General features: G+C 42.6%; 2 protein-coding genes and 1 non-coding gene across 5 annotated transcripts; 2 read left to right on the top strand and 1 right to left on the bottom strand.

Moving 5' to 3' along the window:
• Positions 1–22,485: 22,485 nt before the first annotated feature.
• ncf1 (neutrophil cytosolic factor 1) lies at positions 22,486–56,212 on the top strand. Its single transcript, XM_034177699.1, has 11 exons — positions 22,486–22,575; positions 25,209–25,289; positions 25,836–25,911; positions 32,782–32,947; positions 34,094–34,149; positions 34,361–34,483; positions 41,042–41,149; positions 41,245–41,362; positions 42,047–42,160; positions 49,766–49,941; positions 55,880–56,212. The coding sequence occupies exons 1-11, from the start codon at positions 22,504–22,506 to the stop codon at positions 56,041–56,043; spliced, it is 1,254 nt and encodes a 417-aa protein (XP_034033590.1). The 5' UTR covers positions 22,486–22,503; the 3' UTR covers positions 56,044–56,212.
• A 1,442-nt stretch (positions 56,213–57,654) lies between these two features.
• On the bottom strand, positions 57,655–57,726 carry trnaw-cca. Its single transcript has one exon. It is a non-coding gene; the product is annotated as a tRNA-Trp (tRNA).
• Positions 57,727–61,154: 3,428 nt separating this feature from the next.
• On the top strand, positions 61,155–137,427 carry st6gal1 (ST6 beta-galactosamide alpha-2,6-sialyltranferase 1). 3 transcript variants are annotated; one of them, XM_034177696.1, is made up of 9 exons: positions 61,155–61,413; positions 68,184–68,246; positions 127,163–127,369; positions 127,440–127,808; positions 129,426–129,684; positions 131,572–131,669; positions 134,044–134,140; positions 135,289–135,468; positions 137,104–137,427. In XM_034177696.1, exons 2-9 carry the CDS (start codon positions 68,235–68,237, stop codon positions 137,373–137,375), a joined length of 1,494 nt encoding a protein of 497 aa, XP_034033587.1. In that variant the 5' UTR covers positions 61,155–61,413; positions 68,184–68,234; the 3' UTR covers positions 137,376–137,427. The 3 variants fall into 3 exon arrangements, with proteins under 3 accessions (XP_034033587.1, XP_034033589.1, XP_034033588.1); XM_034177698.1 differs by having other exon boundaries at positions 134,044–134,145; positions 135,294–135,468; XM_034177697.1 differs by lacking the exon at positions 61,155–61,413 and adding an exon at positions 67,936–68,001 and having other exon boundaries at positions 68,180–68,246.
• The last annotated feature ends 6,752 nt before the right edge of the window (positions 137,428–144,179 follow it).

Here is a 144,179-nt window from a genome sequence, read left to right as displayed (position 1 = left end):
TTCTTCTGAAACTTCTCTGTTCTCCCACGACGTCCTGGATCAATAGAGCCTGAAATGTGGAGGTTTTCAGCTTGAAACAGGCTGATGACGCTGCCTGAGAGCGCAGCGCGACGTCTCGCACCGTGAAAAGTCCTTAAAGCGACAGAATCACCTCAAAATCTCTCATCAGCTGTTAAAATTTTCACTGAAGACCAGCTTAATTTTTCGAACCATGTCCACTTCGATGTGTCTCACAGGTTTAGAAAAAATTTTGATCAAACAAAGCGCCAGTCTCTCAGCAACTTCTCAGACAAAGGAATTCCGACGAGGGGCTGGACGACTCCTCCCACAAGGAGTGCTCACAGGCGAATGACGTCACCGACAGGCGTGGAAAAACTCACGCATGCGCACGAGGGTTCAAGCATGTCTGACGTAAAAACATATGAATGAAATCCATATAGTTTTTGAAAAAAATAAAAAGGACCTATACTTTACGGACAGACCTCGTATATTTATTTATGTTCATTGTTAGTTGGTTTATTCTTTTCTGTTTGTTTTATCAGATTCTTTTTTGTCTGTTTCTCTAAAACTGTATTGTGGCATTATTAGTTATTATTATTACTATTATTGTTGTTTCTATTATTATTATTATTATTATTATTATTGATATATAAATAAAATAAATGAATAAAATATTACAATTTGTAATACATTTGACTGTTTTACGACAACAAACGCTGAGCTGTGAATTATTATACAGAAAACAAATGCTGACAGCTGCAACAGCTTAATGCTAACTTCAGCATTGAAAACGCCATAGACATGCTAACGCGTTAGCATCGGTCCCGTTTTTAAGTTATAAAATACATCTATCAACTGTTTCAGAAGACCATAACAGGTCAGATTAACATAAAAACGTAAATGCTACTCACACACATATGCTCTTTGGGGTTTTAGCGGGGAAAAATTAAGCACTGCTTCGATCTGGACCAATCGAAGCAGTGATTCGCAGAATGAAGCACTGCTTCGATCACTGCTTCGATTGGTTCAAGGTTCAAAGCAAAGCCGCGCTGCAGAAACGGTTGATTTATATGGAAGAAACGAAACATTTGCGGTAAAACAAAGTTATTTAACAACTAATTGATGACTAAATTAGTTGACAACTATTTTAATAATCGATTAAATCGATTAGTTGTTTCAGCACTACTGAACACCTCCTCTTTCTGTGAGATCCCGTTTGGGATTGCGTGTGTGTGGGAGGCAGTGTTGCCAGATATGAAATATGTAACTATCGTACCAAAACCTCAAAATTATCGTATTTTGGGAGAAATTATCGTACACAAACAAAACGCATACAACATAGCTATTTCAATGCAGGTCTACTTTAAGGCTGGGTTTTAAATGTTTCACAAAGAATGCCTCCTTGACCCCTCTCTCAAACCATTTCTTCTCTCTGGCTAATATTTTAACTTCCTTGTCCTCAAACGTGTGGTTAGTGTCTTTAAGGTGGAGATGAACTGCAGACTGAGGTCCACTGGCGCCCTCTCTGCGGTGCTGGTATAGCCTTTTGTGTAAAGGTTGTTTAGTCTCACCTATGTAGTGTTCGTTACAGTTTTCCTGACATCTGATAGAATACACTACATTGCTCTGTTTGTAAATAGGGATCATGTCCTTAGGGTGAACTAATTTCTGTCTCAAGGTGTTAACCGGTTTAAAGTAAACTGGGATTTTGTGCTGTCTTAAGATCCTCTGTAGTTTTTTCCCCTACTCCTGCTAAATAAGGGAGAGACACTCCTCTTCTTCTTGTCTCCATCTCCTGTCTATCTGGTCTCTTTGTTCTCTGGCACTTCTGCACTTTGTCCAGAGACAAACCTAACAAACCCAGCCTTAACCGCGGAGGGGGTCTGCGACACGCTTTATCCCCTGTTTACAATGGGGTACTCAGGTCAAAGGAGTTTCAGTCTTTTGTTCATGGCAATGAGTCATTCACGTCATCAGGAGAGTCATCACTAAAGGCATCCATCCCATCATTAGGAGGGACAGCTGCCCTGTCATTAGGAGAGTGCTAACTAGAGCACAATAGTTGCTAATTAGAGCTATTGTTTAGTCACTAGTCTATAGTAGTCTGCCTCTCAGTAGGAGGGGTCTGTTAGGTTTAAAACTCCAGCTTTTGTGGCTTTCTGTTTATTCGTCTCTACAAGAGTCAGACAGAATGTTGTGTGGGCCGCTGAAGAGGAGGTACTGCTGGCCCACCACCACAAGATGGCGCCCTGCTTGAAGTGCGGGCTTCAAGCACGAGAGGGCGTCGGCTTTGCTGGAGGTGACAGCTGTCATCAATCAACACAAGCTGTCACCCATCACCACCACTACAAAGACCGGACTGCAACTCCACCTCCTTGCCGAGAAATCAACTACCATTCAGGTAATTTCTCTGCTGACTGACACGTTGTGTAACAATCTAATCTCATTTGCAGTCGTTGTCCTGTGGTTGTTCCCTTATCTGGGATTTTGGCGTTTGGTGTGACTGCGACGACTGCGCCTCACACTCCAAACAGATAAGTGGTTAATCAGGAGCTGCACGAGTGTGTAATTTGGAGGTGGAGGTTCTCCCTCCTAACTGTGTACAGATCGTGGACCACTGAGTGTGTGAACTCACACTCATCTGGACTGTCTCTGTTCTCTGCCAGCAGTACCGGGTCTGACTGCTGAAGACAGCGGCCACCTGGGGCGCAGGGCTTGGCGGCTCCGGTGTTCTTCAGCTCCGTTGGTGTTGGAAGCTGTGTGGGAATCCGGCTCTTCTCTCTCCAGGCGTCTTCTATCGTCAAGCCTGCCCACACGTCACCTGGTGTATGATTGACAGTCCACCATATTGTTATTGTCTGTACGTTGTTGTGCGATTCACAACATTAAATTGTTACTTTTTGGCTTATCCATTGTCCGTTCATTAACGCCCCCTGTTGTGGGTCCGTGTCACGCCACTTTCACAACACAGAAGTCAGACTTCCAGAGCAAGAATTTTAGCTGAGGAAGCTTCTGCGATTTGAAGCGAAACGTCCTCACGTCAAGCAACCCAGTCCAGTTGAAGATTCAAGCTTCTCTACTATTCTGTTCACTCCCACATATCTGGAGACAATGTGACATAGAATAAAGACCGCGAAAGGTGAACCGCGATATTGCGAGGGACCACTGTACTCAATTAGTGAAACTCTGAGGCAAGGAGAGAGGTTGCACCATAACACACTATTATTTTGAACACAACTGTAAAATTTGGCTTTAGTACACCAAAGCCTTGCTGAGAATGCTGTAAGGTAGGTTCTTAGTCATCCATGTGAAAATGAGAATCTTCCTAAAGTTTAGACGAGGCAACTGGACTTCTTGTTTAGCTGCCAAACATTTCACCATGCATCATCGGTCTGGGGTAATATAGGTGTTCCCTAACCAGTAATTGTTCTTGCCCTAGGTTTGTAGTAGATGTAATTTCATTGTGTTTAATTCACAGTTGAAAAAAAACATTCTTCTGGAAGAAATCCTGATTTTCTTCACTGCCTGTGACAACATTCCTGTGCTTGGCTTTTCCCCAAAACCAAGGCTCGAGTTCATCTCTCATTCTCGATTCCCAGTGGCCAACACTTGTGAAAATATTCTGCGTATACCTATCCATGCGGAATACAGGGCTTTCCAATCTGATATGGATTTTGCAATCCGCAATTCACCAGGGTTTGGAAGGGCTTGAGAGGACAAATTGTTCAGTGCAGCAGATGCTGTTTTTGCTTGTTTTGTTTTTAGGTTTTTTAAGTTGGTGCCATGTAGGCCAGTGAAACATTTTAACATTCCTTCTATACACGTATACATGTTTAACAATGTGGCATTGCTAAATTTTCAAGTTAAACATTCAGATTCTGTCCACTTTATTGTGTGCAGTGTTACAAGATGTGGCAACTCGAAGAACCAGTGCATGTTTCCAGACATCTTATGTGGAATTGCTGGATTTGTTTAGTGCAATGTTGACATGAGTATTATAAGTAGCATGCCAGATGTGTTTAATGTAAAGGCACAAAGGTTTGCACAAAGTGATTTTATTAAAGTGTGTGTGTACAGTACCTTGAAAAAGAATTCATGCATTTTAATGTTTATGTAATTTCAGATACAAAAAGGTTTCCCAATATAAAAAAAATTCTAAAGTTATCTTCCTTGAACTCAAAGCAAATCTCTACAATTTGATATAAATTAATATTTTTTGCATAACCACTCTTATTAGCTTTCACCAAAACAGATCAGATCTAGGCTTGCATCTTAATGTACCTTCTGGTAATTTGTAGCTAAACTTTCAGGTCTTTGTTTTAAGAAACTCCTCCTCTATACCACTTCATCATGAAGTTGTATAACTGGTGATACAAAATGTAAAGTTTGCACAATTTTTTTTCAGTCACAGCCACAGAAGCCTGTAACGTCTTCTGGGTTGTCTTGGTGGCTTTCCTCACTCTTCTCCTTCTTGCACAGCCAATCAGTTTTTGAGAACTGTCTACTCCAAGCAGATTTACCACAGAGTGCCACACTGTTTTGTATTTCTTCGTAAATTATGTAAATGGTCTAAGACTGATTCAGTAACTTTGAAATGTTCATGCATTCATCCTCCAACTTGTCTGAAGAAAACTGACAATAAAACTGATTTACAGGTATTATGCCAAAGTGTAGCATTGTTTATGCCACCTGTCATTTTGGCTTTTATATTTTTAATTAGTTTATATCAAATTGTAGCAATTTGCTTTGAGTTTAAAGAAGTTAATTTTAGATTCTTTTTTTTCATATATATTGAAAAGCCTGTTTATTTTTGTGTTTGAAATGCCATGAACAAATTAAAATGCATAAAATACGGAAAGCCAGAATACTCTATCAAGGCCCTGTGTATATATTGTGTCAAGCCCCCCCCCCCTTTTTTCCCCTCAATGGATATGGCTTGCAAGTAAACCCAGAAAACTGCATTTTATAAATTCAGATTTGTAGTAGTGATTTACACATCTACCCCACTGAAGCACTGATTTTTGTTATTCCCATTTTGCACAAAGATTTATATTATGTATGAATTTTTTTTTTTTTTTTTTTTATTTGAGCAGCATCTGAGTTCAGACATGTTGCCATTGTTCATGGTTTGAGAACTGAGTGTCAACATGGTGTTGGCTGGTTGCAGTGACTTTTTTATATGCTGAAATGGTTTGTATTTTTGAAAGTTTCCAAAATAAAAAATATATTGTTCCATAACTGTACATGTGCTTAGTGAAAATGCAGCAGTTGTGATGTAAGATGTTAAATAACATGCATCTCTCTTAAATGTAGTGTACAAGTATTCTGTGACAGCTGAATAATTGTGCCTTTTATGCCATGAAAAGTATTTACTGGTAGATAAGTGGCTAATTTACCTTGTACCTTTTCAGATCTTGTAGAAAAGGATACTGCTTTTTTCCATTTAGAATGCAAGATGCATACATTAAAAAAAAATCAAATACTCTGAACATAGATTTTAATCAATATTGCTCAGTCACAGTATATGACAAATTACATGTTGGGGTTTTTTATAAAAAATATTTGATACCCAAGACTTGCAGAAAATGCATGGTCCCCACCTTCATCCTACACTATGCCTTTAAAAATCTAATGCATTTTTTTTTTCTTACTTATTAGGGTGGTACTTATGTTGCCAAGTTTTGAAATTTAATACTCTGATCCCCTGAATAGGTTCCAGTTGATGAAAAAAAAACATGCTTGTAAAACTATAATTTTTTAGAGTTAGCTCAAAAGCTTTGAAATTTTTCTATTTTATGCTATATAACGCTATACAAACCGAAGCTTAATGGTGCCCTAACCCATCCTAAATAACATATCAAAAGTCCTGATGCATCCTCCAGGTGCTCACTTCGAAGTTCAAGATGACCTCCACAGGTGATTTTCAAGCTTTAGTTTGTATGAAAATGTCAAAATGTCATTGCCTTTGAACTACCTCTAAAAATTAATTTATTACACACAAAATTTTACACAGCATGTTTTCTCATCAGTTGGAACCTATTCAGGGGGGTTAGAGAATGAAATTCAAAACTTTGCAAAATAAGGACCACCCTAATACTTATACTAGTCAATTATCAAGTTACAAAATTATGGTAATTAAGATTGTTAGTGTACTGCCCAGTACAGGGAAAGACATATTTGCATATTACACAACTGCAAAACCTGATTAAATATAACTTTAAAAATGTGAGACCAGTGATAAGACCTTCACCCAAATGATTGACATCTGGCTGACCTTGCCATGGAATTTCTGGAATATTTTTGATGCTTTGGCATTTTGCATTTTGACAACAGCAAAAAGCACATTAAATATGGCTCCAGGGTTTTCACTGTGCTGTACATGTTAACATTTCTGTCTGTTAAGTGATTACAACTAAAAATACAGGTGTTGAACACTACGAACATTGCTAACTTTAAAAATAACCTTGTAATTAGCTATATAACAGTTCTTTCAAATACAACACCCACATTTTTTCTCATTTAATCTGTTGCAGTGTTAAAATATTATACTTCTGTTATATAGTTTGGATGATAGGGTTTTTTTTAATAACTGCGAAAAAAATATGAATTGAGTGTGTAAACTGTATCACCAACTCTGAATCTAACATTAAGTCTGCTACAAAATTACTGTGTAGATGTTGCAAGGAGATGACAAGCTGTGAGAAAAAGCTCTATGCCATGATTTCCATAATCATCCAAGGAACGTATTGGTAATAATTCAACATCCAACTGTTGATCAATATGTGGGTGTTGTGTTTGAAAGGACTGTCTTTCACCTTCAGGAAGTTGTAGCATTCCTGCTGTCCAAAGTTGCAATGGGGACAGACTTTCCATTGTCCTCAAACTCTGATTATTCCACTGAACGATGAACTCTTCCACCGATCGGTTGATTCTGGGAAGATAAATATGGTGTAGTGCCCTTATGTGAATTGGGTCGGTGCCGTCCAAAATACCAACATTTTCCATAAACAAAAAAAGATCTTTAAAATATGCTGACACAACCCTGTTCAGCTCATCCCAGAGTCTTTCAATTCTCTGATTGTGAACACTACGCCCAACCATGAAGCTTCCTCTGTTTTCCCCACGATTAGTAATCATAAATCGTGCAATTTCAATGTTCTCACTACCTGCATCACCCCGGACATGATGGGGCAGTCCAAACTGATTAACAGCATCCTGGAAAAGTTGCAAAGCAGTGGAAGCTCGGTTGTCTGAACAACATCTCAGGTATGTGATGCAGTGGCTGAATCCATCCACTCCTCCATGATAAACAAATCCCCATGGATTTAATTTGTGATTTGTGTCAATGTGCCTGGAATAGTAAGAAATGAATTCAAAGACTTGATTACCTTTTGCTTCTCGTAATACATGTAAAATTATTTCTTTTATAAATTGCAGTGCAAATTTAAACAATATACACTAAAAGTGACTAAATATTAGAAATACAAAGGCCTTGTCTCTAAAGCCCCGTTTACACATAGACGGTAAGAGCTCCCGGAAGCATCCCGGAAGAGTTTTTGGCTCCTCCGGGCCGTCTTAGGGATCAAACGCCGTTGTTAACGCCTGTGCTAGTGGGTGTGGCTTAGTTCCGGCTTCACCAGGAATCATCGAAAAAATTATTCAACATGTCGAATAATTCCGGGAGCGCTCCCGGAGAATTCGCATGACGACAGAGACAATGCGAACAACGGCGTTTGATACTTTTTAATCGGCGTTTCAATCAACCTAATCAACGGCGTATAAAATGGAGATAGAGCCCACATCGGCATACACAACAGCGTTTTAACCGGCGACAGAGGCAGACAAAACGGCGGCGCTAGCAGACAGTACGCCGTTCTAAACGCCACCTCCCGGTTAAAACGGCGTTCCAAGCGGCTGGCAGCGGTCAGTATAAAAACGCTAGCGCGCTGCATGCAGAAGCTCCAGTATGCCTCCTAAAAGAAAGTTGGCAGCGGCAAGAAGAAGGAAACAAAGAGGTCTGGTTCAGAAGCAGAGGGGAGGCCTGTGGTGGAGACAGAGCAACACGCTGAGGAGGGGGAAAGGAAGGAGAAGAAAAGGCTGAGGATGATCTCCCTCCCCCTGCAGTGACAGAGGCATGTATTCCTGCTGCTTCAGCCTATTATACTCTGGGGGCGGGGCCTAATGCAAATGATCCTGGAGTAAAGCAGGATTTGCCTGGATAAAAACCTGGGTATTAACCAGCGGTACACAGGGCATTATCAGTGGCAGCAGAACACCACCATTCTCACGCACGTCTTAACCTGCGATTGTAAAGGATAGAACTGGGTATTAACCCCCGTTGCCTGACGTGTGCCGGATGCTACGGCGTCAAAACGCCGCTTTATTCGGCGGATTTAGCGGGGTTTTATCCACCTATTTGCGGATAGTACGGTGGTCAAAACGCAAAATGCTCCACCCCTTTCCACCGCGAAAACAGCTGGAACTACCGCGAACTTCGGTCTACGTACTACCCGCCGACAAAACTGTCTATGTGTAAACGAGGCTTAACATCTAGGGGTTGACCAATTATTGGTGCCAATATTTGGCTAGACCAACAGATAATCGGTTGACCCCAGGCCTCTAATCGGTTGACACCTAATCTGATAATGAACCTGACTGTACTGGTCATGGGATCAGGGGCGTCGGACTGGGGGGTAAAGGGTACTATGTACCCGGGGCCCAGAGCATGGGAGGGGGCCCACAAAAACTGGCAATAAATACATTTTTGTGTTGCATTTTATTAATGTCCATACAATTCATGATGTAAAAGAATATAATTAGAATGAATGTATAAATGTTGCGAAACATAATTCTGCTCTAACAATAATACTGAAAGATCTCTGAGGGCCCTTCCCACCCCTGCACAGTTTTACAATGGTTTAGTCCAGGAGCACAGTTCACACTCTGACAAATCACCTGATTACAAATCACCTAATTAATTACCTAATAAATGGTGTGTCTTTGTAGTCCCAGGAACAGAGGGACAGATAGAAGATGACTACACAAACTATATAATATTACAGAGAATTACAAAGTATACAGAAAAGGAATAGGGCTATTATGGTATGAATTTAGAGAGTATATAATATGAATTAACCTTTTTTCCTTGTTTTTTAACAAACACAAATATACTGCATTGATTTATTCTGTCTAATATTGTTAAGAAATAACAGGAATTACCTTCTTTTTTCAAATACAGGGTTATAAAATATGTCATTTATTATGACATTATTTTATATTACTTCATAAGACAGTACAGTACTCCCTTAACCTACAAGTTGTAGGTTAAGGGAGTAATATTAATATGGACTGAGTTTACTGAATGACATTGACTATAAGATGGGTAACCTGTTCTTTAATGTTTTGATTGTATTACAATTGTAATATTGTATTATGTATTTTTTTTTCACAAAGAGAATTACACACTGTTAAGCGATGAATTACACTTACTTTTATTTAATTACTTATTTTGGAAAATTGTGTTAAATTAGATATTTTGCTGTGACTGTAGATTTTATATCCCAAACCCTAATTTATAGTCAACTTAACATTATATCTCTATATAAATGTATATATCTCTATTAAAATACACAGGGATGCACCAAATTGCATAATTTTTCTTGAAAATGCTGCAATTTGGTTCCCCAGGCACCCCCCCCCCCAACTCAGTATTGTTCCCCCAACTTTAAAAAGGCTTTTGACTCCCAGGTGTGATCTAAGGTATACATGATTTAGACCTGCTTTGACTACGCATTAGAAATTTGGTGTTTCCGTTAATAAAAAAGAACATAATAGCATGGGTGGCCCTCAATATGGCTAGTACCCAGGGCCCAGAATTCGGTGCTACGCCCCTGTATGGGATTGATGAGATATATTTCTGTGGTAGAGCATTATTGACCCTCTGGAGTCAACTGACGCATCTCAGCGTAAAGGTCACATGACTGAATTAAGCAGTCGCCCCATCAAATTCACCAGACTGAGTCTTTGTTTAAATGTGTGTTGAAAGTGTGGACTTCAAACTGTATATCAGTTTTTAAATTTTGTTGACAGGCCCAGTAAAACCTGAATCATGATTAATGATGAGGTGCCCTATCACCTGTCGAGTTGAGCATCTTTTCATGTTTTTGTTCAAAAAGCATCTGAAGCATTACTTGCATTTTAATGTCAACAGTAACTTTGTTGTTTGCTACATTTGTACATATGTTTTTGAAATTTACAATTTATATTTGCATTCTAAGTTATAAAAATGGTTTGTTAAACATGCTTGTGGTTTTCACAGGAAAAAAAAATGAACTTTTTTCTATTTGGATTTTATGTTTTGTGTGAATTTAGGTCAATTGTGTTAATATAGTATGTCAGAATGAAAGAAAAACTGTAAAGTCACACAAGTGAGGTTGTGCTGAAAACAACTGGCACCAAACAAGGCAAAGTACACCGTTTTTAAGGTAAATTATGAAGGTAAAACCAAAAGTAGTTGATTGTGACATCACCAATTGCATCCGGGACGTCTTCACCAACCTCCACCCCTGCAAACAAGCTCAACAGCCTCTGCTCCGCATCACTATTAGAACCAAGCTCTGTGGGGCCTTGTTCCTGCAGATCCCTTTTTAGCTTCAACCTATTAATGACATACCTCAAGAGGTTACTGCCAACAATTAATTCATCACTCTGGCTATTGACAACCAGCGTAGGGACAATGACTCTGCAACCATAGAGTTCTATTTCCAAGTCACACATACCAGCAGGCAAAGTCCTGGACCCTCCACACCCAATCAACACTGTGTCACTAGGCTCAAGGATGGGGCCCTTTAAAACAGCCTGCAGTAACAACTAGGGTAATACACTTGAGCTCAAGGTGCATGCCATTGATCCGCTGTCCAGCAAAGCTCTGACCTTAACCTTCCCACCCAGTGTTACCGCTTCATAAAACAGTTCGTCATGTTGTTTGAGTCTCTGAAAGTTTTGGAATATGGGTGTGCGTCCCATATCTCTCTCTTCACAAACACTGACATATAGGTCTTTATCAAAATTTGTAATAGGGGGATCACATTTAGGCCCAACTCTCGCCCCCACCACATGCATGCCATGTAGTTTTCTTGCGGCTGCACCACTGGTTTAGCGCTCCTGGGCTTCTTGGCTCCAGCCCCTGGACACTCTGACCGGGTGTGGTCAGGCGCAAAACAGTTAAAGCACAGATGGTTGGACCTGCAACCATGGTATGAGTAGTGTGTCCAACATCCCCGCACACAGCACAAGGTACTAGGGACCTGAATTTTGCTGGCCGATCCCTCTGTGTGTGCACATTGAACTCACTGTGGAGCTTGCACTGCTGTGGCTGTTGCTCCAGAACACGTTCAAGCAGGGCAATGACCCGGTCCAGGCGGTCTGGTGAGGTCTCAGCTGACTGTACAACAGGTGTTGAAACAACAGCTGGAGGCATAACAGTACTGGTGGACATTGCACTTTGCACAGTGGAGATGACTTCCTGTTGCTGAGAGGACAGAGCAGACCTTCTGTGTTCAGTTAGCTGCTTGTGATCTCTGCAGTGCTCAACGAGCTTTTCGTGAATATCACTGACTGTCTATTCTTTCAGCTGCTTACACTTGAATATGAGCAACAGTTCAGGATCGGGACAGTTCCGGACAAACATGGCAGCCAAGTCACGTGAAAGGTAGTCAAAAGTCTTATTCTGTCTCTTCAAAGAGTCCTCTGTCACTTCAAGAGCCTTATTAAGTCTCAGCCAATAATCAAAAGGGTTTTTGTCAGAATGGGGTATCTCCTGTCATCCGCTGATATCCGCAACCGACAGGTGGGCGCGGCTTGGCGGCGGACCGGGACAGCGTGCAAAACAGATATGACGCGTGCCCGGCATGGCCACATCATGGTCGCAAATAGTATGTCGCGCATGCAGACAGAGTGGGCACGGATGAAGCGAGTGCATCACGGCCGCTGTGCCCCTCATGGGGGTGCCTCCGTGGTCGCCTTCACTTCTGTTGCCTTTTATATCCGCTTTTCTTCCTCATGTATTTGCTGATCCACCCGGGACATTTGTCATTTCCGCCCACCTTTGTTGCAGACGCTTAGCTTTTGTCTCCTCATTTCATACGCAAATCCTCCTAAACGCCAGTGGGACAGGGCCCTTACACAGCACTTCCTCAGCTTGTTCAGTGACTGGGATGGTCCCCTTTAAAACTCAAAGGCTCCTTCACATCAGGGCGAACAATGACATTTAACATCGCAGACTCATTAGCACAGTTTATATTTATGTTAGTTAGTTTATGTTGTTTTCATGCAAGACCATCCATCCATTTTCCAATTAAGTGCCAGGGAGCATGAGGCAGGTTACACCCTGAACAGGACTCCAGTCTATTGTAAGACAATTATTTCATGCAAAACAAATAAATAATAAATTGTAGCAGTTTTATTTTTGTGGGTCATGGAAGGATGTGTGGTTTTGCCCTGAAAATGTTATGTGTCGGACGCAGGACGGAGAACTGACCAGCGTTTGAAGGACCCAGTATGAAATAAGCAGAGCACGGTACAAAGGATAACAAAATTAAATGACATAACAGTGACGTGCTAAAGTACAAACAAATAAGTGCGCGGTCTGGCGTGGTGGATTAGCGGTGCGCTCCTAGCAGCACAAACGGTCCGGAGCCAGAACCAGTTTGGACCCAAGGACCCCGCCGACACCCCCCAGGTGGCCGCGACAAACCGAGTCTGTGAAAGAAGAAACCATCATGTGAGTCCACACTCCACACACAGAGAGACCACTCAAAGGTGTACATAAACAGCAAACACTTCCTGGCTTAATTACCAATCAGCTTCCCACCCTGCAGGCATGGAACACCCAGTTCACATTATCCACTGCAGTGGAGCTGATTGAACGACTAACATAACAGCTCAATATAATAAGGTGTGAGGGACACCACATTTACTGACTGTACTAATGTTAGTCACAAAACCTAAAGTACCTCAGGAAGTGTGCTGACGAGCGTGAGACCTCACCCCCTCCTCTTTCACAGACCATGGCATCAAACCTGGATGGTCTCTGCATCCATGATGATGAGATGGCTCTCAAGACGACGATCTCACCCGTCTGGTCACAAGGTCGAGTCTCTGGCAATTACACACTGTGTACTCCAGACTTAAATGCAACCATGCTCCAATCCATAGAGATGCACCACAGCTGTGAGTCCTGACGAGCTGCACATAACAAGCTTCAGGTGATCAGGGTGAGGTCCTGATAACTCAGCCACACAGCCACTCAGTCCTAAACGCAAGCCACCTGGAAGGAAAAACAAAAGACAGAACAGAAGACAGAAACAAAAGGCAGCCTGGCACCCCCAGCCATACAACAGCAACTGTGCATTTAGCCACTGGAATCAAGATCCTTGGTCTTCTAGAAACCAACATACTGAAAAACACCCTTTTCCCCTGTCTTTACAAATCCAACATGGCCATTATGGTGGCTTTCGGGAAAGTGTGTAGTTTAGCAAGCTAACATCTAGGGGTTGAACGATTATTGGTGCCGATATTTGGCTAGACAGACAGATAATCGGTTGACCCCAGGCCTCTAATCGGCTGACACCTAATCTGATAATGAACCTGACTGTACTGGTCATGGGATCAAGGCGTCGGACCTGGGGGTAAATGGTACTATGTACCCAGGGCCCAGAGCATGAGGGGGCCCACAAAAAACTGGCATTAAATACATTTTTGTGTTGCATTTTATTAATGTCCATACAATTCATGTTGTAAAAGAATATAATTAGAATGAATGTATAAATGTTGCGAAACATAATTCTGCTCTAACAATAATATTGAAAGATCTCTGAGGGCCCTTCCCACCCCTGCAGTTTTACAATGGTTTAGTCCACGAGCACAGTCCGCACTCTGACAAATCACCTGATTACAAATCACCTAATTAATTACCTTATAAATGGTGTGTCTTTGTAGTCCCAAGAACCAAGGGACAGATAGACGATGACTACACAAACTATATAATATTACAGAGAATTACGAGGTCTGTCCAAAAGTATCGTACCTTTTATTTTTTCAAAAACTACCGTATTTTCTGCACCATAAGGCGCACCGGATTATAAGGCGCACCCTCAATTAGCGGGTACTTAACCCTTACAAAAGGCACACCGGATTATAAGGTGCGGCCTCAATTAGCGGGTACTTAACCCTTACAAAAGGCGCACGCTAAAACATATAGTCTACAAAAAAAAAAAAGGTCACGGAAGCAAAACAGTGAGTTTATTTGAACTTTTTAACAACTTTGAACTACCGGTATTTAACAATATGGTACTCACATTGTTTTTTATTATGGTTCTGTCACAAATCCATCGAAGTCGTCATCTTCTGTGTCTGAATTGAACAGCTGGGCAATTTCGCCATCAACATGCCAGGTTCCCGCTAATCATCGCTATCGTTTTTGCCTTCAGCTGAATGGTGACTGTAGAGACGCTTCTCCCGGCTGTTCTTTGTTCAGTGACCCATTGCTCGAGTTGGTCTTCTAGCTGTGGCCACCTTGCTTTGTTTCCGCGGAAACTCCGTTTGGTCTTTTTAACTTGGCGCAGTTCATTTTCTTGTTTCCTCTCGCAGCTGCTCTATTCCCATGAACAGCCGCGTAACTGATAGCCTGCAGTTTGAATTGTGCCTCGTAAGCATGTCTCTTCGCTGGCGCCATTTTCCAGGGTCCTTAGACAAAAATGTTGTTTGCAGGATACCTGTAGTATACGGTAACTACCGGAGGAGTGGCGGAGGTAAGTGTACGTACCACGGACTCACGGACTCTTCTCTGATGGTTTATCGCTGGCAGCGTACGTATTCTACGCTACCAGCGTACGTACTTTACGTATTACGTAATGTTCTCCATTTGGTTTATCGCTGCCAGGGTATGTACTCTACGCTGCCAGCGTACGTACTTTACGTATTACGTCCCTGTGTCAGCAAGAAATGGTCTGATATTGCGACAGTCAAAGACAACGTCGGTCGTTTTTACAGATTTTGGAATTCAGTGTGCACATAAGGCGCACCATATTATAGGGCGCACAGCCAATTTTTGTGAAAAATGAAGGCTTTTAGGTGCGCCTTATGGTGCGGAAAATACGGTATATGGATTTGAATCAGGTGTGATTACATCAGCCAAGCTTGAACCTTTGTGCGCATGCGTGAGTTTTTTCACGCCTGTCGGTTGCGTCATTCACCTGTGGGCAGGCTTGGGAGGGAGCACTGCTCCACCCCTCTCGTCGGTGTTTCATTGGGAGGAAATGGCGGAATGATTTGGGCTTTTTTCCATCAGAATTTTTTCAGAAACTGTTAGAGACAGGCAGCTGGAAACCATTCGAAAAATTTTGATGGCTTTCGGGGCTGAAAATGTTACGGGCTTGGCAAGAGATTAAGGGAGTGTTACTACAGCTTTAAGGACTGCCCACAATGGTGCACAGTGCGCCCACGCTCCGAGCTGCGATGACGAGGCAGAAACCACCAGATCATTTCTAAACGGATGGCTCTGTGGATCCGGGACCGTCGTGTGCAATTTCTCTGGTTATCACAAGAGCTGGACATCAGCCATTTTCCGGCAGATTTCACTTTTAACAAGAGATTTTTGTCATGGAAAGCCGCGCGGGAGGCTTCCGCGCGTCATGACGGATTTGCTGAGAAGCGAGACAAAAGAACACCTCCGTTTTGGAGTGTCAGAGGACAAGTTGGGACATGCCTATCTCGGCTTCAGTGCTTACCAGCGCGAGTGAGATAAGAGAAATGTGGAGAGCTGGGCATGTCCCAACTTGTCCTCTGACACGCCGAACGGAGGCGTTCTTTGTCTCGCTTGCCGTCATGACGCGCGAAGCCTCCGCGCGGCTTTCCATGACAAAATCTCTTGTTTAAAAGTGAAATCTGCCAGAAAATGGCTGAGTCCAGCTCTTGTGATAACCAGAGAAATTGCACATGACGGTCCCGGATCCACAGAGCCATCCGTTTTAGAAATGATCTGGTGGTTTCTGCCTCGTCGTCACAGCTCGGACCGCGGCGCGCCGTGCGCCATGTGAGCCGTCCTTAAAGCTGTAGTAACACTCCTTAATCGCTCTGCCAAGCCCGTAACATTTTCACCGAAAGCCATCAAAATTTTTTCTAATGGTTTCCAGCTGCCTGTCTCTAAGAGTTTCTGAAAAAAATTCTGATGGGAAAAAAAGCCCAAATCATTCCGCCATTTTCTCCCAATGAAACAACGACGAGAGGGGTGGAGCAGTGCTCACTCAAAGCCTGCCCACAGGCGAATGACGCAACCGACAGGCGTGAAAAAAATCACGCATGCGCACGAAAGTTCAAGCTTGGCTGATGTAATCACGTGATTCAAATCCACATAGTTTTTTGAAAAAAATAAAAAGGTATGATACTTTTGGACAGACCTCGTACAAAGTATACAGAAAAGGAATAGGGCTATTATGGTATGATCTAGAAAGTATATAATATGAATGAACCTTTTTTTTCCTTATTTTTAACAAACACAAATATACTGCATTGATTTATTCAGTCTAATATTGTTAAGAAATAACAGGAATGACCTTCTTTTTTCAAATACAGGGTTATAAAATGTCATTTTTATTATGACATTAATTTATATTATTCATAAGACAGTAGAGTACTCCCTTAACCTACAAGTTGTAGGTTAAGGGAGTAATATTAATATGGACTGAGTTACTGAATGACATTGACTATAAGATGGGTAATCTGTTCTTTAATGTTTTGATTGTAGAATATTGTTTATGTATTTTTTTTCTTTACAAGAGAATTACACACTGTTAAGCGATGAATTACACTTACTTTTATTTAATTACTTATTTTGGAAAATTGTGTTAAATTAGATAATTTGCTGTGACTGTAGATTTTATATCCCAAGCCCTAATTTGTAGTCAAGTTAACATTATATCTTATATAAATATATATATCTGTATTAAATGCATGGGGATGCACCAAATTGCACCATTTTTCTTGAAAATGCTGCCAGTTTGGTTCCCCAGGACCTCTTCCCCCAACTCAGTATTGTTCCCCCACCTTTAAAAAGGGTTCTGTCTCCCAGTTGTGATCTAAGGTATACATGGATTTAGACCTGGTTTGACTATGCATTAGAAATTGGTGTTTCCGTTAATAAAAAGAACATAAACAGTGTTGTGGGGCCCTCAATATGGCTAGTACCCAGGCACCAGAATTTGGTGCTATGCCCCTGTATGGGATTGATGAGATAATGATTTAATGAAATTAAGCAGTCGCGCCCATCAAATTCACCAGACTGGAGTCTTTGTTTGAATGTGTGTTGAAGTGCGTACTTCAAACTGTATATCAGTTTTAAATTTTGGTGACTAGGCCCAGTAAAACCTGAATCATGATTAATGATGAGGTGCCCTATCACCTGTCGAGTTGAGCATCTTTTCATGTTTTGTTCAAAAAGCATCTGAAGACATTTCTTGCATTTAATGTCAACTAGTAACTTTGTTTTTTTTGCTACATTGTACATATGTTTTTTGAAATTTACAATTTATCCACAATTTATATTTGCAGTACTAAAATGGTTTGTTAAACCATGCTTGTGGTTTTCACAGGAAAAAAAGAACTTTTTTTTCTATTTCGATTTTATGTTTTGTGTGAATTTAGGTCCATTGTGTAATATAGTATGTCACGAATGAAAGAAAAACTGTAAAGTCACCACAAGTGAGGTTGTGCTGAAAACAACTGGCACCAAACACGGCAAAGTACACCGTTTTTAAGGTAAATTATGAAGGTAAACCAAAAGTAGTCAAAAACAGCCAATTATATCCTGGACCCCAGAGGGTTTGAAAAGGAGAAAAAGTGCACCGTAAAAATGGTTAGTTGCCTCAACTTAAAAAAATGAGTGAACTAGTTGCATTAATTAGTTTTAGTTTTACCTACTCTTCCAGTGGTGGTGTCAGCATAAAAAACCTGTTCAGTTGTACTAATGCATATTTGTCCCTTCAATTATTAGTAAGTTTTCCTAACATGTAATACTATGTGTACTCAACAAATACTGTCAAGTTTTAACAACTAATATGAGTTTCCCCCAACAAATAGTATCAAGTCTTGACAACTAATGTGAGTTCCCCAACAATACTGTCAAGTCTTAACACTACTTTGAGTTCCCCAACAAATACTATCAAGTCTTAACAACTAATGTGAGTTCCCCAACAAATACTGTCAAGTCTTAACAACTACTGTTGAGTTCCCCCCAACAAATACTATCAAGTCTTAACAACTAATATGAGTTTCCCCCAACAAATAGTATCAAGTCTTGACAACTAATGTGAAGTTCCCCAACAAATACTGTCAAGTCTTAACAACTAATGTTGAGTTCTCCCATCAACACTATCAAGTTTAATCAACTACAAATTAAGTTTCCTAAGCAAAAGATTGTACAAACAATACTGCTTAGTTTTGTAAATGATGAGAATTTCAAATTTCAAGTTCATTTTATTCAGTATACTTACAACATGACCCAAATTCATTCCTCAAAGACACTGGCTGTGTAAGGCCTTTTCTTTCAGACCCCAGACCATCAACTTATCCAACAATACAATTACAATTCATGGCACATTCAACATTGCCCCACAAAACGTTTTTGAGCTTTACAACAGTCTGACCAACACTGCTGACAGGTAACATAAATGAGCATTTGGTTAAGGAGGCAATAGCTGTCACCTTGTCAGGGTCGGATCGGATCCCTTCAGCACTGATGAAGTGACCGAGAAATTTCACTGACTTCCTTAGAAAATGACACTTCTTTGGAGCAAGTTTGAGATTATGAGCCTGGAGTCTCTGGAAAACCATCTGCAGCCTCTCGAGCGCTAGATCCTCAGTTGGAGCAAACACCAGGACATCATCCAGGTAACATAACAAGCTCATGAAGTTCTGGTCACCGAAAATGTTCAACATCATCCTCATGAATGTTGCTGGACTGTTTGCAAAGTCCTTGAGGCATCCGATTGTACTCGTATAATCCGAACGGCGAATGAAAAGGCAGTGTACCTCGGTCGGCCTCATGCCACTCCATGTTGTACTAACCAGAGGTCAAATCCATGGTTGGCTTTCACTGTTGGTACTGTATCACTTCCTGTTCCGGAGCACAGCGGTGTTTTGCTGTATCTGTTAGCTGTTTAATCTGCGTAGATGGATTGATCTAGATAACTAGATAACGATTTGTTTCACAGTGTAATCTTCACGTGCCTTAACTAAAGCACTCCCTCTGCTGAATCACCTCTAAATTATTTACACATTATTCACTTTGCGTGTTTTTAGGAATCCACTAGCTTAGCGCAGCTACTAGCTCTTAGCCAGTTTAGCATGGTGGCTTCTCCTATCTCCCGCACTTTTCTGCTCTGGGTGTGAAATGTTTAGTTATTCCTTTGCCTCCTTTAGCAGTAATGGTACTTGTAATAAGTGTAGCTTATTCGTAGCTTTGGAGGCCAGGCTGGGCGAATTGGAGACTCGGCTTCGCACCTTGGAAAATCCTACAGCCAGCCAGGCCCCTGTGGTGCGGACCAAGGTAGCTTAGCCGCCGTTATCTGTCCCCCAGCAGATCCCGAGCAGCCGGAAAAGCAGGCCGGCTGGGTGACTGTGAGGAGGAAGCGTAGTCCTAAACAGAAGCCCCCTGTACACCACCAACCCGTTCACATCTCTAACCGTTTATCCCCACTCGACGACACACCCGCCGAAGAACAAACTCTGGTTATTGGCGACTCTGTTTTGAGAAATGTGAAGTTAGCGACACCAGCAACCATAGTCAATTGTCTTCCGGGGGCCAGAGCAGGTGACATTGAAGGAAATTTGAAACTGCTGGCTAAGGCTAAGCGTAAATTTGGTAAGATTGTAATTCACGTCGGCAGTAATGACACCCGGTTACGCCAATCGGAGGTCACTAAAATTAACATTGAATCAGTGTGTAACTTTGCAAAAACAATGTCGGACTCTGTAGTTTTCTCTGGGCCCCTCCCCAATCGGACCGGGAGTGACGTTTAGCCGCATGTTCTCCTTGAATTGCTGGCTGTCTGAGTGGTGTCGAAAAAATGAGGTGGGCTTCATAGATAACTGGCAAAGCTTCTGGGGAAAACCTGGTCTTGTTAGGAGAGACAGCATCCATCCCACTTTGGATGGAGCAGCTCTCACTTCTAGAAATCTGGCCAATTTTATTAAACTCTCCAAACCGTGACTATCCAAGGTTGGGACCAGGAAGCAGAGTTGTAGTCTTACACACCTCTCTGCAGCTTCTCTCCCCCTGCCATCCCCCCAATACCCCATCCCCGTAGAGACGGTGCCTGCTCCCAGACCACCAACAACCAGTAAAAATCTATTTAAGCATAAAAATTCAAAAAGAAAAATAATATAGCACCTTCAACTACACCACAGACTAAAACAGTTAAATGTGGTCTATTAAACATTAGGTCTCTCTCTTCTAATTCCCTGTTAGTAAATGATATAATAATTGATCAACATATTGATTTATTCTGCCTTACAGAAACCTGGTTACAGCAGGATGAATATGTTAGTTTAAATGAGTCAACACCCCCGAGTCACACTAACTGTCAGAATGCTCGTAGCACGGGCCGGGGCGGAGGATTAGCAGCAATCTTCCACTCCAGCTTATTAATTAATCAAAAACCCATCCTCATTGAGCACAACTTTGGATGCTGTAGCTCCTCTGAAAAAGAGAGCCTTAAATCAGAAGTGCCTGACTCCGTGGTATAACTCACAAACTCGCAGTTTAAAGCAGATAACCCGTAAGTTGGAGAGGAAATGGTGTCTCACTAATTTAGAAGATCTTCACTTAGCCTGGAAAAGAGTCTGTTGCTCTAAAAAAGCCCTCCATAAAGCTAGGATATCTTACTACTCATCACTAATTGAAGAAAATAAGAACAACCCCAGGTTTTTTTTCAGCACTGTAGCCAGGCTGACAAAGAGTCGGAGCTCTATTGAGCCGTGTATTCCTTTAACTTTAACTAGTAATGACTTCATGACTTTCTTTGCTAATAAAATTTTAACTATTAGAGAAAAAATTACTCATAACTATCCCAAAGACATATTATCTTTGGCTGCTTTCAGTAATGCCGGTATTTGGTTAGACTCTTTCTCTCCGATTGTTCTGTCTGAGTTATTTTCATTAGTTACTTCCTCCAAACCATCAACATGTCTATTAGACCCCATTCCTACCAGGCTGCTCAAGGAAGCCCTACCATTATTTAATGCTTTGATCTTAATATGATCAATCTATCTTTATTAGTTGGCTATGTACCACAGGCTTTAAGGTGGCAGTATTTAAACCATTACTTAAAAAGCCATCACTTGACCCAGCTATCTTAGCTAATTATAGGCCAATCTCCAACCTTCCTTTTCTCTCAAAAATTCTTGAAAGGGTAGTTGTAAAACAGCTAACTGATCATCTGCAGAGGAATGGTCTATTTGAAAAGTTTCAGTCAGGTTTTAGAATTCATCATAGTACAGAAACAGCATTAGTGAAGGTTCAAATGATCTTCTTTTGGCCTCAGACAGTGGACTCATCTCTGTACTTGTTCTGTTAGACCTCAGTGCTGCTTTTGATACTGTTGACCATAAAATTTTATTACAGAGATTAGAGCATGCCATAGGTATTAAAGGCACTGCGCTGCAAGGTTCTGTGCTAGGACCAATTTTATTCACTTTATACATGCATCCCTTAGGCAGTATTATTAGAAAGCATTACTTAAATTTTCATTGTTACAGATGATACCCAGCTTTATCTATCCATGAAGCCAGAGGACACACACCAATTAGTTAAACTGCAGGAATGTCTTACAGACATAAAGACATGGATGACCTCTAATTTCCTGCTTTTAAATTCAGTTATTGTACTTGGCCCCACAAATCTTAGAAACATGGTGTCTAACCAGATCCTTACTCTGGATGGCATTACCCTGACCTCTAGTAATACTGTGAGGAATCTTGGGGTCATTTTTGATCAGGATATGTCCTTCAATGCGCATATTAAGCAAATATGTAGGACTGCTTTTTTGCATTTGCGCATTATCCTAAAATTAGAAAGGTCTTGTCTCAGAGTGATGCTGAAAAACTAATTCATGCATTTATTTCCTCTAGGCTGGACTATTGTAATTCATTATTATCAGGTTGTCCTAAAAGTTCCCTGAAAAGCCTTCAGTTAATTCAAAATGCTGCAGCTAGAGTACTGACGGGGAGTAGAAGGAGAGAGCATATTTCACCCATATTGGCCTCTCTTCATTGGCTTCCTGTTAATTCTAGAATAGAATTTAAAATTCTTCTTCTTACTTATAAGATTTTGAATAATCAGGTCCCATCTTATCTTAGGGACTCATAGTACCATATCTGTTGGGAAAGTGTAGTGACACGGACCCACACAGGGGGTAAATGAACGCGCCATCAGTTGAGTATCTCAGCATGGACACGACGTACGTTCGACATGTGGAGCTGCTGGGCTTCGAGAAACGCTTCTTCCCGAGTCAGCATTACGTAAGAATTTTCACACGAAAAGAATAAACCACATTGAAAAAAGAGAATGTTTGAACCAACTTTAAAAAGTGTTACAATTTGTAAAAACAAAAACCCTGAATGAATTAAGTTGTTTGAACTTAAGTTTGTAAGTTAGAGTTGATTTAATTTTCAAACTTAAGTTCAAACAACTTAATTCATTCAGGTTTTAACAAATTGTACCACTTTTTAAAGTTAGTTCAAACATTCTCTTTTTTCAGTGCAGGTTCACACACATTCTGTACCATCCAGTACTTGCAGGTCAAAGTTCAGGTGGTGTTGTTTATAATGATGACGTGACCCGACTGATTCTTGATTCATGTTAAACATGACAGCAGGCTGACTTACAAATGTGTCATGACATATTTAAAAAAAAATCAGTCATCCCAATATTAAATTCATGTAATGTAAAAAAAAAATTCTAAAACATGATTTTAAGAACAATCTGTAAGACGGAACGATGGGGGACGACTTTAGGAAAGAAAATGATGAACTACCACAGAAGCATGTTTAAACTCTTGTCCACTCAGGTCAGGTGAACAGCAGCTGTGTTGATCAATAATTCTACATCACGACGATTTACAGTCACTGATGTAATAATAGTTTGATGCTTTTTTTCTCTGTTGGTGGACAGCAGAGAGATTGGTCTGTTTGCACTCTGGCAAAAAAAAACAACAACTGTATTTATTATGCTTTATGTGGTGTAGAAAGAACCAGAACTTCAAAGAATGCATGGCTGCAATTTCTTGTTTCAGCTGCTCCTGTTGGGGGCGCTGCTGCAGATCATCTGTCTCCATCTTACCCTGACCTTTGCGTCTTCCTCTGTCATGCCAAGCACCTGCATGTCCTTCCTCCTCTTTGACCTCCCTCTTCTCCTCCTGCCTGGTGGCTCCATCCTCAGCATCTTTCTCCCTATGTATCCTGGGTCCCTCCTCTGCACATGTCCAAACCATCTCAGTCTCACATCTTTTATAAGGCAGCCTGGTTGCCAATTGGTTAATTGTGCTTGTTTTCCAGAGCAGAATTTTCCCAGTTTAAGACCACCCCTTCTCATTTGCATCCAGTGTAAAACTTGGGCTAATCAACATGCTGATCCATCTCTAAAGGGAGAAGCTGAATGAACTTCCTGACTGCATCGTGAAATAAATCATTTGTGCTTGAATGTGGATTTTGGATTTTGAAATTAAAATATAATACAGGTTTATTTGTACTTTGGGGCAGAGTGGTTTCATTGGGCTGCAGAGGCAGCGATTGTGCGCAGTGGTGCAGTAACTGTGCACGGGGAAGTGGCAGGAGGTGAGCATGGCTCGGCAGGAGCACAGCTCATTGCTCTGGCAGAATCACCGTGGAGGTTTGCACATAGGCTGTATGAAGCATTTGTTGCATACTGACACTGGACCACACACACCATGCACCAATCTTACTTCTACAATTGACATTATTTCATCAGTGCCACTTGTAATAAATAATGTCCACTTGAATTTGGGTTGGGCAGCTCATTTAATTTGATGATGTCAGGCTACAATCTAAGAAATTAAAATGCGCTCATCAGGAGAACACATTTTCAGCAGGATATATTTGTCAGCAGAATATATTTTAGCTTTCTAAGATATTGTTATACCACAGACGTTAACACATGGTTCTGGCATTCAATGCCGCTTGTAATCAGTGGTGGCTGGTTCCTCTCACATGACAGAGAATCGCTGCTGACATTTATGGCAATTGTGGCCGATTACCTTGTCTTTGGACTCCGGACGTCAATCAGGGCCAACAGTCGGCAATTGGAGACTTGTGTCGCCAACCGACCGGTCCGCCCTGCCTTCACTGCATATGCATAATTTCGAGCAACAGCAGCTCGTCTGAGACAGAGTCTCTTCACCCAAAGTAATTAAATGGATTAATGGGATTATTAACCATCAGACGACAAGGTAAAACCTCTTAAATCATTCTAAAGTCAGTTTTAAGCAGAAATGAGGCCGTTTTAAGCAGAAACAAGGCGCTACTCTGGGACGCTTTGAAATGACCAACGTGCAGTGAACACAACAGCTAGCAGCCCGTGTAGCTGTCGCTCTCTGATGGCATCCTCCATCTTTTATGATGAAATAAAGCTGAATTTATGTGGAAATGATTGTTGTACAAAAGCTTCAGATATCTGTCACCGAGATAGATGATGACTGGAGGCAATTTGAAGCAGAAACTAATCAGTGAACCACAGCTGATGACGCATGCACAGTGAAGGCAGGGCAGACCGATTTTTGGGGGTCTGTTCGGTCTGTGACACCAGCCTAAGCCTACCTTCCACTATTCTTTCCCATAACTTCATGCTGTGACTGGTCAACTTTATACCTCTGTAGTTCTTACAGCTCTGCACATCACCCTTATTCTGAAAAAATTTTAACCAGCGCACCTCTGCTCCACTCCTCAGGCATCCTCTCACTTTCCAAATTTTATTAATTTAACCCCGCTCATATTTTGGGTGATGTTGTAGATTCAGTGAAGAAAAATATGTAATTTGAAACTAATCCCCATTTTTCCTAAAACTATTTTATGATAACAAAACATTCTTGTATGATGTTCCAGATTGCATGGCTTTATATTTGTGGTGTTATTTTCAGGTGTACATGCTAATGGTGAAATGGAGTGACCTGTCTGAAAAGCTCATCTACAGGACGTACCCTGAGATCCACAGTTTCCACGTGAGTCCACCGACACAGATGTGCAGACCTTCACATGAACATCTGTAACAAATCTGAAACCAGCAACATAATAATAACATTCATAATCCACAAAGACATCAGTCTATATTTACAAAAATATTATTTTAAAAAAATAGTTATTGTTTTAAATAAATTTGTATGTTTTCCACCTATAAGCATAAATTGATTTACATATTTGATTTACAAAATAGTTACATTTAGTTCATTAAAGTGCATTCATCAGTGAAGGCCCAAATGTATGTTTTCTCAAAATATTTAATAAATCTTTTTCGTTTTGTTGACCCAATGTGACTTAAATATGACTCACATGCTACACACCAGATCTCACACAGAAAATGAAATTACATTAAACCACAGCGTAAAGACATTGAGATTAATGTAGTTATTTTTCTTGCTATTGGAAATGAAAAAGTGATCAGTGAATGAGATGTTTTTTGTTTGTTTTTGTTCAGGGGATTTACGCAATTAAATTATCAAAATGATAGATATGAAAAATTAAAAGTGACATGTCATTTTGTGTTTCAGAAAATCTTGAAGGAGATGTTTCCCATCGAATCTGGCCAAATTGAAAAGAAAGACAGAATCATTCCTTCATTACCAGGTTAAAAACTCACTAATTCACACATTGTGTGAAAATCACACTTTACTTCCTCCTATCAGGGTTGTGTTTTTTTTTCACATATTATCAGACGCTGAAGGTTTTCACCAAATGTAATTTGTGAATTTGCAATCCCAGAGTGCCGATGGTGTTTACCGACATCACTGCGCTTTTATTTCTGCTAAATGAAGTTGTAAGGAACAACATGTAAACGGCCATTTAAATTGATTTATTTATTTTAGATCAGTAGAGCAAATCCTTCTTTGCTAAACCATAAAATGTTCCAAAACACATTAGTTCTAGACGGTAGAAATGCATTCCTCCAAAGTGTTAACTTATTATCTGAGTAGTTAACAAAAGGAGCTGGCTAACTAGCCTAGCCCCAACACTACTGCATGCTAGCTCAGCTACACAGCATGTAGCTTGCTCTCAAACAAACTTGATCTTGTGTTTGAGTAAATGATTTATGCTGCTGTTATTGGTGGTATTAATCAGGAAATGTTGGGCTGTCATCAAATTAAATTAAATAAAAACAATACGCTATTAAATTTGGATGAAACTGAACAAACTATGACAGCGATTCTCTGAGTATTTCTGTTTCTATTTTTAAAATGTTCTGTTGTTTCCTGATGAAAGAGCTCAAACACCGTTAACAAAAGACCAAAGTAGTATTATTTGAAACTGGATGTACATCACAAATGTGGCATTTTCAATATTCATGTGATTAAGTGCACACAAAGAAATCATATTTGAATGACACATATCAAATGTTCTTCAGGAAACACCTGCGAGTAGCAAACCCATGTGAGTTAATACTTCTCCTTTTTTTGTTCTGTTTCTGAAGCACTGGACTGCACTGCAGCAACGCTGAATTCACTACGAACAGCAAATAAAATCAGTCACAGCGATTGATCCCAGCGTTATTCAGTATACGCAGGAAGCAAAAATCCAGTAATTCGCTGATTCTGCTCATGTCGCTGCCTGAAATGCAAATAAAATTCATTGTGGTGGACTTTAATCATTTAAATAACTGTTCCAAAATCACTACTTACTGACTAAAGTTTTAATCCAGTTGTAATAAAACTGTAGCGTATTCCCTAATATACTCTAACATAACCTAATTGTTATTTATTGGGCCCTATTTTGACAGCAGGTGCTAAAACAAGCTGCACTGACGGCGCAAATCCATTTGGTGCCTGTCTGAGTGCACTTTCCTATTTAAGCAGCAGAAAACACCAGCACACAGCTGTGCGTTGGATGCAGACAGCTTTGGTTTGTGCATTTATTATTCACGTATTGTTGTACCAATGTGATATCAACCAATCAGAGTGACAACTGGTGTTGTTGTGAGTTGGAAACTAGCAACGACTTTCTCACTGGGCTTTGCACTGCCTGTAGAATACGACTCATTAGGGTCATGAGTGCACTCACCCGCTACTCTGTCCCCTTAGCGTAGTTAGCATGGTTAGCATGTAGCCTGCTTAGAAACAAACTTGTTGAGTTTGATTGTGTACAGATTGTTTTTTTTCCTCTAACTTGCCTATGTTTGGAGACTTTGGGCTGCTACTCTGGGTTAGGGACCGTATGAAATAATTTTGTCTTGTTGTTGTGATGTGACATATTTGCATTTGATTGACACCTTTTTTTTCTCTTTCTTTAAATGACAGCTGTTTAAAACCAAAACTGAGTGGAACTTTGTTTTTATTTTCTGTTCCTTTTCAGACATTTGAGGGTGATTTTCATGAAAACAGAAGTTATGCACTCACCACTTGTGAAACATTTCTTACAAAACATATCTTGCATCATGAAGAAGCAAACATTTCAAACTTTCCACATTGTGAAAGTCATATGTGCAAAGTGTGTGGGTGTGTTTTTGCAACAGACACGAGTCACCAAATAAGATTATTACTTCTTGTAACTGAAAATATTTGCCCATCATCTGCTTATTTTTTAAAATTTACACATTGTTTTTTTCTTCAATTACCTGATCTTCATTTTTCTTATTCGTAAAGCACTTTGAAATATCTGACGTGAAAGTACTTTGTGATAACAACAACAACAATAATAATAATAATAAGTTTCCCATATAGACAAGCTGTAATTTCCTGCTCTATTTCTGAAGTTTAATGTAACATCTCTACACACACCTACAACAAACAGCATTTTAAAAGGTGAATTTATCAACTTTAAGAATGTGCTTGCTGTGGAGTTATAACCATATGCATTTTTTGGAGGCAGGGTGATGAATTGAAGTTTCCTTTTTTGCTTTCAGATATATTTTGCAATGAAGAGATATTTTTCAAAAACTGTCCATATGCACTCTCCGGCCACTTTATTAGGTACACCTGTTGAATTGCTTAACACAAATAGCTAATCAGCCAGTCACATGAGAGCAACTCAATGCATTTAAGCATCTAGACGTGGTGAAGACAACTTGCTGAAGTTCAAACCGAGCATCAGAATGGGGAAGAAAGGTGATTTAAGTGTCTTTGAACGTAGTGTTGCCCCTTCTATAGAGGAACAGTAGAGAATGTACTAACCAGTATTATCTCTCTGTGGCAAGAAAGTAGCAGCCTTGCAGACAGGAAGGACGGCAGTGGGGCAGCCCAGTCTCACACTTTTTTTTTTTTTTTTGTCCTCCCGTCACAAAATGATTCAACTTTTCGTGACAGGGTTTTTTTTTAACTCACTATTACTAACCGTACTCCTTCCCTTAACCCTAACCATAACCACCAACCTGCTGCACTTTTAATTACGTGCACCTGTAACAAAATTAATTAGAATAAATTTGTGCTCCCATTACGAAAATTTTGCACTTTTCGTGACAATATGACAAACCAGTAGATTAATGTATATTTCGTGCTGCTGAATCACGACATGCTGTGAGACTAGGTTGACTGGGGAGGGTTGTGAGGGCAACAGAGACGATTTTAGGGCCAGCTGCCAACTATTAGTGAAGTGGCAGAACAGCACTGCTTGTCCAGAGCAAGAAGGATAATCAAGGACACTTCACATCCCTTTAACAATCAGTTTTCCCTCCTGCCCTCAGGTAGATGGTACCATAGCCTGAGTTGCAAAACGCACAGATTCAGGGACAGCTTTTACCCAACCGCCATAAGAGAGATAAATACAGCTTGATATAGATCTGTGCAATATAGAATACACTGTAGCATCTGGTAGCAACTTTGTCCTTGTAGCATCTTCATATGTGCTACACATCCCGTTTCTTTATTTATTATTGCATGTTGTGCATACACAGATGCAGAGACAGTTATCCATAAGTTAAAAAAAATCACTATCACACTCCTTGGACCTTGGACAGCATCTGTGATGTTTTTTGCTGAATGACAATAAAAAAAAAAAGACAGTCATGGTGGTTGGTGTCAGACGGGCTGGTCTGAAGATTTCAGAAACTGCTGATCTACTGTGATTTTCATGGACAACCATCTCATGAGTTTTCAGAGAACGGTCCGAAAATGAGAAGATATCCAGTGAGCGACAGTTGTGTGGATGAAAATTCCTTGTTCATGTCAGAGGTCAGAGGAGAATGGGCAGACTGGTGGGAAGGCAAAGAGGCTCCAACTCAGTACTTGCAAGGTGTACCTAATAAAGTGGCCGGTGTGTTAGTGGTGTTGGAACTATGACATTTATCAGCACTTTGAGTAATTCTCATAACCAATCAGTCAAATTAACCATTTAATTCAATCAAATTTAACACATTTGCGGTGGTCTGGCAAAAACATCATCAATGTTTGTTTTAATGCAAGAAGTATTTTACCAGCATGGATATTTAAATAAGTAACATTTAAATATGTCCATTTTCTCTTTGTAAGAAAAGAATTGATGATTCACACCAGTCACAAAAAGCAGCATTTGGCTCGAGCACAAAAACTGCTTTAATTTGCATCTATGTTTTGGTCTTTACAGGACGTGAAGCATTAGAGAGAGTCGTCATCTTTCTATGTGATAATTTCACCACTGCCTGGAAGCCAGGCTGGAGCCTATTCCAGCAGTCACAGGGTGTGAGGCAGGGTTCACCCTGGACAGGGCGCCAGTCTGTCACAGGGTCACATACAGACAAACACATTCACACCTACAGACAACTTAAAGTTTCCAAATCCACCTAACCTGCATATCTTTGGATGTGGGAGGAAGCCGGAGCACCTGGACAGAACCCACACAAACACAGGGAGAACATGTAAATTCCACAGGTGGGAAGTAATCCCATGATCATCTCGCTGGGATGCAACAGAGCAAACCACTAATCCACCGTGCCGCCCAGGTTTAGTTTCAGTAGCAGGCAATTACTTTTAAAAGTGTTTCTGAACATGGATGAGGAAAAGATGACAGAATTTCTTTGGCGAGTTAGATTTGATCTTGTTCTATATTCAGTGAATGTAAATATAATACAACCCCTGGCAAAAATTATGGAATCACCGGCCTCAGATGATGTACATTCAGTTGTTTAATTTTGTAGAAAAAAAGCAGATCACAGACATGACACACAACTAAAGTCATTTCAAATGGCAACTTTCTGGCTTTAAGAAACACTATAAGAAATCAAGAAAAAAAGATTGTGGCAGTCAGTAACGGTTACTTTTTTAGACCAAGCAGAGGAAAAAAATATGGAATCACTCAATTCTGAGGAAAAAATTATGAAATCACCCTGTAAATTTTCATCCCCCAAATTAACACCTGCATCAAATCAGATTTGCTCATTGACATTGACCCTATGTGTCTTTTTGCAAGGAATGTTTCTGCAGTTTTTGCTCTATGGCAAGATGCATTATCATCTTGAAAAATGATTTCATCATCCCCAAACATCCTTTCAATTGTCCAAAATATCAACATAAACTTGTGCATTTATTGATGATGTAATGACAGCCATCTCCCCAGTGCCTTTACCTGACATGCAGCCCCATATCATCAATGACTGTGGAAATTTACATGTTCTCTTCAGGCAGTCATCTTTATAAATCTCATTGGAAAGGCACCAAACAAAAGTTCCAGCATCATCACCTTGCCCAATGCAGATTCGAGATTCATCACTGAATATGACTTTCATCCAGTCATCCACGGTCCACGATTGCTTTTCCTTAGCCCATTGTAACCTTGTTTTTTTCTGTTTAGGTGTTAATGATGCCTTTCGTTGAGCTTTTCTGTATGTAAATCCCATTTCCTTTAGGCGGTTTCTTACAGTTCGGTCACAGACGTTGACTCCAGTTTCCTCCCATTCGTTCCTCATTTGTTTTGTTGTACATTTTTCGATTTTTGATACATATTGCTTTAAGTTTTCTGTCTTGACGCTTTGATGTCTTCCTTGGTCTACCAGTATGTTTGCCTTTAACAACCTTCCCATGTTGTTTGTATTTGGTCCAGAGTTTAGACACAGCTGACTGTGAACAACCAATATCTTTTGCAACATTGCGTGATGATTTACTCTCTTTTAAGAGTTTGATAATCCTCTCCTTTGTTTCAATTGACATCTCTCGTGTTGGAGCCATGATTCATGTCAGTCCACTTGGTGCAACAGCTCTCCAAGGTGTGTTCACTCCTTTTTAGATGCAGACTAATGAGCAGATCTGATATGATGCAGGTGTTAGTTTTGGGGATGAAAATTTACAGGGTGATTCCATAATTTTTTCCTCAGAATTGAGTGATTCCATATTTTTTTCCTCTGCTTGGTCTAAAAAAGTAACTGTTACTGACTGCCACAATCTTTTTTTCTTGATTTCTTATAGTGTTTCTTAAAGCCAGAAAGTTGCCATTTGAAATGACTTTAGTTGTGTGTCATGTCTGTGATCTGCTTTTTTTCTACAAAATTAAACAACTGAATGAACATCCTCTGAGGCCGGTGATTCCATAATTTTTGCCAGGGGTTGTAAATAATCTCAGTTTTATGAACCAGTAACACATTTAATAATAAACACCTTATTTTAAGTGGATTTTTTGGGTAACTAATAAATTATCCACTGGTCAAAACTGTAATCTAAGCCAGTGCCACAACAGACATTTCTTAAAATTAGAGGTAATAAGCTTTGAAATGTATGTTGTAGCTTTGTGTCAAGAAGTTGCATTCAATTTGAAAATTTCTGGTATCTCAGTTTGCCTAATAAGCTCAGGGACACAAATATAAGTTGATTTTTGTCTGTCAGCTTCTCAAATGAATAAACAGTCAAGACCTTGAGACACATTTGAGCAGTGTTTGTCGCCGTCTAGTGGGCAATGTGAGCATTTTAGGGCTTCTGGTACATTTCCTAATTGAAACCCAAAATTCAGTAAGAAAAAAGGAATTTATCAGTCATAAATGTATGATTTTGATTTTTTTTTTTTGTTATGATCCCCCCCCCCTTTTTTTTTTTTTTTTTGCACAGAGTTTTGACCTCAGTATTAATGGATAAAAATTTCAATTTTGAGAGTTTTACTGTTCTTGAGTTTTAAGATGCAAAGGTTTGCCGGAAGGACGTAATTTCTCCTGACAAGCACAACTTACAATTGTGAATAATAATAATAACTGTTATTTTTATTGTTGTTGTTAACAGTAGTAGTAGCAGCAGCAGAATTTTATTGCACCAAGTTTTTTTGCTTCATAAAGTGCCACTGTGTACAACATTGCACAAAATTGCTGAAAAGAAGCATCGTAATACCTTGCAAATAAATTAAAATGAATTTTGATTTGTTCATAACTTTTGACAACAATGCATTTGCAGATGATGCTGTGGTATTCTAAGTATGTGTTCTGTCCTGTATGAAGAACCAAACAGTTCCTTTTCTCTACTTGTCATTTCTGCCTGTGTGCTCATCTCAAAACCTTCAAACCCGAGTGAATATTACTGCTAACTGCTCTGATGTTACTGCGTTTCTTTACCTCAGCTCCCCGGTGGGTGGACAGTCAGAAGTCCACAGAGACCCGGCAGAGTACCTTGGCTGAGTACTGCCACTCACTGGTCAACCTGCCGCCCCACATCTCCCGCTGCAAACACCTGTCCACCTTCTTCAGGGTTCGACCCGAGGACGAAAATCCGCCGGCACCGAACCTGTGAGCGCCACACTCAGCTCTGCTTCCATCGTATCTGATGTCTTAGCTTGTGCATGTGGCAGATACAATAATGTATGTCTTTACTGTTGGCAGGATTTCTAAAATATTATTCCATTTTTTAAAACTTAGAGAACACATTGGACAGCTCAATGAAAGGGGCTGGTCCTGAAAATTTTCAAAGAATTTAGTAACAATAAGCAATATAGAGAAATCGGCTGAAAATCTCAAGCGTGATACTCTAGAACAGAAGCACACTTTTTTTTGTGTGTGTTCCTGTCACAAAATGTGCTGCATTTTTGTGATGCAGGGTTTTATTTTTTTTTACTATTTCTAACCCCATCCCTTTCCCTAACCTTAACCCTCCCAGACCCTAGCCCTGAACTGGGCCAGATACTGGCCTCTCTCTCCTAGCCTGTGATTGGTTGGCGGCTGAGACGCTGACGTTAGCCTCACTTTCGTGGGGTGCGAGCGCTACTCTCCTATTGGTCGTTTGGGAGTGGGAAGTCTCACTCCAATTCATAGCCGGGCCAGTTGTCGGGCTACCCAGACACCCCCCACCCCCCGGCATTTCGTGCTCCTGTCACGGAAATGTGGTGCTTTTCGTGATGGTATCACGAACCAATAGATTAATGTACATTTCATGATGTATCATGCAATGCCGTGAGATCGGGTTGGACAGAGTCACATGACCTTTTCAAGAGAACAAATTTAGAACAAATATCTCACTTAGTGACTTTTTCCTCTTGATTTTTCTGTGATAAAATCCTCTGAGACAGATCAAAACGGTATTAATCTGTCCCGTCCTTTTCTGATTTATTTGAATAAAACTCCTGAATTCCTTCACACCATCTTCTCAAACCATCTGTTGGCGTCTTCGTGAATTTGACACCGATGCTGATACTGGATTGTTATTTGGCTCTTTGGTGTAAATTCAAGACGATGGCACCAACATGACGTGCAGACAGGCGTCCCCAGACGGTGTTAAAGGGTCTGCTTCTAGTCCAACATGTTTTGGACAGGATGCAGTTTGTTCTGAAGTTATGTGGTTCAAACAGGATTTCAGACTGTGTATCTCAGACGTGGGAACAGACTAAAGCAGAATTCCCGTCCTTCAGAGGTCTGTAATAATTATTGTTTCCACTTCAGGTCAAAGAGAAACGAGACGCTTGTGTCCAGAGAAAAAAACAGAGAGGTCGCATCAGGTAAGAGGCTTTTTCTTTGTTTGTTGTTTCTGTGCCTATTCATGACAAATATTACAAATAGAACATTAGCGTGCCGACCTCGGCCGTGCTCTCCTCATAATGTTCTGTAACCGCTGTCATCTTACTGGTTTTAAACCAACATCAAGTTTTGGATCAGTTTCTTATCACTGTTTTTGCTTAATTTAAAAGAGTTCTTCCGTCCCACTCTCAGAGATTTCTGGTCCCATCATTTTGGACACCTACAGAGTGATTGCAGACTTCAACAAGACGTCCAAACACGAGATCAACCTGCACACCGGAGACTTGGTGGAAATTGTGGAGAAAAATCCCAATGGTGCTAAAACATTTTTTTAATTACATTGATGTTTGACATCATTCTACACTCAACAAAAATATAAACGCAACACTTTTGGTTTTGCTCCCATTTTGTATGAGATGAACTCAAAGATCTAAAACTTTTTCCACATACACAATATCACCATTTCCCTCAAATATTGTTCACAAACCAGTCTAAATCTGTGATAGTGAGCACTTCTCCTTTGCTGAGATAATCCATCCCACCTCACAGGTGTGCCATATCAAGATGCTGATTAGACACCATGATTAGTGCACAGGTGTGCCTTAGACTGCCCACAATAAAAGGCCACTCTGAAAGGTGCAGTTTTATCACACAGCACAATGCCACAGATGTCGCAAGATTTGAGGGAGCGTGCAATTGGCATGCTGACAGCAGGAATGTCAACCAGAGCTGTTGCTCGTGTATTGAATGTTCATTTCTCTACCATAAGCCGGCAGTACATCCAACCAACCTCACAACTGCAAACCACGTGTAACCACACCAGCCCAGGACCTCCACATCCAGCCTGTTCACCTCCAAGATCGTCTGAGACCAGCCACTCGGACAGCTGCTGAAACAATCGGTTTGCATAACCAAAGAATTTCTGCACAAATTGTCAGAAACCGTCTCAGGAAAGCTCATCTGCATGCTTGTCGTCCTCATCGGGGTCTCGACCTGACTCCAGTTCGTCGTCGTAACCGACTTGAGTGGGCAAATGCTCACATTCGCTGCCATTTGGCACGTTGGAGAGGTGTTCTCTTCATGGATGAATCCCAGTTCACACTGTCCAGGGCAGATGGCAGACAGCGTGTGTGGCGTCGTGTGGGTGAGCGGTTTTCTGATGTCAATGTTGTGGATCGTGTGGCCCATGGTGGCGATGGGGTTATGGTATGGGCAGCCGTCTGTTATGGATGAAGAACACAGGTGCATTTTATTGATGGCATTTTGATTGCACAGAGATACCGTGACGAGAACCTGAGGCCCATTGTTGTGCCATACATCCAAGAACATCACCTCATGTTGCAGCAGGATAATGCACGGCCCCATGTTGCAAGGATCTGTACACAATTCTTGGAAGCTGAAAATGTCCCAGTTCTTGCATGGCCAGCATACTCACCGGACATGTCACCCATTGAGCATGTTTGGGATGCTCTGGACCGGCGTATATGACAGCGTGTACCAGTTCCTGCCAATATCCAGCAACTTTGCACAGCCATTGAAGAGGAGTGGACCAACATTCCACAGGCCACAATTGACAACCTGATCAACTCTATGCGAAGGAGATGTGTTGCACTGCATGAGGCAAATGGTGGTCACACCAGATACTGACTGGTATTCCCCCCCAATAAAACAAAACTGCACCTTTCAGAGTGGCCTTTTATTGTGGACAATCTAAGGCACACCTGTGCACTAATCATGGTGTCTAATCAGCATCTTGATATGGCACACCTGTGAGGTGGGATGGATTATCTCAGCAAAGGAGAAGTGCTCACTATCACCGATTTAGACTGGTTTGTGAACAATATTTGAGGGAAATGGTGATATTGTGTATGTGGAAAAAGTTTTAGATCTTTGAGTTCATCTCATACAAAATGGGAGCAAAACCAAAAGTGTTGCATTTATATTTTTGTTGAGTGTAATTAAATTACTAATAGAAATATCACAATTCTGTGTATGTAAAAAATCAGTTAAAAATGAGTGTTTTCATATCTATTTCTTTTTGTCTCTATCTTTCTATCTCTATTTACAGTAGTGTTCAGAATAATAGTAGTGCTATGTGACTAAAAAGATTAATCCAGGTTTTGAGTATATTTCTTATTGTTACATGGGAAATAAGGTACCAGTAGATTCAGTAGATTCTCACAAATCCAACAAGACCAAACATTCATGATATGCACACTCTTAAGGCTATGAAATTGGGCTATTAGTAAAAAAAAGTAGAAAAGGGGGTGTTCACAATAATAGTAGCATCTGCTGTTGACGCTACAAACTCAAAACTATTATGTTCAAACTGCTTTTTTAGCAATCCTGTGAATCACTAAACTAGTATTTAGTTGTATAACCACAGTTTTTCATGATTTCTTCACATCTGCGAGGCATTAATTTTGTTGGTTTGGAACCAAGATTTGCTCGGTTACTAGTGTGCTTGGGGTCATTGTCTTGTTGAAACACCCATTTCAAGGGCATGTCCTCTTCAGCATAAGGCAACATGACCTCTTCAAGTATTTTGACATATCCAAACTGATCCATGATACCTGGTATGCGATATATAGGCCCAACACCGTAGTTGGAGAAACATGCCCATATCATGATGCTTGCACCACCATGCTTCACTGTCTTCACTGTGAACTGTGGCTTGAATTCAGAGTTTGGGGGTCGTCTTTAGGCCAGTTGATGTGTTCTTCAGCAAATTGTAACCTCTTCTGCACGTCTTTTATTTAACAGAGGGACTTTGCGGGAGATTCTTGCAAATAAATTAGCTTCACACAGGCGTCTTCTAACTGTCACAGCACTTACAGGTAACTCCAGACTGTCTTTGATCATCCTGGAGCTGATCAATGGGTGAGCCTTTGCCATTCTGGTTATTCTTCTATCCATTTTGATGGTTGTTTTCCGTTTTCTTCCACGCGTCTCTGGTTTTTTTGTCCATTTTAAAGCATTGGAGATCATTGTAGATGAACAGCCTATAATTTTTTGCACCTGGGTATAGGTTTTCCCCTCTCCAATCAACTTTTTAATCAAACTACGCTGTTCTTCTGAACAATGTCTTGAACGTCCCATTTTCCTCAGGCTTTCAAAGAGAAAAGCATGTTGAACAGGTGCTGGCTTCATCCTTAAATAGGGGACACCTGATTCGCACCTGTTTGTTCCACAAAATTGACAAACTCACTGACTGAATGCCACACTACTATTATTGTGAACACCCCCTTTTCTACTTTTTTTTTACTAATAGCCCAATTTCATAGCCTTAAGAGTGTGCATATCATGAATGCTTGGTCTTGTTGGATTTGTGAGAATCTACTGAATCTACTGGTACCTTGTTTCCCATGTAACAATAAGAAATATACTCAAAACCTGGATTAATCTTTTTAGTCAATAGCACTACTATTATTCTGAACACTACTGTAACTCTGTCATCCTCTATCTCTATTTCTGTCGAGCAGTGTCTCTGTGTATATCTCTATAACTATCCATGTCTATCTCGATATATTCCTCTATATTTTTCATTATCTACATATCTACTTGTATAACTGTATCTCTATCTCTTGAACTATCCCTCTTTCTGTCTTTGTCGTACGACCTCGTACGGTGAATCCAGAAAGTTTTCACAGTACTTCCCTTTTTCCACATTTTGTTTTGTTATACCCTTATTCTTAAACTGAGTAAATTCATTTTTCCTGTCAAAGTTCTGCTCACAACACCCCATAATGACAACATGAAAACGTTTTTAATTTTTTTTTATTTTTGCGAATTCATTAAAAACAAAAAACTCAGAAATAACGTGTAGCCTACGTAAGTATTCACACCCTTTGCTCAATACGTTGTTGATGCACCTTTGGCAGTAATTACAGCCTCAAGTCTTCTTGAATGTAATGCTGCAAGCTTGGTGCACCAATCTGCTGGCAGTTTTGCGCATTCTTGTTTGAGGCACCTCTCAAGCTCCATCAGGTTGGATGGGGAGTGTCGGTGCACAGACATTTTCAGATCTCTCCAGGGATGTTCAGTCGGATTCAGGTCTGGGCTCTGGCTGGGCCACTCAAGGACATTCACAGAGTTGTCCTGAAGTCACTCCTTTGATATCTTGGCTGTGTGTTTAGGGTCATTGTCCTGTTGAAAGATGAACCCTCACCCCAGTCTGAGGTCAAGAGCGCTCTGGGGCAGGTTTTCATCCAGGATGTCTCTGTACATTGTTGCATTCATTTTTCTCTCAATCCTGACTAGTCTCCCAGTTCCTGCTGCTGAAAAACATCCCCACAGCATGATGCTGTCACCACCATGCTTCACTGTAGGGATGGTACCTGGTTTCCTCCAAACATGACACCAAAGAGTTCAATCTTTGTGTTTCTCCTGGTCTGAGAGTCCTTCAGGTGCCTTTTGTCAAACTCCAGGTGGGCTGCCATGTGTCTTTTACTAAGGAGTGGCTTCCATCTGGCTGCTCTACCATACAGGCCTGATTGGTGGATTCCCGCAGAGATGGTTGTTCTTCTGGAAGGTTCTCCTCTCTCTTACTGTTATGTTGTGTTCTGATTATGGGGTTTTATTAGTTTCTTGTGTTGTCTGTCCCTTGAGCATCTGCTTTTCTGTTGCAGGACCAAGCTCTTGGTTTATAGCTGATCTGTTTCCTCTCCCAGTGTGTCTTTGTCTGCATGTCTGTCCAAATCACTTCATGTGTCTGCAGCTCTGTTTTGTTTGGGTGTGTCCTTTTTGTCTATAGTAGGTGTGTCTGTTCTTTACACTCTATCTGTTTTGTAGTCACCTGTCTTCTGGTGTAGTCTTGTCTTTATCTGGAGTTTATATGTGTATGTTTAGATTTGGTGTTGTGCGTCTGTTCTGTTGTCTGTCACGTCATCCACCTCGCTGCCGGGTCGCGTTAATCTTAAGTCTGCTCATGTCTTTGTTTTCTGTATGGGACACACCCCCTCAGTGTGCCTCAGTTTATGTTGCTGTTTGATTATTTAATTGTTCTTTGTTAGTTTTGCAGTCCAGGATTTGGGTTAGGTATTTTGATTTATTTACATGCTGTCTGATGTTTTCATCTATGGTCGCATGTTATTTTCTGAGTCATATTTATTGTAGTCAGCATTTCAGGTTCATTTCTAGGCTTGGGTTTACTCTTTTTATTATATTATGCATTATGTTTCTTTCTCAGTGTTTTGATTTTCTCATGCGTGCTTTTGGTTTTGTTTGCATTCATTTCATATTATTTAAGTGGGTTCCGTCTTGGTCTTAGGTTATGTTTTGTCTTTCAGAGATGCTTTGGTTCTGCTGCCTCCTTTTCTTTAGTTTTGGTTATCACATGGATTTTCTGATTACTCCAGCTGCAGCTCTTCCCAGGTGCTACTCATTTAGCCAGTTTATTTAAACCTCCTCAGTTTGTTCTTCCTTGTAGCCTGTTTGTTTGTCTTTGTGCATGAGAGGTGGTATGTATTATGCTGGTTTTTGTTGTGGATTTTTCTCTAGTATTTTCTTGTCATGTTTTGTGTGCAGTTGATTCCTTTGAACTTTAGTATTTTGGTCATTTGTTTTCACTCCTGTAGCCTCTGGGTTTTTTCTCACTCTGTGCTCAGAGTTGAATTGTATTTTTGAATTGTATTCCCCACCCCTGTGGGGGTAAGATTGTATTTTTGTTATATCCTTCCCCTCAGCTGTTTTTGTATATACTGGACACTACTTAATTATTAAATCTTGGCTGTTTTTTGAACTTCTTGGGTTTGTCTGTCCTTGCATATTGGGATTCTACTCTGCCTAGTCCAGGCTCCAAACCTTAACACTTACAGAGGAATGCTGGAGCTCTGACAGAGTGACCATCAGGTTCTTGGTCACCTCAAAGAGTAAGGCCCTTCTCCCCCAATTGCGCAGTTTAGATGGGCGGCCAGCTCTATGAAGAGTCTTGGTGGATCTGAACTTCTTCCATTTACAGATGATGGAGGCCACTATGCTCATTGGGACCTTCAAAGCAGCAGAAATGTTTCTGTACCCTTCCCCAGATTTGTGCCTCAAGACAATCCTGTCTTGAAGATCTACAGACAATTCCTTTGACTTCATGCTTGGTTTGTGCTCTGTCAACTGTGGGACCTTATATATAGACAGGTATGTGTCTTTCCAAATCATGTCCAATCAACTGAATTTACCCCAGGTGGACTCCAATTAAGCTGTAAAAACATCTCAAGGATGATCAGTGGAAACTGGAGGCACCTGAGCGCAATTTTGAGCCTCATGGTAAAGACTGTGAAGACTTGTGTACATGTGATTTCTTAGACTTATATTTTTTTTTTTATAAATTAGCAAAGATCTAAAAAAAAAAAACTCTTTTCATATTGTCATTATGGGGTATTGTGTGCAGAATTTTGAGGGAAAAAATTAATTTCATCCATTTGAATAAGGCTGTAACATAACAAAGATGCACTGTAGCCATAACTCTATTGATATGTCTCTGTTGCTATCTGTTAATAATTCTTTCTATCACTCTATATATTTCTATTTATTCATTGATTTCCAAATATCTATATCTCTGTAAATATCTCAATGTCTCTGTTGCTAGTGTTTATCTTGCTCTCTAGCTCCCTCTGTGTAAATCTTTTCATGTTTGTCTGTCGCTGTCTATTATTTCTTCCCGTCTCTCTTCTTCTATCTCACTATTTGTGGATCTTTATCTAAATCCCTCTGTCCTGTGCCACTTTTGACTGATGCCCGCTCCCCTGTACTCCAGTCAGAATGAGAATGTCAAAATAATCTGACGTCATCCACTGCAGAGGAAAAATAAAACGGCAGTGTGACGGACATTCAGATGTTGAGCGATGGCAGCAGGATGTTCAGCTGCTGGTCTCTGTTCAGGTTGGTGGTTCTGCCAGAGTGAGTCCAAACACGGCTGGGTTCCTGCGTCCTACCTGGAGCCTCTGGATGGTCCAGAGGAGACTGAAGACGCACAACCCAACTATGAAGGTGGGTTATTAGTTCCATTCTGATTCCCTCCTTCAGTTCTTTATATATACATATATATATATATATATATGTATGTATGGTGCGCGTCTCTACAGGAGAGCTGTACGTCACCGTCAAAGCCTACGAGGCCGAGGAAGAGGACGAAATATCTCTGCAGCTTGGCCAAACCATTGAGGTCATCCATAAGCTGCTGGATGGTTGGTGGGTCATCAGGTAACACACTCACACTTTCACCCTGGAAAAACAAAACTTCTACTGTCACTCAGTGTTCATAAATTCTAATTGGAGGATAACTGGACCCGAGTTGACGCAAAACTGGATCAGACCCCTGATGCAGTTTTGATTCACATGATGAAACCCTGATCTGGTTCTAGTTCCTGCCTCATGAAGACCTGTACACTAAAATCACCAGTGTTGAATTAACACTGACAGTGTTAATTCAACACTGGTGATTTTACTATGTATTTGGGAGTCGCTCTCTAAAGAGGTCTGCACACTAGATTTTGCAGTGTTAAATTAACACTGCAGTGTGGGCACATGGCCCCATCTACAATAAAACTGTAAATTAACCTTCCCACAGTGTAAACTATCTCTGACCATTATGATTTAACACTACCATAGAGTTGCTTTGGGTGGATCCATATGAACTCATTGCAGTGTTAATTTAACACTACAGAACTGTGTATCTTGTATGTTTGGCTTCCCAGCATGCAGATGTTTCTAAAATGTCCAGGCATCTCTGCACTGCTGTCAAACAGAGCTTAGCTTTACTGACTTGTTGCTCTGTCATCTTGGGTATTGTCCTGCTGGTGGCGTTACATTCTAACCCTGGTCTAATGTTTAAAGGATCCACTGCCTGATTGGAGATAAAATTGTTTTAATTGACATTTTCTGCAGGAAAGGAGTGGAAACCGGCCACTTTCCCTCCATATTCCTGCAGCCAGCTGGTAACGGTGTCAAAGCTGGACCTTTGAGGACGAACCTGCAGGGACAGAAACCGCCGCCGCGCCGGTAAATCCAGGGACAAACTCATCTTACACATCAGTGCATTTAAAACAATAGAGCAGGTTACACCGGTGACTTTATTCCTCTCGTATGATCAGCCTGTCTCATCCCATCCTGTGTGGGTGTGGAAAGTTCCCCCATCAAGCTTGACTTCCACTTTTGCAAAAAAGTGTTATCATTAAAATACCGACAAGAAAAACCATAGTTCAGGAAAAGGGGCCTAATACTTCAGCCTTCCCCAAAGCTCTGTATCAACAAACCAGTTCTGTTACGTCAGTGTGATGCATCTAGAATCAAGGCGCTGTGACTGTCAAAAAAGTGTGAAATTTCAAGGAAATGTGTGCAATTAAGATAGTCGTTACATTGGTTAAAACCTGAATCCAAAACATTGCTGTCAGTGTAGGGGCCAGTGGTGGGCACACTTCTGATAATCCGATAACAGATAATTATCGAAGATAATGTTTTCTTTATCAGATTATCTTTTTAGATAACTTAAACCATTATCGGACCAATTATCTTCCGATTAATCTTTGTCCGATAAACAAAGCTTAACAGCGACAAGCATTTTTAAAATTAGTTTAGCACTCAACCTGTTAAAAGTTTTGTAACAGACGCACAGCTACAACCTTTACAAATAAAGGAGAGTCGCTTGTATAAAAAGCAAATCAATCATGTGCAGACAAAAAAGAAATGGCACCAAAAGAAAAAAAAATGTCCTTTAATACCATACCAAAAGACTGCCGATATCACCTAAGTCATCCAGAGGCATACGATTTTAACCAAACAAATTTTGGACAAGTTATTTAAAATTACTGTCATGTCTGAGTTTTAAGTGAAAATATCATATGTTTTAGTTTTAAAGTAATGTGCTAATTTTTAAGGTTTTGTGAGCACATCCTGTGACCCGCAGTGCATTTTGGGTAGGATGATGTAATCTCAGTACATCACGACAGACAAATGCATTTCAGACACTCTGTTCAGGCTCCACAGACAACAGCATTAAACTCTAGTGCCTAAAACTCTCTTGAATATATTCTCTGCGTTTATAGATGTTTGCGTTTGTTAAATTCCACGCATTTTAAATGTAGCAGACAGGGATTACTGTAGCTGGAATTTTGTTTTCAAGGCCTCTACTGCCATCTACTGGTCAGTAGTGTTCACTAAGCATGTGGGAACCAGTAGATAGTGTTCTATTTATTTTGACCCCGGTTATGTCAGATGATTGTCAAATCAACTTTTTGGCTTTGCAAATGGCTTTTTTTTGTGTGTGCAATGAATGTATACATTATACAAGTTTCACTTTTAATGGAATTACAACCTTATTTCTTTTTCAAATTCTCCCATTTTTTGCATCCAGCCGTATTTCCTTGAGAAATAATATCAGTCTATTAGGACGTCAGGTTGTGTTACACATACATGTGTGTGTATATATTTTCCAACTTATTCCCATTGATTAAACTTTTCATTTTCTGCCTGAAACACACGTTACAGACCTTGAAATCCAACAGCAGGGATTGATATTATCCAAAGATTTATGAACATACAAATTAACATGCTTACACTTTATCATGATTTTCTCCGTTGTGAGATAAGTGTCTTATCGTAGCGTTCGTGTGTATATGCATTATAACGCAGCGCACGAGCGACGTTACGATATTCTTCAGAAGGACAACATACGCAACATGCAGCAGACACGCTGCTGTCATAGACAACTGCCTGTAAAGTTTTTTGGCAAGTTATAACTTTGTAAACAGCGTAATTTGTAATGAAAGCCGCTTCATTTGTGCAGCTCTTTCGGCGCCATATTTGTTTTTTCAGAGACAGCAGTAAGCTCCTCCTACTCCTCCAAACGGATGGATTTGTAGCCCTTCGCCTTCCCCTCCGCCTCGCTCCAAAAAGAGGCACTTTTACCCAGAATCCTTTGCGATCTGTCTGTTTGTTACAAAACCTCAGAATTAGTGCATTACTCAACATTAAAAGATGTTATATTTTAGCTTTGTATAAATGACATTAATGGCGTTATTCTATCGGTATTAATGTTGTTTATAATCAAAACCATAAGTCAGCATGACTTTATTGTTCAAGACCTGCGCCTGACTGGAGTGTTATAATTGATAGAGTTGGCCTTATGGGTGCTCTCGAGTTCCTCTGTGTTAGGGGTGCTGTAGTAGAAAGAAAAGTGTGATCACATTGTTGGGGTCTGTTTTTATTTTTAATATTATTGTAAGCTATTAAATTTGTTCTACTACTATTTGTAGATGTGTCAGAGGTAATATTGGAATTTATCGGTTATCTGTAACTTCCGATACATTTTTGGGCAAAGATAACTTTTCAGTTATCTGATTATCTGTTATCAAAGTTCATTTTTTGGTTCTGTGCCCACCACTGGTAGGGGCGTTTTGAAGCGCAGTCACCTGGGGCAGTGATTTTCAACCTTTTGAGCCGCAGCACCCTTTTTATATTTACAAAATCCTGCGGCACACCACCAACCAAAATATTATAATTCTATTACCTCTGGTTTTGCACAAAACCCAATTATCGCAATAGAAAATCGATACAGAAAACACTGCATTTCGAAAATCCTCAAGCATTTTGCGCTCTGATCTCAAGTAGGGCTGTCACGATTAGGAATTTCTGGAGACGATTAATTGTCAGACAAATAATTGCGATTGACGAATATATTGTCAATTTTTTTCTTTTTTTCCCTTTATATTCTACTATTGTAGTATAATTACACAACTCTGGAAGAACGTTTGGCTTCTGTGAGTGGAGAAACTGGGAATAGTGCAACATTTTTATCTTCATTTTACATACAGTCCCAACTTTTTCTGAATTGTGGTTGTTTGTTGCATTTCTGAAATTGTTTCTCCTCATCAGTCACGTTTTGTGCTTAAACACTGCATTAAGCCCATATTGAACAAATAAATGCCTTTGGAAAGTAACAGCTGTTAAAGTTCAGAGTTCTCACCTGCTTTTTGTGATCTGTGCGTCTGAACATCACCACAGCTTCTCCATGTCAGGGTTTTTTTTTTTGTTTGTTTGTTTGTTTTTTGTGGCTCAGTTCATTCATATATTCTCATTTTTAAAATATGTTTTTAAAGCTATTTGACCATTTATTTCATCTCATGATCTCAAAAATTCAGCATACGACGCGCACATGGTGTGAAGAGGACGGTAACGGCAGAATCACACCTTTAGAGAAAGTTCAGAGAAGTAAAAGCAGCTTCATGCTTTGGTTTTGTTAACATGTTTGTGTCGACACTTTTATTCACAATAATCTGCCACTCTAATATTCACGGAGCTCAGAGGCTGCCTTCAGCGAACCCAGTTGTGAGAGAGAAGCCCAAGTCTGACCACTGTGACATCAACGGAGGTCAGGCCGCCTTCCCCGCACACCTCCACAGCCAACGCTGTTTCTCCTTCCCCAGAGGAGTCATGCTCCGTGAGCAGCTGAGGTTCACGCTGTAGTCAGCAACCCATAACCATGGAGACGCACAACGCTATGTGCGCAAGTATGTCTATTATACTATAGTACAGCGCTTTGCTGCCATCTACCCGATAATGGTGATATTTGATAATTGCCTAGGGTGCCGTGGCACCCCGCTTGAGAACCACTGACCTAGGGTGTCGAATAGGCCCCGCCCCCACCCTCCACAAACAGACAAGCAAAATATATATATTTATATGAAGAATTTAGATGCAAAATGCTGTAACTCCATTTTTCTCAAATGGGGGAAAAAAATAATAAATTGAAAATGTGAATTCACAACAAAACACATTAGAAAATACACAGATGTACATCAATAAAATGAAAACGTGTACAAATTATTTAATATGTTGCACACTGATAGTGACCAAAGGAACAAATTTGGTCTACGTGCATCCAGGTGCCATCTTGAAAACATGGCTGCCATCTTGACAACTGAAGTGGCTAACAGCTTTTTTTTTTTCTTTTTTTTTCTTTTTTTTTGCAAAAAGTAGACCAAGAAGTACCATGGCACACAAACTCAACAGTAACAAACTGATACACAAGACAATTCCACAGTGACATGTGACCAAAATGTGGATACATTGTCCCAATTTTAGTGTTTGTATCACAAAATGACTGATTCTTACAATCATTGCATTTATCTGCGGCACTAGAAAGACCAGAAACACTACTGAGCCACTTGTCATTACTGCCCTCTATTGATCAAGGCACAGAAACATAAGGACACTTATTTACAACACTGTATACTGCATATAAAGTAAATAGTATGAACATAATAATGGCACCTGCACACTGTTTCTTTTTCTGTTAGCTAGTTTAAAGCTTTAAAAAAAACATGAAATATTGCGAACACGGACAAACACAATGAAATATATTAATGTACAAATTTGAAGGATATTTAAATAAAGCTAGTTTAATGGCTGGCTTATGCAGATTGTAGCCATGTGATCAAGCAGAATTGGGCGGGGCTTCGTGGCCTTGTCATACCTTTGGTAGTATGTTGCTAATCATGACATACAAATATAATATTGCAAAATTTAATTTTGTAAAATCTCCAACGGGTTAGCATTGAACATTGCCCAAACTGAGCGTTATGCACTCACAGATAACATCAACACCATGTTTTCAAGCCATCAACAAGCTAACCATGCTAGCTGGCTTAGTGAGCCCATGTTAGCCTGTCTTTTTTTTTTTTTTTTTTCTGAGCTAGTGAGGTTGCTACCTGGTTAATACATCAAGAACTACTTGACCAGTTTATACCACAGTAGGTAAATACGATACCAGCAGGTAAATATAACCACTCGTAGCTTTGTTTTTTTTTTTTTTTTTGTCTTCTCAAACCTGTGTAACATCAACCCACCTGTGTTTGGATAGCGACATAATAAAGTTCACCAGTGTTAAACTTGATGTCTGTGCAGAATTCTCAAGCAAACATTGCACCTCATTGGCCAAAAATGTTCAAATCCATAACCCTATGGTTACGGGGCCAGTTTATTACCTGTATTACCAACGCAGTGTCACGTTTTTTTTATTTTTTTCGTCCTTCCGTCACAAAATGATAAAAATTTTCATGATGGGTTTTTAACTCACTACGCCTAACCTTAACCACCTGCCCCACCCCTGCACGCTGTCCTTTTAATTATGTGCAGCCATCACAGGCAGTCCCGGCTCCAGGAAAAAAATATTAAGGGGGCGATGAGTTTATTACAGGGGGCGAGGTCGCTCCCCCCCCAAAAAAGTGCACACCGGCGGGCATAATGAACTGGCTGCACTTCTGGAAAGCTTGTGTATTTAAGCTACACCGTTATAAGAGACTAAGTTCCTGGGATTTGTCAAGTCCACTAAGCAAAAGGCAGATCATGTAGCACGACTCATCTCGACAGAACACCGGCTCTGTGCGGAATGCAGGAGATCACTTGACCGAGGGTCTATACGTTCAAATAATTAAAAAAAATACTGTCATTACTCTTGGGCCTCTCACGTCAGATGCGTCAAATCAGTCTAAAAAGCATCGTTTTCATTGGTTTTTAGCAAAAGCCGAGCTAAACCAACGCTTCTGATGGAAGCGCGCATTGCCGCTTGTCGGCAGGCTGACGTGGTCAAATTTCAAGCCAATCCAACTTTCGACACTGAGCTGTGACGTACTTTCGCGTTGTCCAATAGGAATGACGCGTCGGGCCAAAACACGGAAGACTCATGGCAGAAACCACTGATCTGTACAAAACATTAACGTGACAGGACTGCTCATTTATAGAGCAGTTTTCTTAAGTTAAATCATTGGAAATGTTTTTTTTGTTTGTTACCTCAAAATTTCTGATTACTGTTAGTTTAGAACACTTGTAATTAAAATAGCTAAATCAATAAATAGTTCTTTAGAAACCTTTCATCTGTAAATTAAAACCACCTGTTATTTCAGATTAGATAACTTCTTGTTTAACATAAGGAACCTTGGACATTTATTTTTAGAGAAATAAAATAACATGGAAACTTGTATTTTTTTTTTTTTTTTAAGTCTGGTAGATTATTTATATCTCTTCAACCAGAAAAACAAACACTGAATAAATACAAATGTTTATTATAAATGCAAAAGGAAATAACTTAACAATGACTGCAGTATGATTGTAAAGTTGGATTTCTGACATAAATTTCATAATGATTTTTTTATATATAGTCATTTAAACTTGTAATTTCGTCAAAATATATGTAATTGCCTTTATCAGGACAGTCATTTCTAAAATATGAATTTGAGCACAGTAAGTGGAGAGCTTCTACTTGTGCAAATGTCTTTGGACTTTGATTTGTGGACATTTTTAATGATCGATTCATTTATTGTTAAAATATAAAATGAAACAGCTTTTTTAAAAAATAATAAAATAGTTGCCGTTCAAAGAGCCTTTTATTTAGAAGCAGGTGATGTTCTGCTGGATTCTCGGGACCAGATGAAGGTCTCTTCTGCAGCTTTGAACTCTGGTTTTGCTGAAAAGCAGAGATGTTTTCTTTCGACTGGACTTCGTGGTGTTCAGCTCATCAATGGAAGTTTAGTTGTCTGCACAGCAAATATTCCTGACTGGGACAAATACAAATTTCTTTAAATATAAAGAAACACTAAACAGTTTATATATTAAAAAAGGGGGGGGAAGAAAAGGCAAAAAAAAAACGCCCGAAAAAAGTTATTTAAAGCTGAGCTTTTGTGGTGTCTGGGGGGAAAAAAGCTGTAGCTTTATTTGGTAAAAATAAGTCTGAACCATTTAGAAATTAAAGCGTTCACTCAGATCAACTGTGCTAAAAAGCTAAGCCAGCGTTAGCCAATCATTACACCTTCACAGCAGTTCAGAAACGTCACGTTTTATTTTTATATTATTCTCACCTCGATAAAGCTGCAGAACTAACCTCCGTTGGGCAAACTGGGTTTTCGCATATATCCAAAAAGTGGGAGATTTAGGACTGAGTGGGTTTGCTCCGGCTGCCTGCCTCGCTCTGCCCAGGAATGCGGGTTGCCCGCTGTCGCGGTTCAGGGTAATGGTAGAATCGTTCTACTACTGCTGTTTTTTAAAGCTTTTTTTTTTTTTTTTTGTGGTTCAGGGCAGGCGACCCAAATTCAAGACGGCGATCACTGAACTTTTTTCAGGTTGTGGAATTAGCCAGAGTGTGAGAAGCCGCAATCTCCGCCCCCTTTCGGCTGCCGAAGCAACGCGTCTGACGTCACGACGCGTTGGAACGCTGCCACAATTACACCACTTTCAGCCATATCGGCCTGGCGTTACGACGCGCTAGGGGGCGTGCGTCGCGCTGAAGCTTGCAGTGTGCCCTTAATATCCAAGAGGGCGAGGTTGATGACGTGAGGGGGCGTCGCCCCCAAATGCCCCCTCGTGGCGCCGGGTGTGATCACAGGAATGAATTACAATAAATTTGTGTTCCCATGATGAAAATTTTACACTTTTTGTGACAATATGACAAACCAATAGATTAATGTATATTTCGTGCTGCTGAACACAACAGTCCATGAGCCTGGGTTGGCATGACGGCCCCAAAGACCTGGAAGAATTAGATTAAAATGAGTGTAAAATCAAGGCACGCTGGCGCTACATGCTAATCTCACTTTTTGTCCTTTTCTGTTGTAGTTCTACCATCCGAAATGCCCAGAGCATCCACAGCCGGGCTCGCCAGCGGCTCAGCCAAGACGCCTACCGCAGGAACAGCCATCGCTACCTCCAGCAGAAGGGCCGCCACCTTGACCAACCTCGAAAGAACTCCAAGAACCCTCCAAAGTCCCCGTTGAGGGAGCGAAAGAACCAGAGTAATGATCTCTTAATGACATGTCCTTTGTTATTTCATAAACCAGCCAGATGAGCTCTGGGTTTTAATCACAGAAGGTTGTTGGTCATTTACTGGCATTTCATGTCTGTAGATCACAGGACAGTTAGTCTATGAAGAGAAATTTTAAAACACAGTCCCGCATGTTGGGTCCGAATGAAGATGGTCATAGAAGTTAGTATTCATGCAGAATACCCTTTAAAAAAGAATTGGTTTTTCAACAGAGCAGTAAGTCTGAGGCCTCGTGGTACCAGTGCTTAAACTCAGACACTGTAGTCTGAGGTGGATGAGAGTCCACGAGTCCCATGGGTGGGATGCCTGCCCATTGCAGGTTACTTCGCCAACCAGTGGCAGCACCAAGGGGTGGCTTGGGGGGGCTTAAGCTCCCCCAATAATGAGCCAAGCCCCCTCAGCCCCCCAATAATTCTGCCAATAATGTGAAAGCAACTGACATTTGTGGATCTCAACTGCAGTTTTGTTCTGAGAATGTCTCAATATTGCATAACTGAGCAAAGTGTTTGTGATCCACCAATGCTGAATCACCCTTCACAAACAGAACTTTCAGTTTTGCAAATATTTATTTGTAAAAACCCTCAAGTTACAAATCAAATTTGTTTGTGGATTACAAAGCACATGTACAAATCAAAGGATATTTGTAAATCACCCTCTGTGCACTTTGAATGCAGACAGGATCTGTTACCCTATAAAAAATAATAATTATCCAAAATTTCCATTATTATAAAGGGGAGGGAAGCTGTGGTTGCTCGAATGATTCATTAAACAATATAGTAAAAATATGTAAGTACCTTTACAGAAAAATGTAAATTATGCAGGATGAAACTGCTGTAATTTGCAATAGTTTATTTTAATTTTAATTTATTTACATTATGAAACAGAACACTGTGGACCTTAACTGACCTTCTAGTTTTTTGATTGTCTTTTTGTTTTTTATAGAATTTGTTTCTCACATTACAAATGCAAAATATGCATGACAAACCCACCTTGAACACAGACAGGATCTGTTACACTATTAAAAAAATACGAATGCAAAACTATTTTTTTAAAGGGGTGAAAAAACAGCAGCTGTAGTTTCCAGAATAATTAAAACTACAGTAAAAATATATAAATGCCTTTACAGAAAATACTGTAAATTTTACAGTATAAAGCCACAGCGTTTTGCAGATAAAAGGGAAAATTTAGTATGTGTGCAATTGAATTAACATGGTGTCAGTTATTTAGTTTAGATCATATATAAATATAATGTTTTCATTAGACTGAAAAATGTAATGAAATGCAGGCCCGGCGCCAGAAAAAAAATATTAAGGGGGCAATGAGTTTATCACAGGGGGCGGGGTCACCCCCCCAAAAAAAGTGCACACCGGAGGGGACGTACCTCTGAGCGTGCGTAATGAATTGGGTGCGCTCCTGGAAAGCTCGTGTATTTAGGCTACACCGTTGTAAGAGAATGACTAAGAGTGAAGAGTGACAGTATTTTTTTTTAATTACTTGAACGTATAGACCCTGAGTCAAGTGATCTCCTGCATACCACAAAACCAAACCAACAACTGATCTGAGGAACGACATGAGACAGTAGATTAACCCCACATACAGCCCTCCATCACAAGCGCGAACACAGCGCAATTGGGCATGACAGTCACACAACGGGTCAAAGATAAACCTTTCATAACTTTAATATCTGTAATTGCGGGTGACTGGCTGTGAACGGAGGGACTAAGAAAATGCGTACCGCACGACAACAGCATGTTATCTGCATCTCACTTTTTACTGAGATACACAACACGTAACGCCTACATAAAGTTGGCTCACTTAACTTTTGTCGTGTCAGCTAGCTGGCACGCGCTGCTCTCCAATTTAGCCAGTGCGTTCTCATCAACCTGGCTGCTTTAGCTGCTGTTCATTGTTGTATTATCCATGAGAAAATCTGGAATATCCATATTGGGACCAAAACACACTTCTCGCATTTTCATCTTTTCCTCTGCAGACAGTTCCCCCCCCCCCCCCGAGGACAGTTCTTGGGCTGCGCATGCTCTGTCATTTGTTTACGCATAGTGGGCGGGTATAGCCAGGTACCATCAACGTAAATCTATGATACCGGCCCAGCAACGCCCCGGTAAAGTGATAATATTGAATAACTAATATTTTGCTATATTTTCCAGTATTTTTTTTTTTTTTGAGAACTGTCACATCCGAGGGGGCGGGTTGATGACGTGAGGGGGCGTTGCCCCCTCATGGCGCAGGGTCCGATGAAATGCAGAATGTTTTTTTTCCTATTGATGTTACTCATTTCAAAACTGACTTGATTTTTAAAAATGCCTCTTAACATACTTTGTACAAATACTGTAAAAATGTGTTAATATGCAAATTGATATAGAACTGATTGTTTTCAGTGGTTCCTATTGTGTGACCGCACAGCGGTGCAAACAGTGTGCTTGTCTCACAACTGATACGTCCTAGGTTTGAGGCAGCCTGAGTCCAGTTCTGCCTGTAGTGACAACCTGCGTTTTAAAAAAATGATCAATGGATGGATACTTGTAAAAAAAAAAAAAAAAAAAAAAAAAAAAATCTTATGGGAATCAATGTAAACAAGTAACAGCATTAAAAATTCTGATGCATACATGTGAATTAATGATTAGCACTGTTGCCTCACAGCAAGGTCATGGGATCGATTCCCACCTGTGGCCTTTCAGTGTGGAGTTTGCATGTTCTCCCCGTGTTTGTGTGGGTTTCCTCCGGGTGCTCCGGCTTTCTCACACATCCAAAGACATGCAGGTCAAGTGGATTGGAAACTTTAAATCTGCCATCCCTACAGGATCTGCACACCTCCAGGACCCTGACGTGAGCAAGGAAGATAGTGGCCGATCCCTCTCATCCAGCACACCAACTTTTTGTTACCGTCCCTTCTGGCAGGCGGCTGAGATCCATCAAGACTAAAACCTCAAGACAGTTTCTTTCCGTCCGTAACTAGACGCATAAATAATGCCAGAGACCCACATTTACTCTGCACCCCCCTAACTCCTATAAAGTACAGACTGATCATCCCTGTACTGTTCATTAGAGGATGACATTTTTCGGGAATTCCCGTGGGTCATGTGATTCCTGTGGGATTCCCGCGGGATGAAAGTCAAAATTTTACCAATCCCGTGATTGGGCTGGGACAGTAATAAAAATGAACAGGAGCGGGAATGCCAAAAATAGATGATTTTCATCTATTTAAAACAACCAAAATGCGTTCACAACGGGTGCGATCAGACGCTACAAATTTGCGGGGGTCGCGTGGCGACAGATGCACCTCCTTCGCCCGGTGTGTCGCTCTGCTTTTGCTGCGAAAATTCACCCCGGTGCATCATCAAATAGGAGCTTCCATTCCGCTCGCCGGCTCCGGTTGTCAGTCAAGTTGACATGACGGACCTTGATCACAGGGAGCGAGTTGTTGTGTATACAGAGAGTATCATTATTTGCTGCCGGAGCTGCGTCTGGATGACGGCCGCTTTCAGTGGTCCTTCCACCTCTGCGGGACCCAGTTTGAGGACCTCCTGTCCCGTTCACGCGTGCACATTTAAACAATTTATATAAAAAAAAAAAAAAAAAAAACTCTGCTGCCTGCTGTGGGACTGCAGCTCGCTCTTCCCCCCCAAAACTCTGTCATAATTGTGTTTAGAAACCAGTCACCATTTGTTTTATTATACATCTGTGTAGTTAATATTCTCAACAGACGATTCGCTCGCTCGCGCACAGATCAAAAAAAAAAACTCCGCTGCTTGCTGCTCCTCACTCTTTCCCAAAAAACTGTCATAATTGTTTAGAAACCAGTCACCATTTGTTTTATTATACAGCGGTAGTTAATAAGTAAAATAATCTCCATGGACGATTCGCTCGCGCACACGTACAAGAAAAAGAAACTCGGCTCCCGCTGCTGGTGCTGCTGCTCGCTCCAAAAACTGTCATAATTGTGAAATAAAGGACAAAAGAGACATACGAGGGCTGTCAATAAAGTAACGGTCCTTTTTATTTTTTTTCAAAAACTATATGGATTTCATTCATATGTTTTTATGTCAGACATGCTTGAACCCTCGTGCGCATGCGTGAGTTTTTCCACGCCTGTCAGTGACGTCATTCGCCTGTGAGCACTCCTTGTGGGAGGAGTCGTCCAGCCCCTCGTCGGAATTCCTTTGTCTGAGAAGTTGCTGAGAGACTGGCGCTTTGTTTGATCAAAATTTTTTTCTAAACCTGTGAGACACATCGAAGTGGACACGGTTCGAAAAATTAAGCTGGTTTTCAGTGAAAATTTTAACGGCTGATGAGAGATTTTGAGGTGATTCTGTCGCTTTAAGGACTTTTCACGGTGCGAGACGTCGCTCAGCGCTCTCAGGCAGCATCGTCAGCCTGTCAAACTGAAAACCTCCACATTTCAGGCTCTATTGATCCAGGACGTCGTGAGAGAACAGAGAAGTTTCAGAAGAAGTCGGTTTCAGCATTTTATCCGGATATTCCACTGTTAAAGGAGATTTTTTTAATGAAAGACGTGCGGACGGGTCCGCGCGTCGGGACGCAGCCGACGCGACGCTCCGCCACAGGAAAAACACCTCTGTTGAAAGCCTTAAGGACAAGTTGGAACATGTCCTGCCTGTTAAACAATTTCTCATATACTCACTCCACTGAAAGCCATCAAAAGCCGCCTGGATTTTACAAATGGTTATCAACACGGAGGTGTTTTTCCTGTGCCGCCGCACAGCGTCGGCTGCGTCCCGATGCGCGGATCCATCCGCACGTCTTTCATTAAAAAAATCTCCTTTAACAGTGGAATATCCGGATAAAATGCTGAAACCGACTTCTTCTGAAACTTCTCTGTTCTCTCACGACGTCCTGGATCAACAAAGCCTGAAATGTGGAGGTTTTAAGCTTGAAACAGGCTGATGACGCTGCCTGAGAGCGCTGAGCGACGTCTCGCACCGTGAAAAGTCCTTAAAGCGACAGTCTCACCTCAAAATCTCTCATCAGCCATTAAAATTTTCACTGAAAACCAGCTTAATTTTTCGAACCGTGTCCACTTCGATGTGTCTCACAGGTTTAGAAAAAATTTTGATCAAACAAAGCGCCAGTCTCTCAGCAACTTCTCAGACAAAGGAATTCCGACGAGGGGCTGGACGACTCCTCCCACAAGGAGTGCTCACAGGCGAATGACGTCACCGACAGGCGTGGAAAAACTCACGCATGCGCACGAGGGTTCAAGCATGTCTGACGTAAAAACATATGAATGAAATCCATATAGTTTTTGAAAAAAATAAAAAGGACAGTTACTTTATTGACAGCCCTCGTATGTCCTACCACAGGCTGCTACCAGATACAGGACATGTTCACATCTTCAGTCAAACTCCAGACATCTCCACGTCACTACATATTCAGTCCCTGATTGGTCATCACGGCGTGAGACATATGGGAGTGGGACTGATTTTGAGTGGGAGCAGGATAGGACGGGATGGGATTTATATTTTTTACTCCAGTCCAGGATTGAGACAGGATGGGGTTTTTTTTTTTTTGTTTTTTTTTTCTGGGAGCGGGATGGGACGGGAGTGAAAATCCACTCCCGTGTCATGCTCTACTGTTACTACATCTGCATGCCCGCATAGCCCCATTCCACTATATCTATTTGACAGTAAACATCGTTTTGCCCATGTTTATTTGACTCCTTCACTTTTTACAGAAGTATTTTTTCCTTTTCTTTTTATTGTTGTTTATGCACCTATTACTTTCTTTTATTGCTGTTTAGGCACCAATGACATCAAGTAACATGTAACAGCTTTATTCCAGAAAATTTACATCTTGTTCTGTAAAAGGTTTTTATTTTTATTTTTTTTACATTTGTCAAAGGTCAGAGTTCACATGTCATGTCTAATCAACAGACAATGTCCCTGAGACGCCGGGTTCCAGTTCAGAGGCCGAGGTGAAGAAACCGACTCCGGTGATCCCTCCTCGGCCCAGTCAGGAGTTGATCCTGGAACGCTGCACCGACAACACCCGCAAAAAAGTCAGCATGCACAAGACACGGCCCGACTCCAGGAGCTAAACGTGGCCGTGAAATAACAGCATTTGTGCTCTTCTTCATTTATTTGACTTTCACTGTTGAAGCAGGAAAAGGTTCAAGTGAAAGATCAGAGAAGGAATGTGATGAAAGGGAGGAATTGTTCCAAACAAAAGAGGTTTTGTCTGTAGGGATTTTAGTTGGAGAAAAAAAAGCCCCTGAAAATCTGCTGAATCTGTTTACACAAAACCCGGAGATAAAGTTCGATTTGACCCACAACAGAAAACATTACATTTGTAACAGTTCTTTGCTTGAAAATGGGCATTTTAAGTCATAAAGTTCTCGGTTTTACTCTGTAATCAGACAAGATACAAACTTTATCTTGCCTACAAATCCCAGAATGCATCAGTGCAGCACACTGAGTCAGTCTTTATTTTTTATTAAGTTTGAACAGTGATTTTTTTTTTTAAACAAAATAAACTGATTTTAGCTGAATGAAAGCGACAGAATAGATCAGCTGGTTTTTTTTTTTCTTTTTCCTGTTCTCAAAATCTACTCAGAAGAAAGGGATGAAGGTTTTATTTATTTTGTGTTAGGCAGAAGTATAAAAAGTTCTTATTGCAAATTAATTCTTCACTGCAGTTATGGGACTTACTGTTACGCTTTGACTTGATGTTTCTTCATTTGAACCAAGTGTTTGCAAATTACACAAACATTTTGATGTCAAATTGTTTTATGTGCTAGTTGGACTCCTTATACAAGGTTATCATTGATCATACACAACAAAAATATAAACACAACACTTTTGGTTTTGCTCCCATTTTGTATGAGATGAACTCAAAGATCTAAAACTTTTTCCACATACACAATATCACCATTTCCCTCAAATATTGTTCACAAACCAGTCGAAATCTGTGATAGTGAGCACTTCTCCTTTGCTGAGATAATCCATCCCACCTCACAGGTGTGCCATATCAAGATGCTGATTAGACACCATGATTAGTGCACAGGTGTGCCTTAGACTGCCCACAATAAATGTTTTTTTTTTGTTGTTTTTCTTTGTGGGTTTTTTTGTGGTTTTGCTGATCATCAATTGATGAGCAAAAACTGCTGCAGTAGATCTACAGATGTTTGGGAAATGTATTTATTTCTACAAAGATAATCCATTTTGTTGAAAAATCAGTTACAAATAAAAAATAAATATTTTAAAAAAATCTTAATGTAGTTTTTTAGAAACATTTTAAATATTAAAGGTATTATAATAGACAATTGTCTAACTTATATTGAAAACATTTTTCCCCTTCATTTTGAAACATTTTTATTTTGATTTTTTTTAATCAAAAACATCTAGATCAGCTCAGAATTCATGTTTTAATTCAGAACTCATTTCACAACACAAATTACTTTTAAAAGAAAAACTTGCTCTATAGTATTAAACTCTTGAACAAGTGCTTATATATATATATATATATATATATATATATAATACATTTAAAAATTAATAAGTGAACAGTCCATGTTTGTCAGCACTCTGTTTAATAAAGACTTTGACGGTGAATGCCGTTTTCCGGTCATTTAGAAGTGATGTACGCGTGCTGACAGAAAAACCAGAAGGTGACGAGTTCCAGCGTCTTGCCGGATTTAGACAAAATATACTGACCCCGACGTGATTTGAACACGCAACCTTCTGATCTGGAGTCAGACGCGCTACCGTTGCGCCACGAGGCCTTGAATCGAGATTTTTACCAGAGACTCTTTTGTCGGATCTCGAACCCACGGAATTTTGGATTTTTGTTCAGTTTTAGATTTTATTAGTTCTCATATTAACAGCTGGGATGTAAATACGTAAATAACATCAAATAACCCGCTAGTATGTTAAACAGTATCATAAATAAATAGAGTTGACTAACGCATTCATGTCGCTGGTGGTCTAGTGGTTAGTATTCGGCGCTCTCACTGCCGCGGCGTGGGTTCGATTCCTTGGGAGGAAATAAATGTTTTTAAAGACGCGGGCCAGTTTTTTTTTTTCTTTAATACCGTTATTTTACAAACTGCCTGTCAGGGGAAAGCTGTCAAACAGCTCTTTAGGTGGTTACTGATCCGGTGCAACTGTGGGATCCCGACCCGGATCACGACCGCGGTCCCTCCGCAGAGCTGCAGTGCATTCCGCTGCAGAAAGCTGCGGCAAGTTCCGCAGTGTACGCCGGAAGTCGAGTGTTTACGCTTTCATAATAAAAGCAATTCGCACATCGTTCGTAACCAAGCTGCCGGACTCACCTTTGACAATTCCTTAATTTGCAAGAAATCCTTTTTAATCAGTGACATGCCTGAAGTGCTGATCAGATAAATGGAGTGCATTAAGCATTTTCACATTCAGCCATTCACTCTGATGATGCTTTGTGAGATTGTATTGTAAAAAAGGGGGCAGAGTATATAAGACTTGTTCTTCTAAACTGCTCCCTTTCATTCAGTGGTTTGTGGTGTTTTGTTGATTCTGCTTTTCTTTTTTTTATTTTCTGTTAAATGAATGAAATAAATGAAATGAAAATGAAATGAAATGAAATGTCAGCGAACCACCCTGCCAGGCCCTCACGGCACACCAGGACCAGTTCAGGACCTTGCCCAAGGGAACTGAGTCATTTCCCTCAGTTTGAGAAGAATTTAAAACAAGGATCTACTGGTCACAAACCCACCACTTTAACCACACGACCGTCACCTTGTTTGGTGGGTTTGGTTTGGTTTGGTTTTATTAGGCAAATGTACGTCTACATAAGCTGGAGCGCCACAGAAAGTCTCCAGACTTGTGGTCCCTCGACAAATTTAAAAGACCATATTAAGTTATACATAAATACAGTTCAGTAAAAGACAAATACATTTATATAGACTATATAAATGGATTATATAAATGCAGTCTATTTACATAGACAATTTATCTAAAACCTTTTATTAAAAAGATGAGTTATCAGTAAAAAAAAAAAATAAAGCAAACCTGTCAAACCTAACATGGATAAAACTACGGCAACGAACGCCTAGCAGAATCAACAACATCCTGACTTATGAACCTGCAGCTTTAAACTTAACAATGAACAATTCTGACTCAAGAAAATACCAATTTTTTTAAAAAAATGAATAAATAAGCATTTAAAATATTTAATTTAAAACTAGATCAAAGTAGCAGCTATGGAATGAAAATAAACCAAACATGTCTAACACAGCAGTTTGTCTTTATAAATAAATATCTTCGTTTTGTACATGCAACACTTAAAAAAAAAAAAACCTTTTTCCTAGTTTTTAAAAGGCTGTCAGGACTCAACAATCGTACAGATGGTCTACAGGGTAGTAAACTCTTGCAAATGAACAGGATCTCCAGAAGGACCATGAGGATCTCAAAGTTATAGCAGCTTCATTTTGGAAATGCAAGGTGAAAAAGTGAGGACACCTATTACATGTATAAGGACAGGGTCAAGCTAGATCTAGAGAAGACCTTCCTGGAAACGGACCACGGTGTGTATGTTGATTTCCGACTCAGACTTAGAACTCACTGAGGCGAATAAGATTCTTGGCCTTATCAGAAGATCACACGCACACCTAAACATACTGAGGGTTCAAATCACATCTAGAGTACGGAAACATTGTTTTGTGACCCGTGTACTAGAAGGAGAGCGAACTGGTTGAGAACATCCAGAGCTGTCCTGCCAAACTAGTTTCAACAATCAAGAACCTACCATAACCTGAAAGACGAGCCAAACTTGGGTTACCACGTCGATATTATTCATCAAGCAAGAGGAGATGTCACTGAAATTTATGAATACACACAAAGCAAGTACAAGGTAGCTGCAGACTGGATTAGTTGACAAGTTGTGAAGAGGGCTTCAGCTGAGGAAAGAGAAGAACGTTCAAACAATCAGATGACGGTATTTCAACAACAGAGGAACCAGTATTCAGAATATTATAGCTGCAGAGGTCATAGCTGCAGATCGGTGAATGTCTTTAAAGCGAGACTCAACACACTTTGGCAACAGTGCAAATATATCCTGAGTTTGGTACCTGAAGCTTGTAGCCTGAAGGGCTTTATTAGACAGGCCTGGATCTGATATAGGCCACTAGCCTAATCATAAGCAGTAGCGGATAAGTAAGCAAGTAAGTTTAGTGCAGCAGCTAAGAGAATATTTAGAGCAAAATCGTGCAAATGGTGATACAAGCACCAAAGTTGGCACAAATATTCCTTAGACATTACTCTTTTGAAAAAACCAATGGCCACTTGAATTTTCACTAGGCGGCCAAGTAGAGGTCAATTGAAGAATTACACAGGGGTCAAAATTAAAAATGCTCAAATCATTTCAAAAACTACACCACAATATTTATCTGATCATAAAGATTCCAAAAATGTATAGTTTGAACTATCTATGATTGAATGATCAGGAGTTATGGGGTTAAAACAGCAAAAATGGTGACAAAGGTCAGTTTCAGTTTGTACAGGGGTCAAAAGTTAAAGTTGCTCTAATTTTGGGGGGGAAAAAATGCAAATTATTAGTTGAGATAACAGGGCTTTAAAAAGGAATAGTTTGGACCATGTATCATGCTTAGTTATCATGTTATGGGGTAACATATGTCACATGTCATAGAATCCAAAGGACGCTGACCTTGTTTGACCTTTACTTTAGAGACCAAACATTCAACACAATCAAAACTATTCCATTTATTAATCCTATTAGCTCAACCAAGGAGTAACTAAGGAGTATTTGTGCCAGTTGTGGTGCTTGTATCACATTTTGCACGATTGTTTCAGTTATCTGCTGATCAAAATATCAAACAAATAAAGCTGGCAACCTATTTAGTAAAGCCTACGTTTGTTTTTGAAAGCATTTGAATAAATATGACATCTTTATGAATATGTCGGTTTATATCCATCCTGTTAGAAGATACTGCTGGTCCTTTTTCTTCATGCAGATTCGGCGCAGGATAAACAGTGCCGATACCAATTTAAGTAACACAGGATGTGACACAATGATAACTTATTGTCACAGCATAATAATTTTAAAGCCTTTAACAGATTTTAATGTAGTTATCTGTCTTTATTTATTTGTTTCGGTACAGTTGGCAGTGTTCCAGCCGGAAAGTTTTTATTTTGAAATTCTCCTCTCCTATCTTGTTGTCGTAACTTGACGTTTTTGTGCTGCAGACGCAGAAAGAACGGTTCGGTCTCTCTCCCTCCCTCTGTCTCTCTGTGTCGTTCGGATCCGGTTCGAGCTCATCCTCATGCCATCGGATGCCAACAGCAGCCTCGAACCGGACTGACGAACATCAGAACGCAGCCGGAACATGGTGGCTGGACCTGAGTCCGGCTCGGTACCGGAGGGTCCATAAAGCGGAGGGGCGAGGTGGCTGCTGGGAACTCAGCATCGCTTTATACAGGTGGACAAATACCATCACTACACCACCCCTCCATCCATCGATCCGTCCATCTATCCATCTCCGTTTTGTTGTGTTTTCTTGTTTCAGGTCTTTATTTACTTGTAAAAGAGGTTAAAGGTTATTATTTCTTCTAATTTCTTAATTTTAATTTTATTCCACGTTTTACTTGCGTCCCACCTCTTTCTTATCGTTCTGTTATTTTCTGTCATGGTCTGTATTTTTCTGTATTTTTTTTTTATTGTTTTAATTGTTGGAGTCTTGGACTTTTGCTGTCAGATTAATTGTAACGTCATTTTTATCCGTTTTATCGGCTGATAATAGATCCACACACATGCTGGTAAACTGTAAATATCAATAAATGCCCATCAGAGATACTTCAGAAGGCAGAAAATGACAGACAGATCCTTGATGCTGAAAGTCTGTCTGGAACCTTTGAGTGGTTCTGGATGTTGGTCTTAATTTTTGAAAGTCACGTTAATTATATACAGTTTTCCCTGCTAAAGTTTTGATCCAAGTCAACTCTGGAACCATCTGTCTGGTACTGATTTGTTCAAACTGAATTATCGGTTGATTCAAGTTCTCTGTCTGGCTGTTATTGGACCTCAGCACCTTATTTAATACAACAGTTTATTTGTGCGTTTATGTATTTGCAGAAAGTGATTTTGTGTTTGAGGTCTTATTTGTTGTGTTGAACTCAATGTGTTTTTTTTCAGTAATGTGTCATTGGGCTGCTCCTGTTGGGAAAGTGTAGTGACACGGACCCACAACAGGGGGCGTAAATGAACGGACAATGGAAGGAGTCAAATTATGACTGGTGGTGGGCCAGCAGTACCTCCTCTTCTGGCGGCCCACACAACAGGACCCCCCCCCTCAACGGGCGCCTCCTGGCGCCCGACCAGGCTTGTCCGGGTGGCGTTGGTAAAAATCGGCCAGGAGGGCCGGGTCCAGGATGAAGCTCCTCTTCACCCAGGAGCGTTCTTCAGGTCCATACCCCTCCCAGTCCACCAAATACTGAAAGCCCCGGCCCATTCGATGGACGTCCAAGAGCCGGCAAACTGTCCAAGCCAGCTCCCCGTCGATAATACGGGCAGGAGGCGGCGCCGGACCGGGTGCACAGAGGGGTGAGGTGTGATGCGGCTTGATTCTGGAGACATGGAAAACTGGATGGATCCGCAGTGAGGCCGGGAGTTGGAGCCTCACTGCGGTAGGACTGAGAACCTTGAGGATGGGAAAGGGTCCAATGAAGCGGTCTTTCAGTTTGGGAGACTCGACCTGTAATGGAATGTCCCTGGTGGAAAGCCATACCTCCTGCCCGGGCTGGTATGCGGGGGCCGGGGACCGTCGACGGTCTGCATGGGCTTTAGCCCTCGTCCGGGCCCTCAACAAGGCCGAACGGGCGGTGCGCCACACCCAACCGCATCTCCGCAGGTGGGCCTGGACCGAGGGCACACCGACCTCTCCCTCCACCAAAGGAAACAAAGGGGGTTGGTACCCCAGACACACCTCGAACGGGGAGAGGCCGGTGGCAGAGGACACTTGGCTGTTATGAGCGTACTCGATCCAGGCCAGATGTTCACTCCAAGCCGTCGGGTGTGCGGAGGTCGTGCACCTAAGGGCCTGCTCCAACTCCTGGTTGGCCCGTTCGACCTGTCCATTAGTCTGTGGGAGGCTTACAGTGGCCCCCAGTTCCCGGCAGAAACTTCTCCACACCTGCGAGGAGAACTGGGGACCGCGATCCGAAACGATGTCTGTTGGTATCCCATGCAGCCGGATGACATGGTGGACCAGGAGATCCGCCGTCTCCTGGGCTGACGGGAGCTTCGGGAGGGCCACGAAGTGGGCCGCCTTGGAGAATCAGTCCACTATCGTGAGGATGGTGGTGTGTCCCCGGGACGGCGGGAGGCCCGTGACAAAATCCAGACCGATGTGGGACCAGGGGCGGTGAGGCACAGGAAGTGGCTGTAGGAGTCCCTGTGCCTTCTGGTAGTCCGCCTTGCCCCTGGCGCAGGTGGTGCAGGCCTGGATGTAAGCCCGGACATCAGTCTCCAGGGATGCCCACCAGAAGCACTGCCGGACCACTGCCACAGTCCTACGCACCCCTGGGTGGCAGGAGAGCTTGGACCCGTGACAGAAGTCCAGAACGGCAGCTCTGGCCTCTGGTGGGACGTACAATCTGTCTTTCGGTCCTGTTCCGGGATCCGGGCTCCGTGCCAGGGCCTCCCGGACGATCTTCTCCACGTCCCAGGTAGCCACGATAGTGGACTCCGGTAGAATGGGTTCCGGTGGATCCGACAGCTCGGTCTTGACTTCCCGTTCATGCACCCGGGACAGGGCATCCGATCTTTGGTTCTTGGTCCCAGGGCGGTAGGTGATCCGGAAGTCAAAACGGCCGAAAAACAGTGACCAGCGGGCTTGCCTGGGGTTCAGTCGCTTGGCGGTCCTGATATACTCCAGGTTCCGGTGGTCCGTGAAAACCATGAAAGGCACTGACGCTCCCTCCAGCAGGTGTCTCCACTCCTCAAGAGCCTCTTTCACCGCAAGGAGCTCTCGATTGCCCACGTCATAGTTCCGCTCTGCTGGGGTCAACCTGCGGGAAAAATAGGCACACGGGTGAAGAACCTTATCGGTTTCTCCGCTCTGGGATGGCACGGCTCCTATCCCTGAGTCAGAGGCGTCCACTTCAACCACAAACTGGCGACTAGGATCGGGCTGCACCAAGACCGGTGCAGTCGAGAACCGGCGTTTCAACTCCCTAAACGCGGCTTCGCACCGATCCAACCAGGTGAAGGGAACTTTTGGTGAGGTCAGGGCCGTCAGGGGGCTAACTACCTGACTATACCCCTTAATGAACCTCCTGTAAAAATTTGCGAAGCCGAGGAACTGTTGCAGCTTCCTACGGCTCGTAGGTTGGGGCCAGTCTCTCACCGCTGCGACCTTGGCCGGATCCGGGGCGACGGAGTTGGAGGAGATGATAAACCCCAGGAAGGACAAAGAAGTGCGGTGAAACTCGCACTTCTCGCCCTTCACAAACAGCCGGTTCTCCAACAACCGCTGCAGGACCTGACGTACATGCCGTACATGGGTCTCAGGGTCCGGAGAAAAGATGAGTATATCATCCAGGTATACGAAGACGAATCGGTGCAGGAAGTCCCGCAAGACGTCATTAACCAAAGCTTGGAACGTCCCGGGGGCGTTAGTGAGGCCGAACGGCATGACCAGGTACTCAAAATGACCTAACGGGGTGTTGAATGCCGTCTTCCATTCGTCTCCCTTCCGGATCCGAACTAGGTGGTATGCGTTCCTAAGATCCAACTTTGTGAAGATTTTGGCTCCATGCAGGGGGGTGAACACCGAATCTAACAAAGGCAACGGGTATCGGTTGCGAACCGTGATCTCGTTCAGCCCCCGGTAATCAATGCATGGACGAAGACCGCCATCTTTTTTGCCCACAAAAAAGAAACCTGCTCCCATCGGAGAGGTGGAGTTACGGATCAGCCCGGCAGCTAAGGAGTCCCGGATGTAGGTCTCCATTGATTCGCACTCAGGTTGGGAGAGGTTGTACAGCCTGCTGGACGGGAACTCCACACCTGGCAACAAATCGATGGCACAATCGTACGGACGATGCGGGGGGAGAGTGAGTGCCCGATCCTTGCTAAAAACGTCAGCAAGATCGTGGTACTCAACTGGCACCGCCGACAGATTGGGGGGAACTTTGACCTGCTCCTTAGCCTGGGAACCGGGAGGAACCGAGGATCCCAAACACATCCGATGGCAGGTCTCGCTCCACTGTACCACCACCCCGGACGGCCAATCAATCCGGGGATTGTGTTTCAACATCCAGGGGAACCCCAGAATCACACGGGAGGTAGAAGGAGTCACAAAAAACTCAATCTCCTCCCTATGATTCCCTGACACTACCAGAGTTACTGGTGGTGTCCTGTGTGTGATTAAAGGGAGTAGGGTGCCATCTAGTGCTTGCACTTGCAATGGTGTAGGTAGTGCCACCAGAGGGAGCCCTACCTCCCTGGCCCATCTGCTGTCTAGCAGATTCCCTTCTGACCCTATGTCTACCAGTGCTGGGGCCTGAAGGGTTAAATCCCCGCTAAGGATTGTAACTGGGAGCCATGTGGCAATGTGTGTGTGTCCCACGTGAATTTCCTGGCCCACCCTAAGCCCAGTTTCTAGGGGTGGGCGTTGGTGTTTAACCGTTCGGGGCAATTGCTCAATTGATGCTCCATTGAGCCACAAACAAAACACGCCCCGCGTGGAAACCTCCTCTGTCTATTAGGTGGTCTAAATGTGGCCCTGCTCGTGTCCATAGCTTTGTCAGCAGGGGGAGCTGTCGCCCCACGGGACGTAGAGGCCAGGGAGCGTGGGAAGGGCGGACCTTTCTCAAACCCGGAAGGAAGAGGGACGGCGCGCCCGGCCACGTCCTTCGTCTCGTTCCCGACGGCGTTCCTCCAACCGATTGTCTAACCGTATAACGAGATCAATAAGCCCATCTAGTTCCCGCGGTTCATCCTTGGCCACTAGGTGCTCCTTTAGGACTGACGACAGTCCGTTTACAAAGGCGGCGCGGAGCGCAGCGTTATTCCAGCCGGTCCTCGCAGCCGCGATGCGGAAGTCGACTGCATAAGCAGCTGCGCTTCGGCGTCCCTGTCTCATCGACAGCAGCACAGTTGAAGCGGTCTCTCCCCTGTTAGGGTGATCAAACACAGTTCTGAACTCCCTCACAAACCCAGTGTACGTGTGAAGGAGCCGTGAATTTTGTTCCCAAAGCGCCGTAGCCCAAGCGCGTGCCTCTCCCCGAAGCAGAGTGATCACATAAGCTATTTTGCTTGCGTCTGACGCATACATGACGGGACGTTGTGCGAAGACGAGCGAACACTGCATAAGAAAGTCCGCGCACGTCTCCACACAACCTCCGTACGGCTCAGGAGGGCTTATGTATGCTTCAGGGGATGGTGGGAGGGGTTGTTGAACCACCACTGGAACATTTATATCCAGCACAGGGTCGGCAGGAGGAGGAGCTGCAGCAGCGCCCTGAGCGCTCGCCGCCACTTGCGCGGAGAGAGCCTCCACCCTGCGGTTCAGGAGGATGTTTTGCTCGGCTATTTGATCCATCCGAGCCGTAAAGGCGGTGAGAATATGCTGTAGTTCACCAATCACGCCTCCTGCAGACGCCTGCGCTCCCTGCTCTCCCATTGGTTGTTCAACAGCCTGGTGACGCCCCTCGGAGTCCATGACGCTGGCCGAGATATCCTGTTGGGAAAGTGTAGTGACACGGACCCACAACAGGGGGCGTAAATGAACGGACAATGGAAGGAGTCAAATTATAACACTTTACTGTTGTGAATGACACAACTAAACACAGCAGATTACAGAATGTGCAAAAGTCAATCAATAAGGTGTCGTGTGGGCAGGCTCGACGATAGGAGACGCCCGTCTGGAAACAAACCGGAACCACACGATTCCCACTGCCACCGAACCCGAGGAATACTGGAGCTGCCAAGTCCCTAAGTCCCCAGGTGGCCACCTTCACGGCGTGTCGGATCTGGTACTGCTGGCAGAAAGCAAAGACAGTCAAGGGTGGGTGTGTGAACACCCAGTAACAATCCTGGTGGGAATTCCACCTCCACCTCTCACTCAATACTTGCAGCGATCCCTCAGAGGAAAAAGAGTGCCGTCTTGCACAGCCTCCACAAAAAGGACCGGTACTCCTGCAAACACTCACAATAAACTGATTTACAAAATATCACAAAAAGGCTGAGGATATTACCTCTGGTAGAAGATGATATCTCGGCAGTGTGGTGGAGGTGTCTTCCTGCTTTTATTCCAGATGTGGATTGGATGATTAGTGACAGCTGTCACGGATGATGGGTGACAGCTGTCACCACGGTTTGTTCCTGAGGCGGCAGCGCCCTCTCGTGCCTGAAGCCCGCACTTCAGGCAGGGCGCCCTCTGGTGGTGGGCCAGCAGTACCTCCTCTTCTGGCGGCCCACACAACAGCTCCATTGTGAAGCATGGTGTCCCTCAAGGGTTGATTCTTGGCCCACTGTTATTTACTCTTCATTTGGTGCTGTTGTAGAAATGACTTTCATGGTTATGCAGATGATTTACAGTTGTTTGTGCCAGCGCTCGCCATAGATGTGTCTAATGCTGCTAATCAGAAGTAGGATGAAGTCACTGTCAAGTCATCAATCTGCAAGTCCCAAGTCAAGATCTTTGAGTTCAGCTCATGAAAAATGTGAGCAGATACAAAAGCTTTGCATTTATGTTTTTGTTCAGTGTAGATGTTGTCAAACCTACTTATTTCCAATAAAACTGAGACCAGGGACACTCTTTTTCTGGGGTGATTGAACAGAACCTTGGGGTGATTTTGGTTGGTCTTGTTCTTCTGATCCTGTCTATTGGTAATACTCAGAATTTGATTCAAGCCTTCATGTCGTCCACTATTGATTGTTGTAAAACTCCCTGTCCCCTGTCAACTTTAAGTTCTACGTCTTTTGTACCCCAGCTTTAGTTTGGGGATTCATTGTCTTGCCCAAGGACACTGCATGACTCAATAGCAATCAACCTCACAGCTCTGCAGAAAATGGACATCCCATCATAAACTGAACCGTCGTCACCCTGTAGTATTCATCCCATTTATGTTATGAAAATATGTCCTTCTGAAAGATGTAAATCCTTGAGACAAGATGTCAATCTGAGATGTTTCCTGTCTGGAAAGTGCTGTTTGTTATGGTAGCTATACGTCTGTGTGTTCACAGACACGATGGCAGAAACCCTGGAGGCAGTTTGTCACTAAACATCAACAGAAGATGGGCTACAAGGTAACATGAATCTAGACTTGTAGTGGACCAAACATAAGCATGGACAACAAAGGAGTAAAAGAAGATTTTCCCAATTTAATGAGGCCAACATAAGTTAACAAATCATTGTAAAAATCAAACAAAGATTTGGGCCCAAGTGAACAGTACAGAAACTCAATAAAGCTGACCTCATGATTACAACCCCTGGCAAAAATGATGGAATCACCGGCCACGGAGGATGTTCATTCAGTTATTTAATTTTGTAGAAAAAAAAGCAGATCACAGACATGACACAAAACTAAAGTCCTTTCAAATGGCAACTTTCTGGCTTTAAGAAACACTAAGAAATCAAGAAAGAAAATTGTGGCAGTCAGTAACGGTTACTTTTTTAGACCAAGCAGAGGGGAAAAAAACATGGACTCACTCAATTCTGAGGAATAAATTATGGAATCACCCTGCAAATTTTCATCCCCAAAACTAACACCTGCATCAAATCACATCTGCTCGTTAGTCTGCATCTAAAAAGGAGTGATCATACCTTGGAGAGCTGTTGCACCAAGTGGACTGACATGAATCATGGCTCCAACATGAGAGATGTCAATTGAAACAAAGGAGAGGATTATCAAACTCTTAAAAGAGGGTAAATCATCACGCAATGTTGCAAAAGATGTTGGTTGTTCATAGTTGTGTCTGAACTCGGGACCAAATACAAACAACATGGGAAGGTTGTTAAAGGCAAACATACTGGTAGACCAAGGAAGATATCAAAGCGTCAAGACAGAAAATTTAAAGCAATATGTCTCAAAAATCGAAAATGCACAACAAAACAAATGAGGAACGAATGGGAGGAAACTGGAGTCAACGTCTGTGACCGAACTGTAAGAAACCGCCTAAAGGAAATGGGATTTACATACAGAAAAGCTAAACGAAAGCCATCATTAACACCTAAACAGAAAAAAAAACAAGGTTACAATGGGCTAAGGAAAAGCAATTGTGGACTGTGGATGACTGGATGAAAGTCATATTCAGTGATGAATCTCGAATCTGCATTGGGCAAGGTGATGATGCTGTAATTTTTGTTTGGTGCCGTTCCAATGAGATTTATAAAGATGACTGCCTGAAGAGAACATGTAAATTTCCACAGTCATTGATGATATGGGGCTGCATGTCAGGTAAAGGCACTGGGGAGATGGCTGTCATTACATCATCAATAAATGCACAAGTTTATGTTGATATTTTGGACACTTTTTTTTTTAACATATTTTATTTCAAAATGTGCTAATTACAATGTACATGTATAGAAACAGAACAATTGGCTTCTCAGCAGTCAGTCTAAAAAAAAAAAAAATTACAGTATAGAATATAAATTGTTAATGTAATTAAATTGGTATAAATCTAAATACAATTTACAAAATGTATCCCAAAAGAGGATCTCTATACAGAGAGAGAGAGAGAGAGAGAGAGAGGTCGTTCAGGTCGTTGGCCAGCTTCAGGTCGTCAATAGAACGAGGTGCTTTGGGCTTGTAGTTGGTGATCTCTTTCAACCCCCTCCACACAGAGGCCGAGTCGTTGGCAGAGAACCTTTGCTGCAGACGTGAACTGTACATGGATCTAGCCTTTGCCACCTCCTTGCTAAATCTGTACTTTGCACCTCTATAGCTGTCTCTGTCTCCTTCTCTGAAAGCCACCTCTTTCTGCTGACGGAGCTGCTGGAGTTTAGGTGTGAACCAGGGCTTGTCATTGTTATATCTCACCCTGGTACGCTGTGGGATGATGCTGTCTTCACAGAAATGAATATATGACGTCACAGTGTCCGTGTAGTCATCTAGACTGTCTGTTGAAGCCTCAAACATATCCCAATCCGTGGTGGCCAAGCACGCGCGTAGCTCCTCTACAGCTTCATTGCTCCACACTTTAGACGTCCTCACAACAGGTTTAGAGAGTTTAAGTCTCTGTTTGTGGGGATCAAGTGGACCATCACGTGATCTGAGAGTCCCAAAGCTGCACGGGCCACCGTGCGGTAGGTGCCGCTCACTGTCGTGTAACAACGATCTAACGTGCTCCCTTCTCTGGTTGGGCATTTAACAAACTGTATTTTGGTAATTCCTGACTGAGATTCCCTTTGTTAAAATCACCGAGAATTATAACAAGAGTGTCCGGAAAGTCTCTCTCCATGCTCATAATCTGATCCGCGAGCGCGCGCTCGGCCTCGTGCACGTCCGCGCTCGGTGGAATATACACAGAGCAAAGTATGAAAGTATGAAAGAGTTAAACTCACGTGGAGAGTAATTATTATTTATTAATTAATTTATTATTTGTTTGACCACCCAAAATGTCCCACTACAGGAGCCCTTTGGCCTTGCTTGCCTCTACTGGTGGTTGGCTCTCACTGCGGTATTGTATCACTTCCTGTTCCGGAGCACAGCGGTGTTTTTCTGTATCTGTTAGCTGTTTAATCTGCGCAGTTAGATTGATCTAGTTATCTAGATTACGATTTGTTTCCCAGTGTAATCTTTACGTGCCTTAACTAAAGCACTCATTCTGCTGAATCACCTCTAAATTATTTACACATTATTCACTTTGCGTGTTTTTAGGAATCCGCTAGCTTAGCGTAGCTACTAGCTCTTAGCCGATTTACCATGGCGGCTTCTCCTGTCTCTCCCGCACTTTTCTGCTCTGGGTGTGAAATGTTTAGTTATTCCTCGGCCTCCTTTAGCAGTAATGGTACTTGTAATAAGTGTAGCTTATTCGTAGCTTTGGAGGCCAGGCTGGGCGAATTGGAGACTCGGCTCCGCACCGTGGAAAATTCTACAGCTAGCCAGGCCCCTGTAGTCGGTGCGGACCAAGGTAGCTTAGCCGCCGTTAGTTCCCCCCTGGCAGATCCCGAGCAGCCGGGAAAGCAGGCTGACTGGGTGACTGTGAGGAGGAAGCGTAGCCCTAAACAGAAGCCCCGTGTACACCGCCAACCCGTTCACATTTCTAACCGTTTTTCCCCACTCGACGACACACCCGCCGAGGATCAAACTCTGGTTATTGGCGACTCTGTTTTGAGAAATGTGAAGTTAGCGACACCAGCAACCATAGTCAGTTGTCTTCCAGGGGCCAGAGCAGGCGACATTGAAGGAAATTTGAAACTGCTGGTTAAGGCTAAGCGTAAATTTGGTAAGATTGTAATTCACGTCGGCAGTAATGACACCCGGTTACGCCAATCGGAGGTCACTAAAATTAACATTAAATCGGTGTGTAACTTTGCAAAAACAATGTCGGACTCTGTAGTTTTCTCTGGGCCCCTCCCCAATCAGACCGGGAGTGACATGTTTAGCCGCATGTTCTCCTTGAATTGCTGGCTGTCTGAGTGGTGTCCAAAAAATGAGGTGGGCTTCATAGATAATTGGCAAAGCTTCTGGGGAAAACCTGGTCTTGTTAGGAGAGACGGCATCCATCCCACTTTGGATGGAGCAGCTCTCATTTCTAGAAATCTGGCTAATTTTCTTAAATCCTCCAAACCGTGACTATCCAGGGTTGGGACCAGGAAGCAGAGTTGTAGTCTTACACACCTCTCTGCAGCTTCTCTCCCCCTGCCATCCCCTCATTACCCCATCCCCGTAGAGACGGTGCCTGCTCCCAGACTACCAATAACCAGCAAAAATCTATTTAAGCATAAAAATTCAAAAAGAAAAAATAATATAGCACCTTCTACTGCACCACAGACTAAAACAGTTAAATGTGGTCTATTAAACATTAGGTCTCTCTCTTCTAAGTCCCTGTTGGTAAATGATATAATAATTGATCAACATATTGATTTATTCTGCCTTACAGAAACCTGGTTACAGCAGGATGAATATGTTAGTTTAAATGAGTCAACACCCCCGAGTCACACTAACTGTCAGAATGCTCGTAGCACGGGCCGGGGCGGTGGATTAGCAGCAATCTTCCATTCCAGCTTATTAATTAATCAAAAACCCAGACAGAGCTTTAATTCATTTGAAAGCTTGTCTCTTAGTCTTGTCCATCCAAATTGGAAGTCCCAAAAACCAGTTTTATTTGTTATTATCTATCGTCCACCTGGTCGTTACTGTGAGTTTCTCTGTGAATTTTCAGACCTTTTGTCTGACTTAGTGCTTAGCTCAGATAAGATAATTATAGTGGGCGATTTTAACATCCACACAGATGCTGAGAATGACAGCCTCAACACTGCATTTAATCTATTATTAGACTCTATTGGCTTTGCTCAAAAAGTAAATGAGTCCACCCACCACTTTAATCATATCTTAGATCTTGTTCTGACTTATGGTATGGAAATAGAAGACTTAACAGTATTCCCTGAAAACTCCCTTCTGTCTGATCATTTTTTAATAACATTTACATTTACTCTGATGGACTACCCAGCAGTAGGGAATAAGTTTCATTACACTAGAAGTCTTTCAGAAAGCGCTGTAACTAGGTTTAAGGATATGATTCCTTCTTTATGTTCTCTAATGCCATATAACAACACAGTGCAGAGTAGCTACCTAAACTCTGTAAGGGAGATAGAGTATCTCGTCAATAGTTTTACATCCTCATTGAAGACAACTTTGGATGCTGTAGCTCCTCTGAAAAAGAGAGCTTTAAATCAGAAGTGTCTGACTCCATGGTATAACTCTCAAACTCGTAGCTTAAAGCAGATAACCCGTAAGTTGGAGAGGAAATGGCGTCTCACTAATTTAGAAGATCTTCACTTAGCCTGGAAAAAGAGTCTGTTGCTCTATAAAAAAGCCCTCCGTAAAGCTAGGACATCTTTCTACTCATCACTAATTGAAGAAAATAAGAACAACCCCAGGTTTCTTTTCAGCACTGTAGCCAGGCTGACAAAGAGTCAGAGCTCTATTGAGCTGAGTATTCCATTATCTTTAACTAGTAATGAGTTCATGACTTTCTTTGCTAACAAAATTTTAACTATTAGAGAAAAAATTACTCATAACCATCCCAAAGACGTATCGTTATCTTTGGCTGCTTTCAGTGATGCCGGTATTTGGTTAGACTCTTTCTCTCCAATTGTTCTGTCTGAGTTATTTTCATTAGTTACTTCATCCAAACCATCAACATGTTTATTAGACCCCATTCCTACCAGGCTGCTCAAGGAAGCCCTACCATTATTTAATGCTTCGATCTTAAATATGATCAATCTATCTTTGTTAGTTGGCTATGTACCACAGGCTTTTAAGGTGGCAGTAATTAAACCATTACTTAAAAAGCCATCACTTGACCCAGCTATCTTAGCTAATTATAGGCCAATCTCCAACCTTCCTTTTCTCTCAAAAATTCTTGAAAGGGTAGTTGTAAAACAGCTAACTGATCATCTGCAGAGGAATGGTCTATTTGAAGAGTTTCAGTCAGGTTTTAGAATTCATCATAGTACAGAAACAGCATTAGTGAAGGTTACAAATGATCTTCTTATGGCCTCGGACAGTGGACTCATCTCTGTGCTTGTTCTGTTAGACCTCAGTGCTGCTTTTGATACTGTTGACCATAAAATTTTATTACAGAGATTAGAGCATGCCATAGGTATTAAAGGCACTGCGCTGCGGTGGTTTGAATCATATTTGTCTAATAGATTACAATTTGTTCATGTAAATGGGGAATCTTCTTCACAGACTAAAGTTAATTATGGAGTTCCACAAGGTTCTGTGCTAGGACCAATTTTATTCACTTTATATATGCTTCCCTTAGGCAGTATTATTAGACGGTATTGCTTAAATTTTCATTGTTACGCAGATGATACCCAGCTTTATCTATCCATGAAGCCAGAGGACACACACCAATTAGCTAAACTGCAGGATTGTCTTACAGACATAAAGACATGGATGACCTCTAATTTCCTGCTTTTAAACTCAGATAAAACTGAAGTTATTGTTCTTGGCCCCACAAATCTTAGAAACATGGTGTCTAACCAGATCCTTACTCTGGATGGCATTACCCTGACCTCTAGTAATACTGTGAGAAATCTTGGAGTCATTTTTGATCAGGATATGTCATTCAAAGCGCATATTAAACAAATATGTAGGACTGCTTTTTTGCATTTACGCAATATCTCTAAAATCAGAAAGGTCTTGTCTCAGAGTGATGCTGAAAAACTAATTCATGCATTTATTTCCTCTAGGCTGGACTATTGTAATTCATTATTATCAGGTTGTCCTAAAAGTTCCCTAAAAAGCCTTCAGTTAATTCAAAATGCTGCAGCTAGAGTGCTGACGGGGACTAGAAGGAGAGAGCATATCTCACCCATATTGGCCTCTCTTCATTGGCTTCCTGTTAATTCTAGAATAGAATTTAAAATTCTTCTTCTTACTTATAAGGTTTTGAATAATCAGGTCCCATCTTATCTTAGGGACCTCGTAGTACCATATCACCCCAATAGAGCGCTTCGCTCTCAGACTGCAGGCTTACTTGTAGTTCCTAGGGTTTGTAAGAGTAGAATGGGAGGCAGAGCCTTCAGCTTTCAGGCTCCTCTCCTGTGGAACCAGCTCCCAATTCAGATCAGGGAGACAGACACCCTCTCTACTTTTAAGATTAGGCTTAAAACTTTCCTTTTTGCTAAAGCTTATAGTTAGGGCTGGATCAGGTGACCCTGAACCATCCCTTAGTTATGCTGCTATAGACGTAGACTGCTGGGGGGTTCCCATGATGCACTGTTTCTTTCTCTTTTTGCTCTGTATGCACCACTCTGCATTTAATCATTAGTGATCGATCTCTGCTCCCCTCCACAGCATGTCTTTTTCCTGGTTCTCTCCCTCAGCCCCAACCAGTCCCAGCAGAAGACTGCCCCTCCCTGAGCCTGGTTCTGCTGGAGGTTTCTTCCTGTTAAAAGGGAGTTTTTCCTTCCCACTGTAGCCAAGTGCTTGCTCACAGGGGGTCGTTTTGACCGTTGGGGTTTTACATCATTATTGTATGGCCTTGCCTTACAATATAAAGCGCCTTGGGGCAACTGTTTGTTGTGATTTGGCGCTATATAAAAAAAAAATTGATTGATTGATTGATATATCATTAAATTTATCTAACGTAAGATGGAGCTGTGCTGTGATTTTCTCCATTAAGTAAACTTTTTTCAGGTTTTCTTGCCATTGAATTATAGTAGGAGGTGCAACTTTTAACCAGGACTTCGTAATTGTTTTCCTTGCTACAAGTAGGAGTATCTGAGTAAGCTTGATCTCATATTTCTCCAGTCCATGCCCAAAAATATTGACAGGAAGCCGTATGTGGGGTCCCTGTGGATAGTTTTCCCTATTATGGTTCCGATCTCCGATAAAATGCCTTTCCAATATACATTTAAGACAGGGCAATCCCAAAGAATATGTGTATGGTCTCCGATGTGATTACAGTTCCTCCAACATAAATTTGACTTGGTTCCATCAAATTTAAATATCACTGAGGGAGTTCTAAAAAAACAAATCATGGCTTTCCAATTAAATTCTTTCCAAACTGGGCTATTTGTTGTTTTATGTACATTTTCACATGCCCGGGTCCAATCTTTATCTTCAATAATTATATTTGCTTCTAGTTCCCATTTTCCCTTTATATCAAATGAGTTCTCTGACAAATCAGATTGTAACAGATTATACAATTTAGATACAAGTTTGTTTTTACTTTTTTCTTCAATGGTTTTGATTAAAAATAATTCTATCGGAGATGGCAACCTTTTTAAGTCCTCCCATCGTTCTCCTGACTGTATATAATTCCTTAATTGTAAATAACGATAAAAGTCCTTTGAAGACAAACCAAACTTATCTTGTAGTTGTTTAAATGATTGTAAAATGTCCCCATCAAACAATTGGTGTAAAGTTATTAAACCTTTTTCTGCCCAATCTGAGAAACCTGCATCCATTTTATTCGGTTCAAAGTCAATAAGTTTTGTGATCCGTGACACGTGAATTTGCAAGTGGTAAGTCTAATTTTTTTCTCACAATTACCCAGACATGGTGTGTACACTGAATCCACTGATTTTTAATATGGAGGGCCCTCCATTTTTTTTGTTCCAAAAAAGGAGCCACTTCTAAGGGGACTGGTTGGGAAGCAAAACTCTGTAGTCCGATCCAATTGGTTTCCACATCTTGAACAACCCAGTCCACAAGCGCTCGCATTTCTGCTGCCCAATAATAGAACTTAAAATTTGGTAGCCCCAAACCTCCATTTGCTTTTAAGCTAGTCAAAAGTTTCCTGTGAATTCTAGGCTTTTTTCCTTTCCATATAAATTTAGAGATCATTTTATCCATGGATTTGAATACAGATGCAGGTATCCAAACAGGGAGGGCCTGGAAGAAATATAGCAGATGTGGTAAAATGTTCATTTTTACAGATTCAATCCTACCAAAGAGAGACAGTGGAAGAATATCCCATCGTTCCAAATCTAATTTAATATTTGAAAGTAAATTACCATAATTCTCACTGTACAATTGAGAGAAACTTGGTGTGATCATGACCCATAAATATTTAAGACCCCGTGTAGGCCAATTAAATGCGACTATTTTGTCCAGCTCTTTTAGTCTCTCCCCAACCATCATCATAGCCTGTGATTTTGACTCATTAACTTTGTACCCAGAGACTTGCCCAAACTCCCTCAGACAGTTCAAAAGCTCTGGACATGTGGTCAATGGTTGGGTGATATACAAAATGATATCATCTGCATACAGTGACAATTTATATTCTGTTCCCCCTACTGTTACTCCTCCTATTTTAGGATTTTTTCTAATTATTTCAGCTAAAGGTTCTATACTCAGAGCAAACAGCAGGGGGCTCAACGGGCAGCCTTGCCTAGTCCCGCGCTCTAATTCAAATTCTTCTGATGCACATCCATTTACTCTCACTTTTGAAGTGGGATTCAGGTACAGCACTTTAATCCACTTAACAAAATTGGAATTAAATCCCATTTTTTCCAGCGAGTCCATTTTTTCCAGCGAGTGTTCCAAATATATCCAATCTACCCTATCAAATGCTTTCTCAGCGTCTAGGCTAAGAAGCATTGATGATTCATGGTTTAGTTTGGCAACTGTCATAATATTTAATGTCCTTCTGATATTGTTTGTCCCTAATCGACCTGGGATAAATCCAGTTTGGTCTGTTCCTATCAGAAAATTTATATGAGTTTGAATTCTTTTAGCCAGTATTGAAGATAGTATTTTTAAATCACTACATAATAAACTTATTGGTCTATACGATGAGCAGTTAGTAGGGTCTTTCCCTTCTTTGTGAATCACTGATATTGTTGCTTGGGACCAGGACTTGGGTGGATCATTTTTTATTAATGCATAATTGAACACTCACTGCAGTATTGGAATAAGTTCACCCCTAAAACGTTTATAAAATTCCCCAGGATATCCGTCGACGCCCGGGGATTTATTCGCTTTTAAATTTTTTATCACATCTTCAATTTCTTTTCTGGAGATTGGTTTGGTTAATGCATCGGATTGGGAATTTGTAAGTCTTGGTAGATTAATTTTTTCAAAAAACTTTTTTATCAAGCCTTCTTTATCAGGAATATTAGAAGAGCTATAAAGCATTTTATAATACACAGAAAAGGCGTCTGCTATCTCTTTAGGATGGGATAGTACTTTTTTGGAGGCAGGATTTATGATCTTTGCTACCGTACGATTGGCTTGGGCTTTCCGTAATTGGAATGCCAACAATCTACTAGCTCTGTTTCCTGATTCATAATACCTTTGATTAGCAAATCGTAATGAGCCTTCAACTTTATATGTTAACAGGTCATTAAGTAGTTGTCTCTGTTGTTTTAAAGAATTTAATGTGCCCTCATCGTTAGTTCTTTTATGTTCTTTTTCTAAATCTAGAATGTTTTTCTCCAATCTTGCCTGTTCTTTTCCTCTTTCCTTTTTTATTTTAGATGAAAGTGCAGTGAGTTTGCCTCTCAGTACGGCCTTCGCTGAGTCCCAGAGAGTGGATGTTGATACGTCGCCATTATCATTATTTTCCATATATTCTTTCAATTCCTGTTTTATGTATTGTAGCACTTTGGTGTCATTCAGGAGGGATACATTCAATCTCCATTGTTTCAGGCCAGTGTTGTCATCTAACTTTAATTGAAGAATTATTGGGGCATGGTCTGAAATGGTTATTGATTCTATGTGACATTTAATGACTTTATATACATCTCTCTTTGGTACACAAAACATGTCTGTCCTGGAATAACTCTTATGGACTTTGGAGAAAAAAGTGTAGTCACGTTTGTTGGGGTGTGTATGGCGCTATATATCCACCAAGCCCATCTGATCCATTATGTTTTGTAGTACTTTTGATTTTCTTGTCATTTGTCCTTGTTCAAAAGGCTGTCGGTCTAATTTCTGGTTCAGAATACAGTTGCAATCTCCGCCCACAATCAAAAAGCCTTCTGCAAAAGAAGATAAAACTTCTTATATTTCTCTAAAAAAAAGAGGGGTCATCAGTGTTTGGTGCATATATGTTAAGAATTGATATTTTGATATTTCCTATCATGCCCGCCAGTTGAATGTAAAGCCCCATCCTATCGCTATGAGTTTTTTCGACAATGAAATCTAGAGCCCTATGTAACAAAATGGCTACTCCTCTTTTTTTTACCTTCTTTACATGCTGAACTAAATATTTGTCCCACCCACTCTCTTCTTAGCTTTAAATGTTCTCTCTCATCAAGGTGGGTCTCTTGGAGCAATGAAATTGAGCAATTTAGTTTTTTTTCCTCTTTATGGGATGATTAATACCATTTATATTGTAACTAATGACATTGAGTTTGTTCATTTGTAAAATCAAAAAATAACAACATGACATTATACAAACTTGTTGCTTGAGAGCCAAAGAACGGAATAACATCTGGTTGTGTTGGAACAAGTATTTTTCAGAACATGAAACATCAAAACAGACCTCCAGAACTCCAGTGACACATCTCCCCAAAAAAACCCTAATGAAAATAAGTGCGAAATGAACGTGCCACTCCCGTTGTCCTTTGGGCAGAGAGTAACAACTGTCTGGGTGAACTGCACTCAGTGCAGCAGCGACGATCTCCCAGGAAATCCTGTGATTATGTTGAGATCGCCATAACGGCCAAGCTCTCATTGTTGTAAATTGCTTACCCCCCAACCCCCCGCAGACCTGATTCAAATTTTATTTACTTATTGAACTGAAACCCCCTTTCTTATTCAACATTACTACTTGTCTTTCTTTTTTTTGTTGTTTATTTAGTGCTATTTTTTCAGTCATTATTATACTTTTTTTTTTGTCTTTTATCTATTTTATGAAATTATATTTATTTTTCCCCATTCATGTTATACTTCTTTTAAGATCTAACAGTTCGACCAAGTGATGATTATGTGTATGTCTTCTTCAGTCATCTGCAAATTATTATATTTCCCTACATTCAGTCCCATTGAATAAAACTTCTTATCTCCGATGTTTTCGGTTGGCATTGGCTCCTCCTCCTGCCGGATTGTGTTGTCCAGGCGTTTTGGGCCAGTTCCATTTCCAGAGCTTCTCTGTCATCTATCTCCACTTTCACACCCAGCTCTTCCAATGTAGAGCGTGCCTCCAGCAGCGAGGGGAAAACTTTAGTGCCTGATGCAAGAAAGATTCTCAGCTGAGCAGAATACGGCGACTGCGCTTTGATGTTGCACTCTTTAAGCTTCTTTATCACTTCTCGGACTCTCTTTCTCTTTATCTGCACATCAGACGAGTAATCCTGGTCAAAGTAGACTCTGTGGCCCAAGTATTGAATGTTACGTTGTTTCCATGCCTGTTGTAGCACTGCTTGTTTCACTCGAAAGTCCAGAAAGCGTACAATAATTGACCGCGGTGGCGCCGTGTCTTTGGGTCTCTGTGCACACTTTCCAGTCTAATATCAGTCCCATCCTCTAGCTCCAATGTACTTTTCAGGAAGTCTGTCACAAAAGTCATCATATTGTCTTTCTCGGCTAACTCTGGTATCCCGTAGATTCTTATATTATTGCGGCGGATGCGGTTTTCGATGTCATCACATTTGTTTACTAGCTCAGCCTCTCAGCGGAGCAAGTAGCTTAGCATCCGCTCATGTTTTGTGTGCCCGTCTTCCACGTCACTCACTCTTTTCTCCGCTTCCGTCACTCTTCCCTCGAGACTATCCGTTTTTTGCTTAAGTTCCTCCAATTTAGTCTCCAGCCTGTTAGAGGAGTCCTTTAACTCTTGAAAGGACTCCTTTCAAGAGTTAAAGTTTGTCTAAGTTTCCGCAATAAGTTTCCGCAATTCGCTTAGCACTGCATGTTCCGGGTTAGCTTCTTCCATAGGTTTCAATGGGACTTGTGTAGCATCGGTAGCCATACCCTCGGTTAGCGTTAGCTGCTTTTGGCCTACCTTCACTTCATTTTTACCTCCTTTCGGGTCTTTTCTTTGCACCTTCTGGTTGGACATGTTCACTACTGTTTCTTTATCACGTAGTCGAGTGTTCATCTGTCAGTTATATGTCAGGTTTCGGGTATACTTGACAGGATCTGTCAGAGCCGAGGGAAAGCGTGTCGCTCTAGGCCATGACGTAGGCGGAAGTCCGGACACTTTTCTTATCCCATCAATTGAAAGGATGTTTGGGGATGATTAAATCATTTTTCAAGATGATAATGCATCTTGCCATAGAGCAAAAACTGTGAAAACATTCCTTGCAAAAAGACACATAGGGTCAATATCATGCCCTGCAAATAGTCCGGATCTTAATCCAATTGAAAATCTTTGGTGGAAGTTGAAGAAAATGGTCCATGACAAGGCTCCAACCTGCAAAGCTGATCTGGCAACAGCAATCAGAGAAAGTTGGAGCCAGATTGATGAAGAGTACTGTTTGTCACTCATTAAGTCCATGCCTCAGAGACTGCAAGCTGTTATAAAAGCCAGAGGTGGTGCAACAAAATACAAGTGATGTGTTGGAGCGTTCTTTTGTTTTTCATGATTCCATAATTTTTTCCTCAATTGAGTCATTCCATATTTTTTTCCCTCTGCTTGGTCTAAAAAAGTAACCATTACTGACTGCCACAATTTATTTCCTGATTTCTTATAGTGTTTCTTAAAGCCAGAAAGTTGTCATTTGAAATGACTTTAGTTTTGTGTCATGTCTGTGATCTGCTTTTTTTCTACAAAATTAAACAACTGAATGAACATCCTCCGAGGCCGGTGATTCCATAATTTTTGCCAAGGGTTGTATTAACAGAGGCTGCTTGAAAAGGGGTGGAGTAACCAAACCTTAACAAGAGGGGAGACATCAAAACAAAACTACTAATTTAGCAACAAAGCTAAAAACCCAAAATAACTTTAACACAAGCTCAAGTGATGGCAAAAGTGGGGTAAAGCAAATTAAATATCTAAATTAACCAAAATTAAACTGAAGTTTCACCCCTCAGTCCATTTTGACTTGGTAGGCCTCTGAAGTTATAAAATGGCTGCCAGCCCCTTCAGCCATCCTTTTTTTTTTCCTCAAGCAGCTCCTGAAACAGAGAAAACAAGAGTAAGTAACATTCAGACAAATATTAACTAAAGTGTGCACCCAATAGAAAATGTGTCCAAAATAAATATACATTATGTAATAATGAAAAAAGACTAACACTGTATAGTGGTGGCAGTGGTGTCCACCACACACTCCCCCTCTTCTGGAGCCTGGCTGGCACAGAGGGACAAGTAGTCAGCAGTGGCATTCTGCTTGCCAGGGATATAGTGAACCTCAAACTTGTACGGTTGCATTGCCAGGTACCAGCGGGTTATTCTACTGTTTATATCCTTCATCCTCTCCAACCATTTGAGTGCCTTGTGGTCTGTTTATAGCACAAACTGTCTTCCCAGGAGGTAGTAGAGTAACTCGAGGGCCCATTTGATTGCCAACCATTCCTTCTCTATGGTGGAATAGTGAGTTTCTCTTGGAAAGAGTTTGCAACTAATGAAGGCAGTTGGGTGGCGGTCATTTGGGGGCCCCTGAAGCAACACAGCACCAAGATCTTTATCTGAAGCGTCAGTTTGCAGGGCAAACTCCTGGTGGAAGTCAGGGCAGTCAAGCACAGGATCTCTACTTGGGGGCTGCTGAACATCCCTGAATGCTTCCTTGGCTTCCTCTGACCACAGCAGTAGGTTTGGGCCCCAAAGGCTAGTCATGTCTGTAAGCAGAGAGGCTCTGGCAGAGTAACTGGGGATGAATCTGTGGTACCAACCTGACATGCCTAAAAAGGATTTGAGCTGTTTTCTTGTCTGTGGGAGGGGGCAAGACTGGATTGCCTCAACTTTTTGGACTTGTGGCTTCACCAAACCTCCAATGACAAACTGCAGGTACTCAGGCTCCCTCTTTGCCATGGCTTTGCATTGGCTGGATTCACCATCAGATACCATCTTTAGATGTTACAGGTGTTCATCCCAGCAGTTACTGTAAACAATGATATCATCCAGATATGCAGAGGCAAAATGTGAGAGACCATTGAGTACCTTATCCATTAGGTGCTGGAACATGGCAGGAGCCCCATGAAATCCAAACAACACTCTAAAGGGGTAGAGGCCCCATGGGTTCTGAAGGCCGTCAGCTCTCTGGACCTGGCGGAGAGAGGCACCTGCCGATAGCCTTTGGAAAGGTCAGTAGTGGTGAGGTACTCCGATTTACCCACTTTCTTGATCAGATCATCAGTTGGATATGAATCAAACTTTGAAATTGAATTGAGATAGCTGAAGTCAATGCAAAACCTAATTGTGCCATCTTTTTTGTAAGGACAAGTACTATTTGATTGCACCACTCGTTCTGTGACACCTCAATGATGCCAAGTGGAAGCATGAGCTCAGTTTCCTTTTTAAGTGGTTCCAGAAGTCTTTCAGGTATACAAAGCTCATTCGCTTTGGAACAGCCTCTTCTTTTAAGACAATGTCATGGGTTATTTCACTGGTATAACCTGGATTCTCCTGGAATATTCCCATTGAACACATATCCCTCACCTCCGCCTGCTGTTTTCTAGACTTATGGTCCAACCAGGGTGCCGAGGCTGAGGGCACGAGGAGATACTGCTCTTCAAGCTCCTCACCTTCTATACGCCAGATGCAGAAGGAGACGGGCATCTTTGTCCCGGGAGACCCACTCCAGCAGATTTACATGAAGAACTCGTGGGGAGCGGCTTTGACCTCATCTCATCTGGAGCACATAGGACATAACATTCACAGGCTCTTTGTTATTTTGTCCCCCCTCCCACAGCTCCTTTAGAACTGTCAGGGGCCCCCTCACTTCATGACCAAATAAGAGCTCAAAAGGAGAAAACCCAGTAGAGGCTTGGGGAACTTCTCTGTAAGCAAACAGAATATTTGGGAGCCATTGGTCCCAGTCAGAGCCGGTTTCATTCACAAATTTCCATAACATCTGTTTAAGTGTTTGATTGAATCGTTTACAGAGTCCATCTGTGTGAGGATGGTAAGGTGTGGTTCTTAGTCCTTTAATTCCAATCGATACACATCTTTGAGCAGTTTGGACATAAAATTTGTGCCCTGGTCTGCGAGTATCTCTTGAGGAAAACTGACTCTGGGGAAAAAAACTGCACTAAGCAGAAGGCAACATTCTTTGCTTTTACCGCTTTCAAGGGGAAAAACCTCTGGATATGTGGTTGCGTAGTCTGTAATTACCAGCATGAACCGGTTACCTGCCTTACTTCTCTCCGCAGGTCCCACTATGTCCATGCCAAGGTGCTGGAATGGTGTACTCACAACTGGGAGAGGCTGGAGGGGAACTTTGTTGGGGAGTCTGGCTGATGTAATCTGGCACTCTGGACAGCTCCTGCAAAACTGGGCAATATCTTTATGTAAGCCGGGCCAGTAGAAACAGCATGTTATGCAAGCCATGGTCTTGTGCTTCCCCAGGTGGCTAGCCCAGGGAATAGAATGGGCCAACTTCAAAACAGTTGGTCTTACTGATTTAGGAAATACATTCTGTTGGTACAGAATGTCATTTTGCAGACAAATCATTGCTTTTAGCCTCTCCGAAGTACTTTGATAGAATTGGATCCTGATGCTGCAGCTCTAATATATTACCAGGGATTTTGAAATCTTTAAGTACCTCAGGCTCCGGAGAAACAGGAGGCATTACCACTGTCCCTTGGAATTTCTCTCTCCTCTGCTGCCATTTCTCTCTCCTCTGCTGCCATTTGGATTAATTGGGCAGGCTTGAGGATAGGAGACATCCGTCCTGAGCCGAGCCGGATCCCACACGGCCTTCACCGCCAACGGATCTGAAGAACACCGGAGCCGCCAAGTCCTGGGTCCCCAAGTGGTCACCGTCTCCAGCTGTCAGACCTGGTACTGCTGGCAGAGAACAGAAAAACTATTGATGCGTGTGAGTTCGCACACTCAGTAATTCCACAGTCTGTATTCTTTTGGGAGGGAGCACCTCCACCTCCAGTCACACACTCGTGCAGCTCCTGTCTAATCACTTATCTGGTTGGGGTGTGAAGCGAAGCCGTCGCTGTTCACACCAAACGCCAATCCCACGGATAAGGCAACACCACAGGAAAACGGCTGCAAAAAGGTATCAGACTATAAGTCAGAGTTAAGTTTAGCAGAGAAATTACCTCTTCTGATAGCTGATTTCTCGGCGGGGAGGTGGAGTTGCAGTCCGGCCTTTATGGTGGTGGTGATGTGGATGAGTGACAGCTGGTGCTGATAACGAGTGACAGCTGTCACTCCCGGTTGCTATGACGCCCTCTCATGCTTGAAGCCCGCACTTCAAGCAGGGCGCCATCTGGTGGTGGTGGGCCAGCAGTACCTCCTCTTCAGCGGCCCACACAACAGAGGAGACACATAACTGCGCTGAACCAATGTCCATATAGTCCCTGGCTTTTTCCCTTGAAGTTTTGAAGCCTGTGGGTTATTAAGTTTCCCTTTACAGGGGGCTTAATCCACACATGAAACTTGTTGGGCTGAAGGTTGATTGCGACCGTCCTTTTTCCAGCTTTGGTGAGCCCACGATGAGTTTTTCCTCCAAGCAGCCACAAACACGTCAGCCAAAGAAGTAGCCTCCTCTCCTCTGCTCTCCTCGTCAATTAAATGGAAAGCCCAGTCTGTTTTTGGCCATCTGCAGGCATAAGCAGTACGTTCAGAAGTAGCAAGGAAATGTTAAATATCATCCTCTTCACTCAATTTCTGTAATTTAGGTGCATGGGAAACTTGTGAATGTGCAAAGAAAGGGTCACCTGCTTGGCTGTGAAGTGGTGAAGCTGTTTCATCAGGCTCTGGTGGTGGTGTAGGCCACACTGTGGGAGTGGTTTGAATTTGAACCTCCATCTTGAACAAGCTGAACTGTTTTTGTAGTTCTTCAAGTTCCTGTTCCTGCCTAGCCACTTCTCTATTCCAGTGGTCATCTTTGGCCCTCTGTTGTCCAATATGGGTTCTAAGCAGGTATGCTTGGCAGGTTAGCTCTTTGCTCCTCACACCCCTGGTCATCTTGGTCTGCACTGGGTCCTTCTTTTAAGCATCCTCTCCCTCTTCCAGGCATTTTTTTTTTAAATATCAGAAGTAGGTAGTGCAAAAAGTTAAAAATGGGGGGGAGATACACCCGTGTCCTTAACTGAATGATTCCCCCCCCCCGCCGCCACCAACTGTAGTGGACCAAACATAAGCATGGACAACAAAGGTGAAGATTTTCCCAGTTTAATGAGGCCAACATAATTTAACAAATCATTGTAAAAAAAAATCAAAGTAAAGATTTGGACCCAAGTGAACAGTACAGAAACTCAAGAAAACTGACCTCATGATTATTAACAGAGGCTGCTTAAAAAGGGGTGGAGTAACCAAACCTTAACTGAAGAGGGGAGACATCAAAACAAAAAGAAACAAAACTTGTAATTTAACAACAAAGGTAAAAACCCAAAATAAAACAAAATAACTTTAACTTAACACAAGCTCAAAAGTGATGACAAAAGTTAGGTAAAGTAAATTAACTATTTAAATTAACCAAAATTAAACTGAACTTCCCCCTCAGTCCATTTTGACTTGGTAGGCCTCCGAAGTTATAAAATGACTGCCAGCCCCTTCAGCCGTCCTTTTTTCCCCAAGCAGCTACTCAAACAGAGAAAACAAGAGTAAGTAACATTCAGACAAATATTAACTAGTGTGCACCTAATAGAAAATGTGTCCAAAATAAATATATATTATGTAATAATGAAATTAATGAAAAAAGACTAACACTGTATGGTGGTGGCAGGGTGTCCACCACAAAACTCTAGACCAGGAGTTATTTTTTAATCTAAAATGTTCACTGCAGCTCCTTGTAGAAACATAATAAGTCTGCTGATGACCAAATAATTGTTACGGTTTAAGGATGCACTGAGTCAAGGAGGACTTCAGGTGCAGGACAGCCAGGACACAAAGGGTTAAGTCCAAAAATGCAAGGTGCTTTAATAGTCTAAGGTGACAGTCATACAGCAAAAGACTAGAATGAGGCATAACCAAAAACTGGCTGAGAAAAACACGGGGTGCAAACACTTACTGACAGGATGCGTGACTGACATAATGGACCGGCAACTGACAAACGTGCAGGTGCAGCTGAAATACAAACTCAGCTAATGAACAACAGGTGTAACAAAAGTGAGAATGGAAAAGTTGGACACGAGGGGAAGACAAAGGACTACGCAGAGATGCAAAATAAAGCAGAAAACATGAAGTGAGTTGAAAATAAAACCAAATCATGAAATACAAAACAAAAACTGAAGTGCACAAACTGCAATATCACACATGGAACAAAATAACAGATAATTAAGTCAAACCAAGATTACCAACAAACTGTGACAAAATGCAAACATTGTATAACAACCTCAAACAAGAACAGAATGAAATCCCGAAATCAATATAAAGAACTGATTAACAAACAGAGAGACACAGACAGATGACAAGAATCAGACTCAACAAGTACACAGGTGATGGGGAGGCGGGGGTACACGCAACGCACACACATACACACCAGCCACAGGGCACACACACACACAGAAACACAGGGCACATGCAACGCACACACAGAAGTGTGGTAGAAGTGCTTATTTCTTGCTAATTTGTATAAACTGTAAGGGCAACAGATTTACACAGCTGCCTTTCTTTACTTTGATTGGTTGTCACTACCCACTGTAGGTCATGGCATCTGATCGCTTGAAATTTTTCCCCATCAGGGGTCGAAATTGTAAATTGTTCCCTGACAACGTGCATTTTGATCATATTGGTAAAATCATATTTTGAATCCCTTATTTAAATTCTAATAAATAAAATTACAGTGGCGCCACAGAAAATTGCTTTTATGAGTTAAATCTTTAAAAAAAAATCCCAAAGGCCGTACAGCTTTAAAACTGTTTAACTCTAATCAACACACACAGTGTTAAGTGGACCCCAGGGGTACTTTTTTTTTTTTTTACATATTTTCTGAACTGTTTTACTTATTCAGCTAAAGTTTTATGTCATTGCCACCTACATAGTACAGTTGCCTTCAGTTTCACTTTATTTGCTTAAATTCTCTATAATAATCTTTGTACCCCAGTTTGATATGATGGTATCTGGTTGGACTCTATTGCAAAACTTTAGAGCTTTGTGTCAGTTTTTTTAATGACTGCGCTGTCAGTAACGTTAGGTATTGAATGCTTGTATTGAAAAGTCATATTTGAAAAAGATTTTTTTTAATTCTCAAAGGTTTTTCAAATTGAAATGTAGTTTATAAGCCAGATATTCAGTCGTAATTTTTCAAAATCATTGCATAGAGACCCTGTCTCGTTATATTATAGATATCTGGAAGAATGACCTAAATAAAAAAGGTAACAGGATTAAAGAACAAGTTCTGCTGGGTTCCACTTGGACCCGGGGTGTAGAGATCAGTACATTTCATAACATTAAATCTGAGGGTTGAATCTGTAAAACGTCAGCCTGTTGTTTTTAAAACCTGTAATAAAGTTTGATAGATATAATTATGTGGCAGGTACAGTGTCTGCTTGATATAATTATGTGGCAGGTACAGCGTCTGCTTGATATAATTATGTGGCAGGTACAGCGTCTGCTTGATAGATATAATTATGTGGCAGGTACAGTGTCTGCTTGATAGATATAATTGTGTGGCAGGTACAGTGTCTGCCTGGGCAGAATCTTCTTGCCAGATATGGGCACTAAATATCCATAAAATAAATGTGGTCTAACTGGTCTGCCAGAATCTCTGGGCCCGTCCTACACAAGGGGGGGGAAGCCTCAATCACACGGCACTAACGAAGGACACTGAAGCCAAAATTAAACAATAAATCTGGACTTAGGTTGATCATTTGTACAATGTTCGTCCAAGATGTTGGACTTGGGAGGTTGGACGAAGTTGGACAACTGTCAAACAGAACTCTGACAGTACAGGAATTACGCAAACGATAAGGAACCATCAAGACAGAAAGCAAAACGAAATACAGAAGACTTGAAGTTGTCGGGATTCGTACAGGAACAAAGCTGGACAATGGTTAAATGATGTCTCTGAAAGTCAATGTAAGTCCAGATTTATTGTTTCGTTTTGGCTTCAGTGTATTTTGTTAGTGCCGTGTGACCGGGACTTCATTGCTAGGAAAGTTCAACGAACAAAATACCAACATTCTGGGCGCGATGAACATTTTTTTCACTATTATTTGATTTCTTTGTGTGACTGACATCGTTATTCAAGCATTCAAAAGGCGATTCCTATGGCCACGCTACTGCACCCACACACGAGAGTTTCTTGACAGTTCTTGTTATTGAAAGAAAACGCGTCTCCCTAACTGGATAGAGTTGTGATGTCACCACACGTGCGTAGGCGCTGTCTAGCGGGATCTTGAAAAGCCCCCATTCAGGGTCAAACTGCAAACAGATACACTTCTGACAGCTCAGTTTGTTTGTTTGTTTATTCATTTCGAGCAGGTTAATACAAAAGAAAAATATGTTTAAAATACAGCTGTATATCTGTTAATTTATTTTTGTAAATTTTATATCTTTGTTCCGCATCTTTAGTTCTAAGCTTAATAAACATTTTGTACAGGTTTTGCTTTTTTTTTTACATGCATTCAGTATGCCTTTTGTAAGCCAAGGACTATTTATAATTTTTTTTTTCTTTATACAATATTTTTTAACTGGACAATAATTATTATACAGGGAGACAAACGTATGCAGGAAATTGTCATATGCTTTATCAACATCTGTTTCAGAAATGAGCTCCAATCCTGTTCTTTCAATCTGTTGATAAAAGCATTAATGGTTTCATCAGTTCTTATTCGTTTCTAAGTAATCTTCCTTTCCTCATAGCTTTTCTTTAATTCGCAGTCACACAGAGTAAACACTGGCAAGTGATCTATGATGTCACATTATTAAACCACTTGTTGCTGGAACACCCATATTATTGGTTAAAATATTATCTATTAATGTAGCACTGTGTGAGGTTATCCTGCTTCGTTTGGTTATTATAGGGAAAAGACACAAACTGTACATTGTATCAGAAAAATCATCTATTGCTTTCAGTTTGGTAGGATTCAGCAAGTCAATATTGAAGTCACCGCAAATGAATAACAGTTTTTGGCTAAAAGAAGAAAACCTTTCTTCCATAATTGCAGTGAAAGTTTCAATATTTGAGCCAGGTGATTGATACACACAACTTAGTCATATTTTTCCTTTTCCCATTAAAGATTTCAATGGTAATACATTCCATAATCCCCTGTGAAAGAAAAAATTTGATAAAGTTATAAAATGTACAGATTTTGTGTAAAATAGTTACAGTCAGCAACCAAGGTAGAAAGGCAATTATTATCAGGGTCTATCTCAGGCTGATCAAGTATGCTGCACTCCATGTAATTAAACGTTTCCAGTTCAATTTGTTTGTGTTGGAGAATAGTCTGTAATACACTTAATCCTTGCTGTTTGGGTGATGAAAGCATATTTGAAGTTGTCATATTATTCAAAAAGTCTCAGGATAATGTTAGTTTTGTATTACCTTATCAGCACCATTGTCAGATGTATTTGTCAAAATCCTCCATCTTCCTCACCACCAACACTCTGGCTTCCTCAGGGCTCCCGTTCAGTTTTATGAAGATCTTACAGTTGGAAACCCATGTGTGTTGTATTTTTTTATGTTTTTTGAGTTGTCTAGCCTTTCTAGTAATATCAGCATTCCTTTTTGTTAAATGTTCATTGATGAAGACATTAGTTCCTTTCAGTTTGCGACGTTGTTTTAACAGTGCGACTTTGTTTTTCCGATTGGCAAACCTCAGAATGACAGCTGCCGGTCTCTCGTTATTCCTGGAGGGCAGCAGGTGACAGGCTTCGATGTGTGCCAGGTCCATCTCTATCCCCTTCTGCTGGAGGAACGATGCTGCCTGTTGCTCCACTGACCGCGACTCCTCCTCGCTGGGCAGCCCGCTGATAGCGTCAGCAGCCACCGCTCGTGCATATGAGCGCGGCTTGATTTTAATCCCAGTGATGATCAGGTCATTCATGCGAGTATATTGCTCTAACTCGTCCACATGCCGCTCCAAATCCTCAATGCGCCGATCCTTCTCAGCGCTCTGAATACGTAGCAAGTTCACCTGTTCCAACAGAGACAGAAGCTTGGTTTGTTCTTCTCTGACGGCAGTTATTTCCCCGGTCAAAAAGTCGAGGGAAGCTTTTATGTCCTCAAACTCCTCCGGGGACGGGCCTTTTTTTTTTGGTGGCATTTTGACGTGTAGCCACGACAAAGTAACACAAAGAATAAAGCACCAAAGTCACTTTTGCTCGGTAGGAGCTTGATAGTAGCTAGCTAGCAGCTAGTTGGCAGCTAGGCTGCTAAATCGGCTCCGTGTAGCAAGCACCCAGTCCGTGAAATTATTCTGAAAACCAGACTTTACCAGGCTCAGCATCCACTCAAGTGATGTGAAGGTGGGCATCAGTTGGCAGTGCACACTGATGAGCATACAATGTACAGTCACAGTTCACTTAGAACACTCACCAAACGGAGCGCCCCGTCTGACAGGAAGTGATGAGTTGAGGCAGTCATTGAAAGGCTGGATCATGGTCGTGATCCAGGACCATCGCAGACCCAAACACTCACTGCAATCAGGGATTCTGTTGATGGTTGTTAGTGCCAGACGTGAAAATTTCAAATAGGTCTGTTGGAAAGCAGGAATGACCATTGAAAGCAGGAATGATGCAGGGTGATGCGGGATGACACGGGGCAACGTCTTTATGGTCTGTTGCCATCTGTCTGATGAAGGCAGCCTGCTGCTCTGCGGTGACAGTTGTTGGATATCTGCAGCTCTGCAGGCGTTGAGTGTGAAGGCCTGACAGTGCTGCAGTGGTCTAACGGTCGGTGGCATGGTCACCTGGTGATCCAGATTCCACAGTTGTTTTTTTTTTTTTAATCAGGGACTGAGGGCACTTGCTCTTTGGCTGAATAAAGGGACTTATAGAGTATTAGAGTTACAAAAATTAACAGATTCATTGATTATTAATCAACTGTTAACTTAATTGACAACTATTGTGATGATCGATTAATCATTTTGAGTCTTTTTCTACAACTATAAATTGTTCTTCAAGAATTTCTGCCCTCCCATCACACTTTATCTGAAAACTCAAGAACCGTAAAACTCTCAGAATCTAATTTTTTTATTCATTAATACTTGGAGATCAATGCTCTTCATGTCATTTCTGACATTTATTAATACTTTTTTAATTGAATATTCACTTTCAGGTAGGAAATGTACAGAAGCCTTGAAATGCTCACATCACCCACTAGATAGCAACAAAAGCTGCTCAAATGTGGAGCCAGACAACAGCCTGAATTAGGTCAGATACTGGCCACCATTTAGGAAATGGAATTCCCACTCCTAAATGACCAATGGGAGAGCAGCACCCGTGCCACACCAAAGTGACGTTGATGTCAGCATCTCGGCCGCCAACCAATCACAGGCTAGGATAGAGAGGCCAGTCTTTTTCTTCTTTGTCTTTCGGCTGTTCCCGTTAGGGGTCGCCACAGCAGATCAGTCGTTTCTATCTCACCCTGTCCTCTGTGTCTTCCTCTGTCACACCAACCACCTGCATGTCCTCCCTCAGCACATCCATAAACCTCCTCTCTGGCCTCCCTCTTCTCCTCCTGCCTGGTGGCTCCATCCTCAGCATCCTTTCCTCTATATACCCTGGGTCCCTCCTCTGCACATGTCCAAACCATCTCAATCTCGCCTCTCTGACTTTGTCTCCAAACTGTCCCACCTGAGCTGTCCCTCTATGTTCATTCCTAACCTTGTCCATTCTTGTCACTCCCAAAGAGAATCTCAACATCTTCAGCTCTGCCACCTCCAGCTCTGCCTCTTGTCTTTTTGTTAGTGCCACCGTCTCTAAGCTGTACAACATAGCTGGTCTCACTATTGTCTTGTAAACTTTCGCCTTCACTCTTGCTGATATTCATTGGTCACAAATCACTCCTGCCACCTTTCTCCACCCACTCCACCCTGCCTGCACTCTCTTCTTCACCTCTTTACCACACTCTCCATTACTTTGAACAGTTGACCCCAAATATTTAAAATCATCTACTTTCACCACTTCTACTCCTTGTAACTGCACTATTCCACTGGGCTCCCTCTCATTCACACACGTACTCAGTCTTGCTTCTACTGACTTTCATTCCCCTTCTCTCCAAAGCATATCTCAACCTCTCCAGACTAGACTCAACTTGCTCTCTACTCTCACTACAGATCACAATGTCATCTGCAAACATCATAGTCCATGGGGACTCCTGTCTGATCTCATCCGTCAACCTGTCCATCACCACTGCAAACAAGAAGGACTCAGAGCTGATCCTTGGTGTAATCCCACCTCCACCTTGAATGAGTCTGTCATTCCGACTGCCACATCTCACCGCTGTCACACTATTCTTGTACATGTCCTGCACTACCCTAACATACTTCTCTGCCACTCCAGACTTCCTCATACAATACCACAGCTCTTCTCTTGGCACCCTATCATAAGCTTTTCTAAGTCCACAAACACACAGTGTAACTCTTTCTGGCCTTCTCTGTACTTCAACAATATTTTCAGAGCAAACATTGCATCTGTAGTGCTCTTTCTCGGCATGAAACCATATTGCTGCTCACAGATCTTCACCTGTTTTCTAAGCCTAGCTTCTACTACTCTTTCCCATAACTTTATGCTGTGGCTGATCAACTTTATCCCTCTGTAGTTACTGCAGCTCTGCACATCACCCTTGTTCTTGAAAATAGGAACCAGCACACTTCATCTCCACTCCTCAGGCATCCTCTCACTTTCCAAGATTTTATTAAACAATCTGGTTAGAAACTCCACTGCCATCTCTCCTAGACGTTTCCATGCCTCCACTGGAATGTCATCTGGACCAACTGCCTTTCCCCTCTTCATCCTCTTCATAGCAGCCCTCACTTCTTCCTTACTAATCTCTTGTACTTCCTGATTTACTGTCACCACATCATCCAGCCTTTTCTCTCTCATTTTCTTTATTCATCAGCTCTTCAAACTATTCCCTCCACCTTCTCTGCACACACTCCTTACTTGTCAGCACATTAGCATGTGCATCTTTTACCACTCTGACCTGCTGCACATCCTTTCCAGCTCTGTCCCTTTGTCTGGCCAATCTGTACAAGTCTTTTTCTCCTTCCTTACTATTCAACTTCTTGTACAGCTCGCAATATGTCTTTTTCTTCGCTTTTGCCACTTCTCTTTTCACCTTACGCCACATCTCCTTGTACTCCTGTCCACTTTCTTCATCTCTCCGACTATCCCAAAACTATTTCGCCAACCTCTTTCTCCTTATGCTTTCCTGGACCTCTTCATTCCACCACCAAGTCTCCTTGTCTTCCTTCCACTGTCCAAATGTCATACCCAGTGCTGTCCTAGCTGTCTCCCTCACCACATCTGCAGTACATTTCCAGTTGTCCAAAATTGCTTCCCCTCCAACCAGTGCTTCTCTCACCTGCTCGCTAAATTTCACACAACAGTCTTCCTCCTTCAGCTTCCACCATCTGATCCTTTGTTGAACTCTCACTCTTCTTCTTCTTTACCTCTAAAGTCATCCTACAAACAACCATCCTATGCTGTCTAGCGACACTCTCTCCTGCCACCACCTTACAGTCTCTGATTTCTTTTGGCTTGCATCTCCTATAAAGAATGTAGTCCACCTGTGTGCACCTTCCTCCACTCTTATATGTTACCCTGTGCTCCTCCCTTTTCTTAGAGTAGGTATTCACCACAGCCATTTCCATCCTTTTTGCAAAATCAACTACCATCTGTCCTTCCCCATTCCTATCCTTGATACCATATCTACCTATTACTTCCTCATCACCTCTGTTCCCTTCACCAACATGCCCATTGAAGTCCGCTCCTATCACCACTCTTTCATGCTTGGGCACACTCTCCACCACCTCATCTAACACACTCTAGAAAGCTTCTTTCTCCTTCATCTCACAACCTACCTGTAGGGCATATGCACTGATGATATTCATCATCACCCCTTCAATTTCCAACTTCACACTCATCACCCTGTCACACTCGCTTAACCTCCAACACACTTTTAACATACTCTTCCTTTAAAATGACCCCAACACCATTTCTCTTCCTGTCCTCACCATGGTACAACAACTTGTACCCACCGCCAATGCTCCTGCTCTTACTTCCCTTCCACTTGGTCTCTTGCACACACAATATGTCTACCTTTCTCCTCTCCATCATATCAGCCAGCTCTCTCCCTTTACCAGTCATACTACCAACATTCAAAGTCCCCACTCTCATTTCCACCCTTCTAGTTTTCTTCTTCTCTCGCTGTTTGTGGAAACATTCTCCTCCTCTTCTTCATCATCTTTGTCCAGCAGTAGCCCAATTTCCACAGGCACCCTGTTGGGCAACAGCACCGGTGGCGGACGTTGTTAACCCGGGCCACGAACGATCCGGTATGGAAATTTCATTCTTAGTCTGCATAGTTGGGTTGGCTTGTTTTATGCCGGATGCCCTTCCTGATGCAACCCTCCTCATTTATCCATGCTTGGGACCGGCACTCAGAATGTACTGGCTGCAGACCCCATGTGGCTGACTTAGGATAGAGAGGCCAGTATCCGGCCTAATTCAGACCGGATGTCGGGCTACTCAAATGTGAAGCAAAGTCTTGACCGTTTATTATTTTTTTTAAATATGCAGTTTTTTTTAAATTTTAGCTTCTTAAATGTGAATATTTTCCCGGTTTATTCTTATGAGCTACCTTGTCTGGCACCAAACTGAATAGCTTCAGGTTATGAACAAAACAAGGTATTTGAAGGTGAAATTTTAAGCTCTGGAAAACATGATTTCATATTCCACCATTTGTTTTTTTTTTTTGTTTTTTTTTTTTACATTTTATGGACCTAACATAACAGCGCAAATGAGGTTCCTCCGTCGGGTATCTGGGCTTACACTCCTCGACAGGGTGAGAAGCTCGATTATGTGGGATGGAAAGGACCCAACTGAGGTGTTTCAGGCATCTGGTGAGATCCCCTGGTGGTCTTCCGAGGGAGGTCCTTCCAGGCATGTCCAACAGGAGGAGTAGACGTGGAATGCCCAGGACACACTAGAGGGATTATTATCTAGGAACACACGGAACCACCAGGAAGAGTTAGAGGACTTGGGCGAGGATAGGGAAGTGTGGAATGAGCTGTTTGGTCTGCTGCCACCACGACCCGGACAAACAGCATAAAATGAAAGAATGAATGGATGCAACAACTAATTGAGAAAATAATCAGTTAATTGATTATGAAACTAATTGTTGGTTGTTGGGACTGTTTCGTGACATGCTGTGTTGGTCGCTGGAGGGACCAAAACCAAAACAACGTGGCTTCAGGGGGCTAAACAATGATCAGGATGCAGCCACTGAAGTGGAAGCAGTTGTTCCTCTGAAAGCCGATAAATTTCTTCTTGAATTCGTTGAGATCTCGCGTTGCTTTCACACACTCGTAAGATCCTCCGGAATCTATTTTCTGAGTGTTTTATCTTGTGAATTCCACACAGGTTCTACTTCCTGGGACTAAACAAAGCGGTTCCAACCTTTGGAACGTTTCCACCTCCCGTTAGTGAGGCTGAACACACATTCAAACATCAAACGCAGCTAAACGAGATCGTGCTCTCATGTCTTTGTTGTGATGTTTGTGGGTTTATCTCGCTGTTTTACCAAACCTAACAATCTGAGGAGAAAATAATCAAACTGATGATGAATGCAAAGCATTATGGGGGAAGAAAAGGCAAACGCCGAGGCTTTCTTGGCTCCTGATAAAGTTCTCACCGTCTCCTTCTCGCTCTCTGTCTCTGTCCTCATTCACTTCATCTGTCCTGCTTTTCCATCTGGCCTATGCTCTAAAGACTCAAGTCCTCCTCCTCCTCCTTTCCTTCCTCTCTCATTTCCTACATCACCCCGGGCAGTGAAGGCATCATTCCAAGACTTTCTTCTCCATTCTTTCACTCGCTCTAAACAGGGACATGGAACAAGAAAACATCAAACTGATGTATCTTTGATATTTGTGGTGTTTTTTTTTTCTTCCTTTCTGACAAGAAAACACTTGTGAATAAATCTGGTCTGGTGAACACTTCGGTTCAGTCCAGGGTCGGACTGGGAACAAATTTCGGCCCTGGCATTTTTCCTCTGGACGAGCCCACTATTGGCCCAATGAATCCACCCCCAAACACGCACACCTACCTGTCCATACCAAACCCCAATGAACAAATACTATACACCTAAACACCATGAACACACACCTAAACACACACTTTCACTGTCATTTCACCTGGATCATAGTACAAAACGCGGACCCGGCGCCACGAGGGGGCGTCCTGATAACATTAAAGGCAATTACATATTTTGATGAAATTACAAGTTTAAATGACTATATATATATATATATATATATATATATATATATATAAACATCATGAGGTTTATGTCACAGAAATCCTACTTTACAATCATACTGCAGTCATTGTTAAATTATTTCCTTTTGCATTTATAATAAACATTTGTATTTATTTAGTGTTTGTTTTTCTGGTTGAAATAAGATATAAATAATCTACCAGACTTCAAAAAATATACAAGTTTCCATGTTATTTTATTTGTCTAAAAATAAATGTCTGAGGTTCCTTATGTTAAACAAGAAATTATCTAATCTGAAGTAACAGGTGGTTTTAATACAGATGAAAGGTTTCTAAAGACCCATTTATTGATTTATTTACCTATTTTAATTACAAGTGTTCTAAACTTTTTTTAACAGTAATCAGAAATTTTGAGGTAACAACAACAAAAAAAACATTTCCAATGATTTTTCTTCAGAAAACTGCTCTCTAAATGAGCAGTCCTGTCACACGTTAATGTTTTGTACAGATCAGTGGTTTCTGTTGTGAAAGTGTAGTAACACGGACCCACAACAGGGGGCGTAAATGAATGGACAAATGAATGAGCCAAAATACAACACTTTACTGTTGTGAATGTGCACAACGAAATACAGACGAATATGGAATTAATATGTAGTCAATCCACAGAGGTGACGTGTGGGCAGGCTCGAGGATAGAAGACGTCTGTCCAGACAGGAACCGAATCCCACACGATTTCCACTGCCACCAAACCCGGAAGATACTGGAGCCGCCAAGTCCCGAGTCCCCAGGTGGCCACCGTCTCCGGCTGTCGGATCTGGTACTGCTGGCAGGAAACAGAAACAGTGAGGTGTGGGTGTGTGCACACCCAGTAACAGTCAGCAATCCAGGTGGGAATTACTCCTCCACCTCCGCAATTACGAAACACAGTTCTTTTACAGAACCTGAAACAGACACTTGTCTCACTGATCGTGAAGGGTGCGATCCGTCACCCTGCCGTCACCGACCAGCTCAGCCTCCAGCTGACACAAGTAATCAGGTACTCCTCCAATGGTAGGTGATATCTCGGCAGTGGGGTGGAGATGTCGTCCGGCCTTTATGGAGTGGTTGATGAGATGGTAATAGGTGACAGCTGTTAGGAGTTGATGAATGACAGCTGTCACCCCCGGCTGTTCCTGTGAGGTGGTAACGCCCTCTCCTGCCTGAAGCCCGCACTTCAGGCAGGGCGCCCTCTGGTGGTGAGCCAGCAGTACCTCCTCTTCAGCGGTCCACACAACAGGACCCCCCCTCAATGGGCCAGGCTTGTCGGGGTGTCGGGTGTAGAAGTCGGCCAGGAGGGCCGGGTCCAGGATGAAGCTCCTCTTCACCCAGGAGCGTTCTTCGGATCCATACCCCTCCCAGTCCACCAGATACTGGAACCCCCGACCCTTTCGACGGACGTCCAGGAGCCGGCGTACTGTCCACGCGGGCTCCCCGTCGATGATCCGGGCAGGAGGCGTGCCGGTCCGGGAGCACAGAGGGGTGAGGTGTGGTGTGGTTTAACCCTGGGGACATGAAAAACAGGGTGGATCCGCAGTGAAGCCGGGAGCTGGAGCTTCACTGCGGCAGGGCTGAGGATCTTGAGGATTTTAAATGGTCCAATGTACCTGTCCTTCAACTTAGGGGAGTCCACTTGGAGGGGGATGTCCTTAGTTGAAAGCCACACCTCCTGCCCAGGCCGGTATGCAGGGGCTGGGGAACGCCGGCGGTCTGCAAGGGCCTTAGCCCTCGTCTGGGCCTTCAACAAGGCAGAACGGGCGGTACGCCACACCCGACGGCACCTCCGCAGGTGGGCCTGGACCGAGGGCACACCGACCTCTCCCTCCACCACGGGAAACAATGGGGGCTGGTACACCAAACACACCTCAAATGGGGAGAGGCCGGTGGCAGAGGACACCTGGCTGTTATGTGCGTACTCGATCCAGGCCAGATGGTCACTCCAGGCCGTCGGGTGCGCGGATGTCACACAGCGCAGGGCTTGTTCTAGTTCTTGGTTGGCCCGCTCTGCCTGTCCTTTGGTCTGCGGGTGATACCCGGACAAGAGGCTCACGGTGGCCCCCAGTTCTCTGCAGAAGCTCCTCCAGACCTGTGAGGAGAACTGAGGACCACGATCCGAGACAATGTCAGTTGGTATCCCATGCAGACGCACGACGTGGTGGACCAGGAGGTCGGCTGTCTCCTGGGCCGTTGGGAGCTTCAGGAGGGCCATGAAGTGGGCCGCCTTGGAGAAACGGTCCACTACCGTGAGGATGGTTGTCATGCCCTGGGATGGCGGGAGGCCCGTGACAAAGTCCAGGCCAATGTGGGACCAGGGGCGACGAGGCACCGGGAGCGGTTGCAGAAGTCCTTGAGTTTTGGAGTGGTCTGCCTTGCCCCTGGCACAGGTGGTACAGGCCTGAACGTATTCCCGGACGTCGGCTTCCATGGACGCCCACCAGAAGCGCTGCCGGACCACTGTCACGGTTCTTCGCATCCCTGGGTGACAGGAGAGCTTGGAACCATGACAGAAGTCCAGGACTGCAGCTCTGGCCTCTGGTGGGATGTAGAGGCGGTTCTTCGGGCCTGTGCCTGGGTCCGGGCTCCGTGCCAGGGCCTCCCGGACGGTCTTCTCCACGTCTCAGGTGAGGGTGGCCACGATAGTGGACTCAGGAATGATGGATACCGGCGGATCCGACAGCTCTGTTTTGACTTCATCTTCATGTACCTGGGACAGGGCATCCGACTTTTGGCTCTTGGTCCCGGGATGATAGGTGATCCGGAAGTCAAAACGCCCGAAGAACAATGACCAGCGGGCTTGCCTGGGGTTCAGCCGCTTGGCGGTCCTGATATACTCCAGGTTCTGATGGTCCGTGAAAACCGTGAACGGCTCCGAAGCTCCCTCCAACAGGTGTCTCCACTCCTCAAGAGCCTCCTTCACCGCAAGAAGTTCCTGATTGCTGACGTCATAGTTCCGCTCTGCCGGGGTCAACCTGCGAGAAAAGTAGGCACAAGGGTGAAGAACCTTGTCGGACTCCCCGCTCTGGGATAACACGGCTCCTATCCCTGAGTCAGAGGCGTCCACTTCAACCACAAACTGGCGGCAAGGATTGGGCTGCACCAGAACTGGCGCAGTCGAAAACTGACGTTTCAACTCCCTAAACGCGGCTTTGCACCGATCCGACCAGGTGAAGGGGACTTTTGGGGAGGTCAGGGCTGTCAGGCGGCTAACTACCTGACTGTAGCCCTTAATGAACCTCCTGTAGAAATTCGCAAAGCCGAGGAACTGTTGCAGCTTCCTACGGCTTGTTGGTTGGGGCCAGTCTCTCACCGCCGCAACCTTGGCCGGATCAGGGGCGACGGAGTTGGAGATTATGAACCCCAGGAAAGACAAAGAAGTGCGGTGGAACTCGCACTTCTCGCCCTTCACAAACAGCCGGTTCTCCAACAACCGCTGTAGGACCTGACGTACATGCTGGGCATGAGTCTCAGGGTCCGGGGAAAAGATGAGTATATCGTCCAGATATACGAAGACAAATTGGTGCAGGAAGTCCCGCGTTAGTGAGGCAGAACGGCATGACCAGGTACTCAAAGTGACCTAACGGGGTGTTAAATGCCGTCTTCCACTCGTCTCCCTTCCGGATCCGAACCAGGTGATACGCATTCCTAAGATCTAATTTGGTGAATATTTTGGCTCCATGCAGGGGCGTGAACACTGAATCCAACAGAGGTAACGGGTATCGGTTGCGAACCGTGATCTCGTTCAGCCCTCTGTAGTCAATGCATGGACGGAGTCCGCCGTCTTTCTTGCCCACAAAAAAGAAACCAGCAGTAACTGGGAGACGTGTGGAAATGTGTATGTCCCACGTGAATGTCTTGGCCCACCCTTAACCCAGTTTCTAAGGGCGGGCGTTCGTGTTTAACCGCTTGGGGCAGTCTCTCTGCTGATGCTCACTTGAGCCGCAGAAAAAGCACTTCCCGCGGGCCAGTCTCCTCTCTCTGTTAGATTATCTTAATTTGGCCCTGCTCGTGTCCATAGCATCGTCAGCAGGGGGAGCTGTTGCCACATGGAGCGCCGGGGCTGTGGAGCGTGGGGAGGGCGGAACCTTTTCGGACCCGGAAGGGAGAGGGACGGCGCGTGCCCGGCCACGTCCTTCGTCTCGCTTCCGACGGCGTTCTTCTAATCGATTGTCTAAACGTATAACTAGATCGATAAGTCCGTCCAAATCCCGCGTTTCCTCCTTGGCCACCAGGTGCTCCTTCAGGGCCGACGACAGTCCATTTATGAAGGCGGCGCGGAGCGCAGTCGTATTCCAGCTGGACCTCGCTGCCGCGATACGGAAGTCGACTGCATATTCAGCTGCGCTCCGACGCCCCTGTCTCATAGTGAGCAGCACGGTAGGGTGATCAAAAACCGTTCTGAACTACCTCACAAATCCAGTATAAGTGCTAAGGAGCCATGAATTCTGCTCCCAAAGCGCTGTAGCCCAAGCGCGTGCCTCACCTCGAAGCAAATTAATTACATAAGCCACCCTACTGGCGTCTGACGCGTACATCACGGGCTGTGTAAAGACGAGCAAACACTGCATTAAAAAGTCAGCGCACGTCTCCACACAACCTCCGTACGGCTCTGGGGACTTATGTATGCTTCAGGGGATGGTGGGGGGGGGGGGGGGTCGTTGAATGACCATTGGAACGTCTATATTTGGCACCGGGTCAGCAGGAGGAGAAGCTGCAGCAGCACCCTGAGCGCGCGCTTCCACCTGCGCGGTGAGAGCCTCCATCCTGCGGTTGAGGATGACGTTCTGCTCGGTCATTAGATCCAACCGAGCAGTAAAGGCGGTGAGGATTTGCTGCAACTCACCAATCACGCCTCCTGCTGACGCCTGTGCACCCTGCTCTTCCATTGGTTGTCCAACAGATGGTTGACGCCCCTCGTGATCCATGACGTTGGCCAAGATATCTTGTTGCGAAAGTGTAGTAACACGGACCCACAACAGGGGGCGTAAATGAATGGATAAATGAATGAGCCAAAATACAACACTTTACTGTTGTGAATGTGCACAACGAAATACAGACGAATACGGAATTAATATGTAGTGAGTCCACAGAGGTGACGTGTGGGCAGGCTCGAGGATAGAAGACGTCTGTCCAGACAGGAACCGAATCCCACACGATTTCCACTGCCACCGAACCCGGAAGATACTGGAGCCGCCAAGTCCCGAGTCCCCAGGTGGCCACTGTCTCCGGCTGTCGGATCTGGTACTGCTGGCAGGAAACAGAAACAGTGAGGTGTGGGTGTGTGCACACCCAGTAACAGTCAGCAATCCAGGTGGGAATTACTCCTCCACCTCCGCAATTACGAAACACAGTTCTTTTACAGAACCTGAAACAGACACTTGTCTCACTGATCGTGAAGGGTGCGATCCGTCACCCTGCCGTCACCGACCAGCTCAGCCTCCAGCTGACACAAGTAATCAGGTACTCCTCCAATGGTAGGTGATATCTCGGCAGCGGGGTGGAGATGTCGTCCGGCCTTTATGGAGTGGTTGATGAGATGGTAATAGGTGACAGCTGTCAGGAGTTGATGAATGACAGCTGTCACCCCCGGCTGTTCCTGTGAGGTGGTATCGCTCTCTCGTGCCTGAAGCCCGCACTTCAGGCAGGGCGCCCTCTGGTGGGCCAGCAGTACCTCCTCTTCAGCGGCCCACACAACAGTTTCTGCACCAATCGGATTGGTCCAATCCATTTTGTAGAGATCAGTGGTTTCTGCCATGAGTCTTCCGTGTTTTGGCCCGACGTGTCATTCCTGTTGGACAATGCAAAGGTACGTCACAGCTCAGTGTGTCGAAAGTTGGCGCACCTCATCTCGACAGAACACCGGCTCTGTGTGGAATGCAGGAGATCACTTGACCGAGCGTCTATACGTTCAAATATTAATTTTAAAAAATAGTCATCACTCTTCACTCTTAGTCAGTCTCTTACAACGGTGCAGCGTAAATACACGAGCTTTCCAGGAGCGCACGTCTCCTCCGGTGCGCACTATTTTTTTGGGGGGGGGGGTGACCCCGCCCCCTGTGATAAACTCATCGCCCCCTTAATATTTTTTTTTTTTTCTGGTGCCGGGTCTGACAAAACGGAAGCAAATGCACACAAGCGGAAAAAAGTTTTTGTGTCTCCAAAGTGTGTGTGTGTGAGAGAGAGAGAGAGAGAGAGGTAATGTGTAACCACTGCTAGGATTCACACAGCAGCAAATTAAGGAGCTGAAGTCCGTAGCTGTTGCATTTAAAGATTAACAAAAGTAAAGCACAGTTAATTAAGATAAAAGAAACGATTCCAACCTTGTATCAGTAGAAGAGCGGAGAGAAGTCCAGGCGCAGAGGACTCAATCCATTCACAGGGGCGGGAGCGGCCGCCTGCTCTTCCTGCAATCTGATTGGCCACCCTGTATGCTTCTCCATTGTCATTGGCTGTTGGTCATGTCAGTCATTGTGCTCAATGTAAGTCTCCATTGTGTGATCAAATGGAAACAAAACTGAAACCTAGAATAAGACTGCGCCGTGTATGAAACACTACAGAACTTTTATTTTGACACAAATGCAGGAAGTGGCTCTGCAGCTGCGCCGATTAAATGCTGTAGCTTCACCAATCATGGACTTTCTTCGTGTTGACACCAGCGAGCGGTTCGAGAACGCTGTATATTTCCATAATCTCTATAAATATGGGAGGGCTGGCCCATGCACGTCTAAACGTGCAGCGGCCCACCAGGCAAATGCCCAAAATCACAGATTATCAGTCCGAGCCTGGTTCAGTCTCTGCACTTAAAGCAGAAATGCTTCAACGTCATTGTGCAGTGTGCAGGAAAACCGTTTTTTTTTATGACTGCTCCGCTGGGGGAGTTTTTGTAAAATTTAAAGACGGTTAATGATGTGACACAAACTGTTTGCACTAAACATTATCTTTACTTACTTTTGACTGTTTGCACATTTTAATTGGCTTCATTTATTGAGCCTTTGGACGAGGTCCATCTGATGGTGAAAAACCGTTGGATTAATTTTTCTGAAATTTGGTACAAACAGTTCTTGGGGGGGGTGGGCATCATGGTGGCTTAGTGGTTATCATTGTTGCATCACAGCAAGAAGGTCATGGGATCGATTCCCACCTGTGGCCTTTCTATGTGGAGTTTGTGTGTTCTTGCCATGACTGCGTGGGTTCTCTGCGGGTGCTTCGGCTTCCTCCCACATCCAAAAACATGCAGGATGAATTGTAAACTTTAAATTGTCCATAGGTGTGCGTGCATGTGTGAATGTGTGTCTTTGTCTATATGTGACCCTTCGACGGACTGCTGTCCTGTCCAGGATGTACCCCACCTCACACCCTATGGCTGCTGGCATAGACTCCAGCGCCCTCATAACCCTTAATTGGAGTAAGCAGTTGAAGATGGTGGCATCAGTCATACGTTACGCTGTGGTCTGCTAGGGCTGTGGAAGTTCTGATAGGGACAGGAAGAGACTTAACAGATTAGTCATAAGGGTCAGCTCTGTCCTGGAATGCACTCTGGACCACGTAGAGGTGGTGGGTGAGAGGAGGATGTAAGCTGACCTCAGTTATGGACAACCCCTCTCACCCATAACATGAGACAGTGGGAGCCTTAAGCAGCTCCTTCAGTAACAGACTGCTGCACCCTCGGTGCAAAGCAGAGCGCCACCACAGGTCATTCACTCTAACTGCAGTCAGACTGTATAGTATCTCAAAATAGCACCATAGCCACCTGCTTATTTTGCACTATTAACTACGTCTTCCACCACCTTTTCTGCTTCATTACATGTACAACTGTGCAATTTATCCTGTGCAATAGTTTTACCATACCTATACATACTTATACTCACTTATATTCTATTTTTCACATAATCTGTTCACATCAGTATTTATGCAAAAACCAGCAAACATTGCAGTAGTCACCTTTCTTTAATGTAAATATTTTTCTTTGTCTTTAATATTGTGCAATTCTTGCTGCTGCAACAAGTGATTTTCCTCACTGTGTGATCAGTAAAGTTCTTGAGGGACTCTCTTATCATTGTAAATTGGACTTTCTGATTAAATCCCTATGGGCCCCCAAGAAGGGCAAAATAGCCATTCTTCACACTGTTCAGTTTATTGCAACGAAAAAAGAAATCTCTATTTTTGCATAAAGATTTTGGAGAAAAATGTCATTGCCCTTGAGTCATACTGAGGTCCTCCCAGAGACCCCAAAACTGCTCAAATGATATTTTACACAGTGCTCAATTTGCAGCTGGAAAAACTGGTCAGTACACTTAAAAAAAAAATCAGTGCTAAAAATAAGAAACATTCTTAATTTTAGTCAATTGTTTTAAGAAAAAGAAATCAGCCAATTGAGTTATCAAATAGAAAACACTTAAAACTAGCTTTGAAATTGGACCACTTTTTTGACAGCTGTGTGCCTTAAAACTAAAAACAAAAAACAGACTAAAATTTAAGCAAGTTGTGCTTATTTCAAGCAAAGAAACTGTTTTGCTCAAATGTTTGCTTAAAGTAAGCATTCTGCTTTCTCAATTGCAGTTTTTGTTGAGTTCAGATTTCGCTGTCGATCGGTTCTGTTCATAATGTGAAACGTGAAGCCGCTGACAGTGAATTTTGAATTTGAATTGAATTTATTAGACACCCATGCATAACAGAAATTCACTCGTATACAAACAAAAAAACTCATAACAGAAAAGTCAAAGGCGAAAAGAAATGTAAGAAAATAAACAAAATACATGGTGCCTAAAGGAGTAGGCAGAAGCAACACTTATCAATGCCTACACAACCGTATAAAGTCAAATCAAACCAGGCATATGTGCCTGATCATAGATGTTCATATCCAAACAATGTGAATAGCAGCACATAGCTACAGATAAAAGAAGTCAAATATTTCTCCAGACAGCACCCAAAATAAACTAAAAAAAACACACAAAAAACAAAGGTTCCAGTATAACAACATCTACATATAAGACAACTCAACTACATTCATATCTAGAACATACCATTTCTTGTATAAATATTTGAACCGGTTGATATCTGGACTTCGCTTAAGTTTCTCTGCTAAATTAACACGTTTTTGGGCCACAAATGGAGACACAAAAGCACCTCCTAGTCATCTGAGCGCCAGCCATTTTAAAATGAAATGAACCCCTTAAATTTATACATTGCTTCTCTCGGTATAAAATATTCTTGAATTCTGAAAGGTAATTGTTTATTTTTCGCTTTATGCATCAACGGAACAGTCTTAAATGAAATCATATCATAAAGTTTTAATATCTTTGATTTAATACAGTGGATTGTTATGATCCCGAAACCCTTAATTGTGAATTATTTTTAATGCTCTTTTTTGACGGATGAATAATGATTGTAATGTAGTTTTATAGTTATTACCCCAGACTTCAGCACAGTAAGTCAAGTAAGGTGCAATCAATGCACAATACAGAGTGTGTAGTGATTTACCATCTAGAATGTACTTTGCCTTATTTAATATTGCAATACTTTTAGAAACTTTCTTTTGGATATGTTGAATAGGCACCTTCCAGTTAATCCTATCATCAATAATCACACCGAACAACTTATTCTCCTTGACACAATCTATATTTACCCCAGGTATATTTATCTGTATTTGTGCATCCTGTTTAGAATTTCCAGATAACATCATTTTAGTTTTAGACCAATTTAATGACGATTTGTTCATGTCAAACTGTCAGGTCCGTTGCCTTAACTGGACCTGGCACTTAAACTGTGCCTGAGATCGTATCCTGCAAAACACAGTTTCTCAAAGCACAATCACATAAAAAGAGACAACATTAGACAGAGATTTCTTTTGTGAGCTTTGCGCAAAGGGGAGAAGCTTCGGAGAGAGCGTACAAACCTAAGACCAACCTTGCTTTTTCCTGCTCCTCTCCGCCGCCCCTCCAGCGCTCTGCTCTTTTATTAGAAAAGAAAAAATCATAAACAATACAACGTAGCATCAGGGTACATTGTGTTTGGGGAAGGGAGAGGTGAACGGTTGCTTGTGAGTTACGGTTTCCTGTGCTCATTTCTTTCACCGAAAGAAGGGAGTAAGCTGTTAAGTTTCGATGTCAACAGAGTCCTGAAGCAACCTATAGTTCATCACTGTGGCTGAGCAATCATTTAGCTTAAGTGCAGCATATATGAATGGGTACATAATTATTATGATTAAATGAGTAAATGAAGTATAAAAGAATATAATTCAGACAGTAATAAATGTAGAATCCTTTAACAAGTCAGCTAAGACACATATTCTTTCAGTCTTGTGGCTGGTTTCACTCCCACATCACACAGATACCAGTTGATACAGTTCGAAGCAGAAACTTAACTCAGACTACTTTTGATTACATTGAATATGTAAGCAGGTGTAAGCAGGCAATGATTAATTAAATAAATGATAACTCATAAAATCTCCATCACAAACCAACTCTTCAACTTTATCATTTCAGTTCTCAAACAATAATTGCTGCAAATTCTCTCCAGAACGAAACAGGTTTGTGTCATCAGCAAAGAAAACTGCTTTAAACACATTGGAAACTTTACATAAATCATTAATATATAAAATAAATAATTTTGGTCCCAGCACAGAGCCCTGGGGAACCCCGAAAACAATGTGCAGATATGCAGAACAGCAGTCCCCGATTTTAAGAAACTGCTTCCAGTTTTGCAAACAACTTTTTATCCAATTCAGAGCCACTCCTCTAATCCCATAAAGTTCCATCTTTTGAAATATGTTATAATTGATTGTGTTGAAACCCTTTAAGTCAATAAATAGACTTCTTACTAATTCCCTTTGGTCCACATGTTTATTCATCTCTGATTGCATTGCACAAAGCCGAAGCAGTGGCCCTTTTTGTTCTGAACCCATATTGACTGTCATCAAGCAGGTTGTGTACTTCAATAAATCTATCCAGTTTTTTATTGTAAAGTTTTTCAAGTATCTTAGAAAATTGTGACATTAAAGACACAGGCCTGTAGTTAGTAAAAAGATGTTTGTTACCAGATTTAAATAAAGGTATCACCTTTGCCACTTTCATACCATTTGAGAGAGAAAACTGACCCACCTTTCGTCAAAAAAGTGACAGCTGCCAATCAAAATCGACTACGTCACTAAGCCCCGCCCCCTCTATGACATCATAGCCAATCAGAATTGATGGCGTCACTATGTCCCGCCCCTAAGCCCCTCCCCTAGTCCCGCCCCTTATTACGTCACAGCCAATCATAATCAATGACGTCACTATGCCCCGCCCCTAAGCCCCGCCCCTGGTCCCACATCCAAGCCCCCGCCCCTTATGACGTCACATCCAATCAGAGTCGATGACGTCAGTATGTCCCGCCCCTAAGCCCCGCCCCCGGCTCCTCCCCTAGTTCCGCCCCTGGCTCCTCCCCTAGCCCCACCCCCAAGCTCCTCCCCTAACCCCGGCCAAGCACCGCCTCCAAGCCATACCTCCCCTCCCACCCAGGGTCTAATATTTTAATGTCATTTTATTTCATGAATTAAAGAATGATTAAAAATACCTAGATCTTTTTAATGTATTAAAGAATTAACTAATTCTGAAATAATTAAACATAAATCAGTGTCTATTATTTAATGCCCCTTTAATATTTTTAATTCTTAAATTATTACGTTTCCTTTTCTGTTTTTTAATTCGTAAATTAAAGAAGGGAAACAAATAGCCGTCTCTCGGCTGTAAGTCTTTGCAGCAAGACGGTCAAATACCCACGCATAGAGCCGCTCGTGGAAACATGACCCCACGGCTCTAATACCTGTTGCAGACGCTAACTGTGTCTGTGTGTGTGTGTGTGTGTGTGTGTGTGTGTGTGGTGTGTGTGTGTGTGTGTGTGGTGTGTGTGTGTGTGTGTGTGTGTGTGGCGGGACACCCGCTGAGCGGAGATGCTGCCCCGAGGTGATGAACCCGAAGAACAATAAACAATGCTCCTTATCACTCACGCCAGATGATGTTTTCTTTTAAGATATTAGCCGATCGATCATGGGGCGCGGGACACCCGCTGAGCGGAGATGCTGCCCCGAGCCCGAACAATCAACAATGCTCCTTATCACTTACGCCAAACGGTGTTTTTAGAGCAAAAGGTGAGGAATTACGCCCCGCGGACGAAGAAGGGTTTAAAAATCCCCTTTCCGACGACAGAGTGACATACAGCATTCACCATGGCGAGACGAACTCCGATCCTCCGCTACATCTGCGAGACCCCGGTTAACATCACCATGACAACAGAAGGCTCGCTCGCTCCAAAAAAAGCGAGAATGTACGTCAGCCGTCTGAGCCAGCCGATACCGGAGGAAGATCTGACGTACAGCCTGGAGGGGCACGAGCGTTTAACTTACACGTTCGACCCGTATTATGCCCAAGTAAGTTTCTTCACTCTGGCCGAGGGTGAGACCGCCACTCGAGGAACCCCACGGCTGGCGCTTACTTCCGCCGATTGGGGTGTCTTCTCCGCGGCGGCGGGCTCGATGATTCGCGACACGGTCAACCCTGAACCTCCAGGAGATCGGACGCCGGAAAAGAAGAAAACACGCTTCCAACTCACCTGGCTCAGCACCCAGGGGCCGCGCTATAGGGTGATATTCCAGCGTGGACCTCCTGACACTGTCTCTGAGGGTGAAATTAAGTTGGAGCGGCTTAGTGCCAGCGGCCACGTCAGAAGCATCACAGCTGCGGCTGAGAGCTGGCATGAGATGTTCAACACCTGCAACGACAGGATTACGGGCCTCTTTACAAGGTGCCTGGCCTGGAGGGACGTTATCGAAGTCCGAAAAAACTTGGCCCCTCTTTTTACTTAAAAAAATAAATAAAAAAATAAAATAAAAAAAAATTTAAAAACTCTGACGTAGCTCCTCCCCGCATGCACGGGGATTTCTATAAAAACCAGGGGACCACATCTCATTCAAGCATCGGACGACGAACCAGCATGAGCTCCTCAACCTCTCCCATTGCAGCGGCCGACGACATCGCTTGTGACTGCGCGCCCGACTGTGGAAGAGACCAGCCCTCCCTGAGCCAGGCTTCACGGACCCGCGGCGGGTACGAGAGCCCGTGGGGAGTTCAGCTCGAGGCGGTCTGGGGCGAGATCCATCCTTCTCACGCGCTTTCCAGCCCGGGAGGCGTGGGGTCTCTTCCCGCTGTCACGGAGGCCGCGAGTCCGCGGGAGGTACAAGACCTCGAACCGGCTGAGAAATACGCCACATCTTTCGCATCTGACCGGCCTGACGGGTTCCTGTCAGAGGAATTCCTGAAAACGGTGAAAGTCGGCGTGGCACACTTACTTTTGGCTGTGATCAAAAGTTAGACAAAAACTTTGTTACGGGTGTGAGATCGATCACCCCAGCCAGCGCCAGCACGAATGCCTGGACCCGTTAAATGAATATTTCTTTACCGGACATTTTGAGAGATTAATGGTGAGACTCTGGAGACCGACCTTCATCCCGGCTGTGGTAAAGCTCCTAGCCCAGCGCTTCCTCAACCCATCGGCTGCGAGGGTTCAGGGGGTGGTAGAAAACATCCTCACTGAGCTGAAATACACTGATAATTTTGAAGCAAAGATCAACGAACTGTACACATGTTTCGGTGAAGACGCAGATCTCGACCTGGAGGGGATGGTAGCCGTCTATAACCCAGACGACTGAAGAAAAACCTGCTTTTTTTGTTTGTTTTTTTAAATATCATTATATTGTTTTACAGTCATGGGTAATTGTGTGATGATTCTCTTTCAAAGCTTGCGGGAAGTTTATATTATACGTGGACTCTCGTATAAGCTGGAGCGGGTAGTCATTCGCAGGCTGGAGATCCCAGACGCCCCGCCTTCATGCGCTTTGGAGAGGGTCTTCGACGTTATCAGACGTCGCCCCGGGCCCGGAGTCTGGACAGATCATATCTACAGCGCGGCTCTCCATTCATCTCTGTTTTGACCACTGACGATTTTACACGGTGTAATACGATGCATCTGCTTACATTATACACTCTGTTTGTGGATGTGATAGCGTGCCGGGTGAAACAGATGGGGGTGTCCAGAGGGGAGATTGTTCCTACACTTTTACAGCTGAATACTGAAATAAACCGTAAATGCGGGGGAGATGTATTACTGAGAGTTTTCCAGTTTTGTACGTGAACGTATGCTTTTTTCCTTCATGTATGCTGTGTTTAATAAACATGAACAATTGCTTTTTTCTCTGTGTGTGACTTTAATGAATGTAATAAAGCACATATTCTAAACCTTATACGGCCTGTGTTCTTTCCTATAATATTGTTGAAAAAGGGTGAAATGTTTTACAAATCAAATTTATATAGCGCCAAAAACCACAACAAAACAGTTGCCCCAAGGCGCTTTATATTGCAAGACAGAGTCATACAAACGAGGTTTTGGTGGAAAAGGTGCTCGTATGAATTAATGAGGGGTTTTAACACGGTCTCATTAAAAGCTCGAGGCTGCTCTGTGAGCGCTCTCCGCGGTGCTGAATCAGAGTTCAATTTAACGTTTCCAAGAGCTCCTACTTTAAAACAAAAGACTAATATTTATGGTCGCTAAAACATATAAAAATGCAAAAGGACTATCCGGTTCATCATTCTGAAGAGATCCGTCTTAAAAGATGGGTGATGAGGGTTTAATGAAGGATGTATATTATAGTCCGGTAAATCCGGGGAGTTTTGGAGGGCCGGAGCGTTTACGCAGGGCTATGACCGATCAACACGGCTCTAAAATTCGTATGAAGCATATCAGAGATTTCCTGTCGGGGGAAGATGCATACACATTACACAAACCTGCCAGGACGCATTTTCCAAGAAATAGAGTATTTGTCACAAACCCGCTTAACCAATTTCAGGCGGATTTATGCGACATGCAAGGGTTATCAGATTTTAACGACGGGTACAAGTACCTGCTGACCGTTATCGATATCTTCTCAAAAAAAGCGTATGCCAGACCTCTGAAGTCAAAGCAAGGGCGCGAAGTCTCACAGGCCTTTGCCTCACTCTTAAAGCAGAGCGGGGTGCCTCTGAAGATGCAGACTGATGCCGGGAAAGAGTTTTTTAACAAACCGTTCAAGGATTTAATGAAAAAACACCGGATTCTACATTTTGCCACCGCAAGTGATCTGAAAGCCTCGGTTGTCGAGAGGTTTAATCGCACGCTAAAGACGAGAATGTGGAGATATTTTACTGCTAAAAACACGAGAAGATACATCGACGTCCTACCGTCTTTACTCACGGCTTATAACGAGAGTTATCATAAAAGCATTAAGATGAGGCCGAATGAGGTTAATGATCGAAATGTCGATCAAGTGTTTCAAAATTTGTACGGGGCATCCACCCTACGCAGGAGGCCTGTGAAGTGTAAATATAAGGTCGGAGATATAGTCAGGGTCTCCAAGCTCAGGGGAGTTTTTGATAAAAAAATATGAACAAAGTTTTATGGATGAAATAAATATATATTATATTAAATTATAAATTATAAATTGAAAGATTATGACGGCGAGATCATTGAAGGTTCATTCTATGAACCGGAATTGCAGAAGGTTAAAATAGCAAAAGACAGACCGTATCAGGTTCAAGAAATTATTCGTGAACGTTTTACCAAGGGAAAGAAATTTGTATTTGTCAGATGGAAAAATTGGCCCGAGAAATTTAACTCCTGGGTTCCCGCGGACCAGCTGATGGCCGTATAAATATGAGAACTTCCATCTTCAACCGACACATGAGAAATGGATCGGGATCTGAAACACGGGTTTTATATGACTCTGCCTTCAAACGCCAGCCTAAAAGTATTCCCGGACAACAAAATTTCATGCTACCAGGTGGACTTGGCTCGACACCTGGATCTAGAGGGTGACTGGGATGTGGCGCTGACGGAAATTTCTTATCCGCACACCTGGTTAAATATCCCGGAAAAGCCTTCCTGTACGTTCCAGGTGATGAAAATTACGGGCAAGAACAAACTCGCCGTTCACTCGCGATATTTTGACACGGGATATTATGATAACTTTGAGGTTATTGCAGGGCTGATAAACCCTCGTTTGAAGACTATAGATCCGAATCTGACTTTAAAATATGACGATATCCAGAAAAAGTTTCTGTGGGAAGGAGACGGTACCAGCCAGGTATATTTTGAAGCCCCGACGGCGTACATGCTGGGGATGCACCCTAATCAATGGCTGAGATGCGGACCCGGGGTCACGAGCTGTCCCCGCTACCCCGATATAAAAGCAGGGATGTATCACCTGTTCTGTTATACAGACGTTGTACAGCCTCAGGCGGTGGGTGACGCTTTTGCTCCTCTCCTCCGAGCGTTCGAAATTGGAGGTCGTTTCGGGGAAATAATTACAAAGAAATTCAGCCCCGCTTATTACATCCCGGTCTCCAAAAGACATATTGAGACAATACGCATCGAAATCAAAAGCGATCAAGAACAAACGGTGGATTTCAGATACGGTAAAGTGGTTGTCACATTACATTTTAAAACCGGCGGGATAAAAAAAAAATGGCTGGGGCAGCGCACAAAGCCGACATTTATAGATTTGTGCCTTACTATGAAAATCAAGTCGGGAACGGCCTTCACGGCTTCCACGGCGCTCCTGTTATGTACGGGCGCGGGCTCGGGAACATATTTTCGAAACTGTTTAAATTTGTGTCGCCGCTGATTAAACAAGGATACACGATCGCCAAACCTCACCTGAAAAACGCAGCCCGAAGCATCGCTTCCGACGTAGTGAGCCGCGTTGTTGAGAGGGCCGGACGGAGTCAGGAGCCCGAGCAGCAGCGGGGGTCCGGGATCATGGTGCTCTCAAGAAGGCCCCGGAAACGCCCCCCGGGGAAACGGGTCAAAACGGTTAAAAAGCGAAAGACCCCCGGAAAAAGCAGAACAGTTCGAAGGAAGCATAAGAAGAGGAGGTTGTCCGGGGATATTTTCTCTTAAACAATGTCTCTTTTGCGAAATAATTCCCCCGAATGCACCATGAGCGAATTGGATTTATTCGCCGTCCCCGGGACCCAGCTGTCCATCGAGCAAAGCCAATACGTTGAAGTCAGCCCGTTATCAGCCCTGACGGACATGGGCCCTATCGAGTTTTTTATCCCCGGAGACGGTGAGAGGTATTTAGACCTCAATAATACGCTGCTTTATCTGCGAATGAAAATTACAAACGCCGACGGGACTGACCTGGCTAATGACGCCAGGTCAGTAAATTATCCTCTCAATACGATTTTCTCACAAGTCGACGTGACTCTGGGTGACCGGCTGATTTCCCAGTCCAGCGCGACGCACCCGTACAGGGCAATGATTGAGACGCTGCTGAACTTTTCCCCCGCTTCATTGAAATCGCAGTTCACGGGCGGTTTATTTTACAAGGACACCCCGGGTCAGCACAATTCAACCGCTGTGGATGATGCGGGCCCGAATAAAGGCCTCGTGAGCAGAGCGCGCTTTAGCGCCGAATCGCATGAATTTCAAGTTCAGGGTCCGCTGCACGCGGACATATTTTTCTGCGAGAGGCTTCTTCTGAATAACATTGATCTAAGAGTTAAATTAATTCGAGCCAGCGATGCTTTCTGCCTGATGGGGCTGGCGGCCTCCACTTTCAAGCTGAAAATTCTGGGCGCGTCCCTATTCGTTAAGAAAGTCACCGTATCCCCTGCAGTGAGATTGGGCCACTCCGCGGCTCTCATGAAAGGGAACGCCGTGTACCCGTTATCACGAATCAACGTTAAGACTTACGTGATCCCCAGCCATTCCAGGATATGCAACCAGGAGAACCTGTTTTTAGGAACCATGCCCAAATATGTGGTTCTGGGTATGGTGAATCACAATGCATTCAGTGGGAGAAGAGATCTGTCCCCGTTTGAATTTGCACACTATGACCTGGAGTACCTTGCACTCAGTCAAAACGGGAGACAGCTGCCGGCTAAAGCTTTCCAGCCTGAATTTAACAACGAACTCTCTGTCAGGGAGTTTTACAATCTCTACACGGCGACCGGACGACACCTCAAAGACCAGCCTCTCTGTATAGACCGGGAGGATTTTGCGCACGGCTACGCGCTGTACATCTTCAATTTAAACCCGGAGGAGGACAGCGGCGCTCTGAGCCCCGTCTCCACAGGCACCCTGCGACTTGAAATGAGATTCAGAGTCGCGACTCCGCATACCACCACGCTGATAGTGTACGCGTGTTATGATTCTCTCCTGGAGATTAATTCCAAGCGACAGGTCCTTGTGGATTTTTACTGATGAACACCCTGGAATTGGACGCTGTTATGAGGGGCTTAATAGGAGACCTGTTTGCCGGTGTTTTTTGCGTCTGACGAGTTATTCCGGATCAAGCCGGGCCCTCCCGTATATTTCATTGTAAACACCCACCCTAGACATTTACCGGGGGAACACTGGTTAGCGCTCACCGTTGAAAAAAATGGTCGAGCCACATTTTTTGACTCGTTCGGCCTCAGCCCTGACTTTGATTACTACCCTAAAAGCATCCTGCGATATCTGGAGAATCTCCCAGATGTTAAAAACATTCTGTATCACAACAAGCAGCTTCAGCACGAGTTATCCGACGTATGCGGACAACACTGCGTGTATTATCTGTATAACAGAGCCAGTGGGAAGTTGTACCGGGACGTGGTGTCTTTATACTCCGAAAATACTATCGCGAACGATGATTTGGTTTCTGATTTTGTGAAAAGATATCGTTATTGCCTTAAGAAAAGCTGCAATACCTCCTGTAACCAGCTAGCAGGGCCTCTGCATGAGTTTAAATATTGTCACGGCTTGTGTTAACCGGCGTTCCTATTTTTTTATGTTTTTCCGTGTGAAAATGTAACCCCCGTCTTAGAACGCTCTCCCGATCATACCTTTAAAGTTTTATCGCGTTTGGATAATTTAAACCCCCGTTTTTTAAACGTAGAAAGAAGCTTTGACCTTTGACCTTTAATTTTTGGATGTGTTTTTTTTTCGCCTGAAAACGGGGTGGATGTGTGAGAGCGGCCTTCCGATCATACCTTTAAAGTTTTATCGCGTTTGCATGATGTAAACCCCCGTTTTTAAACGTAGAAAGAAGCTTTGACCTTTGACCTTTGATTTTTTTTATGTGTTTTTTTTCGCCTGAAAACGGGGTGGATGTGTGAGAGTGGCCTTCCGATCATACCTTTAAAGTTTTAACGCGTTTGCATGATGTAAACCCCCGTTTTTAAACGTAGAAAGAAGCTTTGACCTTTGACCTTTGATTTTTTTTGTGTTTTTTTTCGCCTGAAAACGGGGTGGATGTGTGAGAGCGGCCTTCCGAACATACCTTTAAAGTTTTATCGCGTTTGCACGCTTTAAAACATTGTTATTAAGTACAGAAAGAAGTGTTAATCTTTGATCCTAAATTTTTTTTTCGCCTGAAAACGGGGTGGATGTGTGAGAGCGGCCTTCCGATCATACCTTTAAAGTTTTATCACGTTTGCATGATGTAAACCCCCGTTTTTAAACGTAGAAAGAAGCTTTGACCTTTGACCTTTGATTTTTTTTGTGTTTTTTGTGAAAAATGTTCCGAATGTGTAGAAAATGCACCCCCGATCATACCTTTAATGTTTTTGCATCGTTGTTATTAAGTAGAGAAGTGTTGAAAGTTGTTTTTTAAACGTATACCGAATAAAAGTGATGAAGGCCGGAGATGAGTTTCAGTCGGTGTTTTATTAGTAACAATATACAAAAACGTGACTGACTGCGATGTATTTTAAAGAATCTTGATCATAATATCCAGTCAGTTTTTAATTCGATACCCTCCTTTTATGGTGAGAAACCTTCCCAGCGTTGGAAGTCTTTTTTTTTCTTAAGTTTCTTCCTGACCGGCGAATCGGTTAAAAGAAGGGATTCATCCGGCGAGCTGCTCCGGCCTTTTTTAAGCTTCTGAAGCTGCTCGCGGGCTTGCGGGTTTGATACGCACGCCACCGGAATGTTCCGCTCCTGTAAAATATTGAGGAACTTCACCCAGCCTGTAGGGGGGCTCGATTTCTTGAACGAGGATCCGAGATGTTTCATAAGATCTATGGCGTGAGACCCCCTCACGACTTTCCCCTTGTAAATAAATTCCCCCGACGGACTCCAGCGCGTATCACCCTTCGATAATTTCCTCATAATATATTCAGCATTTCTACGCTCTCTGGAGGGGATATTCTTCAGGACCTCTGTGACAGTCTCATCCAGCTCCTCCTCCTCCTCCTCCACCCCCTCCTCCTCAGGTTGCTTAGCGACGCGAGTCTCTTGCGGGGGTGAAACGCGTGATTCGAGTTCCCCCTGCTTGATCAGGGTTAAATAGCGCTGCAGCAGAGCCTCATACTTTTTAATTTTTTCATAAGGAGAGTGAGTACGTTCTTCCAGTATACCTCGCATTCGCGAGTCTAAATCATTTCCGCCGTTTGTCTGATGTTATTTCCGCTCGGCGGAACGGAATGACCGAGTTGAAGCATCTGCTGTGGAGTGAGTAAAAACATCTTTTGCGCCGCTTTGAAGGCCATTATCCTCTGGGTACTATTAGACTCGTTATAACGGGCAGGGCCGCGGCGAGCAGTGGCAGGAGAAAGCCGCCCGTCTGAATCAACGCTCCCCGCTTCTTTTTATAACTGGTTTTTCTGTCGGCCAGAAGACGTAAAACTTTTTCGTTTTTTCAAGGCCCGGAATTGAGTCGCTCAAGGCAATATTCCCCTTTAATATATTCAAAGCGATCTCGGATAAAGTTTTCAGAAGCTCCGGCCTGCAGGTCTTCAGGCTGTAGTGACGCTCCCTCGCCCCGGCTCTGATTAGCGCTTTAAGAGCGGGGGCGTTCCTTTTTAAAAGAGAGCTCATATCCGTTTATCTTTCTGTATATAAACTGTGGGCCACTCGTGCGGGAGTAATCCCGATCTCAGTCTGAACTGATCTGGACACTCCTGCGTGCAATCCAGTAATAAATACCCGTAAGGTACGCTCGTAGCATCATCAAGTGCCTCCAAAAAAAATTGTTTTCTGCCGGGAAACATTTGCTGAGCCAGAATGTTCATCTGTAACTTGTCTCTGGGATTTTTAAACAGCACCATATAATTACAATTCAAACTGATGGTTTGACTGTATTTCCCTTTATGAAACACGTTCTGTGTGATCATGATGACGCTCATATTCCGGTGATGTCTGTACTGGGTGAAAATTCTTACAACTTCAGGATGATCCGTTGCTTGAAAGATGAGATCGTCCAAATAACCAGATGGCTCTGACCTTCAGGGAAAAGGCTGTCGTCCAGAAATGAGTCAGGGAGTCCTCTTACAAATTTAATATTTTTATTCTTCAGTTCAGAATACAGAGGTTGCTCAGATGTATACAGCCATACAATGTTGTCAGGCACATATCTCATAGCGTGGCTACAATTTTCCAGCAATGTTTTCACAAACACAGTCTTTCCCGAACCACTCGGTCCAACGATGAGACAGGAGAATGGGAGCTGAAGTCTGGGGTCAATCTCCACCGTATTTCCAGAGTGAGACATGTTTCAAAATCCGAACGGTTCGGTTTCCCCCTCCTTTAAAAGACGCCGCTTGTCATACACCACCCTGAAGGATTTTTGAAATGACACGTTTGTCAAACTGAAACTGCTTTTATGACGTTTAATTCCCTGCTGCGGCGTTATGATAGATGCAGCGAGGGCGGGATCTTTTATATAACCCTCGACCAGATCTTTGACGCTGTCAAAGTTTATTTTCTGACAGCTTTCGTGGGTTTGAGTGATCCCCTTCACACGCATGACCGTTTTACCTCGTGCGGTTTTATATGCGTAACTTTTAGGCCCCGCCGCTGCAAACTCTGTGATGACGTCGCCGTTCAACTCGTCGGTGAGCTGCCCCAGATAATTACCGGTAGGCAGCGGGGTTTCACCCCGCCTACAAACGTAAATCAGGCTATCGGTATCATAATACAGAATCCTGTCAGGATTTGCCACAGCCTCCATAAAACCGTACAAGGTCAAACGCGCGTACGCCGTTGTAAACGCCGCGATGAAAATATTGACGGTTTTACCCGGTCGGCTGACGTGCCGCGGGCCGTACCTCCATTGAACCATAGCCGCCTGACTGCTGAGGAATGTTAGATATGTGACCTCGTACTCTTCAGAAAACAGATACCTGAACAGATCGTCAGCGTTTTTAACGAGCGCGGTCTGCGTCAGATTTGCCCTCTGGGCGAATTTCCCCCAGAAGGAGTTGAGGCAGATCTTAGCCATCTGTCGTTTTGCCGGATTGTGACTGATTTTTTTCTGGGTCTAAACGAATCTTCTGATTCAGCCAGTAGTCCGTGATATATTTTTCTCTGCTCTCGGGGTCTTTATCAAATTCGGGAGGGAAACCAGAGGCTTCCTGCTTGTGTTTTAAGAAGGTGTTTATGTACCCCTCAAAGATTTTATCACTTTTTTCCTCAAAATGCCAGACTTCAACAATCTTAGCTACAGCATAGCCTGTATCCAGAGCTTTGTGGAATTCCGGGGTTGTCCAAGTCCCAGACAGAGCTCTCTGCTGCTGACTGTGTGTGCACGCTCCAGCTTGATTATTTTCATCAGCGCAGGTGCGACACAGAGTAAACACCAGTTTACCGTGAGGAGTTCTGTGTGGGAGGACGGGGAATTTTAGCCCCCGGGGCGGGTACACGATGGCTTTGATGAGCCCGAAATAAGTCCTGGGGTCACGGAAATTTCTCTCGATAATTTCCGGATGCCCCGTGGGATATGTGAAATTTACGTTAACGTAAGGATACAGCGAGGTCACGTCGACGTAATAGACCGTCTCATCTTGCTCAGCCGTGTACCTCAGACGGGCCGCGCAAGTCCGACCGCCGTATAAAGCGTCGCGAGGTTCGAGGGGCGGCGGTAACCCCCTGCGGGCGAGGAAACACCGAACGCTCTCATCCCTCAGCCTCATTTCAAGCCACTGATGCTCCCAAATTACGCTGAGGGTGACGCCCGGCATAGCCCGCAGAAAGGCTATTTTTTTCTGACACGCTGCGTGGAGCTCTCCAAATGAGGTGTTTGTGAGAGGGTTTATTTCGTGCTGTGTAAAACACCTTGCACACCCGTGGTAAAAACACCCGAGAAACTCCCACACTTTTATCCGGCCGTCAATCCGGGCATACCCATCTACATAATAACCTCCTATTTTTTTCTCGCCCCTGTTTAGAGCATGATTGATGATAATGTTTTGCGTCTCAGCAACCCATTCTAACCATTGCACGGCCACGTCCGAATATTTTTTATGCTTCGTTCTATAATTGTCGGCGGAGGGGATCGCCAGCGTTTTTGGAGCAAGAAAGTTAGTTTGGAAGACTTTCATACACGCCGAGGCGATTGTAACGCAGGTAAAAGGATCCACGAGTGTTTCACCGATGAATTCAGACATAAATTTGGAGCAGGCTGCAGCCAAGATTTTTGTATCGTTATCACAATACATAACGGCCTCGGCTTTAAAATCGAAAATTGTGTTTTTTTTCCGCACGTACCACGCGTTAAATTCCTCTCTTTCTCCCTCTGACATATTTGCGACCCCGTAAGCCGCTGAGTCCGGGTACGGACCGACATAGTTCAGATTTTTTTCTGAACTGAACAGGTGCGGAAAGTAACCTTTGCGGACGATTTCGTCTTTCAGCCGGATTCCCAGGGCTTTAGGCATCTGAGATAAGCGCATTGTAAGGAAAGATAACGAATCTATATATTTCTGTTTAAAGGCGGCGTCTGTCATGAGTAATAGTTTACTCCCGGTCATAATCACAGCGGGGGTTACGCCCTGCTGGACTAAATACTTTAGAAGCAAATAGCCGTCAAAACCTTTTGAGTTGTGAGCGATGAACACGTATTCTTTGAATTTTCTCGTTCTAAAACGTTTAAAGAAGCGGGCTACGCAGTCTGTCCCCCATGCGCTCCAAAAATCACCCGTCTTTGTTACAGCGCTGACGTAAAACGGTACGTGTTCCCCGTTATTATCGACATACATTTCAAAATCATAAAAAACATATTTCTCTGAATGCGTCTCTTCAGCTTTGACCGGCGTCATATAGCAGAGGTGACCCTCGCTCGGCTCCTGGAGAGCCTCGCCGCATATATGACACCTCTTCTGTTTACACACGTGCGGAGCGCTGTTTTTAGAAAACGCTATGTAATACTCACGTTTACATCGAGAGCATTTTTTTCTGTTATCACACACATTAACGAACTTACCGGCGGAAGGACGATACTTTGGCTGTTTATGTAGGCTGTAACAGGTGGAAGACCGACACTCCTTGTTACATTCGCTGCAGAATACAGGGTTATTTTTCTCGTAACACTGCGTGGATTCACAAATTTTACAATATGACGGACAATTATGGGAGGCGGGGTTATTGTACCCCTCAAAGCAAAACTTACATACATATTTCACTCCCAAAAATCTCTTTAAATCGATGATTCCGTAAAAATGATTATTAAACAGAAAAACGAAAAGAGTTTTCTGCTGCGCCGGTATTCCTGTCTGGAATTTTGTCAGCTTTCTCTCCCCTTCGGCTCTGAAAAACACCACAATTTTACAACCCAGAGCGTTTTCAAATTTTCCCACCTGCTCTAAAGATACCGGCGTAGCTTCCGTTAATCCGAGGCTATTTTGTAACGCCAGTCCGCGCTGCTCCGCCTCGTGCGTACTCAAATGAGGATTCAATAACTGAACGAGGTTTATCGCGAAACATAAACTGTTGTCAGGATTATACACGATATTAAGGCATTTGGATTTTTTCCTCAGAACCTCGTGATGGAGGAGGTCATCTATTCTGCGCTTCCCCGCGCCGTTCTGGTTGCGGATGACTTGAACCACTAATTCCAGAGACTCGTCGGATAAAACGGAATTCGATTGTATCAATCGTTCTAACAGATTTTGGAAGCCCGTCACATCACCAGCGTCATTATATGAGCTGATCAAAGCGGCCTCGTTGTAGACTGAGTCCCCACGAATCTCCATTTGGATAAAGTCCCCGGCCCTGGCGTGTGTTAAAGCCTTTTCGACCGAGTTATGAAGAGCCCCTACGACGTTACGGTAAAATTCCGCGTAGTCGGGAATTTCGTCGGCGCGCTGGAAATTTAGAGGCAGCCTGATTTCGATATTGTTAAAAGCAGGTCTCCTGATGACGTTAGCAGCCCCACCACCCGTCATGGGAGAGTGCCGGCTGGACCCCGGTCGTGCATCATCCCCGTCTTCCATCAAAACAGAGATCGCCGCATTTATCGGGGTTAAACGAGCTCTGTTTAAAATCTCTTCTCCGCGCGCATTGCGCGGGGAGGGACTTCTTAAAGGTGAAAAAGCGCGAGCGTCGTTAGGCGTTTGATTTAATTCATCCACCGCAGATTGGACGTGAGGATTAACTTCACACGCGAGGAGGTTTACGGCATTATTTAATGGAGTCAGGCGTACCTGGTTCAACGCCGCGGGACCGGACTCGTCTGGAGGTGAGGTGTGCGGGGGGTCAGGGGGCTCTTCAGTATCAGACTGGACCGTCGAATTTATAGCGTTAATCGCAGAAATGATGTAGGGGTTAATTTCTTCCGATTCTCGTTCACCCGCTAAATTGTTAAGAGCCTCATTTAACGGTGTTAAACGAACACGGCTTAAAAGTCTCTCTCCGGACTCGATGTTATTTCGAGGCGGTGAATTTAACGCCTCAGGTAATGGGCCATCTGCTCCAGGAGCGCTCCCCGCTGAGTCGATTATTGAAGCGTTTAAATCCAATACACGTCCGAAGTTATTTTCCCGATGTGAATTCTCTCCTTCCATCTTTTAAAATCTGTAGCAGGAAGAATCTACCTCAAGAAATTCAGTTAATATACCTCTTCAAATGAATTCTCCCGTTCCATCGGAATAAGAGAAAAAATAAAAACAGACTACACATTTTCAAGAAAGTTGCTTGATGAGGTTAATCCCAGCTCAGAATATCTTCGAGCCTTGCGTGTCGGTGGAAAATAGACGGTCTCCCTCCACCGCGTGCTGAAAAAAGAGAAAATCGTTAGTTATTAAATATTTAAAATAAATAAATAAATACATAAACTCCGACTCCTTACCGTGTACATCCGCGGATCGTTTTACGGGTCTCTCCCGCTGACCCACTTCTCCATGGGCTGTGACAGAAAAAATCGGGTTATTGCAGAGTTTTAACCGTGATTTAATCTCGATCGCTGTACTTACATCTGCGTGGTGAAGTCGGGGGTTCCAGCCTTCGAACTTCTTCAGGGGGCTCTGACTTGATTTCTAGAATTAACATAAATAAATGAATACAAAGCATCACCCTCGCAAGCGGATATTCCGTACTATTTCAAATATATTACCGAGGACGGGTCCGAACGCGCTCTGGACCGTCTGCGTGGTTTTGTCTAAAAAAACAACAAAAAAACAAAACAAAAAAGACGGTTTCAGACGGCGTGCATCATTTAAAAACACTCATTTCTATCAAAACAGATTACTTAAATCACTTACCCTGAAAGCTGATGCGGTTTTCGCACTCTGCTCGAAGACAAGAAAACTTAATTAAACATGGTTTTCCAGGATTTTTTCCGCAAATTTATTCTATTTTATACCCATAGCTGGGGGTCCAGGCATCTTCACTCTTCACCGGTCGTAGTGGAAATGCTCGCTGACTCGTTCCCAGGGACGTAAGTGATAAGGAGCATTGTTGATTGTTCGGGCTCGGGGCAGCATCTCCGCTCAGCGGGTGTCCCGCGCCCCATGATCGATCGGCTAATATCTTAAAAGAAAACATCATCTGGCGTGAGTGATAAGGAGCATTGTTTATTGTTCTTCGGGTTCATCACCTCGGGGCAGCATCTCCGCTCAGCGGGTGTCTCGCCACACACACACACACACGCACTCACACAGACACAGTTAGCGTCTGCAACAGGTTTTACAGCCGTGGGGTCATGTTTCCGCGAGCGGCTCTATGCGTGGGTATTTGACCGTCTTGCTGCAAAGACTTACAGCCGAGAGACGGCTATTTGTTTCCCTTCTTTAATTTACGAATTAAAAAACAGAAAAGGAAACGTAATAATTTAAGAATTAAAAATATTAAAGGGGCATTAAATAATAGACACTGATTTGTTTAATTATTTCAGAATTAGTTAATTCTTTAATACATTAAAAAGATCTAGGTATTTTTAATCGTTCTTTAATTCATGAAATAAAATGACATTAAAATATTAGACCCTGGGTGGGAGGGGAGGTATGGCTTGGAGGCGGTGCTTGGCCGGGGTTAGGGGAGGAGCTTGGGGGGTGGGGCTAGGGGAGGAGCCAGGGGCGGAACTAGGGGAGGAGCCGGGGGCGGGACATACTGACGTCATCGACTCTGATTGGATGTGACGTCATAAGGGGCGGGGGCTTGGATGTGGGAACAGGGGCGGGGCTTAGGGGCGGGGCATAGTGACGTCATTGATTATGATTGGCTGTGGTGTCATAAGGGGCGGGGCTTGGAGGCGGGACTAGGGGCGGGACATAGTGACGCCATCAATTCTGATTGGCTATGATGTCATAGAGGGGGCGGGGCTTAGTGACGTAGTCGATTTTGATTGGCAGCTGTCACTTTTTTGACGAAAGGTGGGTCAGTTTTCTCTCTCATTTGGAACAATTCCCGTTTGAAACGATTTATTAAATATATATGCTAATGGTTTAGCAATTTCTGTAATTATCTGCTTTGCTAAGGTCATATGTACATCATTATGATCAGTTGACTTTTTACTTTTACATGTGCTAACTAACATAATTTCCCTCTCATCAACCGGGCCAAGAAACATTGTACATGGATATCTCACAATTAATTGCTGGTTTACCCACGTAGTGTGTGAAATGTCAGCTGCTAAATCTGGGTAAAAAACCAAATGATCCGCACAGCCACAGCAAGCAAGTGGTAAGCAAACTGTAATGTTTCGGGCAAGCGCGCTTCGTCAGTCTGACGAATGTATTAAAACAGTTCACTACTTGGTTCAGGTCATATTCATCTTTATTATTATAAGTAAAGTAAGCTGAGTAATTCTTTGATGTGAGTTTATTTGTTAAAATGCTATTCAGTATTTTCCATGTTTCCCTTGTTATTTTTATTATCATTTAGGATTTTTCCAAATAAAAACAGATTAATTCAAACAGAAAAGGGGAACATAAGGAGAATGATTCTTGGGGCCCATGACTGACAGGGGCCCAGAGAGGCCCCTCAAACAATTATAATAATGACAAAATAATATGGGGGTGGCCCAGTAACATTTCTTTTCATGTGGCCCAAAATCCCCAGCGTCCCTGAATTCAAACTTAAATTGGTGTCATTCCAAGAATTTATAAATGAAGAAGTTGTGTTAAGTGGTTTTACAATCTTGTTCCTCTGCTGGGATTTTATACAAACCACCACTGGAGCTCAAAACTGCTTCAGTTGAGGTTAGTAGCTGTAATATCATATGTATTTTCTTAAATTTTTCAAGTGTAAAACTTGCTTATCAAGATTATTTTCCTTTAAAGGCAATTAATAAGAACAGTTTCCCAGAAACAAGCCCTTTTTATTTTGTAGTTCAAAATCTGTTTTTTCTTGCCATGTAAGTTTTGCTTTTGATTCTATAACAAAGGTTTTCATTGACCTTCAATCCTTAATGTCACTTTTCAAAATGACTCTTTCTTTTTCCAAAGGACTTCAATGTCTCTTGACTTTTTTTTGTCCTTAAAGTAGATCTGCATTGAAATAAATGTAGTCAGATCTCACAAAGAAATAGCTGATATGTATTTATAAGACCCTTATTAATGCAGTAAAGTAAATCTGTAAGCCCAAATTTGCAATTCAGCGGAGAAATCTGTTTAAAAATGACAAATTTGCAGCTAAAATTTGGCCCTCAGCAAAAACTGTTTGTACATCCGGGTCATTGCAGTGACGTCTGGCAGAAGACGGAGCGCTCCCGCCTTCAGTCCGATCCCGCATTGAAATTGATTTTATCTGTTAGTAATGTTACTGTTATACACATCCTGGTTTCAACATCCAAAAGTAAGCAGCATACAGCTCTGCATGCTCACATCAGCGGCGACATTGACAGCGGGCAATGTTCTTCTCCGACGCCTCGCTCTCTGCCTCTGCTGCACTTACTGAGTCTGCGTACTCGGTAAACGCCGAAGCGGGCCACTCACATCGCCCCCGTGTCTGCTGTGCAGTCGGCACCACGTTCCTGTTTATTGAATGGAGGTGAAGTCAACTTGGCAAAAGTCCAGAGACTGCGCTCGCTGTTTTGATGCGGAGCGGCCGGTGACACCTGTTGCTGCAAGGACAGACTTTCCGCAGTGCTGCACGTCTCGGTAATCAGAGCCGCAGAGCTCCGTGGCCGCTGAGAGAGGTTTATATCTTTTTAATGACTTGGATTCTTTGCGGGTCCCGCCTCAGTACCCCACGACGGTAACACCGGAGGCAAAAGACAGTAGATTTTCAATGCGACGCCACTCAATCAAACGGGCATATGAAAAAGTCCCCCAAAATAATTTTCAAGCACAAATAAAAGAAATGTGTAGTCACCAAACGTGCCGCAAGACAATATGAAGTTTAAAAAAGTAGATCCTTCCGTATAAGACAAGAAAAAGGTGCAGATGCAAACTGACGTAAATCCACAAATTACAGTTGGCGCGCGCAATGCATGCTGGGAGAGGGTCTTTTCCCTGACGTCTCGGCAGCGTCCCGGATGTGATGACAGTTTTGTGGAGGGCTAAATTTTAGCTGTAAATTTGTAATTTTTAAATGAAGATTTCTCCGTTGAATGGCAGATCTGGGCTTGCAGATTTACTTTACTACATTCAGAAGGATCTTATGTGTAAATATGTCATTTTTGGTCCAAAGATCTGACTGCATTTATTTCAATGCAGGTCTACTTTAACAAATGTTAAAAGCAAAAACTGACTTCATTTGCGGAATGTGTTTTTTTTTTTTTTCGTGACATTCCTGTTTTAAAGTAAGTACTCGTGGACGGCAGCACTTCAGTAAACCTGTCTGTGGTTCCTTCACAGATTTCCGGAGCAGCGATGGACAGAGTCAGCCTGATGTGGCGGCTGAGGCGCCGCGCTCGCCGCGGTGCGCTCTGCATGACCTTCTTCTGCATCTCCATGGCTCTGCTCTATGCCCTCTGCGCTGAAAACAGCGTGTCTGTGACAGATGCCATTTTCGGCATACGAGCACGAACTCGGGCTCAGCCTCGGGCTCACTCGGTCATCAAGGTGTGTGACGATGGTTCACGTTCATGTTGTTGGTCACTATCGCTGACCTCGTTCCTCTGGACCCCTGCAGGTTCTGCGAGCTGGAGCCAAGCCCATGTACATCGACCCTCAAAAACTTCCAGGTGTCATCCCTGGAGATCCTCACCGTCCAATCCCTGTGCTGTCCTCTCCAAACCACACCCATGACCACAGGGAGCCTTCGTCAAAGCGGCAGTCCACAGAGCGGCAGCCCTCGGGATTCTTCACACGGATGATGCCGCGCCCCTTCACGCGTGCACTGGAGACCCTGTTTGGAGGCCGTCGAAGGGGGGAGCTGAGCGGCAAAGGGAGAGACGCAGAGTTTTTTGGGCCTCACGGTATTCTGGGAGAAGTGTGGGATGATGAGATGTCCAGTAGCATGCTGGGAAACAGACTGAGGAAAGTGGTGCAGAACTATCAGGTGAGACAGTTTATGCAGTTTTCAGTAACTTTTGTTTTAATTACGGGTCAGGAAAAATAAAAAACATTAATTAATTAATTAATTCTTAAATTGGTGTCATTCACATGAAAAGTCTCCATGTAAACTCTTTGAGCTTTTCCCTTTATGACGTGATGTTATTAGTGTCACTGATGAGAAAAATACTGTTTGAGCAAAGAAACAGAATCCATGTGAATTCATTATTTAGGTACTGCTTCATTGTTTCGTGAATGAGACACAGTGATCAGTCAAAATCAAAGCTGACTGAGAAAGATTGAAGATGGCTTTAATATGTATTTTACACTTTTGACGGCTTTAACCCTCTGAGGACAGTGGACGCACTGGTGCATTCAACTCTGTTTTTGTCATTTTTTTCTCTTAATAAATCAGCGACAGAATGTCACAGAGGCTTCATTGGACCACTTCCTTAAACTACAGAGTGTGACCTCTAGTTTCAGTCCCTGTTTCAGATTATATTTACCTCACAGCCAATGCTAGTGCCCGGAGAAGGTCGCTTGGTTCTGCCTCTCTCCCTCTCTCATGGTCTCGTTCTCTGGCTCTCACTGTGTGCCTTTAACAGGCTCATTCGGAGTGCACCGTCACTCTGTTCAGGAGTCAGATTCATTCACACTGCCAGTAAACCCTCAGAAATGCTATAAAAAAGATACTGTGAGCTTACTTTTTATTTAGTCCTACAGACAAAGCATACGTCATAAAAACCGTCAATGTGCCATTTCCTTTTTCCAGGAACAACAAGCTCTTCCCCCTCCCCAAAAACAGAGAAAATGAGCATTGTTTTACAAGGGGCTTTGCATTTCTCATCCAGTGATAGATATCTGTGGACATTTCTGCATAGAGTGAAAATGGAAAACATCTAAATGGAAATGAGTAATTTTATTTTTGATTTATTTACAGTGATGTACATTCATTAATTCATATATTACACTACTTGTGTGAGCCAAAGATGTTGCTGAACCCATTTCTAGCACCAAACAGTTCATCCACATGAATATAATAATGTATAATAATGTATTTTTAAAAAAGATTTGAATTTTTTTTTAATGCATTTAATTTTTTCAGATTTAGAACCAAAATTTTTCTCCACATAGTGCTCTGGACAAATAGGTGACACACATTCTGAAATCTGAGATTGTTGTGAACATTTTCATATGGAACACATGGACATTATCCTAAAAATAAGTACCTTAAAAGGGGAATTACTGAAGGTATGGAAGAAGTGAGAAAATACCCCAGAGGGCTCTAAGAGTTAATCAAAGACTAGTTAAAGCACTGGTTGACTTTTAGCTAAATTCCTCAAAAACATGTTAATCTACTTTTACAAGGAGAAACTGGTTGTTATCGGAGGACGGACATAGTCTGTTTTGTGATGATCCAGATCATCTCATATTTTGGCTTGTCTCAGTTTTAAAGCTTAATAATCAATGACTGAATCCTGATCAGGAGATCATGTGTCAACATGACTAACCCACCCAAATACAGCGCCAGATTTGGTAAATCTGGATTGTTGATGGTGGAGGTATGCACACCAATGCTTTAAAAAATTATAAAAGTGTATCATGTGATTTTTGTCTCCTCCAGGCAATGAATAAGTACGGCGTTGAGTTCCAGGGTTCCAGGTCTAGCAGGCCAAAGCTGAGTGGCCCTGAGCTTCTCTGTCAACTGAAGGAGAAAGTGCAGGTCACAACTTTGACCCCTGACCTTCAACCCTTCTCCTCTCTTCCTTGGGCCACCCAGCTGCCACCTAAGCCGCTGACCTCTGACCTTGGACCTTATAAGAGCTGTGCTGTGGTTTCTTCAGCGGGGTCACTTCGCCACTCTGGACTTGGCAAAGAAATAGGTGAGTTCTTTAAATAGATAACACCACAAAATTAAAAAATAATTGATTTAATGGATGTAAAGAGTGTGTTGTGATCCCCCCCCCCGTCTGATTCTACATGGGTTCATTTTCCACTAACTACAATCGAACTACAATTATTTTTTTAAAATCAACATTTAGTGTGGTGGAGGAGGAATATATGTCTCATTGGAAACTGCCGTTCCTCAGGGATGTATTCTGGCTTCTACAATTTTCAGTTCTTGCCTGGACGAGGTGTTGGGTTGTGCAGTGAAAACCAGCAACTTAGGTGCTGCTGTTGGTAAGGAAAATCTACTGACGATTGCATGGATGATACTGTGATCTTTGCAGGATCAGTGGATACTCTGATTACAGAGTTTGATTGTGTGATCGTCCTGGATCAAGACTAAGATCCAGGCTTTCAGCGACTTCCTGGACTTGTCTATCAGAAGTGTATCTCTATGTGATGAAAGTGTTGATCTTGTAGAGACACTGATGTTACTGGTGATGTTCATGTCTGTGGGTCCTCCACCTTTGAGACCCAGAGATGCCTGGGAAGACCTTCTGGAGTCACGAGGTCACTGGACAGAGGTGTTTGGTGGTGCTGGTATCTTTGTAAGAGAATGAAGGTCCAAGTCTTCAGGGTCGTGGTGCTTCCTGTCTTACTGTGTGGTTGAGAGTTGGACTCTAACCAGTGACTTTAGGTGACCACTGGCTGACTTTGTCTCAATTGAGCGGTTACTTAGGGAGACTGGGATGAGGAGTCTCACTTGCATTGTGAGGGAGCTTCAGCTTTGACATTTTGTCCATGTGGTGTGTTTCTCCATGTATGATCAGATGCCTGAGGCACCATCGGCTGTAGAAGGTCAAGGACACGCCTACACTTCTCCTGACTGCAGCAGATAGATGGTTATTTTAAAAAGGAGTGAATGGACTGGTTGTCTGCCTTAGTGGTTGTTATCCAGGACCCAAGGCAGTTCTGTGGTATTGTGGATGTGACTAAGCTCATGCACCAGCACATTCCCAGACTTGGGTTGACTTCAGCTTCTCCTCGACCTTTGTGGAGGGGCGTGTGGGCGACGCCCAGCAGAGAGCAGCTCAAAGATCCAACAAGAGTCCAGATATGGATTTCTGTGCCAGACGTCTGAGATGTCTAAAGTCTAAACTGAGCTGTTTCAGGCATCAGTTGTATTTACATTTACAGTCATACAGATGTGAGACTTTAGGAAAGTTGGACACGAAGCTTCACATAGACCTTAGACCCCACCACCTGCAACCATGACATCCAAGCTCTGTATGGTCTTCTGCCGAGGTGCTGTACCTACCAGTCGAGCTTGATGCTGAAAACTTCAACTTTGATCTCCATCATGTTGAGCACAAGTTTAATCTTCTCAAAGATCTTGTACCAGCCTATGTGTTCACCAGTTCTGGAGTAGTTCTTGGTATCTGTTCCACAGTACGATGCCTTTAAATGATTCTGTGCATGATCTTTCTTGTAGTTTTGGTTAACTGGTGTGTGACAAAACCAGCAGATGCTGTTTGTTTCACTGAACCGCGAAGAAACACTCCAGCGAACACAAACGCTCAGTTTGAGACAAAAATAATCAAATGTCCACAATTTCACAACCTTAGTCAAAGCATTGCCTCAACTCCAAATTATAATCACTTCCTTTTTACCCAGACATGAATGAACATTTCCAGTAAGTTCTCTTTTTTTTTTTATCTGTTTTTGAGGTTGGGGTCAAACCTGCTGACAGAACTGGAATCTTCACTGAAAACGTTCTGTTTTAACTTTTGTTTGTGTTCCTGTTTTTATCTGCACTCAAACGTTTCTCACATCAGGAATTACAGTTTTTTCTTTTATCTTTATTTAATTTATTTTTATTTTAGATTTGCATGATGCTGTTCTGCGGTTCAATGCTGCTCCCACAACCGGCTTTGAGAAAGACGTTGGTTCTAAAACCACCGTCCGCCTCATCAACTCACAGGTAAACAACAACAACACAGCTTTAAAAGAAAAGCTTCCACAAAACAATGAAATGATAGTTCTAAAGTAGAAGAGTATTAATGAGTGTCCAAACTTCTGCCAGTGCAGAAATTAAACATCTTAAAATATTCTGTCTCGTTCTGTGCTGTCACGGCTTGAGGTTTTGTTGACAACCCCTCTTACAGTGAACCACATCGATGTACAAACAAAAGACTTTATTCAGATGTGGGACAAAAAACATGAAGCTGTACTTCTTATGCTCAAAGGGGGTGTGGCTTAGGGGTTAGTGCCATTGTGCTTTCTCTGTGGGGTTTTCATGTTCTCCCATGTTTGTGTGGTTTCAAAGACACGCAGCTTCGGTGACCTGGTGACTCTGAAACAGTCAGTGAACGTGCATGACAGACTGGCAGTCGGTCCGCCTCTCACTCCGGCCCCCTGCATTCAGAAAATGAGTAAATTAACCCGTATATTAACATAAAATCAGATGTAAGATCTCAAAACTTTCATTTTTTCCAAAAATCTTCTGCTTTTTTTTTAAACAGTATTTTTGTAAATCAGTTGAGACTTTGCCACACATTCACACACTGTTGCCATCTAGTGGGCGATGTGAGCATTTCTGGGCTTCTGGTGTATTTCCTACTTGAAACGCTAAATTCAGTTTAAAAAAGGCTTTTATAAATCCCAGAAATGCATAATTTTTTTGGCACGCAGGGCTTTGACCTCCCAGTATTAAGGTATATAAATTTCGATTTTGGGAGTTTTTCACTTCTTGAGTTTTAAGAGGCAAAAGTTTGTTGGAAGGATGGAATTTCAGCCAACATGCACAACTTACAGTTGTGAACAAAAGATTTTTAGACCAAATGCCCAAATCCCAGTTTGGTTTTGTAACAGGATTTTCCACATTATTAGTTTGTTACGGTGCAACATGATGTCAGCTGTGAATCTTGCACTTGAGTGTGCTCAACAGATAAAGAACGTTACCCCTGACCCACTTCCCATGGACTGAAAGGAACCAGACTTGGGACAGTTACTCATCTTTGTCTGCATAAGTCCCAACTGAGACGACACACTTCTCTCATTGCTTCTTGTGGCTCTGCAGATCTCAGCTTTAGAGGTCTACAGGTTGTCAGGTTGTCTGACCTGACGTCAGAATAATCATTTTATCATGCCTGCCCCTTCAAAAATGACTTAATGCTTGGAAAGAGGTGGACATCAGATGGTGTGAGTTTGGAAGAGTAATGAGGTGAGGAAGAATTTCATCAACCCAAGGCTGTGTTTCTGTCTGGACAACATGTGAGTTGCGACCTGGGGTATTGTCTTGCATGAGGTGGACACATTTGGTCAGCACGCCTCTTGAGTTTGATGGCCTCCTGCAGTTTCTGCAGCAGTGAGGCATAGTATGTCCTAGTAACTATGGTACCCTTTGCCAGGAATTCCATCATCACTACACTGTGCTGGTCCCTAACGTCTGTGAACATGACTTTGCCCGTAGAGGGTTGGACACCTACCTTCTTCTGAGGTTGTGAGTCATAATGCTTCCATTGCTTCGACTGGACTTTACGTATTCTCTGGATTATAGTGATGGACCCGTGTTTCATCCTGCGTGATTAATCTTTCGAAGAAGTCCACCTGATTGTCTTGGCACATGGCTGACAGGGCCTGGGAGTATGTGACCCCTTCCTGCTTCTGGAATGGTGATAACGACTGGGGAATCCATCGTGCAAACAACGTCCACATCTGAAAATGGTCATGAATGATTTTTTTTTCAATGGACCCCACACTGATCATGACATCTTGAACTAGCTGGCGAATGATTATGCAGCCTTCACTTGCCAGATCGTGTCTTCATCGGTGATGGACTGTGGTCGCCCAGAAATGGGGGCCATTTCCAACAATTTCTGACCACACATGACGACCCCAGTGCTTGACTACATCATATGATGGGGCGTCCTCCTCATGAGTCTGTTTTATCTCATTAAGCATGTACCTTGGTGGACAGCCTCCAAAGTACCTAATGACCACTCTGTATTCAATTGGTTCCACTGTCACCCCTTACTCCAACTTAGCACCTGTAACAGAAACAAATATGAGTTCAGGGCTTCAAATATTACAGATATGTATTATTATACATGTGCAATTTCAGCATCCAACAAACACCAGAACTGGGTCAGGGGAAGTCTACTGAACAACCCTTGTACCACACGGTGCCAACGACTCCTTGCTCATGTACTTGTGAAGTTAGGTCACAGGTGTGTCACAGGTCATTGGCCTTGTATAAATATGTTCTGCTTGCCACAATGCAATGTTCACTTGGAGTTTGTTTTATTTAATCAATCGTTGCAGACGAATTAGAAATGTTTGTACATGTTTTATAGGTGATGGCATCTGAGGACCATCGTTTCCTGTCCAGTTCTCTGTACAGCTCAGGTGTTCTCGTGGCCTGGGACCCCGGCCCATATTCAGCTGACCTCAACCAGGTGACGCTCACAGAAATCATGTTGTACAGTTCAACCAGTGATCCCCAGAGGACATCAGTGGTACCGGTCTCCATCTGGACTGAAGTGCCAGAGACGCTGTGTTAGTGTTGCTGAAAGTGTTGGACTTCATTTCTGGTTATTCTGTGATGTGTGTGTGCTCATGTGACGGGTGGATTTGGATTCAGATGAAGGGGGTCGGGGTGGTTGTGACAGTGTCTTTGACATACACCCCCTACTAGGGCTATTCCAGGACTCACCAAGTTTGTGCCAAGTTTGGTTTAAATTGGCTTGAAAATCTAATTTGTTTACCATTGACCTGGTGACATTGACCCCTGCAGAATTTAACCTTTTAATGTTAATTCCAGGGTCATCCTTCACCCATATATCAGGTTTGATAGAAATCAGTTAAGGGACGTGAGAGGGGTAGACCAACAAAAAACACACAGACAGACAGACATTACCTTCACCCAAGTGGTTGACCAAGTGGTTGCAAATTTGGTCTTGCTTGAACAGTTCACATCTGTATACAGGATTTCCATCTGAAACACCGTAAGAGGTTTTCTGGAAATAAGATCTAGTAAACCCATTGTAGCACAGGTATTTCAGTGGAATAGATGGGTGACCAACATGTAGCCCAGGGTTCGATACCTGAGCACGCTCCCTGTCTGGGTACATGAATGAGACACTTCATCTGCATTGTCTCAGTCCACCCAGCTGTACATGGGTACCAGCCTTGACTGGGAAAGCAAACTTGTGATGGACTGGCCTCACATCCAGGGGGAGTCATAGACACCCAACGGGCCTCAGGGTCTAAATAGCAGTTCGGTCAAGTTTTTTCACTCTGGGTTTCCACAATGTTGAATTGGCACAAGTTTTTTTTTTTTTTTTTTTTTTTTCTGGATGCCGTCCTGACGCAACTTCACATTGCATGGCGAAATGTGGCGGGTGTGGGATTTGAACGAGGAACCCCCTGCACTGAAACCAAGCACACTAACCACTTGTCCACTACCCCCCCACCCTCTCAATAAATGTTGGACTTGTGTGATTCCGGGAATGTTCTAGCAGCTGTCCAAAGTGATGAATGCAGCTTTACACTCAACAGTGTGTGATGTGTTAGAGTGAGCAGCATCTTCATGTGTCTCCTGCAGTGGTACAACAGGACCGACTACCCCATCTTTGTCCACTACCAGCGCTACCGCAGGCTGCATCCCCTGCAGCCTTTCTACATCCTGCATCCTCGCTTTGAGTGGCAGCTCTGGCAACAAATTCAAGACAACATGGCAGAACCCATCCAGAAGAACCCGCCCTCCTCTGGCCTGCTGGGTATGTGAGCCAAAAAAAAAAAAAAAAAACCCTCATTACATCCTGTTTTAACACATTCTGTGCACAAAGAACCTTCAGGTGCTTCAACCCGCAGGATCTCTGTGAGCTTTTGTTGTTGTTTTTTTCTGTGCAGTTTGTCATATTGAAACACCAAGGAACCGTCACACCTGTTGTTTTTTTTTTTTTTTTTTAAGTTCACACCATCTTTAAAATGAGGCAGCAGTACTGTGGTTATAAAGACACTAAAGGCTACATCAAGTAAATAGGCTAAGTAGGGCATCACTGAGGATGTGGTCACCATGTTTAGGATAGAATTTTCTCGTAAACAACACAGGCCATTGCCTGTTGGAAAGCTGACCTTTAAATCCAATGACCTGAACTTTCCTCCAAATGATTGACCTTCAGCTTACCTTGGGTGTCAAAATCCAACCCCTCATCCACGTCATGACACCTGGTTAATGGATCAAGTACAGGATTGCCTGTTGGGGTGAAATACGGTGGGGAGCCTGTGTGCCTCGTGGCTGCTATGGCAACCATGAAGGAACCCTGAACATGAGATGCTAACAAGAAGTTCTCAACAGCAGATCAGGCAGAGGAGGGGATGGCTTGGAACCCAATGGCTGTGAAGGTGGATGAAGGCTGCAGTAGGTCCTCAGACCCCAATTATCTGGAATTTTGTAGCCATCAGACCAGGCTAAGGATCTATCAAGAACCATGTGTTTGTCGGTGTGCAACATTTCCACATTAAACAAACCCACACACAGGCGTCTCTAGATCAACCCTCTATGTAGCGTCAAGGCTGGGCTGGTTCAGTCATCTCCGTGTCCACCATCCCATCCGGGAAACAAACAAGAGACAGTCTTCCGTGCCACAGAGGGATTGCCAGAACAATTCTATAATGCACTTCCATGTGCGCACCAAGTTTGATCCAAATAAGGTTGATACCTTGACCTTGACTGCAATTACTTTGAACTCTGCAAAAATGAACCCTTTTTGGGCAATTCTGGTTTCAGCCTTCAACCACATACCAGGTTTGGTAAAAAAAAAAAATCAGCCAAAGGACATGGGAGGAGTTGGCAAGCAGACAGAGAGTTACGAGATTGATTTTGACACCAATGATTGACCTTTGGCGGATTTGACCTCACGTGAACGGTTCAGGAACCTGCCTACATATGTGTTTGGTGCTAATAACAGTAAAAAATTCAGATTTTGACCTTGGCTCAAGTGACCTAAACCTTTGGAACCAATTGGAACTATTTAAGGGCAGTTTTGAAGTGGATCTCCATCCACATAACAGGTATGGTCCACATGTCCCACGGGACCAAGGAGGAGATGAGTTTTCCTCATATTATACTATGATGATTTCAAGGAGTTCTTGAATATTTATGGTGAAGTTCTGACCCTCCCAAATTAATTAATTAAATTAATTGAGCTAATATAGCTAATACAGCTGATCACAATAATCAGTTATGTCTGTGACATAACCTTTATGCACCCATTTCCACCGGCTTAGCACCATCTTCTGGTGAAATGTTCTTTGTGACTCATAATTTTAAGGTAAGATTTTAAGGAAGGCAATGTTTCGAAAATCTGTTTCCTTGTTTCCTTTCCTCTGATCCTACATTCCCTGCCTAGGCACCGTTCTGATGATGTCACTGTGTGAGGTGGTGCACGTCTACGAGTTCCTGCCGTCCCGGAGAAAGACAGAGCTGTGTCATTACTTCCAGCGCTTCTACGACGCCGCGTGCACGCTGGGTGCCTACCACCCCCTGCTGTATGAGAAGAACCTGGTCAAACGGATGAACCAGGGGCCCAACCGTGACATCTACATGCACGGACGCGTCACACTGCCCGGCTTCAGCAAACTGAACTGCACCCACGCTCCCACATCCGTACCTAACCGCTGACTTCAGACCAAGTACCCGAAAAACAAACGCCAACCCCGCATGAACTGCTTACAAGAAATCAATGAGGACGCATGAACTGTCCGTCAACACTGTCTTACTGCTCGCTGTAAATACTTATTACCAGACGATAAACTCTGGAGTCAAATCATACATGTGCCTGCTTCTAGTTAATCCAACATGTCAGAAATTTGTCCAAACAGACCTCGAAAGTAAAAGTACCTGCCAAACAGACCAACGTTGCCATGTGATAATCAGTGCACCATGAGGCGCTGCAGTTTCACAACGTTCATTTTCACTTTCAAACCCTAAACACGAAGCTTTAGTCCAAGAGCGTTCACTCAGAAATGGCCAAATAATGGAAAATTTCCAGAACAAGCTGAAGTTTTCAGGAGAGGTCCAGAAAAATGTGTAGAATCACGAACTACAAGTCCCTGAAAATCTTATCATGCAGCTTTTTCAAAATCCAAGATAGTGTCTACATTTCACTTGTTTCTTACTTATCTTTGCTTCTGGAAAGGTTAGTTTCTAAATGTGTGTTTTAGTGATGCCCACCTGTGTGCTTTCTTTGTGGAGTTTGCATGTTGTCCCAGTGTTTGTGTTGGTTCCCTACGGGTGCTCTGGCTTCCTCCAACATTTAAAGACATGGAGTTTAGGTGGACTGGAAACTTTATAATTGTCCACGTCTCCCTTGCAAAAGAGATCTTGATCTCAATGGGACTAACCTGGTTAAATGGTAAATGGACTGCATTTATATAGCGCTTTTCCATCTGCATCAGACACTCAAAGCGCTTTACAATTATGCCTCACATTCACCCCAATGTCAAATAAAGGATACATTTGATTAAAAGTTATAGAGATTTGCTTTCAGTTGGAATTTAAGGTAGATAATTGTAGATATTTCTATTTTTTTTTTTTGTATTTAAAATGGCATAAACAAATTAAAATGTGTGAAATACCAAGTGTTCCAATACTTTTAGATAGGTGTGTGTGTGTGTGTGTGTGTGTGTGTGTGTGTGTGTGTGTGTGTGTGTGTGTGTGTGTGTGTGTGTGCAAGTTTTTAACCTTTCCAGAAGCAAAAATAAGTGAAATGGTGGCCATCTTGGATGCCATCTTGGATTTTGAAAAAGCCCACAAGTGGGATTTTCAAGAACATTTAGTTTGTGATTCGCCACATTTTTTCTGGACTTATCCTGAGAATTTTGGCTTGATCTGCAAAAGTTCCTTTTTTTTTTTTATGCTAAAACACTTGGACTGTTTCTTCTTTCTCTTTGCGTTTGTCATTTGATTGTGAAGACTCAGCCAACCAAAAAAGAGCTGAGAATTGTTGCTTTTGTTGTTTGTTTGTTTGTTTCGTGTTGAGGTCAGGTCAGGGGTCACCAGTGAACTATTGTTCAGTCTGGTTAATGCTGAAACTAACAACTATGTTCAATGTTTCATCATCATTATTGTTGTTGTTTGTCATTTTGTGAATGTCAATAAGGTTTTTTTCCATTTGGAAGGTCAAATCAGATCAGATGAGTTTGAAATTAGTTTTTGGAGTCTAATTAGAACAGAACAGATTCAGATGTGTGTGACGTGGCCTCATTGTTAAATGGACTGCATTTATATAGCGCTTTTCCATCTGCATCAGACGCAAGCTCTTTACACATCAATGCCTCATAGTCACGCCGATGTCGGGCTGCTGCCATACAAGGCGCCCACTACACACCGGGAGCAACTAGGGTATTAAAGACCTTGCCCAAGGGCCCTTAGTAATTTTCCCATCAGGCTGGGATTTGAACCGAGAATGCTCTGGTCTCCAGCCCAACACTTAACCACCTGACCAACACCTCCCTCAATCAGTGTATTTAGGTATTTTAACCACTTTATTATTCTGCAGCCTGCAGTCAAATCAGTCACGTGGAAATACAGTTGCGTTACTGCGACACCCTTCAAATTCTCCTGGAATGGCAGAAATGCTACATTAACATTTAAGAAGGAATCTCGTTTTAGAGATATCAAGAATTCAGTTTTTATTTTTAGAAATGTGAATTCATCATATTTCCATTTCAGTTACGGCTCATGGAAATTCTAAATATCTTGACTGTTTTTGTGAGTCGTCACCATACAGCGTTAAGCTGAGTTGTTGCGTCACGTCGCTAACTGCTTAGCTGTTGCTACAATCATGTGTATCAGTGAAAGTGACAAGATTTATTGATCAGTTGATACAATTCAGAATATCTATAAATTTGTTTTGACGAGTCAGACTGATGATAAATCTCCAACGTGAAATGTCGGGAGATGGATTCCAGCCCCGCATGACCCTTAACTGGAGTAATTGGGTTTATAAAATGGATGGACAACCGGAACCATGACGAGTCAGAACTGCAATGACCATAACTTAAGTCAGAATTTGCACATATTGAAAATAATTACTGTGAATATTAAAAAATGATTTGGAAAAATCTCTAATTTTGTTCTCCGAACAAGTCAAGGGAACATTTTTGGGAGTCAGAATGTAATTAGAGACATCTTAACATCAGTTTTAATGAGATGTCTCTGCTCTATAATGTGAATCCTGTTTGTATAAATATTTTGAGCAATGATGGAATTATTGTCGCACAGTTGCGTGGAATCTGAAGTATTAAACCCTTGTAGTTTAGCTGAGCTGCTACACTGGAGCTTGTCATATAAACCACCCGCTACTGACACAAGATACTTAACGAGCCTGTCGATCGTACAAACCCGTGATTGCAACAGACATGACAAACAATATAAACGACAAACCCAACTTTTGTGGTTTTAGCAATGCCGAATGAGCTTCTTCAATCACGCCAACTGCCCTCAGCACATCCATAAACCTCCTCTTTGGTCTCTGTCATCCTACCTTGAGGCTCCATCCTCAGCATCCTTCTCCCTATGTACCCCATCACCCTGCTCTGGACATGTCCAAACCTTCTCAGTCTTTCTGATTTTGTCTTACACAGTGGGCCTCTCATTCCCTTTCACTCTTGTAGATACTCTTCTCCATGTCTCAGCCACTCTCATGATTTTGAGTTATATGTAAATATGGTATTATGTCAGCCTGGATTGTTGACCTGAGGAAGTGGCGATGGTGCCCCTGTTTTTACATCCATTCTACACTGGAGATTGTTGTTATTATGTGTATTATTTGTATGTTTCTTTTCTTTTTCCATTTGTCCTGATTTTCACAACTTCCAGTGTTTTATATCAAACCCATCAGTGCTCCTGCTGTTCAGTAAGATGTAAAATTATAGAAATGAGGTAATAAATGTTTCAAAATTATACATTTGGGTACAGAAGTCCTTCAATTAATAATCAAAAAGGCTTTTGAAGTGATTTGTTCAATTGGAGCTCGTGATTTTATGTCTGTTCGTATCTTAATACAATAAAATGGGAAACTGGCAGTTCTAACACTAATTTGTACTACAGTGGCGTATAGTTGGTCCGATCGCTTCCGATAGATGACACATTCACTGATCTTTTGTGTTCCAATGCTGTATTAAAAAAATAGCCAGCTGTTTCCTGAAACAACACGACGACAGTGACATTTGGCTGTATAGAATAGATCAGCTGATAATTTATAGCTGGATGTTTGTAATTTATGTAGACCAAATAAAGATGTGGCTTCTAATAACAAGTAAGCTGTCCATAAGTTCAGGGACTCAACTGTTGATTTTTGGCTGTCAGTCCATCTTGTTTTCACCAAAAGGTAACTTCTCAAATGAATAAACAGCCGAGACCTTGCCGCACATTTGAGCAGCTTTTGTCTCCATCTAGTGGCTAATGTGAGCATTTCAGGGTTTCTGGTACATTTCATATTTGAAATCCAAAATTCAGCTGAAAAGCATTTATAAATGTCAGAAGTGCAGAATTTTTTTGGCAGGCAGAGCTTTGACCTCCCAGTATTAATGTATAATCATTTTGATTTTAGAAGTTTTATAGTTCCTGAGTTTTAAGATGTGAAAGTTTGCCAGTAAGATAGAAATTCTCCTGAGAAGCACAACTTACAGTTGTGAATAAATTACAACAAAGTAAAGTAGGCAGTCTTATTGAAACACTATAGTCTTCAAACCCAAACTTGTCTGAGACCGGCTGATTTGACAGAAATCCAATAAAATTTGTTGAACCATAGGAACAGTGTTACAAAGGCTACTTTTTAAATGTAATAGATTATAGATTACCAGCTACTCTGTTATGAATATAATAAGTAATTATTTTAATTACTTCATTCTAATATAACACTATTTTTTTATTACTTTTTTGTTACTTTTTATACACGTTTTAAGCTGGACTATGGAGCCCTGGAAGTGTCATCGCAAAATATTTTGCATGTGGAGAGAATGTGCGCATGTTTTATTATATTGTGCGCATGTTTTATTATATTGTATCAAAGAACACCTACTTGGAAACAGGTGAGTGTCATGATTGGGTATAAAAGGAGCATCCCCAAAAGGCTCAGCCATTCACAAGGAAACATGGGGTGAGGATCACCACTTTGTGAACAACTGCATGAAAAAATAGTCCAACAGTTTAAGAACAATGTTTCTCAACGTTCAATTGCAAGGAATTTAGGAATTCCATCATCTACAGTCCATAATATAATCAGAAGATTCAGAGAATCTGGAGAACATTCTACACATAAGCGGCAAGGACGACAACCAATATTGAATGGCCATGACCTTCAATCCCTCAGGCAGCACTACATCAAAAACCAACATTGTGTAAAGGATCTTATCCAGAAACCCTGCCACCTTCTCTGGGCCCCAGCTCATCGGAAATGGACAGACGCAAAGTTGAAAAGTGTGCTGTGGTCTGAGTCCACATTTCAAATTGTTTTTGGAAATCATGGATGTTGTGTCCTCTAGACAAAACAGGAAAAAGACCATCCAGATTGTTACCAGCGCAAAGTTCAAAAGCCAGCATCTGTGATGGTATGGGGATGTGTTAGTGCCCATGACATGGGCAACTTACACATCTGTGATGGCACCATCAATGCTGAAAGGTACATCCAGGTTTTGGAGCAACACATGCTGCCATCCAAGCAACATCTTTTTCAGGGACGTTCCTGTTTATTTCAGCAAGACAATGCCAAGCCACATTCTGCACATGTTACAACAGCATGGCTTCGTAGTAAAAGAGTGTGGGTACTAGACTGGCCTGCCTGCAGTCCAGACCTGTCGGCCATTGAAAATGTGTGGCGCATTATGAAGCGCAAAATACAACAATGGAGACCCCAGACTGTTGAACAACTGAAGTCGTACATCAAACATGAATGGGAAACAATTCCACCTACAAACCAACAATTATTGTCCTCAGTTCCCAAACGCTTATTGAGTGTTGTTAGAAGGAAAGGTGATGTAACACAGTGGTAAACATACCACTGTCCCAGCTTTTTTAAACATGTTGCAGGCATCCATTTTAAAATGAGCAAATATTTGCACAAAAACAAAGTTTATCAGTTTGAACATTAAATATCTTGTATTTTTGGTGTATTCAATTAAATATACTGTAGGTTGAAGAGGATTTGCAAATCATTGTATTCTGTTTTTATTTACATTTTACACAACGTCCCAGCTTCATTGGAATTGGGGTTGTATTTTTTATCTGTTTATTATTTTACTTCTGTTTTTAATTATGTATTTGAATTTTTTAATTTTATTTATTTATTTTAATTTTTTATGTTGAACTAGTCTGTGTGAGGCGCCTTGAGATGGCTTTTGTTGTGATTTGGCGCTTTATAAGCTGATTAAATTGAAATTGAATTGAAATTTCATAGAAACACAAAGTTCTGTTCCCCTAAGTGGGTTTACAACGTCTATTATATCCTTGACTTTACTTATTCTGTTCTGAAATCAAAACGAAATTATATGTAAAAACACTTAAAGCATTGCTCATTGGATTTCCTGCATGTGACCATCAAAAGACCTGCAGTTGATTTCAAATCATTTTTGGTCAAAGAAAGTTGACCCCGACATGACTTGAACACGCAGCCTTCTGATTTGAAATCAGACGCGCTACCGTTGCACCACGAAGTCACATTTGAGAATGAAACCGGAAAATCCATATTACAGAAATGTGTGATTCTGTGGAGTTGGAATAATGGGCATTTATAATTATTATCAAAGCAGCTGTTGACTCTGTTCATTCAGTAAACTGACATGTTTAACACCTTTGCGGTTCCAGAGTGTCCAATGGGGGTCTGAACGCTACACTGCTGCTCCTGGTACGTGAAGGCAACTTGGTCTTGCGTTAACCGACAGTCCGCGAACGCAGCACCAAGCTCGCCCACCCAATAATATGTTTTTTGTTTTGTTCTGTTTTGTTTTTTGTTTTTTTTTGTCAGACCAAGCATATTTTATTTAGCAAATACTTCATGCAGTTTTATCAAAATATGTTGCTGTATTTACAGTTATCAGCTATTAAAAAAAAAAAAAAAAGCTAAATAGCCCTATGCAGTTTTAGGTATTAAATTCTGCTTTAACTCAAGTACAATTATAATACTGTTTCTATTTACTATAAGATATAATTATACATTATATATTTAGAATATATAAGTTATAAAAAAAAACTGTATATTTTGTTTGACAATTTCAACATTTCTTAATCCACTATGTATCACACATGTATGTAGGTGGTTTATATTTCGGTCATTGTAAAAGTTGTAAGCAAAAATTAATTTAAACTTGCAGTGAAAAATACAAGTGTGTACAAAACAGACAGTAGCTCACAACTTTAACTCTTCCTCTGTAGGACTCCGGCACACTGACCACAGAATCCACAGCCTGTTACATGTTTTCAGCT

Source organism: Thalassophryne amazonica, chromosome 9 (assembly GCF_902500255.1).
Source record: "Thalassophryne amazonica chromosome 9, fThaAma1.1, whole genome shotgun sequence".
NCBI lineage: Eukaryota > Metazoa > Chordata > Actinopteri > Batrachoidiformes > Batrachoididae > Thalassophryne > Thalassophryne amazonica.
This window is presented reverse-complemented; position numbering and strand designations above follow the sequence as displayed.

Bases quoted from the DNA above. Each gene is read 5' to 3' on its own strand.
- ncf1 (XM_034177699.1), top strand. From the start codon at position 22,504: ATGGACACGACGTACGTTCGACATGTGGAGCTGCTGGGCTTCGAGAAA. The intron at 25,290-25,835 runs GTGAGTCCACCG...TTTGTGTTTCAG, and splicing joins CTGAGATCCACAGTTTCCAC to AAAATCTTGAAGGAGATGTT. The intron at 25,912-32,781 runs GTTAAAAACTCA...TCTTTACCTCAG, and splicing joins AATCATTCCTTCATTACCAG to CTCCCCGGTGGGTGGACAGT.
- st6gal1 (XM_034177696.1), top strand. The intron at 129,685-131,571 runs GTGAGTTCTTTA...TTTTTATTTTAG, and splicing joins TGGACTTGGCAAAGAAATAG to ATTTGCATGATGCTGTTCTG. The intron at 131,670-134,043 runs GTAAACAACAAC...CATGTTTTATAG, and splicing joins TCCGCCTCATCAACTCACAG to GTGATGGCATCTGAGGACCA.